Source organism: Sciurus carolinensis, chromosome 2 (assembly GCF_902686445.1).
Source record: "Sciurus carolinensis chromosome 2, mSciCar1.2, whole genome shotgun sequence".
NCBI lineage: Eukaryota > Metazoa > Chordata > Mammalia > Rodentia > Sciuridae > Sciurus > Sciurus carolinensis.
The window spans coordinates 54,357,757-54,493,116 of record NC_062214.1 but is presented as its reverse complement, the minus strand read 5'-3'; the positions used below and the strand labels follow the sequence as shown (position 1 = coordinate 54,493,116).

Sequence of the window (135,360 nt, the reverse complement as noted above, 5' to 3'; positions counted from 1 at the left end):
ACTGCACACATCTGAGGTTTTAAAGAGGGGATTAAGAGGGCCACCATTTGCAGATAGCTGGGCTCCACAGGGTAGTCAGATGTATTCCTTAGTGTTACCAGTGGGGAAACAGGCCCAGAGTGGGCGAGGTCCCTACCCTGGTAAGGAGTGAAGCCAGGATTCCCATCTAGACATTCTATGATTCTGTCCCAACCCACTCACGCTTTAAATACTGACTTTTAATAAGCCTACAGAATAAAAAAAGGGCACGAAAATGTTTCTGGTCCCAGGTGTTCTTCGAGAACCTTGCTGCTCATATGCACAAGGTGGAATCTATTCCTCCCCCCACCACCACTTGTAGCTGCCTCGTTGAATAAAATGTGACAGAAATGTTGTTTGGTCTCCAGGTCTAAGTCATAAAAGTCAAGGAGGCAGAAGCATCTCTTTCTCTTTTTCTTCCTCTCTCTCTTTCAGGATGACCTCTGAACTCATCTGCCCTGTTGCGAAGGAGCCCAGGCCACACAGCAGAGTCATGTGTACAAGTTCCATTTGATGCTGGACTGAGACCTCTACTGATCACTGCCAGCATCACTAGCCAGCCATGTGCATAATAACATGGCCTTCAGGACTCCAGCTCCCAATCTTCAAATCAATCAGTTGAGGCTCCCCAGAGCTTGTCTCCAAAGCATTGACATACAGAATCTGTAAGCCGAGTAAACAGTTGCTTTACTTTCCTGAATAGGAAGCCATTGCAAATCAGAGGTTGTTCGGAACTTGACCAGGGAGCCTTGTGATTACAGTGATGGCCTCTACGTAGGCCACATGTAGAGTGGAGAAATTAGAGGCAGGGAGGCCAATGAGGAGGCTAGCGCACCTGTCTAGGCCTTTATGAGAAGGAGACATGGGCAAGGAGAAGGGGAGAACTTAGGTCTCTCAAATTGAGGCCCTGTCTCAAATTAAAAAATAAAAAGGGCTGGAGATGTAGCTCAGTGGTAAGGCACCCCTGTGTTCAATCCCCAGTACCAAGAAAGAAAGAAAAAGATGAAAAGAAAAAAAAATGTTTTTGCTTTCTGCGTAAGTTTTCATCAGTGCTCCAGGCCCAACCTACACTTCACTTCCACAGGGGGGTCCCCTTGCAGAAGGGGAACTCTCCTCTCCGAGGCCCTGATCTTACTCCCACTTCTCTAATAGAGCCACTCATGTCCTACTTACATACAGTCCTGCTTGGCGTGTCTTACTGATAGTTCACATTATTTATTTTTTGTTTGTTTTGGTGCTGAGGATTGAACCCAGGCCTTGTGCATGATAGGCACACGCTCTGCCACTCAGCTAACCCTCCTCATTCTTCCTTTTTTTTTTTTTCCCTTAGGGGTGGGATTGAACCCAGGGGTGCTCTGCCACTGAGCTACATCCCCAGCCCTTTTTGTCTTTTATTTTGAGATAGGGTCTCACTAAGTTGCTCGGGTTGGCCTAGAACTTGGACTCCTATATCCTCAGCCTCCCAAGTAGCTAGGTTTACAGATTAGTCTTTTCTTTAAGACTGATGCTTTTTGCACTGAAGTTTTTATTTATTTATTTACTTACTTATGGTGCTAAGGATTGAACCCAGGGCCTCACACATGCTAGGCAAGCACTCCACTACTGAGCTACGCTCCAGCCCGTGTGCCTGAGATATTCTTCCCTATCAAGGGGCACAAAGAGGCTCTGGGAGGTACTAGTCATGTCCTGTCTGCTAATCTGGACACTGAGTACACAGCTGAATTCGCTTTGTAGAATTTTGTGTTGTAAATTTGAAGTTCACTTAAAAAAGAAGTTATTACTTACCCTGAGGTCATAAAAATATTCTCTTGTATTTTCTTCTCAATGTGTTAAGATTTTGCTATTCACATGTAAGCCCTAAATCCACCTGGAGTTGTGTGTATGGTGTTGGCGAGGATCTAATTTTACTTTTCCCATATGGATTACCACTTGTCCCAACACATTTATAAAAGAGTCTGTCTTTCCCCCCCGGTTGGTGATGTCTCTCTGTCATGTGGCAAATTCTCCTATAGGCACAGTTCCATCTCTGGGTTCCTCTTTTGTCCATTTCTTCTCTTTATAGTTTGATGTCAAAACTTTTCTATCTTAATTTCTGCAAAAAGGTTCCCCCCCGCTTGGTGGAACTGGATGTGGGACCCAGAGCTTCATGAATACTAAGAAAGGGCTCTACCACTGAGCTACATTCCCAGCCCTGTAAAAAGTTTTAGTATTTAGTAGGACCTGTAGACTTTAAGGTGAAAATGATGTTGTATTTGGTAACTCTGATGTGAGGAGACTGGGCTTCAGAGGAGTCCGGTCAGTGACTGCTACAGTGTCCAAGTGGGGTGAGCATCCTGGTCTCAGGATGGCTGAAGAGAGGGCTGGTGTTGGATGTGACCGAAGGTAAAGTAGACAGGACTTGCTGGAGAACTGGACAGTAGGGATGAAGCAAAACTTGGGATCAAAGATGTCTCCTTGGTTTTTGGCCTAAGTGGGAGGATGGTAGTGCCATTTACTGAGGTGGGAAAGCCTGGGCAAAGCTGACTGGTGGGCACTTTCTAAGTACATGAGTGGGTGAATGAATGAATGGGTGGGGGCGTGAGCAGGCTGCTGCCCCACCCTTTTCCTGTGGCCCTTAGGTCTGGTGCTCAGGGAGGATCACACCCAGCTCCTGGCTTGTTTCACAGGGTTAGTTGTCTCAGTGGGTCTGTGTTATGTCCCCTCAGCAGGACTGTCTGCTGGTGTGGAGGGGGCCTTCTCTGCCTGTGTCGCACCTAATTGCTTTCCCACCAGTATGGCACAGTCCTGCACTGAGCCCCCAGGTTCTTCGTGTGTGTGTGTGTGTGTGTGTGTGTGTGTGTGTGTGTGTTTGTGTGTGTGTGTGTGTGTGTGTGTGTGTGTGTGTGGTGGTGGAGATTTAACCCAGGGCCTTAAGCATGCTGGCAAGTGCTCTACCACTGAATTACACCTCTGCCCCTGGCCTTTTTTTTTTTAAGAGGCAGTCTTGCTATATTGCTTAAGTTGGCCCCAAATCTCTGGGCTTAGGTGATCCTCCTGTCTCAGCCTCCTGAGTAGCTGGGACTACAAGTGATGCCACCATGCCTCCCCAGATTCTTGTCCCAGGCCATGGGCTCATGGAAGGCTTCCAGTACCTCAGCAGGCCCCAGGCCTGCTGCTACCTGACTCCCCTCCTCAGTTAGGGAGGTGGCCTGAGTGAGCCTCCGTGTTATTTGGGGGCTGTGCTATTTGCCAGCATGAAGCAAGGAGCCTTTGGGTTTACCTAGACATGAAGGACGCGCCACTGTGGAGTTGCTCACAGCTTTGGAGGGCCGATGGGGGTTCAGGCTGGGGCACTTTTTTACCAGAGCTGTTTATAGCCTGCCTCTGGCTCATCCTCCACAGCTGTTTTGGAAACACCTTTAGTCCATAAAATGTGGAAATTGCATCTGAGCCTCAAGCTGAGTCACTTCTCTGAACCAGTTCTCAGCTGGGTGGCGGGTTTTTTTAGCCTGTCCTGGGGTGGGGCCGGCTCTGTGTGGGTCTGTGTTTACCCTGTGGGTAGCCCCAGGTGACCTGCAGATCCACTCAAGCCCCTGGCACAGGCTTTATTCAGACTCTTGATGAGTCAAGAAGCATTTTTAAGCTGGGCACAGTGGCACATGGCTAGTCCCGGCTCCTGGGGAGGCTGAGGCAGGAAGCTTGCAAGTTTGAGGTCAAACTGGGCAAATTATCAAGGCCCTCAGCAACTTAACGAGAACTTGTCTCAAAATAAAATTTAAAAAGTCTAAAGAAACTTGTTTAAGCTTCCTCTCTTCGAGAAGGGAGGACTTCTGGGTTCTCATATGCCCAGGTAACCCAGGGGAGATGCAGATGTGGGAAGCAAAGGAGATAGGGAAGTAAAGAGCTGAGTAGGGAACGGGGTGGCCCAGGTCAGCTGGAACCCACCCAGTACCTCCCTCTGGGTGTCCCGATCTACCTGCCATTACCTTAGCCAGATGTGACCGACAGGACCCAGCACAACTCCTGGCTGGATGGGAAGGAGGGAAGGGTAAGAACAGAAGAAACCCGTCTTTACTGAGCACCTACTGTTTAAGGCCTTATAGAGGGTTCAAGAATCCTGGCCACTTGCCTGCACAAGGCCTTGGGTTCGTACTTTCACTTCCTAAGTATTACACCCTCGTCTACCTTAACTTCCTCATTTGGCCTCCTGAAGTTGTGAGGGTCGAGGGAGATGATGTAAGCAAAGGACAAAATAATTGGCAGCATGGTTTTTTATAAATCATAATGACAGTTCACATTTATCATGTTCTGCAGCAGGTGCTTTACTAAGAGTCTTCCCTTCAGTAAACACATTTAATTCTGTTGGCAACTTTAAAGTGAGTTCTCTTTTTAGTCCCATTTTCAGACCAAGAAACTGAGGTATGGAGACATGAAGTAACTTGCCTGAGGCCACAGGAACAGTGACAGTGGAACAGAATTCTGATCCAGGCCATTATGAAATAAATTGGATTAAATTGGTTTTTCTCAATATGAATTCTCCAAAACTTCACCTTTGCTTCTTTTTTCTTTCTTTCTTTTTCTTTTCTTTTTTCTTTTTTGAAACTGGGGAATGTTACCCAGGCTAACTTCAAACTCCTGGGAACAATCATCTTCTTGCTTCCTGAGTAGCTGGTACTATAGGCACACATCATCTTACCCAGCTTCTTTGGTCCATTTAACAAAAATTGATCCCGGAGCCAGTCACCGTGGTACATGCCTATGATCCCAGCGGCTCAGCAGGCTGAGGCAGGAGGATCGAAAATTCAAAGCCGGTTTAGCAATTTAGTGAGGCGCTGACTCAGAATAAAAGATAAAAAGGGCTGGGGATGTGGTTCAGTGGTTAAGTACCCCTGGGTTCAATCCCCAGTACAAAAAGAAAAAAAAAAATTGAGTCCTGCATGCTGCACACACCTGTAATCCCAGCTTTCTGGAGGGAGTATGAGGCAGGAGATCGAAAGTTCAAGGATAACCTGTTCAACTTAGTAAGCCCCTCCCGCCCCACCCCCCCCACCCTGTCTCAAACAACAAAAAGAACTGGGGATGTAGTTCAGTGGTAGAGCACTTGCCTAGCATATGGGGTCTCCTGGAATCAATCCCCAGAACTGTTAAATTTTTTTTTTTTTTAAATAAGGTTAAAATTTTTAAAAAAATTGTTTCCTAGTCAGATAAGCATGGAAAGACCTGAAACATTGCCTATCACTTGTGGTAGATTCATAGGGCACTTTAGTACTGCAAAGGCTCTCAAAAGTTCTATGGTTAAAAGGGAAAAAAAGCAAAACCAACCTGATTGTGTTTAACCCAGCATTTCCCAAACTTGTTTGCTCTTTGAGCCTTATTTCTAAGGAGTCCTTTCTAAGATGGAGCGAAGCCTACAGAATCTCATGAGTTACCTTCTCTGGGTCAAGGGATTTTTGTCTTTTTTTGGGGAGTGGAGTACTGGGGATTCAACCCAGAGGTGCTCTACCACTGAGTTACATCTCCAGACCTTTTTATTTTGAGACAGGGCTCACCAAGTTGCCCAGGCTGGCCTTGAACTTGCAATCCTCCTGCCTCAAGCTTCCAAGTCACTGGGATTCAAGGTGTGCACCACCACCTGCAGCTGATTTTTAGTCTTCTGGGGCGCCCCGTGGACCATCTTGGTTTTAGGGCCCTGTTTTCTTCCTTCATTCATTCTTTCAAACAACTGTCCCTTGGGCTCCTCCCAAAGGCACAATGAAAGGTGAATGAGACTTGCTATTTTAAGAGCTTCAGGAGCTTGAAGAAGGGTGGAACAGTGTGAGCTTCAGAAGTTGAAGGGCCTGGGGAGCCCCCTGGGTGACTCCTGGCATAGTCTGGGAGCCAGGGAAGGCTTTATGGATAAAGTGAGAGTGACGTTGACCAGGTGAGGGGCTTGAGGTGGTCAGAGTTGTAGGTAAATATCTGTACATTTGTGCAAAACTACGCTTTATCTAGCGTCTACAGGAAACCCCTTGAATGATCTGATCGTATCCTATGATACAATTCTGTATGTTGCAAGTAACTGAGAGCAATGCAGAATCTTTTTTTCAGTACTGGGAATTGAAACTAGGGGGACTCTACCATTGAGTCACATCCTCAGACTATTGTTTAAAATTTATTCTGAGACAGGGTCTCACTAAGTTGCCCAGACTTTGCCTCAAACTTGAGATCCTCCTGCCTCAGTCTCCTGAATTGCTGGGTTTACAGATGTGAGCCACTGTGCTCACCAGAGTTCTTGTTTGCAGATCTGCAGATTCCAAACTGTCCATGGACCAGTCACCACCACCCCGCCAGCTCTGTTCCATACACACATTGATTTCCGTATTCCTTTTTTTTTTTTTTTTTTTTTTTTTTGTGGGGCTGGGGATCGAACCCAGGGCCTTGTGCTTGCAAGGCAAGCACTCTACCATCTGAGCTATCTCCCCAGCCCTCTTGATTTCCGTATTCCTAATCAATAAGTGTGTCACTCAGATTTTACTTGAACTGATTATAACATCTGCCTGCTTGCCTTAAATTGACTTAGGAGTAGAAAAAAATCTTTAACATATGGCATCTTTTAAAAAAATGTATGTGTGACACTCATGATGTTGTCTGTCTCTCTCTCTCTTTTCTTTATATATATGTATATATGCGTGTATATATACATATTTTAATTTTAGTTGTAGGTGAACACAGTGCCTTTATTTTATTTATTTATTTTTATGTGGTTCTGGGGATCGAACCCAGTACCTCATGCGTTCTAAGCAAGCGCTCTACCACTGAGCCACAACCCCAGCACCCCCTTTTCTTTGTTTTGAACCAGGAATTGAACTCAGGGACCCTCAACCACTGAGCTGAATCCCCAGCCCTTTTTATTTTTTATTTTGAGACAGAGTTTCAGTAAGGTCCTTAGGCCAGCTTTGAACTTGCAATCCTCCAGCCTCAGTCTTCTGAGCTGCTGGCTGGGATTACAGGTGTGCACCACCACCTGGGGATGTTGCCTCTTTTTGGAAAAAAAAAAAAAAAAAAAAGGAAAGAAAAAAAGACAGTGAGAGACACCCCCCGCCCCTGCCCCAGGTAGAGGGCATATGTACTAAGGCCTGTAGGCTTTCTCCTAGTACAGACATTGAGCAGCAAGTAGCCTGACCTGACCCTTATCAGAGTGAGCCACTGGGTGATACTGAAATAGACTGATTTTTCAGCACTCACTCATGAAGGGCAGAGGGAGTTGAAGGAAAATGAAAAAATGCTAATAATCAACTGCCAGGCATCGTATGCACATACAACTTGCTATCACCTCTATTTGCATGTTTGAAGTGGCACTAAATGCACCTCTGCAGTGGAATCCATTGAATCTTTTGAAGGTGTAATTGAAGTGGTCCTTCCTGGCCAGTCAGGGAGCCAGCAGTGGGCACAGGCCATTTTGTTTAATGAGTTCACCTTGGCTGCAAATGCAGACAAAACCCACCAAGAGCAGAGGTGAATGGAACATTTGTAGCCTTGTGTATGAAACCAATGTCAAAAGGCAAAATTACAACAAATTTAGGTGTAGATCTAATCAGAGCAGCCTCCCTTCTACAAGACAGAACAGTTGGTTTAATAAGGTGGGGACAAGGAAACAGAACAATAGAAAAATAATTGATTGGGCAATACCAGGTTATCAGATTACTTTATGTACTTTATGTCTGTGTGTTTTGTGTGTGTGTGTATGTGTGTGTGTGTGAAAGAGAGAGATATGGGGTTTGAACCTAAGTCCTCAGACAGGCTAAACAAGCTCTGTACCACTGAACTGTATCCCCAGTCCTTTTTATTTTATTTTGAGACAGGTCTTGCTAAATTGCCCAGGCTGATCTTAATCTTGCAATCCTCCTGCCTCAGACTTCGGAGTAGCTGGGACTACAGGTGTGCACCACTGTGGCCTGCTCAGTTTACTTTTTTTGGATGGTACTGGGGATTGAACTCAGGGGCACTCGACCACTGAGGCACATCCCCAGCCCTATTTTGTATTTTATTTAGAGACAGGGTCTCACTGAGTTGCTCAGCCCCTCCCCGTTGCTGAGGCTGGCTTTGAACTTACACTCTTCCTGCCTCAGCCTCCAGAGCGGCTGGAATTACAGGCATATGCCAACATGCCTTGCCTTTAGGTTGCAAAGGGGACTTTCTTATTACACTGACTCAGGCAGACTGGAATCTAGTTTTTAGGAAAAACAGGTCTGTTTTGGGATCTGTTTGCCTTCTTAGAAGTTCAGTCTGATTATATTGCATGTAGCATGAATGACTTCATTTTGGTTTGTTCTGGTCTGTTGGGACCTAGGGCAGGAGCTCAGTCCAAAACAAAGACCTCCTATAATTTTGTTTCACACCAGAGAGAATCCATAAGTGTTTATTAGAATGGCTATTCCTAGAGTCAGGTGCAGTAGCACAAGCCTGAAATCCCAGCAGTTTGGGAAGCTGAGGCAGGAAGATCACAAGTTCAAGACCAGACTCAGTAACTTAGTGAGGCCCTAAATAACTTAGTAAGATCCTGTCTCAAAACAAAAAATAAAAAGAGCTGGGGATGTGGCTCAGTGGTTAAGCCTCAGTGGTTCCTGGGTTCAATCCCTGGTACAAAAAAAGAAGGGAAAAAAAAAAAATCCTGAAAAGCACACATGCACAAAAGCAAAAGGAACTGGACTCTCCAAGAATGCTGTTTAATATATGCAGCATTTAGAGGAAACTGGACTGGGGTTCCTCCAGCTTGGCCTGGAGCAGGTGGCCTGCAGCCCGTGTGGCCTGGGTGAGCCTGGGCTCTGCTGGGAGGCTTCCCATTTCTCTTCTTCCTCCTTCTTGTCCACTTGGCCTGGGTGATAGGAGACCAGAGTGACCCAGACATTGCTCTCATGAAAGTCATGTTTAAGGAGATGATACAATAGGGAGGGGTCAGGGCTGGGAGGAAATGCCCCAGGAGCTGTGGGCATAGAGGAATCCCCAGGGGATGTCCCTGTAACCAGAACTCATGAAGGGGAAAAAATAGCCATCCCTGCAGAGTACCAGTTGGGACTGGGTTCAGATGAGCTGGTGGACTCACAAGAATGCAGGGGGTGGAGCTGAGGGGTGACAGTAAGAGCTGGGTCCACTCCCCTGGGATTGGATAGTCAGGGGACCCGCCCCTGCACCCTAGGCCTTCTGTAGGGCATGGGTGCAGCCATCTTCCCTAGCAGACAGTCCAGCAGGAACCCCTCTGATCCCTCAGCTCTGCTTCCTTGTTGATTTGCATAACAATCTACTCAGGTAGCTGTGTGCACAGGGCTGGAGCCCAGTACTGGCCTGTCAAAGGGGTAAGAAAAGGAGTTCTCACAAGAAGAAAGGCCACTGGTGCCTTCTGGACAGTCTTAGGAAACTGGTTCCTGGGGACCTGCTGATTATGGGGTAAGCTTGGTTCAGTCCCAGATGAGGAACCCTCTTTGAAACTGCCTCCTCCTGGCGTAAGACCCATAGGGACTTGCTAGAGCCTAGTCGCCAAAGAAGTTATCCTACACACAACCACATAGAAAGGGATATGGGGCAGGATAGTCATCACAGCATTGCTTATCTTAACAGAGGACTAGAAGTAACTTGTGTGTCCAACAGGGAGGGATTCTGGGCTGTGAATCCTTAAGAATGAGGTTCTTCAGAGCATGCTCATATGACAGCAGGCAGCTCTTATACCTCCATAGGCACTTTGCCTATTCCATGCCTCTTGGTGCTGCCACAAATGCCTCAGCTGGGCTGTCCCACATGCCTCAAAGACAAAGTCCCCCTGCTTTGCATGCCTCCATTCCTTGCCTGACATGGGGGCTGAAGCAAAGGAGTGAGATGGAAGATGGTGAGCTTGGGAGACAGATGGTTCTGACACTCCCAGCAGTTTGGCCATTGAGAAGTGACCCATTTTCCTCTATTTGCCTCCGGTTTCCCATCTGTATAATGGGACAATTTACATATCTCTTAGGTGAAATGAGAACAGAGTGAACATTCAACACAAGTGAATGTAACTTGAGTTTTACCCAGTGGGATCAGCTAGGTGGGGTGGGGGTGCAGACCAGAGCAGGGCCAGGGTCAGTGGAAATGCCCTTGTCAATCTGTGGGGAGGCACACCGGCTCCAGTTCTCCAGGTCCTGCCCATACCTCTATGTGTGTGTGGAGGGCACCAAGCTGCCCTCACAGTAGACAGTGTGCCCAGAGGAGAAGAGTTCAGGACACTGTTTCCTGAGACAGAGAGGAGGGGCTGAAGAGAGGGCCTCCGGGACGCGGTGGTGATAGCCCCCGCTCTTCCCCGCCTGCCCGGAGATTCTCCCTGTCTTGCTGGGGGTTACCTCAGTTCACCCTCTGGTCCCTCTGGAAGGGGTGGGGTTGTGCTGGGGGCTTCCCATGGGCTGCAGGTCCTCAGGGAGCTTGCCGTGGTGCTAGAGGGTGTGATTTGGGGGGACCTGGGAGGAGCTGGTGGAGATTATGCAGGGTGACGCTTCCCATCTGGGCATGAGGGACTGAGTCAGAAGAGATGGGGCTGAGAAGGAGGGAGGCCCATGGAACCTCGAGGTGTGGGGCCAGCCCTGTCCAAAACCCTCCATGGGGTCAGATGGTGCCCCATGGCCAACTGCAGACCCTCAGCCGGCTCCCCAGGAGGCCCCACTCTCCCAGGAAAGCTAGTGTGCATCTTCATTTACAGTTTGTGTCACTTTCTTTCCTTACTGACTCGATGACTCCTCCTTTCCTTCTTTAAGCTCATATCTCATTATCATTCTTTCAACAAATCTTAAACTAAAAATAGCTAACATTTCACACATGATCTTCTTTATTCCTGTCAAGGAGCTTATTGTGTTCCTGTTTTCCTGATGAGGAAACAAAGTCCTCGAAGGCCAGGAATTTGGCAGAGGTCGCTCAGCTAATAAGAGAGAGGCCCACGTGCTTTCCTGCCTCCTGAGCAGGAGTCCCATGGGCTCTGAGCTACCAGGGTGAGGCAGAGTTGGGCAGGGCCACTGGGTTCAACCAGAGGGGTTCTGTGGGCACCAATGGTGGGGGGGTCTGGCCTGTGGGTGGGAGATGCCAGGGAATGCTTCCAGAGGAGGGGGACTTAGAATCCAGGGTCATAGGAAGGGAATTGTTGTAGAGAAAAACCATGTGCATCCCCAGCCCTTTTTATTTTTTATTTTGAGATAAGATTCACTAAGTTGCTGAGGCTGGCCTCAAACTTACGATCCTCCTGCCCCAGCCTCCTATAGGCATGTATCACAGTACCTAGCTGACTACTGTTTTAATAAAAATGACATAAAACAAACAAACAAAACAAAACAAAACAAAAAAACCAGGTGATCTGGGGAAGGGGAGCTCAGGCCAGAGTGGATGGAGTGAGAGTGTAGATGGAGAGAATGTGGGTCAGGACTGTATGGGTCAGGTGGAGGCTGATAAAGGTGACAGAGGCCAATGGAGCTCAGGATGCTCACCAGGGATGCAGGGAGGACAGCCTTGGCCAGGCATGTCCCACATAGTTCTCAAGGCAGCCTAGGTGGCACCTGTCTCAGGGGCTTAGCATTCCAGGACTGGGACAAGCACTTCTGGCAAGAGGTGCTCCTCGTTCTTCCTTCCTAGAGGGGTTAAATACCCAGGGAACCCACATACCTTTTTTAGCAATCTCCCAGGACTCAGTTGCCCAAGCAAGGAATTTGTATTTTTATTTATTTACTTAATTAATTAATTAATTAATGTTTTAAGATAGGGTCTTGCTATGTTGCCTATGCTAGCCCCAAACTCCTGGTCCTGCCTGCCTTAGCTCCTGAGTCGTTGGGCAGGAAATCTTACCTTTAGCTGGGATCTTCAAAGACTCTGGGTCCTCACACTGTCTTCCTGAAAACCTTATTTACACTAAAGTGTCAATGACTCATATAGCTTAATGTGTAATGGATCTCAACTCTGGCTATTCAGAAGAATCATCTGAGGGGTGTGCATGTGAAGGAGATGACCATTGGGTGTCCCCCTCCACTTTGGGGTCTAAATCACGAGCTACATCCCCACCCCTTCTTATTTTCTATTTTGAGAAGGTCTTACTATGTGGCCTGGCCTGGCCTCAATCTTGTACTCCTTCTACCTCAGCCTTCTGAGTGGCTGGGCTTACAGGCGTGCACCACCACGCCCAGCTAACCATTGTTTTTATAAAAATAATATATGCTCATTCTCAAACAAAACACAACAAGCAATGCAGAAAAGTACAAAGAAGGAAGTGACAAATTTCCCCCAGTAGAATGCCAGCTTCACGAGGGCAGGGTTTTTCTGTTCTGTTCTCTGCTATATTCCCAACACCTAGAACTTCCAGAACTACTTTCTATAGTGCATTCTCCTGTGTTAGCATTTGACAAATGGCATATATACACAGAGAAGTCTGGGGGGTGGAGAGAGGGAGAGAGAGAGAGAGAGAGAGAGAGAGAGAGAGAGAGAGAGAGAGAGAGAGAGAGAGAGAGAGAGAGAGAGAGAAAGAGAAAAGTAAATAAGGTAGAGAATAAGGTCAAATAATCTCGAAAGATGGAATCAGGGCGGAGGGCCCAGCTCGGTGGTAGAGCGCACGCCTAGCATTTGTGAAGCCCTGGGCTTCGTTCCTAGTACTGCTGGGGAGTGGGATTGAGAGGGGGGATTCTACCATACCTGCTCTATTTTAATCAATCAATCAATCAATCAATCAATCAGCCAACCAATCAATCGATTATACATGGTACTGGGCTGGGAATTGAACTCAGGGGTACGCTATCACTGAGCTACATCCCCAGCCCTTTTTATTTTTATTTTGACACAGGGTCTTGCTAAATTGCTCAAGTTGGCCTTGACCTGGTGATTCTCCTGCCTCTGCCTCCCTAGTAACTGGGATTACAGGCATGTGCCACCACACCTGGCCCTGTTACTGATTTTGATGCTAATATTTTTACTTTGTCAAGATTGATAACACACTCTGCTTCACCCCTAATACTTCCAGTATTTAGTCTTAGTCCTGTATTTAAATAAATCCCTTTCTATTTTTCAACCACATTTTGTCCCTGAGTTTCGCATTTGAATAATCTTTTGGTTGTGTAAGAAAATTGTAAAAGACTTTGAAATGAACCCCACCCCCCTGCAAAATGATGTCCTGCGGCATATCTTTCTGGGTCACCTCTTTTTTTTTTTTTTTTTGGTAGCACTGGGAATTCAACTCAGGGCTTCACACATGCTAAACATGCACTGAGTTACATCCTCAATCCCTGATTTCCCAAAAATGTTTTTTCTTTCTTCCTATGGTGCTGGTGTCAAACACAGGTCCCCATATACGCTAGGCAAGCACCATATCCCTGGTTACCTAATTCTTTAGGATACAGGTGTCCTTCAGCCAATCTAAATTGTAGAAAACAGCAATGCAAATGACTTTTGTCATAACAATGCAAAATCATGGGGTGGTGCACCCCTGTATCCCAGCTACTCAGGAGTCTGAGGCAGGAGAATCAGAAGCTTGAGGACAACCTGGGCAATTTAGGGAGACCCTATCTCAAAGTATAAAATAAAAAGGGCTGGGGATGTGGCTCAGTGATAGAACACCCCTGGGTTCAATCCCCAGTATGGCAAGGAAAAAAGAAAAGAAGTGCAAATGGACTGTGTCCGGTGGATTGCACTTGCACGTGGCTGAGGCCTGGAGAGTATCCATTAACTTTGCATCTATGCGTAAATCCCAGCACCCTTTCTTTGCTTATCTATGTCTGTGTCCCAGTTTTCCCTGGAGTCAGTTGTCGCATATCATTTATTCTCTAATAACTTAATGAGTTAAATAAAAATTTTGACGTGTTCATTTTATATTTTGCACGAGAGTCATGATTTTACCTCTAAAAAATGTACCCTTTTAAATGGTTAGTTCGATTTCATTACTGAGGAGTTTTGGTCTCACTTCCCCAAAGGGATCATGGGTGCTATTTTCTCTGACCTTTTCCATGTTCTCTATAAATCTGAACAACTTCACTGGGTGTAGTATTCTTGGCTTTCTCTTTTCCACACAACTTTGAAGACTCAGTTCCCTTGTCTTCTGGCATTCAGTGTTGCTGTGGAAAAATTTGAGACTAGATTGATTTTTTTTTTCTCCTGGGTGCCTGAAGGGTTTTCTCCTTTATCCTTAAAAAGTTCAGTAACTCAGCCAGAAGGGCCCAATGCTGATCATTCTAAACCTGTCCCCCTAGTTTTCTTGTGTCCTCTCAATTCCTATAGCAGGTCCTTCCTTAGTCTCAGAAATTTCTTGAAAAAAAATTGTTTCTCTCCCATGCTATTATTTGCTTTTCTTTTCAGTACTGGGGATTGAATTCCTAGGCGCTCTACGCCTGAGCTGCACCTCTGACCCTTTTCATTTTGAGAAAATTTTTGTTAAGTTGCTGAGGCTGGCCTGGAGCTTGTGATCCTCCTGCCTCAGCCTCTTGAGTTACAGGCAAGTGTCCCCAGCACCCAGCTTCCTGAGCCCTCTCTTCTTTGCTCTTTTCCTATCCAGTTCATATGCTCATTAAGTTTTCTCAAGCATGAAGCCACTAGTGTCCAGGACACTGCCTTCGCCCCTGGACTGGTTTCAGTTCGTGCTCTCATGTATCTCCTTCCCTGTCCTGGCAGTTGAATGTCGGGTCGCTCCCTCCAGGCTCACTCCTCCAGGCATTGAGCTTGTTCTGACACCGGAACCAGTCTGCCCTTTAGAAAGACAGTTTGGTGGACTGTGAGGTTTTTTGCTTTTCAGTAGCAGAGGTGGGCTGGGGAGTCCTCTGACTGAGGCCACCCTCACTGGGGTTCCAGGTCCCCTTCCTGCTATTCCTTAACTGCCCTGTACTCAGTCTCCATCTGAGTGTGTCCCATTCCCAGACCAATGCCACCTGGTGTCCACGAAGATGGAGGAGACTGGAGGCCATTTCTCTTGAGGCTGTCTGTTTGTTTTGGTTAGTGGGTTCTTTTTGAACTGAGGGGGGTACTCTACCCCTGAGCTGCATCCCAGTTCTTCTTATTTTTAATTTTGAGAAAGGGTCTTGCTAAGCGTTGAGGCTGGCCTTGAACTTGTGATCCTCCTATCTCAGCCTCCCCAGTAGCTGGAATTACAGGAAGATACCATGTAGTTCCTCCTCCTCCTCCCTCTCCTTCTCATCTTTCTTCTTTCATTATTATTATTATTATTATTATTTATGTTATTACCCAGATTTTGTTAGGCACGGGATAGGAGAGTCTGTACTGTCCCCTTGGTCTACCTTCTACAGTCTGGACTTCCCTCCTCAGCAACCTCTTCCAGAAGTAAATTCCCAGGACTGTGCCCCCAAAGACCTGCTGTGCATCTGGGTAGAACCTTGCCCGCTCCACCCAGGTGACTCGGATGTGCTGACCTGGGCTGAGAACTGCTGACTCACTGACCAGGGGCATTTGTCTTTTAGTCAAATTAAAGGAATGCAGCTCTGCTTATGTAAATCCTCATGGTGCTGAACACTGAACAGTCTTGGAATGTCCCAGTGGGTGGGCAGATCTGATTATTAGCCTCCATTCTATTGGTGAGGACTCTGAGGCCCAGAGAGGGGAAGTGACTTGCCCAAGGTCATACAGGAAGTCAGCAACAGGCAGGGCTGAAGAATTGGAAAGGCTAACTCCATCTCTGGGGCTCACCTCTTAGAGCAGGAAGGTCTTTTTGTCCAAGGCATGGGGATCCCCATTCCCATTTCTGGGTCTTAACAGAGGAAATGTTTGTGGCCTTACTCTGGGGTCACTGGGGGAAGGTAGTCAGATCGGAAGTTCCACTTCCAATCCCAGTCCTCCCAGGGTGAATGACCCCTGTGTTCCCTCCCACAGCAGTATTCTAAGCTGGGGACCCACAAGTGACCTTGGACCAGGCATCTGACTGAATGACCCAGGTGAGCGAGCAGCATCAGAAAAGTTGGGGAATTTGGAACTGGGATTGGAGAAGGGGTCGGGTCAGGTCTTTCTGGGAGGGCCTACAAGCTGCCCAGAGAGGGAGCTGCCAGAGAAGTCTGGGCCAAGACCGGGCAGCAGAGCCTGACTGGGCAGTTGGGCCGAGGCGTCCTGCATATGGTCAGCCCCAGGCTGGCTGCCTTCTCATCCTGCTCCACTGGAGGCGACGGAGCCGGCCAGCCTGGTGATGTCGGGCAGCCCAGTGGAATCCTGGCCCACCCGTGGCTTCTTCGTGGCCCTGGTGGTTCAGTGGCCTCTGTTGTGAAACGGGGAAGAACAGTCCTCTGGGCAGGACTGGCGAGGATGGGTCCATGTGAAGGGCTGAGGTCAGAGCCCTGCACACTTAGCACAGGGACTCGGTGACAAATGCTGATCTCCAAACAGACCCATTCCATCAGGTGACAGACTTTTGATTGGAGTTTTTTTTTGTGTGTGTGAGCTGATGGAGAAAAGCACCTCACTGTTCACCACAAAGCCGCGATTTCATTCTCTTGGGGCCATTTCCGATCTTCATTCGCCTGCTAAGTTCGCGCCCCACACCTTTCCCCCAGGGTCATCATTTTCTTTTTCTTTTTTGGAGCCGGTACTGGGGATTGAACCCAGTGTTGCTCTACCACTGAACCACATCCCCAGCCCTTTTTATTTTTTATTTTGAGACAAAATCATGCTAAGTTGCTGAGGGTTTCACTAAATTGCTGAGGCTGGCCTTGAACTTGCAATCCTCCTGTCTTGTCTCCCAAGTTACTGGGATTACAGGTGTGGTGACCCCCAGGTTCACCTCTGTTGCTCTGTCTCAGCCCTCTGTTTGGATAGCATGTGCCAAAAGTGGGAGATGACAGTGCCCCCCATGTGTGCCCCGGGGTGTATGTGAGTCATGACCAGGGCCCCAGCTTGCACAGCACTGACCCTGCTCAGGGAGGTTCGAGAAGCATGCTTGGACTTTTAGACTCCCAGCAGTCCCACAGCGGTGACTGCAATGACACAGGAGCACTGCGCTGGATGTGCACATAGGCCACGGGGCCCTGAAGCCTCCAAGTGGACCTTGAGGACATCACCCACGTGCACCAGATTCTCAACTTTTCACAGCAACCACGGCAGACGACAGGCCAGGCTGCCACTGCTGTCCCTTGGGATTCCATTTTGCAGGCAAAGAAGCCAAGCTTAGAGGGGCTGAGCGCTCAGGGAGTTGATAAGCCACGGCCTGACAGCCCCACACTGCCTGTTCTCTGGGTGAGCCGCACGGGCCCGAACATGGCTCCACCTCACTTGCACTGTGGGGCCAGCAGCCTGCTGAAGGCCTCGCCGCTCCGTCTGTGGTCCAGGTGTGTCTCCTGGGCAAATCCAACAATTCACAGACACCTTGCTCTTACCCTCGTTGTGGAAATACATTTGCTCCCCCTGCCCCGGGGTTTCACATTACCTAATTTGCTCTGACCACCTTATTTTGTTGAATTGTCCCCTCACTTTGGAGAAGGCCTAGCTCTCAGGGAAGGAGCTGCCCCTATCTTTGTCCCTGGGGCCTGGCTTCAGACAGTGCTGTTGTGTTCCTGGGAGTGACTGTGCGGGTCAGTGCAAATTAGCAGATGCATAAAAATTGTCACACAACTGAGGAGTTTAGATGTCCTCTAATGTCTCTTCCCTGGGTCTTCCAAGGATTCCTAGAGTTTGGATTGAGAACCCCTGGGTTATGGGGTACTGCCTACCTGTTCTGCCCATCTCCAGAACTCCAGAATCTGGATGATTATTTTGGCTGGGTAGATGGAAATGGCCATGCCTGAAGGAGGTTTTATTTATTTACTTACTTTCTGTGCTGGGGGTTGAACCCAGGGCCTCTCACATGCTAGTCATACACTCTACTACTGAGTTACACTCCTAGCCTGAGGCGGTGGCAGCGGCTTCCTCCTCCTCCTCCTCCTCCTCTTTTTCTTCTTTTTGACTGCAATTTCATAAAAGGCTAAGTTGAGAATGACTGAGTCCACTGAGAACTATGTCCAGTTCACTTGCCAATCAACTTCTATACAAATCTATACAACAGACAACTCTATAGAGAGCATATGTCCATATGTCTTCTATAATAACAATAACTCATGTTCAGGGAGTGCCAAGGTGCCACACTACTCGATGCTGAGTTCACATTTTCTTGTTAGTCTTCCTAATAATCAGTACCATAGAGTTTTGTGGTTATGATTCCTCTGAGGCCCAGATAAGTTAAGTAACTTACTCAAGGTCACACAGTAAGTGGTAAAATTGACCTTTGATGCCAAACAATCTGACTCCACAGCCATTTGATAAGTCTTCCTTCCCAAGAACGTGACTGGGGAGCCTGGGCCTCCTCCTGTCAGACTTGAGTTTGTTCCTAACTCAGCCCATTGGATCCTGATGGGGCCTATGCAAAGGGAGCAAGCTCTAAGCAAACATTGAAATTGTGTTTTTCTGGAAAGTATAGGTCACACATTGGTGCCTTAGGCCATTGTCTAGGAGTCCTCAACAGGCTGTATCATGAAGTGACTTTTGCCTGGCCCAGCAGAGAGAGAACACTGCTCTCAGGCAGATTTAGGCTGTAAGATGACCTCATTTGACCCCAGAGGCTGGCAAATCCTGGGAAATGTCTGCTCGCACTTGCTTCCACAGTCTTTTTAAGTTTCCTTTGCCTCTAACACACTCTGCAAAGTGCTTGCTGGGAATGGCGTTGCTGTGCCTTTTTCTTGCCAAGTCTCTTGAAGATGCACTTTGGAGCTGGAAGGGGCTTGTAGCCCTGTCCTTCTCAGGAGATGAGTCTCCTGAAAATCATCTCCTCTGTGCAAGGTGGTTCCCCTGTTTTACTTCCACATTGCTCCTCCTCTTTCCTGGCCTCCCTTGACAGGCAAGTCCAACCCTGAGGATGCAAATAACAGCCATCCTGGGACCACATATACACCTCTCCTTCCCCCTCTCCTTTTTCTTCTTCTTCTTCTTTTTTAACTGGGAGTTGAATCCAGGTTCCTGTACCACTGAGCCACATCTCTGGCCCCTTTTATTTTTATTTTGAGGCATTGCCCAGGCCGACCTCTAACTCTTGAGCCAGCTGCTTCAGCCTCCTGAGTAGCTGGAATTAGAGGTGTGCACTACCGTGCGTGCTCTACATACCTTGATTATTATAGTTTAGAAACCAAGGATGAAAGAGAGGTAAGAGCTGGGCATGGTGATGCAGGTCTGTAACTTCTAGGGAAACTGGGGCAGGATTGCTTGAGTCAGGAGGTGTAGGCCAGCCTACCCAGCCTAGGGAGTCCCCATCTAGGAAGGAAGGAAGGAAGGAAGGAAGGAAGGAAGGAAGGGAGGGAGGAAGGGAGGGAGGGAGGGAAGAAGGAAGGAAAGAAGGCAGGCAGGCTTTGCCCAAGTTCAAGAAGATAAAACTTCCAGCAGCTGTGTTCCGCGTTCACCCTGAGAGCTGTCCCCTGGTGCCCTTTCCTGTGCAGGAGGTCAAGAGTTCTCCAAACATGGGCTTAGGACCCACAGCCTCACAGCACCACTCGTCAGAAATGCAGACCCCTCGGCTGGGATGTTGGTCAGGGGTGGTGTGCTTGCCTAGCACAGGCAAGGCCCTGGTTCAATCCCAGGTACCACAAAAGGCAAATGAATAAGATAAAAAAAAAAAAGAAAAATAAATTGAAAAAAAGCAGACCACTAGGCTTCTCCCAGAGTCGCTGAATCAGAGACTATTTCCACCATCGCCCCAGGGGCGATGCTAAAGTAAGTGTGAGAACCACTGGTCTAGGTTCCTGTCTTTCTCAGCTGGTATCTGGAGCTCTGCACAGGAAGGAGCCAATGGCAAAGTTTAAACTCCTCACTCCTCCATGCCTTTCGGTTCTCACAAAAGCTTCCCACATACAGATAAACTGCAGGTGCATAGGAGAGAAAAGGGACTGGAAGCAGATGCTGGGGAAGCTTAGCTGTGCTAAAAATCTTAGCACGTGATAAAGGATACAGTTCTAAATCAATAAAGGGGGAAACTGGCTGGCTATCTAAGAACAAATAAGACACTAACTAATCCAAAACATCAATACATACAAAAAAAAAAAAAAAAAGAAATTCCAGGTGAATGCTGAGGTCAACCAGAAGGCAACTGTCACCTGTGTTGGTGAAGGCAGTGAGGCAGAGGGAGGATGATAGATAGTATTCTAAGCCATCACCCCAGACTGCAGGACCCTAAGGTCCAGCAGACCCATAATCCCTGTCCCAGTCTTCTGTCTAATCTTCCCTGGGAGGGCAGTCTAGGAAGAGGCCCTCATAAGTGTCCCTTCACCCAACCACCACCCATCTACCCACTCATACCACTCACCCACACATCGACCACCCATCCACTCTGCCAATCACCCACCCATCTACCCATCCATCCATCCATCTGTCAATCAACTGGTATCTGGAGCAGACATCTGTTGGGCATTGGTCCCCTGGGACAGGACTTAGATCTGGGAACAAAGATGCCTAAGCTTTGGAAAGTGGAGGGTGTGGCAGGACCTGTTGATGGGGGTCCCATTCAGTCTGTTTTCTGTTGCTGTAACAGGATATTGGAGTCTGGGAAACTTATAAAGATAAAGAGTTTAGGGCTGGGAAGATAGCTCAGTCAGTAGAGTGCTTGCCTTGCAAGCACAAGGCCCTGGGTTCGTATCCCCAGCACCACCCCCCCCCAAAAAAAAAAAAAAAGAGTTTAGTTCACAGTTCTTGGGTCTAGGGATTGAACCCTGGACAACATCCCCAGCCATTTTTTATTATTTTTTTTTTTACTTTGAGACAGGGTCTCACTAAGTTGCTCTGCTGGCCTTGAACTTGAACTTGTAATCCTCCTGTCTCAGCCTCCCAAGTTGCTGGGATTACACGTCTGTGTCACCGCACCTAGCACAACCCATGCTTGAGGTAACCAGTGCAGTCCTGAAAGAATAAATCTAGTCCCACAGTAACTCTTAAGGACCTAATCACCTCTTGAAGGTTCCACCTCCCAACGCCACCACAATGGTAGTGACATTTCAATGTGAATTTCTCAGGGGACAAATCATATTCAGACCACAGAAGGGTCCTTGTAGATGAGCTGGGATACCCTCCACCTTAGGGTCTTCTCCATGAACCAGAGCTCTTGCTGTGCTCCTATCATGTCATGTGGCTTCTCAGGCAGCTGACCTGGCCCAGGTGTTCATCACCTTAAAGTAAGGGGTGGGTCAGGCGGGAAGGGTGACTTTCTGCTCAGGAAGGGGGTGCCTTGGTGGGTTTCATGTTCCTTCTGCTCTTTCTAGGAAGTGAAGAGAGGAGGCCAGGATGGGCACAGGGTGGCCCCCATGGGGACGACCAGGCACAGGGATCCCTGGAGACCCCATGGCTGCTCCTGTGTACCCTTTCCCACATCATCTGACTGGGGCTGGCCCTGCACTATGTCACCTAGACTCCAATACTACTTTGGTTCTCATCCTTTTCCTGGGGTGTTTCCCTCACTGCCTGTGACCTTACTGAAGGGCAGGGCTGTGTCCAGAGCTGTGTATTCTGGCCTGAAAACGTTTGTGGAAAGCTGGACATGGTGGAGCATGCCTATAATCCCAGCTACTCAGGAGACTGAGGCAGGAAGATCACAAATTGGAGGACAGCCCGGGCAACTTGGTGAGACGGTATCTCAAAATAAAATACAAAAAGGGCTGGGAATATAGCTCAGTGGTATAGCGTCCCCGGATTCAATCCCTAGAACTAGGCAGGGCAGTGGGGGAGAAAGGAAAAATGTTTGTGGAATAGGTGACCAAAAGGATGTCCACAACAGCCTTGGAAGACTAGAATTAGGCATTATGTTTATTGTGCATGCATGAGAAATTGAGGCCATAGAGTTTGCGGAGGTCACTGGGCTGCTGAAGAAGGGACAGGTTCTGTCAACTCTGGACGAGTGCCCATCTTGTGTCATGCATACGCAGTTGTGCAGGGTGTGTCTGGGCTCCATGTGGGCATGTCTGGTGTTATTGCCCCCAGCTGCTCAGCAGGACCACCGCAGACACTGGTGTTCCTCTGTGATGTTAGTGGGGTTACTGCCTCTTTTGTCACAGGAGATTCGAGGGCCTTCCCTGGGGCGTTCTTTGTCTGAGTAGGACTATGCCCACAAGTCTGATGTCCTTCCTTCCAGGCTAGGAGGTCAGTCTGCTAATGGAGGCTCTGCAGGGCCTTCCCGAAGATGGAAACATCAGGAGTTCCCAGCAACCTAAGCTCACTTCCCCAACCTGAGGTCATTGTCCCATGTCTTCCCTGACAGGAGTCTTCCATTTGTATTCTATTCCAACCTAGGTCTGGGCAAAGAGTCAGGGCCTTTCATGGGATGACATGGCTATTGACAGAGACCGAAGAGATGGGCAGGCTGACACCAGCAGACTGCATGTGGCAGGCCCCGAGTGGGGGAACCATGGGGACAAACAGAGGTTCTCTGGAGTGAACTCCCTCATCCTGAATAGATCCCAGTCTAGGGGCCATCAGAGTAGTGGCCTGGCTTGGTTGCCAAACCCTTAGGCTCATGGAAACATGCTGTGGAGCAGTGAAGTCACCACACCTGGCTGGCTAGAGACCCAAGCTCAGGCCCTGCTCTGGGGATGACTCACCCCCACAGAATCAAGGTCTACTTTCTTGTCCTGTCCTCTGTCTTCCCAGTGGTTAACAGAACAGGTTGGAAGGCCCCTTCAACCACCGCAGGGTCTTGCTCCTGCCCTCCCTCCTCTCCTCCCAACAGCGAACATGGTCTGGCTGACAGCCTTTGTCAGGGGAAAAGCAGGAGGCCATGCACCTTGGAAAGTCCGCACTTAGAGGCCAAGGGAGTGTGTCCTTGCAGCTAAGTGCTGCAGCTACGGAACCCTTGCCTCAGAGCACCCAAGAGTTGGGCCCAGAACAGCAGCACCTTGTAGGTTTAGGCAGAGCTTGGGGCCCAGCCTGCTTCTCTGAACCCTGGTTACAAGGCCATGCAGGGGCGGACAGCTGCACTGAAAAGGCTGCTGGAACCTGAAGGGGACTCCACCCTGGCCACCACAGAGCACCTGCAGGCCAGTGTCCCTCTGCCCAGAGACCTCTGCCAGGGCAGAGGCTCGGGACTGTGTGGAACAGGCAGCTGCTCCCTCACCCAGGCAACTGCTCAGAGCTGAAAGAGCTGGGGCTGGGCCTCTGGGAGCACCAAGGATATAGCAGGCCTCGGGGGCTCGGAGCAGCTCCAGGCTGTTGTGGGAGGTGGGAGGAAGAGAAGCAGTTTCTCAAGAAAAGGGGGCCTGGACCACAGCCTCCGCTTCCTCTTCTGGAGAAGAGCTGCAGCTCAGCTGTGCTGGGGGCCGATTCTGCAGCCTCTGTCCCTGGAGCCCACAGTACTGAGCAGAGCAGGTCAGAGCAGGTGGCTCCCGAGACTTTGGAAAAATAGGGTTGGGAGAGGAGGTTGGATTATCCAGGGAAAGAACACAGATTCTTGAGAGCACAGACCTGGATTCCATCTAATTTACTATCCTAAGTGGAACACTTTTGAGAATGAAAGGGAGCTGTGTTAATTATTACACCAGAACAACAGATGCAAACTGGGACTCAGGGCAAACTGAGATGTGTGTTACCCTACTTATTACCACTTCCTAGCTGTGTGGGATTGGGCAAGTTATATAACCTCTCTGAATTCTGCTTTCTGTATAAAAAAGGATACTATGATGTGCCTGCCTCCCAGGGCTGCTGGGGGATGAAAGGAGTGGACTACATTATGTAGGAGTTCCCAGAACAGTCCTTGGCATAGATCAGGTTCTCCAAGTTTGTTTTCTTCCTATGAGGTCGTGGGTTACCTGTCTCTGGAGGTAAGCAAGCACCCACCTGTCTGTACTGAAGTATGTGGGTCTCAGGAGGGTGTGTACACAGCTATAGAGACAGATTCCAATTCTTCCTGTGCCCACCAGAGGGGTGAAGGTTAAGGTGGGAATCAGGTGTACCTTACAGCCTTCCTGTGCCTGGGGTAAGGTGGTCCAGTGATGGTCCTGGGCTGGAACTTCCTGATAGACTTGTCCTCTGCCTGCCCTTAGGTAGTGATTTGTGCCCACAGAGACCCCATTAAGGCCCAACCTGGAGAAGCTTTGCTGTTACCACTTGGCTTGCCTGCTTCTGCCCTCCTGGGCGTGTCTGGGAGGGCTAGAGGCCAAGTTAGAGTTAGGCAGCTTGCATTTTCTGTGCCCTGTCCTGGGGCCAGATGAACTGAAGGGAGCCTGTCCAACCTACCTTTTTTCCAGATCTGGATGTGGGGCCAGGCTCAGATACTTGGTTGTTAGACCTTTTAAGTCACAGGTCTGCAGGCCTCAGGCTCCTGCTGGGAGGTGGGTGAGCCACCTTATTCTTGAAGCTGCAGGGGAAGGGTATGACCTCAACTCTCCACCCTTTGGGGCCCGGATCCCATGCGATGTTGCCTGTGTCTATTCCCTCATGGCCCTGGGCACCCCTGAAGGCAGAGCATGCACTCATGAGAGGCTGAGCTGCATCTCCAGGGCCTGGTCCAGAGGTGTTCAGGAAACTAAAGAATGTGGCTTCACTTCTGCTCAGAGTTGTGCTCCCCCAAGGCCTGGGATGCTGCAGCAGGTGGAAAGTGACACTGGTGGTTCAGGTGACTGTGTTGGGACATTATTCTAGGACTTCAATGATTGGTTTCTTGGTCCTCCATTCCCTCTCTTTACCTCTAGAGAAAGTTCTGCCCACCATTTAAGTCAGGGTTTGCCAGAAAAGTGGTTTCTCTGAAATAGTCAATTATGAAAGACATCTTGGGGTATGGAGCTCAGCCCTCAGCAAACTCATTTGGCCATCAAATGCAGAGCCAAAATCCTCAGGTGGCAGTTGAGGAGGCAGGAATAGGGAGCTCCTCACAGTGGGTGCAGGGTCCATCTCAGTCCTGAGGCCATAGGCAGTGGCCCAGAAGGCTTCCAGCCAACTCTTTCAACACCTTCAGCACTGCAGCCCTCTTCTGAATGAAGTCAAGGGGTGGGACAAGAGCTAAGTAAGGGTAAACCAAGAGCTAAGTCAATATTTAATATATTCATATTAATAGAATCTGGTCATCTGGCCATTTCCATCCAATGTTTTTTTCTTTTAATATTTTTTTAGTTGTAGGTGGACACAATATCTTTATTTATTTTTATGTGGTGCTGAGGCTAGAATCCCATGCCTTGCATATGTGAGGCAAGCGCTCTACCACTGAGCTATAGCCCCAGCCCCTCCATCCAATGTTGACAAAACAAAATGTTTTTCCTCTAGTACTGGGCATTGATCTCAGGGCATCAAGCATGCTAGGCAAATATTCTACTACTGAGTTACACCTATGACCCTTTTTATTTTTTGAAACAAGATCTCACTAAGTTGCCCAGGCTGGCTTTGAACTTTTAATCCTCCTGCCTCAGCCTCCCAGTAGCTGGGATTACAGGCATGCGCCACCGCACCCAGCTCCAGTGTTGACAATGTGACAGGCAAAGGAATGGCATCTCATGGTTTAAATTTATATTTTTAATTAGGGATATGGAGGATTTTTCACATATTTGTGGGCCATTAGAATTTCTTCTTCTGGAACTAGCCCATTCACATTCTTTGTTACTTGTCTTCTGTACTGAGCTTTTCTTAATGATTTATAGATACTCTTTGTATACTGTGGACATTAATCCTTTGTAACATATTTTCTCTGTCATTTGTCTTTCAATTTTGCTGCACAATTTCACAATGTCCCATGGGTGTCTCTTCCTTTGACTTCTGTGTTTTATGTTATGCTTAGGATTTATCTGAGAGATGATTTAGCTGCTGCTTAGACATTCTGAGAAACAATGGTCACAATACTTCCAGTGGCAGCAAAACATGCTATTCAAAAAAATTATTTATTTAAAAAACAAGAATGATCACTCCTAAGCATTTATTTAAATATTAGTAGATGTAAGTAAAAATTTCAAAATGGCATAATAAGACTAACTGCTTTATATTCACAGGTGGTCAGATGCTGACAAACAACAAAGAAGATCTGTGTATATGGAGACTTGATTGTTATGAGAATGCATAGGAAGGCCTAAGAAATGGTCTATTTATAGGCTTTGGTGGAGCCATAATTCCCAATTTTCTACTGGCCCCTGATGTTGCCTGAGAACCATGCAAGGCTGAACTGGATCCAATTATGTTGGAGGATTTACTTTTAGAAGATGTCTTTCTGCATGTGGTAGTCCCCCTAAAATGAGACAAAGAAAAAAAAAAAAAAAAAAAAAAAAAGAAAGAGAGAGAGAAAGAATATTAAAATGGTAAACAAAAATAAAAGTGAACAGCCTTCTTTTTCTTAACCTGCTTGGAGCTGCAATTCATGATTTTCCTTGGTTTCATGTATCTGTCACCCTGGGTAAGATAAGTTTCCTCTACTAATGAAGGAAGAAAGGACCACCTCCCATCATACAAATTAATCCTGAATTTGTCCTTCTAAAGTGTCAAGAATTATTTTATAATTCTGTGATTTGTGATCCGCCCTCAGACCCTCTCTCTGCCCACTCCGTCCTCTGCCCACAATCAGAGCCCCTGCCTGCAGAGAAAAGAGTTGAAATCCACATTGCCAGATCTATTCTAACCAAATAAAGGAAATCATTATTATTATATTATTTTTTGGCGGTACTTGAACCCACGAGTGTTCTACCACTGAACCACATACACTAGCTCTTTTTATTTTTTGAGACAGAGTCTCACTAAGTTACCCAGGCTGGGGGCTGGGGATGTAGCTCAGTTGGTAGAGTGCTTGCCTGTCAAGTGCAAGGCCCTGGGTTCAATCCCCAGCATCGCAAAAAAAAAAAAAAAAAAAAAAAAAAAAAAAGTTACCCAGGCTGGCTTTGAAATTATGATCCTCCTGCTTCAGCCTCCAGAGTAGATGGGATTAAAGGTATGGGCCACCATGCCTTGCACACAAATACTTTTTTTAATGCCCTGAATCCCTGGCCAAGTGATACCCTGGAACTATTATACTTGTGTAGTCTTGAGCAAGGCAGCTTTGTGGGCGAGTGGAAATGGAGCAGAGCTGGGTTCCTGTTCTTGGCCCTGCTGCTACAGCCCCTTGGTTGGCCAGGAGAAGCAGGGCTGAGCCTCTTCCGGGCCAGACCTAGCCCAGAGGAAGGCTGCAGATGTGGTTCCCTGGGGAGAGGTGAGCATGTCCTTATCCACTGGTCTCTGCCAGGAGCTACCCTGCCTACACCTAAAGATCTGCCAGGCTTCCCTGCCACTCCACTGCTCCTTAAAACCAGGCAAGAAGCCCCTGACACAGCCTATTACAAAGTCCTTCCAGCACATTGCTTCCCTCGCTAATAACAACTTTCTTCCCCCCAGAAAAAACCAAAACCAACCAACCCATGAGGCCTGTTCATTAACAGTGCAACACAGGCAGCATTACCTAGAGAAGTCCTTCCTGCTGCTCAGCAACCCACCCAAGTGCCCAAGACAGGCCCACAACTACTACTTTCATGGCACCAGGGCAGGCAGTAGCCTCTAAGTTCTGAGGGCCAAGAATCAGGGCCACAGCCTCTGGGGGAAGACATTCTGGTGCAGCTGGATGAAAAGTGGTTTTTCAACATTTTAAAACTCTTGCTCCAGGGCAATTTTACTGCAGATCTGGCAAAGATCTGCTAAAGCAGCAGAGAAGCAGCCTGAAGTTTTCCTATACTGATTTCCTGCTGAGAAATTAAGCCCTGAGCGAAAACCTGCTGTTTATGTTGATTTACAGAATGAATCTGCCAACAGCAGCCTCCATTTCACTGGGGCCATCCATTTTCCTCCCACTCAGACATCCAGGAACACAACTGGCTCATTGTGTGTTATCCTGGAGATGTAAGACTCTGAGGGCAGGGTGGAGAGCTAAGGTCTCTGGCAAAGAGCCACGTTTATTCTCTAACTGTGCTGGGACTTTCAACCAGGTGAGCAGACTGGGAGCTGGGAACCACCACTAGAGAGACCAGGGGAAACCAGGAGAATGGAGTGCAGATACAAAGAGGCTGTGGCAAGGGCGAAGAAAGTTACAAAATGCACTGGTGTCAGCCAGTGAGGATTAAAAAGAATCCCATCTTAAACACACAGTTCAATTAGAACCTAGCATGGAAACTGGCACTGGCTTTTGGACAAGTATGAGTTTGACTACTTATTAAATTAGGTTTTAGGTGACAGAGTAAATTGTTTCACTCTTAGAAACAAATGTTGTGAAAATTAAATAAGGGAGTCAATAGTGGTGAATAATATAACAGAGTTTGCTTTGTTCTAATGAGCAAAAATGAGAGGAGAGATCATGCACGTTTTTAAGGAATGTCCACAAACTAAGTGCAGAAATGAAAGAGCTCTAGGCTGGTCTGGTCCTACTTCTGAAACTGAGACCAGGCTGGGACTGCCTCAAGCAAACCCTCCCCACGTCAGCCAGGCCACAGCTTCCCCATCATAAACCCTCGGGGGTTGGACCAGAAGCCTTTTAAGGTCTCCTCTGTGTGAGTGAGGAAACAAGTATTTCCCAAGGCGGAGGAATAAATGAAGGAAATAAGAAAATGTCCTCAGTGAAGGATATCTGCTGGTCACTTGCGCATTAAAAACCACAAAATTAAACTAATGTTTACTAATGCCTTCAATTTCTGTACTCTGGCAGAAGGATTAGCACATACAAGATGTTTGTTTATGAACTTAACAAGAAATGACAATTTGGTAACGTTTGCTTTCCTTTCTCTTCCCCCACTCCACTTTTGTTTTTTATTATCCAGAAGGAAAAGAGGTAGAAAAACCACAAAAGAAAACACAACAGCTTGCAAAAGCTGACTGCAGACTGGTTTCCCTGTCTCTGCAAGCAATTCTGTTACAATAACACAGTCATTTTGGAGCCACATTCTCCAGACTGATGGGATTGTTCTCCATCCCGCCAGACCTTACCTACAAGGCAGAAGGTGGATGTGTCCTGGCAGAAGTCAGGAAAGAGGGGCTACCAGAAGCTATGCTGCCAAGATCTAACCATGCTAGCTTTGTTCTTTGCTTGGTATTGACAGCTCCCAGAGCAGACACATCCCAGTCCAGAGGCAGAGCAAAGTGGGAAAGGGAAGACGAAAGTCATTTATGTGACCCCCTAAGAAGCCTGGCTCGCCTGACCTTTTGGTTTCCTCATTGTGGTCTCTTCTCTGCAACCCCTGCAAAGGCTGGCTCCTTGAATGGCAGTTAATGAACAGCAGGGAGCACTTGCATATCTCCAGGTGGAGGTTCACAGAATTCTGCAGCCATCAAAGTAGTGCAGCAAGTACTGGCAGAAACACAGAAGCCAGGAGGGCACAAAACTCTTTCCTATTTATTTGACTAGAACATGGTTTATGGTACTTTTTGGTGGAAAAATCTCTTGAGTACAGCTATCCAAAAACAACAAAAAAGGTTTCTAAGGCAAGGTCAAAATTGGAGAAATTTTGCTGGGCAGTGGCTCGCACCTGTAACCCCAGCTACTCAGGAAGCTGAGGCAGGAGGATCACAAGTTTGAGGCCAGCCTGGGCAACTTAGCAAGCCCCTGTCTCAAAAAATAAAAGGGCTAGGGGTGTGGCTCACTGGTAGAGTGCCCCTGGGTTCAATCCCCAGTACCGCAAACCAAACAAACAAATTGGAGGAGCTTTTACAAATTAGAAAACGTTAGTCATAATCAATTTAGGAGTAGATTGTTAAAAAAATCTGGAGCAATGCTTTTGTTTTGGATCAGACCTTAACCATCAGTTCATTAACTGGAAAGGCAACATTTAACAATGCTAATTTTAATAAATGTTTCAAAGCAAACCAAAGAAGTTATACTTTTGTCCTTTCCTTCATTATACTCTATGTTGCAAAAGACGTCAAAGAACATACCCCTTTGCCTTGAAACCACCATAACTACTTTTTCTCCTCTTAGACCTTTGGGAAGTTGGCATCTTCTTCCTCTTTCTTTCATTTCTGGTTTTATTTGCAAAGTAGTGAGAAGACACAGGCACTTCCTCATCAAGCTCCTCGATGTCATTCTTTCCAGGGCCTCTGCTGCCTGACAGGTTTACCCCTGGAGAACTGTCCTCGGCTACAAATGGGAAATGCAGACATTTATAGGTGATATGGAGCTGGCCCAGGTGTTCCTACTGTCTGGATGAAGATACACAGCTTCACAGTTCAGACACACAGTTACACAGTTCAGGCGATCCCCACTTCCCTGGTGCTTTCCTGCCATATTGATTCAACAATTTAGCAAGAACCAAACATTTCTTCTTCATTTCAAAAAACCCACAATGTGCTCAATGACCAATTATTTTTAATGACAGGGCATCAGAATTCATTATTTAAAAAAAATCTGTGATAGGCTTTAACTCCACCAGAGATCAGGTTTGGCTCATATTCTACCTTTTGCGACCTGCGCTCCTGTGACGAACTGGGCATTAATTCTGGTGAGTGACTTAAAAAGTAGAGTGCTATAAATGTTAAGCAATTTTATTTATCATTTTAAACATGCTGAAAAAAATAAGGTCAACAAAAGGGAAACACAAATTATGTTCTGCCTTTGCTTTGAACAATAGTTCCTTAATAAATGGGCATCAAAATTCTAAATCATAATTCTTCATAGACAAAAGCTACTTCTTTGCATAAATTTGAATATTTCACATCTTAGGTAGGAAAAGGAACTGTATAAGAGCACACATTTGCAAAGAATACCTATAGTAATTTCCATAGGTATCTGTATTTGCATGCAAGCATCTTAAAAGCAGGTTACATAGTAACCGTGGATCCATTTCCTCCATTTCCGGGCTGCTCTGGTATGCCCTCCAGGTCATCCTGTTGCCTAGTGGGATGGGCAGCATGGAGGGCCTGGGGCTCCACCAGGGTACCTTCCAAGACTGGTTCACATGGGGAGAAGCAGCAGTGTAGGGGTAAAGAGCTCTGACATACCAGCTGTGTGACTCTGGAAAAATGAAAAGCTTTACTCTCCTCACCTATAAAAAGGGGGCTGTAAGGATGAGATGGTATAAAACAGGTGAAGCTCTTGGCACGGGGAGTGATAGTCACCATGCTGTTGGGATGTTTCCCCAGAGCAACCCTGTCTATGTCCACAAAAGCCCCTTCCAAACTAATTATGATATGAAACAAATGTGAAGTTCCTACCAAGAGATTGTCAAATATAATAAGAAGATGGTTTTTATTTTATTTTATTTTTTGTGGTACTGGGGTGGAACCCAGAGCCACACGTTAGGTCAGTGCTCTACCAATTAACTACGTCCCAGAACTACATGACTCCAGAGCATGTCTTATAAAGGAATTTATGAGGAACCTACTTTTCAGCACTTTGTTAATGGATAAAAGACACTGTGGCATGAGAGCTTAAAATACGTGTCCACTTATTTCTCTTTCTGCTCACCATTTACATGAGCCTGGAGAAGACTTTCCTACCTTAGCCTGTTATAGAAACAGGAAAACATTGAACTTGGCTGGTCTGTGGGGTCTCACTGAATGGCAATATATTAGTGGAGGGCATACATCTGCCCTTTTACTATTTCCTACAACAAAATATTTCCTTGTTCTCTGTTTTCCCCCTTGGTCAGTGCTTTCCACAGCCCAGTGATGAGGCACTATAGGACAGATTTTTTCAATGACTAATAACAGTAGCATTCTGATGACCTGTTCATTTTTTCCAAAACATTTGGACTCTTAAATTTTATCTTTAGACGTACTTGTTAGATAACATGTTCTTTTCTAGATAAAGACACTGAAGCACAAAGAGGTTGCTGGTGGCCTGCCAAGGATCACAGATATGAGATGGGCACCCAGGGCTGCTATTTCTCAGTACTTACTTTACCAGAACCAGCAATGACTGGGCCCAAAGGTTCACTTTTGGCCCTATTAGCAGATTTAATAACTGGCTTCCCTGGGAACCTAAACACGAGTGTCCTCTCAGAAGTGCCTGCTATACAATTGAGGCTGTTCTGAGGACTTGAACTTCAGCGTAACAGGGTATAGAAACCATTAATATAACCCGGAAACCACATAATTCTAATCCAGTGAGATGCATTGCTTAACTTTTAAACAGGTTTTTGTAAAACACACATTTGCTGAATACTGAACCTGGCAATGTCCACTCAGAGTATTTCTGTAATATTGGAATCACTTCTGCACCATATTTTTCCAGCTTGTCTTCAGTAACACCATCAATTTGAAGTAAAACCTCAGGATCAGAAGATAAAGATTCTGTGCATGGGTATAAAATTAGGAATTTAAATTACCACCCATAGAAAATCCACTGAATTCATGCTCATTCACTCCTTCAGTTCGCGTCTGCTAAGTGCCAACTAACAACAGTGTACTGGGCACCTGGGCTGATTTTCTTCTTTTTTTTCTTTTTGTGGTGCTGGAGATCAAACCCAGGGCCTTGTGCACACTAGGCAAGCACTCTACCAACTAAGCTATATCCCCAGCCCACATGGGCTGATTTTCTAAAAGGCAAAGTTGGCACCACAGAGGCAGCAGACAGGCCCAAAGGGTAGAAGCCATCATCCAATTCCAGCAGAGAAGACACATAAGCCAGGGCAGTGAGTGGGAGAGGGCCAAGGGCCTAGGGGAAGCTAGAGGGTGGGATCTGGGCAATATAATAAACTTTAAACAGACTCTGCTCTTGCCATGGTCCCCACTGCCAAGACTTGTCCAGCTACAAGACTATTTGAGTCTATAGGACTCTACTGTCCCCTCTATTTGATGAGAACACCCACATTTCTATTTCCAACTCTGACTTCTTCCTGGCACTTCAGACTTGTACACCCCACCCAAGGAGGTCTAACCAAATGACTACTGCCCCCAGTTCAAATTTGTTCTTCCTCCAGTCTTTCACACGTGGGGTGGAGCAATGAGCAGGCAATTCAGAGTCCTCTGCAGAGAGATTCCATATCTATCTTGCAGCTGAACAAGTCTGTCATTTTAAAGGTCACTTTGGCTGCTGTATGGAAAATGGACTCTGAGGGAAACAACGGAAACTAGGAGCCTGGTTGGAGTCAGTGCAAGAGCAAGTAAGGATACAGCAAACTAGAATGTAGGAGTGGAGTCAAGAGAGGAGAGACTTGGCTAAGTTTTGGAGGCTGGATCTAGGGTTATTGATGTGCAGCTATGGGGAGTAAGGGAGTAATAATTCCTAAATATCTGACTTGAGTAAAGGATGGATTTCAGATCCTTTCCAAATCTGTGATTTTCACATCATTCCTATGTTTAGAGGAAAAGCGACAGACTGTGGGACAGAACAGAAGGTTTAGGAAGGGGGCTAGTAGAAGATGAAGTGGGAGAGGCAAGTAAAATGTAGACCCTTGATAGAATTTGTATTTTATCTGGAAAGTTGTTGTAGTTTTAGTGGTTTTGTAAAGATTAAAATGTATATCATGCTCACATCTGGAGGTAAGGAGACTAGTTGGGAAACTACACTAATAATCTTGAGAAAAAATGCTATTCTTCAATGATTCTAAGTCACATTCTTTTTCACATATTAGCATTCCTGAATTCAAGATGCATCCTACAACATCTGATGGCCAAACGGCTGCTATCTTTTGGTTGTTGCCTGTCTGGGTAGCTTGGTCCCAGCTATTAATACTGTTGGCAGGTTAAACAAAGTCACTCTATTATTGGTATCTTACATATGTAACTTTAACTGCTACATAAGTGTCTTCAAAAAGATTATACAGTAATTAGCATTAAAAAAGTAATTATGGAAAAAAAACTATGAATGCAGAAAAGCTATGAGACACAGTAATGGGGAATAAATTTGGCATTAATTTACTGTCTTTGAGGAAATGACCACAATTTCAGTTTCTTACAATATTTTTATGTGACCTAAAAAAAGATTTCCAGAGTAGATAAAGCAGTATTACATTTTTTGTTACCAAGAGATGTGCAACCTTTTGTTGACACCTTCTGGTGGGCTGCGGTGTAGCTCAGTAGTTGAGCAGGTGTTTGTAGCATGCATGAGACTTTGGGTACAATGCCCAGAACCACAGCACACAAAAAAAACAAACCAGAATGGGAAAATCGAGGATCTGGACAACTGAGTCCAGGAGTGATTTAGCAGTAGGGGTAAAAGTGGACGAGAGAGGTGATGATTATGAGACTTTATGTTGGAGGAAATGTGTATCAGTTATATGAACAACTTATTTTTCATAGATTTTACTACTGAAATTCTAGGTTGATCTATCTCAATCCATGGAAAACACTCAGTAAGTACTTCTTAACTAAAGACATAGCAGTATGTTAGATCCAGATTTAAAGAAGCATAAAACATAATCTCTTTTTATAAAGAACTTAGCTCTTCACAGCAACAACTTTTACACATAAAGTTAAACATTGTAAGGCAGGCAAATAATCAGCACAAATAATTGACACTGACTACATATTACAACTAGTCATATCTTTAACATCCAGCATTAGAGCAAAGCATAAATTTAAATCATAACACACATACATGCATATATATATATTCATATATATATATATATATATATATATACAGTTTTTTTTTCCCCAGTGATGTGGGTAGAATCTGTAGCATAGTAGGTACATGCTCTATCACTAAGCTATACCTCAGTCCTTAAAACTGTTATGTGTGTATGTGTATGTGAATCCAGGGGTGCTTTACCACTAAGCTACATCCTCAGTCCTTTTTATATTTTTTGAGACAAGGTTTTGCTAAGTTGCTGAGACCATCCCCAAATTTGTGATCCTCCTGTCTCAGTCTCCTGGTCACTAAGATCACAGGTATACACCACCACACCTGGTGACACTGTACATATCTTTAAGAACTATGTTTTTTATCTCAAGAATGAGTTTAAATGGTTTCTCTGAGTTTTCAAATCAGAGATTAAATAAAAAGAATTAAATAGACAACAGATTTATCACTAAGAAGTTCCTTAGTAAGGTGAATTTTGACCTATTAATCTGTGCCATGTAACGAAAGATACACATGTACCTACCTGCAAGCTTCTTGAGAGTAGCAGTATTAAAAATATTGAAGTAATGGACACCAAAAACTTTCCCCAGAGATTTGCAGACTTCTGTAAGTTCTCCAAGACATTTCTTAACCATCTCTTCCCTCTGAGATACTTTTGCCACTAAAGCTTTTTGTTTTTTCAAATTGCTGAAATTTTCCATTTCCATAAAGTCTACCTTAGTGAGAGAGAAAGAAATCATAGGAGTGGATAAATGAACACTTGTTCCCAAACGGGGTCTTTATTTAATGATTAACTGCATTTACTTATTTTTGTATTTCTGTTCTTCTAAGTAGACGGTAAGCCCCGTGGAAATAGGGGTTGTCCATCCTCCGTAGTTCTATCTCCAGGGCGTGGTATAGCATAGCCTCTTGAAAAATGCTTATTAAGTGATTATAGGAAGATTTAGTGACCTGATAACTAACCCATTAAAGTCATTTTGACAGATGTCAAATTACTTGGATTCAATTTTAAGATCTCTTTCCAATTAAAGAGATCAGAATATGTTCATATAGGATAGCATACAGAAATGCATTATCTGTAAGCTTTGGAAGAGACACTGCACTTTGCAGTAATATACTTTGGTCCACTCACTATGAGATAATAAAATAAATGTTTAAAATGCCATACCTTTAAATGCCCACTTAGTACACTTTGGGCTTTTGTTCCCAGCATCACATAGGCAATTGCTTGGTCATTGGCATTGATATATAAGTCTTCATCCAAAATCTTCTCAAGTATTAGCTTTTTAAAAAGTCTTTCGGCATTGTGTCGTGAATAAGCAGATCCCTTTCCAAATATACCTGACTGAATTTTTGCATTTTTACTCCCTAATAAGGCAGAAAAAGTTAAAAGTTATATGAGTAAACATAGGTGCCCTACCACTCATATAGAAGAGGCTAAGAAGTCATTAACGAACATGTTTGACCAATAGATCATCTATTTCACAGGAATGTCTGTGATACAAATCAACACTCATTTCTGTATAATGAGAATATCTGGGTGGAATTCTAAAATTTCTGTGGTTGCATGTACTTTTTGTTTTTGGGGTCAGGGAGGGAACTCAGGGCCTCACATTCTAGGCAAGTGCTCTACTATTGAACTATACCATCAGCTCTTTTTATTTTGAGACAGGGTCCTGCTAAGTGGAAGAGGTTGACCTCAAACTTGTAATCCTCTTGCCTCAGCCTCTTGGCTCTGGGATTAAGGCATGTGACACTGTGCCTGGCAGCCATCACTTAGTAGTTTTTTTTTTTTTTTTGCAGTGCTGGGGATTGAACCCAGGGCCTTGTGCTTGTAAGGCAGGCACTCTACCAATTGAGCTATATCCCCAGCCCTAGTAGTTTTTATTTTTAGCCAGGGTCACCACTTGAAATTTATCTACTGAACCCCCACTATGAAAGACCATTTATACTATTCCCTTCACTTTCTCATTCCCCCAGATTTGTTAGCTGTACCCTATTGGCTCATCTATTGATTTTTTTTTTTTGGTACCAGAGATTGAACTCAGGGGCACTAACAACTGAGCAAATCCCCAGTCCTTTTTGTTTTTTATTTTGAGACAGTATCTTGCTAAGTTACTTAGGGCCTTGCTAAATTGCTGAGGCTAGCTTTGAACTTGCAATCCTCTGGCCTCAACCTCCCAAGTCATTGGGTTTACAGGCATACATGCTCAGCCATCTATTGATTATTTCTGTACCTTTATTTTATTATTATTTTTTGGTACCAGGGATTGAACCCAGGGGTGCTTAACCACTGAGCAACATCCCCAGCCCTTTTTGTTTTTTTATTTAGAGACAGGGTCTCACCAAATTGCTTAGGGTCTTGCTAAATTGCTAAGGCTGGCTTTGAACTTGTGATCCTCCTGCCTCAGCCTCCCAAGCCGCTGGAATTACAGGCGTGTGCCACTGTGCCCTGCTATTATTTCTACCTTTAGAAAAAACTTGGTAAGAGGTTATGTGCACATGAAGCCCTTCCATACTCTTTTTATCCTACTTTTATTTTAACATGTTGAGATTAGCATTTACATGCTGGCCTGTCTGTAACCATGGTTAAGTCTATATGTGGATTCTAATTACTTATTTTATGACAAGTTTCCTCTGTATTTGGAACAATGTCCTGACTCTTATGCAATCCAAAGGAGAATGTTTACTGTATCCATGTCAAATGGATTATTTTTTATAAGTTTTACCAATTTTTAAAAATCAAGTTATGATTTCTTTTGTTTTATATTTGATCATGGCTTTTACATAATCTCTCCCTTTGAGTTTCTAGGCACCTTCTCTCTTTTTGGTCAAGAAGTAATTTTGTGTTATTCACTATAATCAATAAAAAAATTTGTTTTTTATTCTTTCTATATACTGGTAGGGACTCGTTATTCTTGACTTTGTTATAATTTGTACAGATTGCTACCAGTCCTGCAGCATAGCTGTGATGATGGGATTTCTTCTCAGTGGACTACCATTATATATTGTCTTGTGATAGGTGGTCATTTTGTTTAGTCTCCATAATTGCTGATATTAATCTGATGTTAGTCTGGTTTTAGTTCCTGTTTTTTCTTTTTGAAGCTTTCAAGATTGCCTCTAAGGAGGTCCAGAATATGCCACTGTGGCACAGAAATTATTTTGAGCAGAAGGCATTTGAGTTCCTGAAATCTTTTATCTGCCAAAAAGAAGAGTCTGCCCAAATAACTCGAAAGAACTCACTTCTTGTCATCAATTCCTTCCCTGGGAAAAACCAGAGAAGGCTGATCTTAAAAGCAAAGATAAGAAGTCTGCACACCATACTTGCCACAAAAATGTTCTATCTCCCGTCTAGTCTCTGAAGGGCCCACTTACCTTCCTTCCTTCCTTTCTCTCTCCCTCTGCCCCCTCTATGCCTCTCTTTTTCTTTCCTTCTTTCTTCTTCCTTTCATAACAGGGATTGAACCCAGGGGTACTTAACCACTGAGCCACATCCCCAGTCCTTTTTATTTTTTGAGAGAAAGTCTCACTAAGTTGCTTAGGGACTCACTAAAGTTGCTGAGGCTGGCTTTGAACTTGCAATTCTCCTGCCTCAGCCTCCAGAGCCACTGGGATTACAGGTGTCTGCCACTGTACCTGGCCTGTTTATCTTTCTTAAAAGTCAACTTTTTTTCCTATAAGTGCTCCTCTCCCTCCTCTTTCCCTATTAAGATGTCATTAAGGTTGGGCAGTGACACATGCATCTGCATGCCTGCAACCCACCTACTCAGGAAGCTAAGACAGGAAGATCTCAAGTTCTAGGCCAGCCTTGGCAACTCAGCGAGACAATAGTCAAGAATAAAAAATAAGAAGCAGCATAGGGTACATCTAGGTGCAATCTCTCGTACCTCCAAACAACAACAAAGGATGATAAATAAGCTCCAAATTCTTAATCGCCCCTCTGGGTCATTCTATCCCTACATGATTAAATCTGTCTTTTCTCTTGCTAATCAGTCTTTTGTCATTAAAATTCACAGGCTCCATTACTGAATATAAGAGAGGAAAAATTTGGCCTTCCTGACAGGTCTTTACTCTTGGTATTGTCAAATCTCATAGGAATTTATCTTAAAAATTTTTTTCTTTCAAGGTACCTTATTTGACATTCAGTAGGTATTTTATTCTAAAAGCTATTTTTTTCTTGCCCACACTAGGAAATATTCTTATATTTTTTGGCTTGATATTACCCCTTTATTCTCCAAAATGTTTGTTGGAATTTATGTCTCAACACTGATCCTCTGTTTTCTCTCATATTTTCCATAGTTTATTATTATTGATATTTTTTGTGGTATTGCGAATTGAACCCAGGGGCACTTTACCACTAAGGCACATTCCAGTCCTTTTTTAAAATATTGAGATAGGGTCTCACTAAGTTGCTGAGACTGGTCTGGAACCTGTGATCTCTGCATCTCTTGCCTCTGCTTTCAGTTGCTGGGACTGCAGGCATGTGTCACCATGCTCAGCTTTCTAATCTTTTTTTTTTTTTTTTTTTTTTTTAAGGGCTGGCAAAATTATTTTTTAAACAATCATTTTAAATACCTTTATTTAATTAATTAATTTATTTTTATGTGATTCTGAGGATCGAACCCAGTGCCTTACACATACTAGGTAAGTGCTCTACCACTGAGCTACAACAACCCCAGCCCCGAGCTTTCCAAACTTTTTGCTTGGGTCTTAGAAGATTTTCTTGATTTCATTTTCCAACCTTTCCACTAAATTTACTTGTGTCAATTCTGTTAAATGTTTAACAGCTCTTTCTTATTCTTTCTTTTCCATAACATTCAATTGTTATTTAAATATTTGTGATAATACTAATGAGTAATCTTCCCTCTTCTCTCCCTTAAATTACTGCCTATTTTCTAAATTATCTCCATCTCCCAGAGTTAACTATTTTACTTATTCATTTCCTTCTTCCTTCCCTCCCTTCCTCATTTTTCTCTCTTTCTTCTGTACTGGAGACTGAACCCACAGTTACTCTACCACTGAGCTACATCCCAGCCTTTTCTGTTTTTTATTTTGACGGGGCACCACTAAGTTGCCAAGGCTGGCCTCAAACTTTCAATACTCCTGCCTCAGTCTCCCAGACACTGGGATTAAGGATGTGTACCACACCAGGCCCATCTGAATTCTTTAGATGTTTAATTTCAATTAACTCAAAAAATAAAACAGAAGACTTACCCAGGAAAATGTCAACCAGCATGTTCATAGTAAATCTTCCAGAAGGACCTACATGTTTTATATTTCTTGTTCCTTGCGATGAACTATATTCTTGAACAAAACTTACAATATTTTTCACATCATCAGTCACATCTTTTGTTTTATAATCCTATGAATAAAAAGATTATCTTCTGCTATAATTAAGATAATGAAAGCTAGATTCAATATTAACTGTGGCAGACTTACAACTCATTTCTAGACCAAAACTAAGACTAAAAACTAAGGAAGTTTCAAATGTTTCTTTTTGCCAAAGTTCTAGTATAATTAGTACTCTATCTACTTTATTACTGTCTGCAACAACCTGTGGCAAGAAAAAAATAAAATCCTTCATACTTCCTGGAATAATGCTCTACTACTTATGGGATGGTAACCTTTGGGATGAAAACCACTCTCTAGTCATGCAAGTTTAGGAGTTGTAACTGCTTTTGGGTCTTCTTTTTTATTATCTCCCATCAGTTCACTTCCTCATTTCCCTCAGGTGGCCCAAAACCTTGCCCACTTTTTGAGTTCCTTTTACTGGATGGTCTTTCACCTATCCTAGTTTTCTATACTAGCAATGCTCAGCACACTTGTAGCTCTAAAAAATCTGCACCATGCTTCTCTGTCTTTGCACACATAGTGCTCTCTCTCTGGTGCTGGGGATTGAACCCAGGGCTTCATATAAGCTCTAGGCAAGCACTCTACCACTGAGTTAGACCCTAGAGGCTCTTCCTCCCTTTAACCCTTGTTCCCTTGCCATACTCTGACAACTTGATGATGAACAGGTTTCTTTTTTTTTTTTTTTTCAGGTTTCTTATGTTACACCAACAATCAGCAGTTGTTCTGAGGAATAGTAGTCATTCTGAGGTCCCATTCAGAGCAGTCTAAAGAATCCCCTCACTCTAATAACACCCCTGCCTTAATTCTTGGTGACTTCAATATGCAGAGATGACTCTCCAACCTTTGGTCTTTGGTGTTTGGATCTCCTCTGCTCCAATGATTCTGTCTTCCACCTATATCGGTCACTTGCTTTCATGTCACATCAATAATGGCAACCCTTCATTCTCAGACTACCACATGCTATCTTCTAACTCATGCCAGCATTCTGACTCTAATAATCCACTGGGATTGCCCAGCCACTGATCCTCAACCTTAGATGTCCTCCTAACTCAGTTTAAATTCCACAGCCTCTCCTTATTATCATTACTGCATTTACTATCAACCTGCTCTTAGGTCAGTTTACTATATTACTTGGCAAAGCACATTAGCTTCAACACGTCAGTACCTGTGTCTGAACTTGGTTGGACAAACACATAAATTATGTAGAATATCTTTACTTTCATATATGGTTACAAATCTCAAGTGGTCCTTTAATGTTGCTGGTAATATAGCCCATCTATTATTCCTCCATTTTCTTACAATAAAAACTTCAAACTATGACCCATCACCAGGATGCCTGTTTTTAAAAATAAAGTTTTATTGGAACACAGTCATAGAACATGACTGGAAAATTGATATATTTATTATGTACACTTTTGGGTTACAATGGCAGAGCTGAATATTTCTGGCAGAAATCTTGTGGTCATAAAGTCTGAAATATTTTACTTTCTGGTCCTTAATATAAAGTTTGCTACTGGTCATGGTGGTGCACTCCTGTAATCCTAGCTACTCAGAAAGTTAAGGCAGGAGGATTATAAGTTCGAGGCCAACCTGGGCAACTTTGTGAGATTATGTCTCAAAACGTTTTTTAAAAAGTGCTGGGCATGTAGCTCAGTGGTAGAGCACCCCTGGGTTCAATCCTTAGGACCAGAGGAAGGAAGACACTTGGGAGAGTTGTCTATATTCACTGTCTCCAATTTTTGCCCCCATTCTACTGAAAATGGTCAAATCAAGCTCATTAAGATTTCTCAATGCTAAATCCTATGGTAAATTCTCAGTCCTTACTGTACTTGACTTAGCAGCAGCACTTGAAACACTTCCTGTACTTGGTTTCCTTGGTTTTCCTCTTAGTGCTCATTCTTGGTTTCCCTTCATAGTTCTTCCTTTTCTCCTTAACCTCTTAGGAGCCATGGTAAGTCTTTGGTTTTCTTATGTTCTGCCTGATATTTTTTTTGAGTGCTGAGGACTGTACCCAGGAATACTTTACCTCTGAGCTATATCTCCCCTCTTTTTTATTGTGAGAGAGGGTCTCACTGAGTTGCCCAGGCTGGCCTCAACCCTGTGACCCTCCTTCTTCCATTTACCGAGTAGCTGGGATTACAGGTGTGTGCCACCTTGCCTGGCCCTTCTGCCCAAGTATATCCCTAAAGATATTAGCTGGTCTCATGGCTTTAAGTATCATCTATGATACCATGTCAATCACATGTACCAACTTCACGTGTACCATCAACCTCTTAACAGAATTCCTGAATCAAACAGACCTATATCACTCATATATCAGTTCTAAAACTCAACTCTTGGTCTTTCTTGCCAAACAGCTTTCTGTATTTTGGCTACAGGTAACTCCATTCTTCCAGTTCCTCCAGTCCCTTAGCCTTCATGTTGTTGCTCTGGCCCTCCATTATACGTCTTGCCGTCACAGACTTTCAACCCTGCTCAGTTTCGTGGGTTCCTGCTGTCTCTCTAGTGCTCCAGGACTACTCTCCACTTCAGGGCTTTGGCTCTGGCTAATGCTTCTGCTAATAATGGTCATATTCAGATAGCTGCTTGGCTAACTCTCATTTCAAGTTTTCACGCAAATGGGCCATCTTATCTAATACTGCATCTTGGACCCCACCCATTGCACCTGTCTCCTTACTCTGCTGTACTTTTCACCAAAGCTATTCTCCTTTAACATATTCTTGTTGTGTATATTTTTTGCTATCAGTCTTCCCCTACTAGAATGCAAGCTTTACAAGGACAGGAATTTTTATTTATTTTGTTCAATAAGGTATCCTAAATTCTTAGAACAGGGTCTGTTATAGAATAGGTCCTCAACAAATATCTGCTGGCCGAGTGAACTGATTAGCACTGTTTACAGGGTGGAGTGGGAAGAGATGGCTGTGAATCTGTAGATTCTACACTTAGAGAGTAAACTCCTCTTGGCTCTAGCTAATGCTGCAAATCTTCATAACTATGCTTATATGAACACATATATGTCTCTCCCTTCCAGACTATGAATTGGTCTACAATGTGTTCTTTTGGGAGTCTCCAGCATTTTGGAAATATTTTAAAAAAGATATGAAATGTGAAAATGCTCCGTAAACAGTCTTGCAGATATTAAAACATAAAATTGCCGGGATAGGTACAATAAGTACCTAATGACTGAATTTAACAACTTCCCAAGGTTATTTGAGAATAGATCATACTGAACTCAGAAGCCATTGCCATTATTATTAGTGGTATTATAATTATTTTTAGTACTGGGGATTAAACTCGGAGCACTTTATCACAGAGTTACACCTTCAATCCTTTTTAATTTTGAGACAGGGTCTTATTGAATTGTTGAGATGGATTTGAACTTGTGATTCTTCTGCCTTAGCCCCCCAAATTGCTGGGATTACATGTGTGTGCCACTGTGTCAATGCCATTCTTTATAGTTAAAAAAAAAAAAAAAAAAAAAAAAGAGTAATTTAAATTACTTGAATTTAAACACAGTACACACTAATGTTACTCTTTTGAGAATAAGATTTAAAAAAAAAATTTTTTTTTTGTGAACTGGAGGTTGAAACCAGAGCCTTCCACATACTAGGCAAGTGCTCTACGACCAGGCTACACCCCAAGTTCATTTTAAAATTTTATTTTGAGGCAGGATCTCACTAAGTTGCCTGCCTCAGCCCCCCACATAGCTGAGATTACAGGTGTATATCTCTCAATTGAATGAAATCTTTAAACATAGGTTATAGTTGTATTTAAAATATTCTACCTGTCCATGTTGGATCATTTGGCATGCTTGTGTATTAATGATATTTCTAAAATATTCTATATGTATCAGTGTACATCTGTAACCTCAATATTTGACAGGTGGATATCCAGTATATTTTTTAGTCTTCTAATTCTAAAAAATGACATTCTACAAAACAGTTTAAGAATTTTTCTATTTCTAATTATGATATGGAGGACAAGCTCTTTCTTTTATTTCATCTTTTGTGGTTCATATTCTGGGATCTAACTTGTATCTACTTTTTTAAATTCAGAGGAAAAAAATTACTGGTAATTTCCTTAATTATGAAAGAATTCTTAAAAAATACTCATTTTACCTTTGTTTTACAGCAATTGTCACAAGAAACATCCGGGTATTTCTTACAAAAATCAGGGTTAAATCCATTTTCACCGAAGTAAGCTAAAAGCTGTATTCTCCTGCATTCTGTTATATTTTCACAGTAATGTACCATGCTGTACAAATTATTGAAGTGAGTCTCTCGTGTATGATGGTTTCCATCTTTCTCCACTAAAAGAGATGAAAAGCATAGTAAAACATACTTATCACATTAGAAATCTAGAGGAGAATATCATAGAAATACTTAGAATAGTCACAGAAGTTTAATATTAAATAAGAAAATTACTATTATCAGTATTCTATCAGTATAACAATTTCATATTATAATTAACCGGGATTTATGTTTATCTCAAGATTTTAATTTTATAGGAATATAATTTAGATTTTGTTTTTCAAATTGGAGAATGAACACAGGGTACACATGCTCTTATCACTGAACCATATCCTCAGATCCTGAATTGGAAATTTTTTTCAAATTTTTATTATCTCCAATGATGAAGGTTTGACTTATATTTCCTATTATCAGATAGGCATATACAGAACTGAATATCCAAAGGAAGCATGACATGGAACAATGGCAGTGGGTTGTATACCTTCCTGAATCTGTGAGGTCTAAGCAGTTAAGCCAGTGGCTCCACAACTATATGCCAAGGGCTAGAGGTGTATAGTTCAATGGCAGAGCTCTTGCCCAGACTGCCTGAGGTTCCAGGTTCAATCCCCAGCACCATGTGGGAAACAGACAAAACCATGGTGCCAAGAAGCCTGGAGTACTGCAGTGAACTCCTAGGTGCAGGTTATTTTAAATTTAAGGTCAACACCAATAACTGACAGTACTGAATAGATTGTGCTTTACTTCTTCCAGTAACATCATTATCTTTGTGAAGTTGGAATACTGACAGTTGCTATAATAAAAACAAATACTTCAAGAAAATGAAAGTTACCTTGTTTTTCTTTGTCCCCACACCAGGGCTGAGGGCAGAACCAAGGGCTTTATGCATGTTAGGCAAGTGTTCTGCCACTGAGTCAAATCCCTGACTCCTCAAGAAAATGAATGTGAAACAGAAAATGAGAATGGCAGTGTCCAATTTGATTTCAAAGTTTAAAAACAGCAAGTGCTTACTTTACATTAGTAAGCAATACGGTTACTTAAGAATAAAATAAAAATATGAGTATTAGTATTCTTCAAATAATTTAATATTAAATAATATTTCAAATAATTTAATACTTAAGTCCTGATTATTAGTCATAAAAATTAGGATTTAAATATTTACTAAACTATTTGGATCTAACAATGTAGATGTTCCTTGACTTATAAGGAGGTCACATCTTGATAAACCCCTTGTAAACTGAAAATATATGTTAAAGATGTATTTAATACTGAATACCCTAGCTTAGCAACAGAGCACGCTGTAGAGTGTTGCTTATTCACCCTCATTATTGTGGGGCTGCAAGACAGGGTTCGAATGCATATCACTAGCTCGGGAAAAGACCAAAATTAAAAATTTGAAGTACAGTTTCTACTGAATTTATATAACTTTCATACCACTGTAAAATAAAAAAAATCATCATTCAAACTATCGTTTGATAGTTTGAGACTGTACAGTACAGTACAGTAGGAGACTGTACAGATTTTGTCTAAAAATAAAAATGGGCAAATGAAGTGTAAACGTGGTGTTTTTGGTTAAGATCCATTTTGGTTTAGTGAAAGAATCTTGAACTTTCGCATCAGATGAAATTGTGCTCAGTCGGGGTTCTGCCACTTATTAGTTCTGTATCTCATTCTACCTCCTCTGCATAATGAGGAAATAGTCTTATCTTTTAAGGTTGTTGTGAAGGAAAAATGAGTTGATATGTGTAAAGTATTTAAAACAGCATGTGGCAAGTGCTAACGAAATATTATCTATAACAATTACCATCCCTGCACAATGGCCACTACTCCTACTGCTCCTGCTACTGTAGCTGCTGCCTCAGAGATCTTGGGGGCAAGTTAAAAAACCTTTCTGAAGCTTGCTGTTCTCATGACAGTAGCTCTACCTAAAAAGGTAGATGTTGCTGGGCATGGTGGTACACACCTGTAATTCCACCAGCTGAGGTAAGAGGATCGCAAGTTCAAGGTCAGCCTCAGCATCTGAGCAAGACCCTAAGCAATTTAAGAGAGACTCTGTTTCAAAATAAAATAAAAAAGGGCCGGGGAGGTAGCTCAGTGGTTAAGTACCCCTGGGTTCAATCTCTGGTACCAAAAAAAGCTAGTTGTATGGGTAAATAAAGTAAGGTGATAACAGTTTGCCACACTGAGTATCTCTGCCAGAGTAAATGAGAGAGTGCTCTCAAAATAGCTATTTACAAAATACATTCAATATCACACGGGAGTACAAAGATGGGAAAAGGATATAATAAAGTTCTAAAATATGTATTCACTTTGACCCAAGAAGCCCTGGTCCAGAACTATTTCCTATATAAATAATTGCAAAAATGCCTAGAGATATCAATACAAGGATGTTCAATACTGCATTGTTGGTAACAGTAAAAAACAATAAATAATCTAAATATCTAACAAGAGGGGACTGGATTAATAAACATGAAACAACCATACTATGCAATTCTATGTAGCCAATCTATTCATATTAATTCTAGGGATAATTACAACCTAGTACTGACTGAAAAAACCAGGTCACTACATACATGGGTGTGTATGTGCATACACACACACACACACACACACACACACACACACGCAAAGAATGTATAATTCTATTTGCATTTTAAAATACAAGTATTTGAGAAAGGTAAACACAAATACAAGAATTTGTCTGCCTTTAATGGGGGAGGAGAGATGAGACAGGAGAGATCTAGAAGGCTTCAGTTCTATTGGTGTTCTTTTGTTTTCTTTTCTTTCCCTCCCTCCCTTTCTTTCCCTCCTCCCTTCCTCCCTCATTTCTTTCTTTCTCTTTCTTCTTTCTTTCAGCAGGTCTCATTATATTACTCAGGCTGGCCTCAACTCCTGGGTTCAAGTGATCCTCCTGCCTCAGCCTCCTCAGTAGCTGGGACTATACTGGTATAAGCCACTACACCTTGTTTTATTTTATTTCTTAAACTGGATAGTAGTTCATGAGATTTCATTATTTTCTCCTTTTTATCTTTCTTTGAAATATATATTATATGCAAGGATGCATGAGAAAATTGGGTCTGGAAAGATACAAAAGAAATCAGTAACTCAAGTTGTTTCTTGATCCAAGACTACTAGGCATGATTTAATAATTTCTGGACTTACCTGTGTTTGTCATTTTACATAATAAGCATGTATTACTTTTATAATAAAAGTGGAACTGAAAAAAAAGTTCCAATTTATATAAACACCTCTATTTCTCCATGACTATTTAAGGAAAACTGGACCCAAAGTATCACAATAGCAGGAGTGATTAATCTCATGGAACTGAACATGATAGAATGTTTCTAGCAGAGCTCAGCTTACTCATTATAAGTCTCTTCAGTCTGGTCACATCATGATAGGCATAGAAAAGCAGGCAGTGAGATATTTCTCCATCTCGTCCAGCTCTGCCAGATTCCTGGTAGTAACCCTCCACAGATTTAGGGAGAGATGCGTGAATCACAAATCGCACATCAGGTTTGTCAATCCCCATTCCAAATGCGATTGTCGCACAGATAACCTGATATAAAGCAAAAGTCCATTAGATTCACAATGCATTTAAAGGAACATTTTAATAATGGATGTTTCTGAAAGCTCTATCCCTTATTTTACTTTAAAATGCACTCTGTACCACAAACTTGAGTCTTAACTTGGTCCCACTATTTAGCATGACTAAGATGAGATTTTCATATTGTTAACTTGCAATTTTATTAAGCCCATGAAGGGAAAGAGAAGCTCAGTGTGGTAGGTACTTTCTTATGTGAGTTAGTATCACTATGTGAGGGATTAATTGCATCCGTCAGCCTTTCAATGTATTGTCAGTGTTTGTTCTGTTTCTGATATGGAGGTGTGAGGGTACTGCTCAAACTGCCATGATATTCAGGCCTGTGTACATAAGCAGTGCATTCCTCAGGAGCTCCAGATTGTTCCCAGGGCTCTGGCTCTCAGAGGTCATTGCCACTAGCTCCATGATGATTCAGGACAATGGCACTCTCACCTGCTCCAGTTTTACCTGTGGCACCAGCTGAAACATACACTGACTCCTTTTATTTATCAGCTGAGTTCAAAGTCAAGCTTGTGAAATTTTAATTGAAACTCATATGGGTAAAAGTCAGAGCAACTTATACAGGAAGGAGACAAAAAAAAAAAAAAAAAAAAAAAAAAAAAAGGCCAGGGTCTATGGCTTTTGGCTTATACAAATCACTTAGTGGAAGCAAGGTGATAGTTAAATTTTAGGAGCTTGACAAATCAGTTTTCAAGAATATCCATTTCAGTTGCAAATTTAGGACCTATTTAACCCAAACCAAAATGCTATATCTCCAGGCAAAATTACATTATACAAATAAAGCTGCAAGTCTTTTTTTAGCACTTAAAAAAATGAATTGCTACTGCAAGAACAGTATTTCAAAAGCAATGGAAAATATCTGGCAGCCAGACTGAGGCTAATGACATGATTTCAGTAACCATGAGTACCAGAAAGGAACTACAAGCTATGGGGTACATGGAAAGCAAATGGGTACATTTATCAACATTGGGAATGGCAGTGGCCTGCACTCGAGGTTAGTCATCCATCTAAATTTATGGCACTTTGATCAAAAGGATATCTCAAAAAGAGAAAGTCTATTGTGGCCTCTGGTGATGGAGTGCAGGCGGAGAGCTGCCCAGTGAGATGTGCCAGCCCAGAGCTCTGCAAACATGACCTACAGGCTTCCTAGAAGCCTGGTGCTTCTCCCACTGTGGGACGGGTACATGACTGTGAAGCACATCCTGTAGGCTCTGAGTAAGGCCACAATGATGCTGACTCTTTCTGAAAGCTCTTATTTCTTTAACTAGGAAACCGGTTTTGTTGAACTGTACTTCCTTCCTTATTTCTGTGTTGTTTTTAAACTTCAGGTTATATATTCATTCTTTTCAAAGGAAAACACCAAGTTTTACTCTTTTTTCCCCCTGTACTGGGGATGAAGCCAGGGGTGCTCTATTTTTTTTTTTTTATTAGTTGTTGATGAATCTTTATTTATTTGTTTGTATGTGGTGCTGAGAATTGAATCCAGTGCCTTGCACATGCTAGGCAAGTGCTCTACTACTGAGCCACAACTCCAGTCCTCTGCTATTTTTAAAATTAAAAAAAAAAATTTATTTGTATATGGACACAATACCTTTATTTTATTTATTTATTTTTATGTGGTGCTGAGGATTGAACCTAGTGCCTTACACATCCTAAGCAAGTGCTCTACCACTGAGTCATAAACCCAGTCCTTATTTTTTTCAGTTTTGAGAAAGGGTCTCACTAAGTAGCCCAAGCTGGCCTCAAACTTGGGATTCTCCTGCCTCAGCCTCCCCAGGAGCAGGAATTACAAGTGTATATACCACCATTCCTGGTTCAAGTTTTATTCTATCTCAAAATTCTAAAAATATCAAAGCTATCCAGTTGGTATAACACTGTATCTTGACTGTAAAGGTTAATTAGTCTGAGAGCAACAAATAGATTAAAAAAAAAAAAAATGAACACATACATCTTCATTGTAGAATACTGTATTAATATAAAGATTTTAAAACTTGAAACAAATTATTCTTAATTACATGATTAGGAGAAATCAATATTACATTCTAGACTATTCTTCCTTCCAGGATTTCTTCTTCTTCTTCTTTTTTTTTTTTTTTTTGGAGACAGGGTCTCAATAAGTTGCTTAGGGCCTAAGGCTGGCTTTGAACTCGAGATCCTTCTGCCTCAAACTTCCAAGTTGTGGGATTACAGGCAGTAGCCACCATGCCTGACTTTTTTGGGTCTTTTTCTTTATTCAGTTTTCTCTCTGTATGGTTGAGGTTTTGTAAATTATTTTTTCCTTTAGGGACTAAGGATTGAACCCAAGGGTACTCTACCACTGAGCCATACCTCCAGTTTTGCATTTTTTTATTTTAAATTCTATTTATTTATGTTTGGTACTGGGGATTAGACCCAGGGGTGCTTTACCATTGAGCTAAATCCCCCACCCTCTTAATTTTTGAGACAGGGTCTAAGTTACCCATTCTGCCCTTGAATTTGCAATCCTATAGCCTCAGCCTCCTAAGTTGCTGAGATTACAGAAGTGTGTCACCACTGTGGGATAGACCTCACCAATTTTTAGTGCCTCCCTTGTCATTTATTGTTTGTTCAAAAATTTCAGCCTATTTCTGTATTTTTGTTTTACTACCTATATACAATGTACTACAAACCAGTATTCATGTACTTTTTTTTTTTTTTTCTTTTTTTGCCAAATTCTCTTAGTTGTTTTCACTTGACTATTCTTCCAGGCAAACTTTATCAAAAGAAGAAAATTGAGCTGGGTACAGGGGCACATGCCTATAATCCCAGTGGCTTGGGAGGCTGAGGTAGGAGTATCTTGAGTTCAAAGGCAGCCTCAGCAACTTACCAAGGCTATAAAGCAACTCAGCGAGCCCCTGTCTCTAAATAAAATATAATAAAAGGCTGGGGATGTGGCTCAGTGATTAAGTACCTCTGGGTTCAATTCCCAGTAACAAAAAAAAAAAAAAAAAAAAGAAAAAGAAAAAGAAAAAGAAAAAGAAAAAGAAAAAAATTGACTTGTATGATTATTTTAGTGAAGACAAACCAGTGACACATTTTCTAAACATTTTGCATACTTGAAAATGCCTTTGTTGTTTTCAAAATATATGACAGTGAGCTGGGTATGAAATACTTCTGTCCAATAAGTCTTTCTCCTCTTTTTTTTCCCCTGATACTGGGGATTGAACCCAACAGTGCTCTAGATCTTTATTTATTTATTTTTTTAATTTTCCTTTTCTTTTTTTTTTAAATATATTTTATTTATTTACTTTTTAGTTATAAATGGATACAATATTTTTTATTAAAATCTTTTTTATTTTTACAGACTACATTTTGATCCATTGTAGAACTTTTCATTTCTATGGTTGTACACAATGTAGATTCACACCATTCATGTAATCATACATATACACAGGGTAATACTGTTTCATTCTACTATCTTTCTGTCGCCCACACCCTCCCACCCCATTTTTCTCTACACCATCCAAAGTTCCTTCATTCTTCTCCTCCTCCTGCCACCCCCTTATTACATATTATCATGCGCTTATCAGAGAAAACATTTGGCCTTTGGTTTTTTGGGCTTGGCCTATTTCACTTAGTACGATATTTTCCAACTTCATCCATTTACTAGCAAATGCCATAATTTTATTCTTCTTTATGGCTGAGTAATATTCCTTTGCATATATATATACACCACAGTTTCTTTATCCATTCGTCAACTGATGGGCACCTAGGTTGCTTCCACAATCTAGCTATTGTGAATTGAGCTTCTATGAACATTGATGTGGCTGCATCACTGTAGTATGAGAGTCCTTTGGGTATAAACCAAGGAGTGGGATAGCTGGGTCAAATGGTGGGTCCATTCCAAGTTTTCTGAGGAATCTCTGTACTGCTTTCCAGAGTGGTTGCACCAATTTGCAACTCTGCCAGCAATGTATGAGTGTGCCTTTTCCCCCACATCCACGCCAACACTTATCATTGCTTGTGATAATAGTCATTCTAACTGGAGTTAGATGAAATCTTAAGGTGGTTTTAATTTGCACTTCTCTAATTACTAGGGATGATGAGCACTTTTTCATATATTTGTTGATCATCTGTGTATCTTCTTCTGTGAAGTGTTTGCCCATTTCCTTAGCCCATTTATGGATTGGGTTCTTTGAATTTGGGTGTAAAGTTCTTTATAAACTTTGGAAATTAGTGGTCTGTTTGAAGTGTGTATGGAAAAGATTTTCTCCCACTCTGTTGGCTCTTTTTTCACATTATTGATTGTTTCCCATGCTGAGAAAAAACTTTTTAGTTTGAATCTATCCCATTTATTGATTCTTGCTTTTATTTCTTGTGCTATGGGTATCTGGTTAAGGAAATCTGGTCCTAAGCCAACGTAATGAAGATTCAGGCCTACTTTTTCTTCTATTTGGTGAAGGGTTAGATCTTTATTTTATTTTTAAATTTTGACAAGGTCTCACTAAGTTGCCCAGGCTGTCCTTCAGTTTGCAATCCTCCAGGCTCAGCCACTCAAGCAGATGAGATTAAAGGTGGCGCCACCATGCCCAGCTATTCTTTTCTCTTCTGATTCAGAAGACTGTCCTGTTTTTGATACATATATATTATGAATTTATTTTTGACCATGGTATCTGTTTTAACTATCTTGCTGTCTTCCTTGGGTATACTTAATATTCTTTTTTTTTAAGAATATAGAAATATATTTTTTCTTTTATTTAATGATGCAAAAGAAAATGATGACTTGCTATATACTCACATATAACTTCTCTCATGTTCAAAACCCAATTGGTAGATCCAGAGGAAATGCTATAGCTATAATATGGAGCATAATATATTAGCATTTCCAAAGTTTTTTATATAACCCATGTGTTTTTCTTCTTCTTGTTTTTTTGTGGTACTGGGGTTTGAACCCAGAGGTACTTTATCACTGAGCTACATCTCCAGCCCTTTTTATTTTTATTTTAAGATAGGGTTTAAGTTGCTCAGGGTCTTGCTAAGTTGCTGAGGTTGACCTTGAACTTGCGAACTTTCTGACTCAGTCTCCTGAGTCGCCTAGCTCCATTTCTTCCTTTATACTCTCAAATACCTTCACTATGCTGTTGGATAAGATAGAACCATAGGAAGTCGGCGGCACCCAATGTTGGCCCAATTTTTAGCAGGTCAGGTTTGTCACTGGGTGGATCCCAAATGTGGCATGCTGAACTCTGACGGTGCTGAAGGGCTGTAGCAATGTGACCAGTGCCATGTTGCCAGGTGGCTCTACAGTTAATATTCTTAGGCTGGATCCCTGTTCCTTGTTGCTAATAACTAACATTTTTATTTTTTCTCCTTCAATTTTTGTCTTTTGTTCCGTTTAGCATTCTCAAGTTATTCACTATATCACTGATTCCTTTTCAGTCTTTTTTTTTTTGGGTACCAGAGATGCTTAGACAGGGCCACATTTGCAGTCCTTTTAATTTTTATTTTATTTATTTTTTGGTACCAGGATTGAACTCAAGGGCACTTAACCACTGAGGCACATCCCCAGTCCTTTCTTAATTTTGAGACAGGGTCTTGCTAGGTTGCTTATAGCCTCACTAAGTTGCTGAGGTTGGTTTTGAACCTGCGATCCTCCTGCTTCAGCCATGAGCCACTGGGATTAGAGGTGTGCGCCACCATGCCTGGTGTCCTTTTTATTTTTATTTTGAGGTAGGGTGTCACTAAGTTGCTCAGAGCCTTGCTAAGTTGCTAAGGCTGGTCTCAAACTTGTCATCCTCCTGCCTTAGCCTCCTGAGCCACTGGGATTACAGGTGTGTGCCACCATGCCTGGCTCCTTTTCAGTCTTATTTTGATGTTTACTATCATTAAGATAAAAACAATTTGCATTCTATATGCACAAATCTGTTTATATACCATAAAAGATGGTTCCTTTTGTTTCCCTTTTTTCAAAAATGTTACCTGGCAGCCATCCTGATTAATCCACTTGTGCTGCACTTCATCTCTGGCAGAATCACTGAGGCCAGCATGATAAGCAAGAGCAGCAAGACCGTCCTTCTGTAAAGTGTCAGCCATTGTGTCACATTCCCGCCTGGAGAGGCAGTAGATTATCCCGGAGTCATCTGTCAAGAAACCAAAACAGCATTGAGAAATGAAGGCTTTTAACATAAATAACAATACGATTTACATTATGTTCTTAGAACTGTATGAAACATAAACAGATCTTTGTAGTGCACTTACAGTACAGGACAATCACATAGAATAATTCAGGAAAGGAATTCACGCAATAAGATGAGACTTTTACTTCTGTCCCTGCTAATGCCTTGTGAGATGGACTTGGACTAATCCTAGGCTCTATTTCACACTGGCTCTAAAAATGGGAATGCTCCGTTATACAAGTTTCAAGGCGACATATGACAATATTTATCAAGAGCTTTAGAAATACCTTTGACCCTGTTTCCTTCTAGGAATATAACCTAGGAAATAAAGTGATATATGGACTTAAGCCAAAAGTTTTGTTTACAATTTTAAAAATTAGAAAGATTTTCATGGGAAACATTATAGCAATAATTAAGACATGAGGTTGTGAAATAAAATATATTTTATCAAGTGTTTTCTAAGAAAAAAACATAAACTGACCTATAACATCTTTTAAAAAAAGTGTTTTCTAAGTTATAAAAGGCATGCAGAAATGCTCAAGATGTAGAAACAGAGTTACATGGCAAACTGCTATGAACTTCAGAATCTCATTTTAGTTAGTATAACTCAAAGGCAAACACATTTGGGAGAAGGCACTATAACAAAGGGTTATATTCATATAATGACAGAAGCCAGAGGAAAGACATTGAAACCAAGAATGATAACAGGTGTGTAGGAGGGAGTATTTAATGTACTTTCTTAAGGTTTATTGTTATCTAACCAAATGAGATTTTATAAATTCTCGAATTGAGAGTTACAATATCCTACTCTATAAATAACAAGTTAATGTTATCATAAAGCAAAGAGAAATGTTTAATATGCCATTTTATATATTCTATTGTGGTACTAAAAAGACATCTTTTACTTTTAGACATAATTCATCACATGACTGTACTCACATGGGTGATGCTTTCTGATCCATTCTAAGCAATCAAATGCCACCTTTTTAGGCTTCTTTGGTAACACATAGTATTTCAGATTATGTCTGTTAAAGCTCATGCTGAACCTAAAAGAAGTGCCAAACAAAATTTAGTTATTATGAAAAATATAGATTTATCCTTTGGCATGAATTGAATGTATACCTCAAAATCATTACTCAAGATGAGATATTATTAGAAGGTGGGGCATCTGGGAGAGAATTAGGTCATAAGGGTGAAACTGTGAATGAGATTAGTGACCTATAAGAGTAGAGACCTCAATAGTTTTAAGTGCGGCTTTAATGAGAAAAGCACTATCTGGAAACCAGAAAGAGGGACCACACCAGATGGGATCTGCCAGTACCCTGATCCTAGACTTCCCAATCTGTACAGCAATGAGAAATAAACTGCTCTCTTCTCAGTCACCTAGCCTATGCTATTCTGTTATGTTAGTATGAATGAAATCCAACATCTTCAAAAATTAATACCGAGTTTCTACACTGCAAGCCTAATTAAGTTGAATATCATCAATGGCAGTTTATATAATAGAACACTGAAATGGAAGTTAGGTTCAAGGTTAAAGAAAAGAATGGTTGCTGGGTGTGGTAGTACACAACTTCAATCCCAGCAATTCAGGAGACTGAGGCAGGAAGATAGAAAGTTCTAGGAGAGCTTGGGCAACTTAGCGAGACCACATCTCAAACTAAAATATAAAATGGGTTGGGGATGTAATTCAGTAGTAAAGCACCCTGGATTTAATCTCCAGTATTGGGAGTAGGGAGAAAGAATAGTGATAAGGAGGGAAAATCTATGGAATTAGATGATAAAAAATTGGGACTGTAGAAGAAACATTTTCAAGTGTGGGGTATACTTCATGGTAGAGCACAGGCTTAACATGCACAAGGCCCTGGGTCCAATCCCCAGTGTGTTGCACACACACACAGAGTCAGACACATGGAGAAAATACAAGATAAGTCAGAAGCCCAGTCTCCAAGGTAAGGTTGACAAAAATTGGAGATGACTAAAAAATTATTTGAGTGATTAAGAAAATCACAGAGGAAATACACCCTTTTAGGCCACCAATGTTCCCAAATTTTGACTCATGCTAAATAATCTTTATGCACATAAAGAGCTAATTGCAGGGCAACAGAAGGAGCTCTGGATCCCACAGGGAATATGGCTGACTGACACTGGTGCTCCCCCTTCTCTGGCCTACCACTTTTGGCATCCCATTTCCTCCCTCACACTTCCTCAGGCAGCTCATTCTCTCCATTACCTTCTCTCTTATATTTTTAGATTTTTCTGTGAATTCTTCCCTTTTGTCTCAGAATATGTTTTAGGACCAAAAGCAATAAAAGCTTCTTTTGATTCCATATTCTATTTCTCCTCTTGCTTTCCTTCCTAAGGCAAATTTCTCAGAAGATACTCATATATCCAACCAACTAACCATAAATTGAATTCCAATTCTCATCACTTTCATGCTGACTTGACTTTTCTTTTTCTTTTTTTGTGGTACCAGGGATTGAACCCAGAGGCACTAAACCACTGAGTCACATCCTTAGCCCTTTTTATTTTTTATTTTGATACAGAGCCATCCTAAGTTGCTGAGGCTGGCTTTGAACTTGCTATCCTCCTGCCTCAGCCTCCTCAGTTGCTGAGAGTACAGGTGAGTGCCACTGCCTAGCCAGCAATACCTTTTCATGCGTATTTGGTATTTGTAGGGGTCATTTTTAGACCTCCTTCTCTCTGAGCTCTCCCTACTCCACCTTGTTGGCTAGCCTTACAGAAAACTCTGCTAACATTCACGACTTCACCTTCTGTGGGAATTTCAACCCTCATGTCTCTGATTTCTCTATCTTCTCCTTTTGCTTACATCTGAAGTGAGAATCATCCCCCACTCCCAATGCCTGGCTTTCTTCTCTTCTGCAATATTTCTTTCAGCAGTCTATTTTAACCTGCACCCAAATATCATTTCAATGAATCCCAACTCTTACCCCAGCTTAGACCTCTTTTCAGAGTTCTGAACCACATTCCAACAAGTTTTTAGATCTGTGGTCTAAAATTGGGGCATACATTCCCCTAGGAGTACACGAAGACTTTCTAAGGGTAAATGGGCAAAGCTAATTTTAAAGAATCTGAAGTCTCAGTTTTTACATGCAGTTAAGACTGATCTGAGAATACCTCTCCAGACCAGACATTTTGCTGACTAATCCTTTCCCAGTCTTCCCTTTTATAATTGTCCTCCAGCTTTCTAAATACAAATCAACCAATCCCACTTTGTACCCATTTTGAATTTTACCACTGTGCCTTGTTTCTGGAGGTAAAAACCTCCAGGACACCAAACAAAGCAAACTGAAATATAGTACTGGTGTGGGTGAAACTCTTTAATCAAAGCACCAGAAATCCTGGTGGGCTTTCACGTCTTTACGTGTTTTATCTATTTCTATTAAGGTTAAAGAGTAACACTGGAAATGAAGCATCTTGGCCCTCATTGGAGTTCTGACTTCATATACACTGAAAATAAAGTAGTGAAGTGCAGATATCTTCACTTTCGAATGCTGTTTCATCCCTGACCACTGTCACTTTTGAAACTATTGTTCAACAACACTTCAAAATCAGCTTTCATTTATATGTACAGAACAGCTGGAATTCAAATGGTAGAGGATTATGTAGCAGATAGCAGACTGTGGCAAAAAAAGGTGGTGGATAAAAGGCTGATATATCCATTGGCTATTTTTTTTTTTTTTTTTGGTGCTGAGGATTAAATCCAGGACCTCGGGGATGCTAAGTATGTGCTCCACCACTGAGTTACACCCTCAACTCCTTCTAAGACTATTTTGATTATTCTTAGGTAATTATTTATAACTGCTGTTACAGCAAAGGAAACTGCAGTTCAAATATATATATATATATATATATATATATGGCATAAAAGATCTGCCTTACAACAAATACAAATGATGAAGAAAAAGTCTTGAAATTTATTTGAGCTGATTTGGGCTATGGTGCACAAGTCTTCCGCTGATATGAATACTGTAGTGACAATGTACAAGAATGGCCTATGACTTTCTGTGCACTTAAAAATACAGTTTTATCTCAGAAAGTGTTTTATTCATTAAAAAAATGGTTTGGGTCAAAAGGAGAGATAAAAACAAATTTAGAAGGATGTGGAATCAGAACCCTCATACTCTGCTGATGATAAAGTAAAATGGTGCAGGTGCTCTGGAAAAAAGCATGGTAGTTTCTTTAAAAGATGAAACACAGTCAGGTACAGTGGTGCATGCCTATAATCTCAGCAACTTGGAAGGCTGAGGCAGGAGATCACAAGTTCAAGGTCAGTGACAGCAATTTAGTGAGACACTCAGCAGCTTAGCAAGAACTATCTCAAAAGAAAACAAAAACAGCAACAAAAAAATGAAATAGGGCTGGGTAGATAGCTCAGTCAGTAGACTGCTTGCCTTACAAGCACAAGGCCCTGGGTTTGATCCCCAGCACTGCAAAAAAAAAAAAAAAAGAAAGAGAGAAAGAAAGAAAGGACTGGGGATGCATCTCAGTGGTAAAAGACCCCTGGTTTCAACTGCCAACGCCAAAAAAAAAAACAAAAACAAAAACAAAAACAAAAAACAACCCCAAACCAAACCAAACCAAACCAAAAGGGGAAACTCAGAGTGATCATACAACCCAACAAAATTCCACTCCTGGGTATAATACACCCAAGCAAAATGAAAACACATGTCTACATAAAAACTTATACATTTATGTTCATAACAGCTTTATTTATAATAGTCAAAACATGGAAATAACCTCAATATCCACCAATGATAAATAGATAAAAGAGAATGTTATACACCCATACAACAGACCATTATTCAGAAACAAACCTTGAAAACATTATGTCAAGTAAAAGAAGAAAGTCACGAAAGATTACATAGAGTGATTCTGTTTACAGAAACTATCCAGAAGAGGAAAATCTCCACGCAGAAGGTAGATTAGTGGTTGTCCAAGATTGGTAGGGAGAAGTGAGGGGCAAGTTTATTGGACTGCTATTGGATAATGGTATTTTTTTCTTTTTTATTTGTACCAGGGATTGAACACAGGGGTGCTTAACCACTGAACCATATCTCCAGCCCTTTTTAATTTTTTATTTTGAGATAGGTCTCAAAATAGGGCCTTGTTAAGTTGCTGAGGCTGATCTTGAACTTGCAATCCTCCCGTCTCAGCCTCCCAAGACACTGGGATTATAGGCATGTGCCACTGTGCCTGGCAGTTAACAGTGTTTTTGAAGGGTGATAGAATGTTCTAAAACTGTGGTGATGTCACACAACTCTAAATACACCAAACACTGCTGGATTGATTGTAAATATGTGAATGGTAAGATATGTGCATTGTATCTCAATAAAATCATTATAAAAAAAATCTGGAACGGAATTTGAAATTTTTTTCAATTTGTGACATAAGTGAAAAGACAACTGTTTACTAATTTATTTAGTCAAATAAATTACTTCTAGTAAAAGTAATAAAATGATAGATTAGAACATAAAGCAAATCCAATTAAACCAAGACAACTATCCCTATCACAAAAGTGCTGTAGGTAACTGATGAAGGGTAATATTCACACAATTTGTTATAATGGAAAAGTAAACAGACCCTCAGACTTTATTACAGGTAACAAATCTTACCTGTACTTTGTCCATTAGAAAACAGGATGTTAGGAATTATCAAATATTTAACTAGAGACAGTTCCCACCAATTGATGAATGGATAAATAAAATGTAGAATCAAAGAAATTTTTCAGTGGTAGAGAACTTGGTTAGCATTGTGAGGCTGTGGATTCCATCCCCAATAGTACATATGAGAAAGTACAGATCAGTGCTACAACATGGATAATCATGCTCGGTTAAAGAAACCAGGTGCATCCTTTTGGAGAGTGCTCGCCTAGCATGTCGAAGGACCGCGGTTCAAATCCCTGGCCGGGAAAATGAGAGGGTGGGGGGAAAAAACTACGAAAGAAACCAGGTACAAAAGAGAAGGGAGAACAGGAAGTGGCTGCTAGTGAGCACTAGATTTCTTTTTGGGGGCGATGAAAGTGTTCTAAATGTAGATTGTGGGGACAGGTGCAAAATTCTGTCAAAATACAAAAAAACTCACTAAATTGTACCCTATAAATTGGTGAATTTTATCATGTGTGAATTATATCACACTGAAGATTTTTTAAAAAACCTTCTGTATTCCACTATATCTTGACTAAGTTTAAACTGAATGTTGCAATTAACATGGTGAATATTACCAGGTCCAGGGTTTCCAATTTGTGTCATTTGAAAATGAGGTGTGGCAAAAATGCAGTCAACTTGTGCTCAGCTGTGGTTTTTTTGGAACTGAGACAGCAGTCAAAGGGCTATTTACTAAATAGTTTATGTGAATTGATAAATGGAAGTCAGAAATTTTTAAATAAGGAAATATATCTAATTGTGCTGATTGGTTTGGCAATGAAGAATGGGCTTTGCTAATTAGGCTATGTCAGTTATTTTCCATTATTAGAAAGACCTAATCTATAATTAAGAAGTTTTGACAGTTACATTTAAAAGCATATCACAGCCAGATGTATATGGGGCATGCTTGTAATCCCAGCAGCTTGGAAGCTGAGGAAGAAGGATTGCAAATTCAAGGTCATTTTCAGCAACTAAGCATGGTCCTAAGCAACTCAGCGAGACCCCAGCTCAAAATTTAAAAAAACAAAAAACGAAAAACAAACAAACAAAAAAACGGATGGAGATGTGGCTCAATGGTTAAACACCAGGCATCCATGGGTTCATTCCCAATTCTGTTCCCCCCCACCACCAAAAAAAAAGCATCTTACAGCTAGAGATATGGCTCAATGGTACAGCATGTACCTAGCATGTATAAGGCCTTGGGTTCAGCACACACACACACACAAAACATAAAGCATTGTCACCAGGCATGGTGGCACATCATGCAATCTCAGTGACTTGGGAGGCTCAGGGAGGAAGATTCCAAGTTTCGAAGCTAGCCTCAGCAACTTAGTGATACCGTCTCAATTTTTCAAAAAAGGGCTGGGAATATATTTCAGTGGTAAAGTACCCCTGGGTTCAATCCCTACTGAAGAAGGAGACAGAAGGAGAGGAAGAAAAAGAAAAAGCATTTTTTTTTTTTTTCAAAAACAACATTTTATAAGGTATACTGAAACTAACAGGATTTTGATTTCCCTCTTGCAAATATATTGGATATAGGTACAGGGTTCTTAATGAAAGATTAACAAAAATACTTCATAGTCATTAGATAAATCCTAGTAAAAACTTTTTAAAAGGTATATTTCCCAGAAAAAGTAGAGTGAATAACTAATGATTTTCTTATTTTGCCCAATAGTTTCCAATTCTTTGCCTCCCATAAAGTCTGGCAGACCTAATTGAGTGTCAGCTGAAAGAATATTAAAAATAATTTTTGGTGATATCATGATATAATTTTGGCATATACTTTAGAAGGAATTAAAAAAATTGAGTGGTAGTACTATAATAAAATGCCTTCCATTCCTATCCACATATTTGTGTAAGCAACATTTCTCAGCGCTTATAAGAAATAAAAACTGATTCAATTCATCCGTAGATATGTGAACTGAAACACAAATATGATCTTATTAGGAGACATATTCTCAAACTTTATGCTTAAGAATTATTTTAAAAATATACTTAAGGTATCCATTAGTTCAATGTATGGACTAATGATTTTATTTGGTACTAAGAATTGAACCTAGGGGTACTTTACAACTGAGCTACAGTCCTAGTTCTTTTTATTTTGAGATAGGGTCTGGCTAAATGGTCAAGGCTGGCCTTGAACTTGCAATCCTCCTGCCTCATCCTCTCAAGTTGCTGAGATTACAGGTGTGAGCCATTGTGTTCAGCATGACTAATGATTTTAATAATTCAATCCAGATGAAAATTTTGGTATAAGATTAGAAGACAAATTTTAATTTATATATATATTTTTCCTTACAGGTAAGAATGACAAAGTAAGCAAAAATATTTCATATACAAAATAAATTAACTTAGGATAAAATTCTGTGGGGGGAAGTGAAAATATGAGTTCAAAGAAAAATGAGAAAAGTGTAAAATACCTGCCTACTAAAGAGGTAAACTTTTCCCCTGCTATTTCTTCATCCTCTTCCTCCCCCTTGTCCTATAAAGAACTGAAAACTTGAGTTATTAAAATACAAACAAGGTATTAAAGTTGGATGGTGGTCTATAGGGAGGTTGCGTTCCTTGTTGCTCCAAAACTCGGGTTTCCAGCCTCGGATATCTGTTTCTTGGCAAGGCAGTTTTTGCAGTTTATCGATCCCCTGCTGTTTACCCCATTTATCTACTGGGATCACCTGCAGTCTGCCAGCATATCGACTACATTTTTTCTTTTTTTTTTTTTTGTGGTGCCAGGAATTGAACCCAGGGCCTTGTGCATGCAAAGCAAGCACTCTACCAACAGCTATATCCCCAGACCTCTACTACTTTTTGAGTGCAGATTGCTCACTGTCTGGCCCCTACCATCTGCCATTTGCCTGCTGCTTGCCTATCCATCGCCTGCCTTTCACCTACCCATCACCCACCGTCGGAGGTTCACCTCCCTATCGTCTGACAGAAGTCAGCAAACTGACCACAGACCACCAGTGTAGCCCCAGCTGCCTGTTGTCTGGAAGTGCACTGTCACAGTACCTGCAGGTTTGGTTACACGTGGCTGCCGCCATTTTGAGACAATAGCCAGGACTTGTAGGACACCTGGCCAGACTGACTGAGCCCCGACTCCAGGATCCCTCAGCCCTACCGATCACTCCCTGCCTCTGGGGCCCTCACATTGACTGACTGCTCCCCGCCACCAGAACCCCCAGACCAACTGACTGCGTCCTACCACTGGGACTCCCAGACTGACTGACTGCACTCTGCCTCCAGGATCCCACAACCAGACAGACAACACACTACCTCTAGGACCCCTGCCCAACCAACCGCACCCCGCCTCCAGGACCTCCATCACGTCCACACCCCAAGCTGCAGCTCCCCATTTGCCAACACATTTGGAAGCCAGAGTGGCCATCTTGGATAATCCTGGAAGCCATATCTCCCATCTTTAGGTGAGGCAAATCCCATCCTGAGACACCTGCTGGAGACTGGAAGCTCATTGTCAGGTACCTCTCATGCATCAGGCTACTGAAGACTGGGAGGTTTGACTACTATATGACTGTTATAGTGTAGATTTTCTTTTTTCTCATTATTGAAAATTTTTAAGTTTTTATTTCTTTACCTTTCTCGCTCTCTTTTCCTTTTGTTTACCTGTTCCCTCAGAGTCTCTTTCTCCCTTTTCCCATGCTAACAATTGACTTTTGATTACACTCTCACTCTTTCTATGATCTAGAACTTCTATATATTCTTTTCTTATCCCATTAACAGCTACATCCTACACCCCTCTACATCCTCTTTGTCCTCCATTAGAAACTGTAGACCTTATTGCAAATCTATTTGTTATACTGAAGATAATAATTGAACTAATTCTGTTTATTATGACAATATTGTTATTGTCCTCATAGGGGCTATTTGGTTTCGGGTTGCATACTGTCTGAACTGGGCACTGCTAATATTGATCTCCCCCTTAAAGAAAAGGTTTTGGAAACCTACAGGGCCACTATAAGCCTATAGGGGGAAATCTGCAATACCCCAGATCTGCACTTCTAGAGGGGAAGGCACATGAACAACATGAAAAAACAAGGGAAGAAAATGACCCAAACAAATCTAGATTCTATATTAATAGAATCCAGTGACAGTATGATAGAAGAAATGTCAGAAAAGGACTTCAGATTATACATGATTAAGGTGATTCGTGAAGCAAAGGATGAGATAAGAGAGCAAATGCAGGCAATGAATGATAATACCAATAAGCTGAAAAAGCACCTGCAGGAAGCAAAAGATCATTTCAACAGATAGAGATTCTCAAAAAAAAAACCAAACAAACGGAAATCCTTGAAGCAAAGGAAACAATAAATCAAATAAAAAGCTCAATGAAAAGCATCACCAATAGATTAGACCACTTGGAAGACAGAACCTCAGACAATGAGACAAAATATTAAATCTTGAAAATAAAATTGCCCAAACAGAGAAGATGATAAGAAATCATGAACAGAATCTCCAAGAACCATGGGACATCATGAAAAGACCAAATTTAAGAATTATCGGGATTGAGGAAGGCACAGAGAAACAAACCAAAGGAATGAACAACCTATTCAATGAAATAATATCAGAAAATTCCCCAAGCCTGAGGAATGAAATGGAAAAATCAAACACAAGAGGCTTACAGAACACCAAATGCACAAAATCACAACGGATCCACACAAAGACACATCGTAATGAAAATGCTTAACATACAAAATAAAGATAGGATTTTGAAGGCTGTGAGAGAAAAGCAGCAGACTACTTATAGGGGGAAACCAATATGGATATCAGCAGATTTCTCAGCTCAGACTCTAAAAGCTAGAAGGGCCTAGAACAACGTATTTCAAGCTCTGAAAGAACATGGTTGCCAACCAAGTATCCTATACCCAGCAAAACTAACCTTCAGATTTGAAGATGAAATAAAATCCTTCCATTATAAACAAAAGTTAAAAGAATTTACAAATAGAAAGCCTGCGCTACAGAATATTCTCAACAAAATATTCTATGAGGAGGAAATGAAAAACAACAATGTAGGTCAGCAAAGGGAGGAACTACCTTAAAGGAAAAACCAATGAAAGGAGAAACCAAGTCAAGTTAAAAACCAAAAATAAGCCCAAATGACTGGGAATACAAATCATATCTCAATAATAACCCTGTATGTTAATGGCCTAAAGTCATCAATCAAAAGACATAGACCGGCAGAATGGATTAAAAAGAAAGACCCAACGATATGCTGCCTTCAAGAGATTCATCTCAAAGAAAAAGACATCCACAGACTAAAGGTGGAAGGATGGGGAAAAACCTACCACACACACAGACTCAGTAAAAACGCGGGGGTTTCCATCCTTATTTCAGACAAAGTGGACTTCAAGCCCAAGTTAGTCAGAAGGGATAAAAGAAGGACATTTCATAGTGCTTAAGGGAATCATAAATCAGGAAGACATAACAATCCTAAATATTTATGCCCCAAACAACGGTGCATCCATGTATATCAAACAAATCTTTCTCAATTCCAGGAATCAAATAGACCACAACACAAAAATTCTGGGTGACTTTAACACACTGCTGTCACCCCTGGATAGATCTTCCAAACAAAAACTAAACAAAGAAACTATAGAACTCAATAACACAATCAATAACTAACACTTAACAGACATACATAGAATACTCCATCCATCAATGAGCGAATTCACTTCCTCCTCAGCAGCACATGGAACCTTCTCAAAAATAGACCATATGTTATGCCACAAAGCAGCCCTTAGTAAATGCAAAAAAAATAGAGATATGCCTTGTGTTCTATCAAATCTTAATGGAATGAAATTAGAAATCAATGACAAAATTAAAAACAGAAATTACTCCAACACCTGGAGACTAAATAATATGCTACTGAATGAAACATTGATAACAGAAAACATCAGGGAGGAGATAAACAAAATTCTTAGAGGTAAATGAGAGTGATGATACAACATACCAAAACCTCTGGGACACTATGAAAGCAGTACTAAGAGGAAAATTCATTGCATGGAGTACATTCAAGAAAAGAATAAAAAGTCAACAACTAAAAGACCTAACATTACAGCTCAAACACCAAAAGTAGTAGAAGACAAGAAATAATTAAAATCAGAGCTGAAATCAATGAAATTGAAACAAAAGAAACAATTTAAAAAATTGACAAAACAAAAAGTTGGTTCTTTGAAAAAGTAAACAAAATAGACAAACCCTTAGCCATACTAACAAAGAGAAGGAGAGAGAAAATGCAAATTACTAAAATTCATGATGAAAAAGGAAATATGGGCTGGAGAGATAGCTCAACTGGTAGAGTGCTTGTCTTGCAAGCACAAGGCCCTGAGTTCGATCCCCAGTACCACAAAAAAAAAAAAAAAAAAAAAAAGGAAATATCATGACAGACACCACTGAAATACATAACATAATGAGAAATTACTTTGAAAATCTGTATTCCAACAAAATAGAAAATACTGAAGACATTGACAAATTTCTAGAGACATGATCCTCCCAAACTGAACCAGGAGGACATACACAATTTAAACAGATCAATATCAAGCAATGAAATAGCTTGATATTTCATCAAAAGTCTACCATCCAAGAAAAGCCCAGGACCAGACGGATTCTCAGCCAAGTTCTATAAGACCTTCAAAGAAGAACTCATTCCAATACTTCTCAAAGTATTCCAGGAAGTAGAAAAGGAGGGTACCCTGCCAAACTCATTCTATGAAGCTAATATCACCCTCATACCCAAACCAGGCAAAGACACATCAAGGAAAGAAAATTTTAGACCAATATCCTTGATGAATATAGACGCAAAGATCCTTAACAAATACTGGAAAACCGTATCCAAAAACATATTAAGAAGATAGTGCACCACAATCAAGTGGGGTTCATTCCAGGAATGCAAGGTTGGTTCAACACCCATAAATCAATAAATGTAATCCATCATGTCAACAGATCTAAGGATAAGAATCATATGGTTATTTCAATTGACGCAGAAAAAGCATTTGACAAAATACAACACCCCTTCATGCTCAAAATGCTAGAAAAAATAGGGATAGTAGGAACATACCTAAACATTATAAAGGCTATTTATGCTAAGCCCACGGCCAAAATCATTTTTAATGGAGAAAAACTGAAAGCAACCCCTTTAAAAACGGGAACAAGACAGGGATGCCCTCTTTCACCACTTCTATTCAACATCGTACTTGAAATACTAGCCAGAGCAATCAGACAGACTAAAGAAATTAAAGGGATATGAATAGGAAAAGAGGAACTCAAGCCATCATTATTTGCTGATGACATGATTCTCTATTTAGAGGATCCAAAAAACTCCTCCAGAAAACTTCTAGACCTCATAAATGAATTCAGCAAAATAGCAGGATATAAAATCAACACACATAAATCTAAAGCATTTTTATACATAAGTGATGAAACATCTGAAAGGAAAATGAAAACAACTCCATATGCAATAGCCTCAAAAAACAAAAACAAAAACCAAAAAAACAAAAACCAAAAAAAAACCTTGGGAATCAATCTAACCAAAGAGGTGAAAGATCTCTATAATGAAAACTACAAAACACTGAAGAAAGAAATTGAGGAAGATCTTAGAAGATGGAAAGATCTCCCATGTTCTTGGATAGGCAGAATTAATATTATCAAAATGGTCATACTTCCAAAGGCACTATACAGATTTAATGCAATTCCAATTAAAATCCCTGACATTTCTCATAGAAACAGAAAAAGCAATCATGAAATTCATCTTGAAGAACAAAAGACCCAGAATAGCCAAAGCAATCCTGGGCAGGAAGAGTGATGCAGGAGGTATCACAATACCAGACCTTAAACTCTACTATAGAGCAATAGTAACAAAAACAGCATGGTACTGGCACCAAAATAGACAGGTAGATCAATGGTACAGGATAGAAGGCGCAGAGATATACCCAGATAAGTACAGTTATCTCATACTAGAAAAGGTGCCAAAAACTTACAATGGAGAAAAGATAGCCTCTTCAACAAATGGTGCTAGGAAAACTGGAAATCCATATGCAGTAAAATGAAATTAAACCCCTATCTCTCACCCTGTACAAAACTCAACTCAAAAAGGATCAATGATCTAGGAATTAGGTTTGAGATCCTCCACCTAATAGAAGAAGAAGTAGGCCTGAATCTCCATCACGTTGGCTTAGGACCAGATTTCCTTAACAAGATCCCCATAGCGCAAGAAATAAAAGCAAGAATCAATAAATGGGATAGATTCAAACTAAAAAGTTTTTTCTCAGCACAGGAAACAATCAATAATGTGAAAAGAGAGCCTACAGAGTGGGAGAAAATCTTTTCCACACACACTTCAAACAGACCACTAATTTCCAAAGTTTATAAAGAACTTAAAAACTTTACACCCAAATTCAAAGAATCCAATCAATAAATGGGCTAAGGAAATGGGTAAACACTTCACAGAAGAAGGCATACAGGTGATCAACAAATATATGAAAAAGTGCTCATCATCCCTAGTAATTAGAGAAATGCAAATTAAAACCACCCTAAGATTTCATCTAACTCCAATTAGAATGACTATTATCAAGAACACAAGCAATGATAAGTGTTCGCATGGATGTGGCGAAAAAGGCACACTCATACATTGCTGGTGGAGTTGCACACTGGTGAAGCCACTCTGGCAAGAAATATGGAGATTCCTCAGAAAACTTGGAATGAACCCACCATTTGACCCAGCTATCCCACTCCTTGGTTTATACCGAAAGGACTTAAAATCAGTATACTACAGTGACCCAGCACATCAATGTTCATAGCTCAGTTCACAATAGCTAGATTGTGGAAACAACCTAGGTGCCCTTCAACTGATGAATGGATAAAGAAACTGTGGCATATATATGCAAAGGAATATTACTCAGTCATAAAGAAGAATAAATTTATGGCATTTGCTGGTACATGGATGAAGTTGGAAAATATCATACTAAGTGAAATAGGCCAAGCCCAAAAAACCAAAGGCTCAATGTTTTCTCTTATAAGTGCATGACAATATATAATGAGAGGTGGGGGTGGTGGGGGGAGGAGACGAATGAAGGAACTTTGGATGGTGTAGAGGAAAAAGGGGTGGGAGGGGGTGGCGATGGAAAAACAGTAGAATGAAACAGACAGTATTACCCTATATATATGTATGATTACATCAATGATATGAATCTACATTGAGTACAACCATAGAAATGAAAGTTGTACCCCCTTTGTGTACAATGAATCAAAATGTAGTCTATAAAAATAAAAAATATTTTAATTAAAAAAATACACTGGAGTGGTAGAGCAGCAAGGGTTATAAAAAACAGAAAAAAAAAAGAAAAAAAAAACAGAGCTGGGGATGCAGCTTAGTGGTATAATACTTGGCCTAACATGCCCATGGTCCCCGCAAATAAACAAAAACCTAGAGATTGCATTTGGCATAATTGCGTAGAAAAAAGCTAAAAACAGTGCCTGTTACAAAAAGGAAAAAATGCCAGGCATGGTGGTGCACACCTATAATCCCAGCAACTCTGGAGGCTGAAGCCTGAGGATCACAAGTTTAAAGCCAGTCTCAGTAACTTAGCAGGGCCCTAAACAACTTAGTGAGACCCTGTCCCCCCAAAAAATAAAAAATTAAAAAAATATATATATTCTTGCCCTTGAGTATGGTCATTAGTGCTATAAAAAAGTGGTATTAGGGGCTGGGATTGTAGCTCAGTGGTAGAGTTCTTGGCCTACCACGTATGAGGCACTGGGTTGGATCTCAGCACCACATAAAAATAAGTAAGTAAAATAAAGGAATTGTGTCCATCTACAGCAACCAAAAAAAAAAAAAAAAAAAGAAAGAAAAAGAAAAAAGTGGTATTGCAAAGAAAATATTTTAGGCTGGAACCAAACAACTTAAATCTGGAAGAAATCCAAACTGCTTTGGTTCTTGTTTTAGATCAGATAATTTAGAATCAGTTTAATCTGCAAAGGCCTTTGCAGCTATCTTAATCTCATGACCTCTTTCATATCCTTCACATGGAACTTTCAGTTCTGCTGTTAACTCTGTGAGAGATACTGTTGTTATTTTTACTTCTTACACTATTTATAGAGTCAACTGGTCTGTCTTTTTTTTTTTTTAAGAGAGGGTCTTGCTATTTTGCTCAGGCTGGCCCTGAATTCCTGGGTTCAAGTGATCTTCCTGAGTAGCAAGGATTACAGGCATGCACCACCACACCAGGCTTTATGTCTTTCCTTTTCCCTTTTCTTTTCTTTCTTCTTCTTTTTTAAAAAATAGGGTCTTGCTATGTTGCCCAGGTGAATCTCAAACTCATGACCCCAAGTGATCCTTCTGTCTTGGCCTCCTGAGGAGCTGAACTACATGTGTGTCACCATATCATTTGTCTATTTTCAAATGAACAAAAGTTGTACTTTAAAAATTTGCCTCAATATTTTGTTTTGTCATTACTTCTTTTGGCATTCCACATTAATGTCTATTTCTCAAACTCAAAGCACATGCTAATAAATTAGAAGGAAAAAATATTTAGACCTTGGTTCACCAAACGCACGTGTGTGTGCGCGCGCGCGCGCGCGTGTGTGTGTGTGTGTGTGTGTGTGTGTGTGTTACCAGGGATTGAACCCAGAGGTACTTACCACTGAGTCACATCCCCAGCCATTTTTATTTTTCATTTTGAGACAGGGTCTCACTAAGTTGCTTAGGGCCTCACTAAGTTGTTGAAGTTGGCTTTGAACTTGCAATCTTCCTGCCTCAGCTTTCTGAGCTGTTGGGACTACAGGAGTGCACCAAGTCTAGCACCATACACAAATGTTAAATATTTGCTGAGTTAATGAACCCGATGAAGAATGCAAGACTTCTCAAACTCAGGTAGAGGTACAAAATAATCCAGGACAACTTGGATCCATATATGTGAATAATTTTTGAGGGGTACTAGAAATTGAACCCAGGGGCACTTAACCACTGAGCCACATCCCTAGTCCTTTTTATTTTGAGACAGGGCCTTGCTAATTGCTTAGGTCTCACTGAGGTTGGCCTCAAACTTATAATCGTCCTGCTTCAGCATGATGAGTTGCTTGGATTATAGGCATATGCCACTGTGCCCAGCGGGAATAATTTTTATAGTGGTTTTTGTTACTGAATAATGGTGGATTTGGTGGCAACAAGTATGTTGTGGCTCAGATGAAGAGTAAAAAAGTTCTACATAGTTTCTGGACTGCTTTCAACAATTTGGATATAATTGAGATTTCAGGAGAAAATGACAAAGCACGGTCTTCTGACCATTTCATGAACTATATTGTGGGACATAAGGAAGTCATATTGTAAGGAACAAGGCTGCAGCTATTTCTCCCCTGATTCTGCCCCCTCTCCACACACCATTTTGTAATCTAGATTGTTAACCTTCTTGTCAGTCATTGGTCCAACTAGCCCACGGGTTTTCACTATTTAAGGGTAATCCCCCTGCTATTTGCTCTCTTTTCTCTTTCTCACTTTCATTCTCACTCTCACACTCACTCTTTCTCTCTCTTTCGCCATAAGAGCAGACACTGCCTGCTAATAAAGTTTCTTGTGTGACTTCCGGAGTGGTTTCTGGGTGCTTTCATTGGTGCTGTGACTTAGATGGGCTCTTCTGCCACTTAGGTGAGTGGAATCCTATCAGACTCCCCAGGCCCCCTGATGTTGGTCTCACTTTCCATTTACTGGGATGCTCCGCTGCACATCCACCACAGGCTTCAGATTGTTGAGTTTTCCCCTAGGTCGACTTAAACACTCCTCTGCTGACCTGAGCCATGGCCGTTGATCGTCCGGCACCCTGGAGGCAGTTGGGGAGTGGGAGTTCCCCCAGTCACGACTTTTACAGTTACGGTTGGCCCCTTTAGTTGACCTTATCTGACAGGTGGGTCCCTAATCTTTATGGTGGATATTCTCTCTCAGGGTTGAGGGTCCTCTCGAAATCCTGACATCAGGTCATCAACTCTCTCAGCTTTTGCCCATCACATACTGATGGGAATGACAACTCCCATCATTGTGCTGCCTTCTCATCTCCAGCTAATTAGTCTGTGACCTCAGGATGCCTTGGACACTGACTTGGCTGTTTCTCAGTCTCTGCCATGGGATCTAGGTCTCCCATTCCGGCAGACTCATCCTTGGGACATTTACTAGAAAAATCTTAAATCCCTTCACCTGATCCCTGACCTAGAGCCACCAAGACTTATTTACTTGTATAATATTTGGCCACAGTATCCTTTGGATAATCAATCTGGGTGGTCAGTTAATGGCACTTTGGATACTAATGTTTTGAGGGATTTGTACAACTTCTGAGAATGAGAGGGCAAGTGGAAAGAAATTCTTTACATTCAAGCTTTCTCTTTCTTGGGCACTAAACTTGATTTTTGCTTTTCCTGCAAACCCAAACACCTCCTTTTGGATTCTTCTCCCCCTCCTAATCCCTCCTCCTTCTCCAACTTTGTGAACTACCCCCATATCGGTCTCCTCCATCTTCTTTGCTCTGCTGTTTCTGCTTCCACCCCCTGCCACCAGCCTGCCTAGTCCTCCCATCACGTGGTTTCATGCACATTTCTAGCTCCCCTACAGGAAGTGGCTAGTGTGGAGGGAGTAATCAGAGTCCATGTTCCTTTTTCGTTTTCTGATCTTTCCCAGATAGAGAAGCGGCTAGGCTCCTTCACTTCCAACTCCATTAACTATATCAAAGAATTTCAGTATCCATGATCATATCCAACATCTTGACCCATGAGGAGTGGAGAGTCTGGGAACAGGCACACAATTATGCAGATGAGGTTCACCAATCGACCCCAACCCATCTTTTTGGGGCTGAAGCAGTACCAGATAGGGAGCCCCAATGGGACTATAATACAAGGATCAGGTGTCTGTGGCGGGACAAGTTCCAAACTTGTGTCCTCGCAGGTCTCTGTAAGGCTGCTATTAAACCTATTAACTATGATAAACTTCAGGAAGTAATACAGGATAAGACTGAAAACCCATCTCCCTTTCTGAGTCGCCTCACAGAGGCCATGCTCAAATATATTAACCAGGACCCTGAAACTCCAGAGGGACGACAGTTACTCATGACTTTTTTTTTTTTTCTCAAAGTTACCTGGACATAAAAGCTAGGTTGGGGTGATTGGATGGAAGGCTCCTCACCCCACAGCCAGAGGTTCTAGTGATGGCATTCAAAGTATATAACAGAAGAGAAGAAAAAAAACACAAAAATTAAAATACCTAATCTAGTCAAAGCCTTTCAGCCAACTAGACCTGCCCAGCTGACTACTACTTGGGGCACCCTAGATCCCAGAGGACCTCCGGGCCCATGCCTCATGTGTGGAGGAGAGGGCCACTGGGCATTAGTCTGCCCCGACCCTGGTAGCCCCTAGGTCCTTGTCCAGGATGTCACTGGCTGAGACATTGGGCACTAATTGTCCTGGTGCTCAGAGAGTACCAAATTGCCCTCACCTGCTTCCCCCAGTGACTTACTGGGATTGGCAATGGATGACTGAAGGGGCCTGGGACTTTTATACCTGATGACCATCACCGTTCAGGAGCCCTGGGTGACCCTTACGGTGGCAGGCAGGCAGCTCCCTTTCCTTATAGACACTTGAGCCACCTTTTCAGTGCTATGTTAGTTTTGAGGACCCACTTCCCCTGTCAAAACCTCTACTGTTAGGGTAGAAGAAAAACCATACCATGACCTACAAACCCCTCCAATAAGTTGCCATATCAGACAAATCTGCTTCACTTATTCCTTTTTGATAATTCCTATGTGTCCCATTTTCCTCCTGGGAAGGGACACCCTAAGCAAAATGGATACCTCTATTTCCTTCTCACCTACTATGCATCTCCACCAAGACTCCTTTGCTATTCCTCTTCTCATGACCTTGCAGGAACATACAACTCAGCCTGAGCCTTCATATCCCCTTCCTCCCTCCTTTGTTGACCCCAAGGTTTGGGCCCCAAGGTTTGGGATACACACACGCCCTCTGTAGCTACATGATTGCCTGTACTCATTCACTTGAAGGATCCAACATCCTACCAAGCTCAGGTCCAATATCCCCTTCCCCAAAGGAGGCTCTTAGGGCTTCAACCAGTCATCTAGAATTTAAGGCAGAAGGCTTCCTGCACCCTGCCAACTCACCTTATAACACTGCTATCCTGGCTGTTAAAAAGCCTAATGGATCTTACCACTTGGTGTAAGATCTCCGCATCATCAACTGAGCAGTTGTCCCCATCTTCCCCATTGTGACCAATTCCTATACCTTGCTTTCCTCTATGCCCTCCTCCACCACATACTTTTCTGTGTTGGATTTGCAGGATGCCTTTTTTACTGTCCCTCTTCAGCCTGATCTCTATGCTTTTAGCTGGACTGACCCTCTCACTTAAGTTTCTTCTCAGCTGACGTGGACAGTTCTCCCACTGGGATTTTACGACAGCCCTCACTTCTTTGGCCAAAGAAGTGAAAAATGTTTTAACCAAACTTTCTTTAGAATTTCAGCTTGATTAGGTTAAACTCCTGCCTCTTGCTCTTTTGCATCTGTGTTCACTCCCAAAGAAACCTACCAATATTTTCCCTTTCGAGCTGATGTATGGTCATCCCATCCTTCCCCCTGGGATAATGCCCCTTCCTTTTCCTCTTCCTTCTCAGATATTTATTCCTATCATAAACCACTTTTGGGCATTCCTATGGGGTTACGCCAATTCCTCCCTGCCTAGACCTTTGTCTGGCCTCCTGGTTCAACCTCTTCAAATAGGAAACCAAGTTCTTATCTCTCCTCCTCAGGAGGCCACAGCCCCTCTACCTCTCAAATGGCAGGGACCCCATACGGTGATTCTGGCTACACCAACATCTGTCAAGGTGCGAGGTTTACCGGGATGGCTATACATTTCTTGGGCTAAGCTCTGCTCTCAATCCACAAACTCCTTTCCAGCTTCTAATCCTCAGGCTTCTTCCAATCAATACTCGGCCACCCCAGTGGGACCTCTCTACCTTAGGCTGAAGGCCATCGAGCCCTTTACCCTTCTTCCCATTCTGGAGACCGAGGACTAGAACACCAGGGCACCAGACTACTACACTCAGCCATGAAGACTGGACTTCCAGCTACATCCTTGCCTTTCTTGCCATTTACCCTGTCTGTTATTTTTCTAACTATTAGATTTTTTCCTAATAGATCTGTCCAGTTTGTATTACAGGATTATCAGGACCTTATAAAGGAGGAATCGGAGCCTGGCTACAAGGGCACTCCCTAGGTGAACTATCCAGTCCCCAACCCCTGCCTACTGCAATGACATCTCCTTCCCCTGAATCAGTTCTACGCTCATGTCCAGCAGGAAGCAGTCACTGAAGATGGATTTTCACCCATATGCCCAAAAGAGATCTTCTTATAAAAACGAAAACCGGGGAAAGTAAGGAACAAGGATGCAGCTATTTCTCCCCTGATGCTGCTGCCTCCCCACACACTATATTGTAATCTAGGTTGTTAACTTTCTTGTCAGTCATTGGTCCAATTAGCCCATGGGCTTTCACTATTTAAGGATAATTCCCCTGCTATTTGCTCTCTTCTCTTTCTCACTTTCACTCTCATCTCGCTCACTCTCTCGCTCTTCTCTCTTTCGCCCTTAAGAGCAGATACTGTGCCTGCTAATAAAGTTTCTTGTGTGAGTTCCCACGCCCAGGGTGGTTTCTGGGTGGTTTCACACATGAGATAAATAAAAGGTAACTTATTACTGGGACTACACCAGGGTCCATGGATACAGTATGCAACTTACCCTCACTTCCAGAGTAGTGTTGGGATAACTTTACTTTTGGTAAGTGAAGAAAAACCCTAGGCCCTTGATGCCAAACTTGCACTTCGGAATCATTTGAAGATGAAACAAACAAACAAAAACCCCAAAATACAAACAAAACAAAACAAATAAAAGCCCATTCTGGCTCCTAGCACCAAACATTCTGATTTAGCTGGCTTAGGTACAACCTGGGTACTGAGATGCTGGGCTCCACAGGTGATTCTAATGTGCAGCAACTCTGCTAACCACTGCCCTAAGGTTTTAAAAATACAAGACTTTAAACAACTTACACCTGAGGTTTCACAATCTTCAGCTGAGTGAGGATATCTTTCTGTACTCTGGGATTGGCTGTAGCAGTAAGAGCCATTACTGGTACAGAAGGAAACTTCTGACGAAGCATATTCATTCTTTTGTAATCTTGACGAAAATCATGTCCCCACTAGTTGGAAAAAAAAATACTGCTTTTCAGATTATTTGGCTTTTCTTTATATAAAAAGAACACTAGTGAATATATTTAAGAACTACTTTATTCTTCAATGAAACAGCACAACAGTTCACTCAGTGTGGGGTTTTCTTTGATTCTGAAGATATATACATATATATAATTGGTAGCACAAATTTAATGATTTTCTAAGACATAAAAACAGTATTTACCTGACTCACACAATGTGCTTCATCAATAACAAAACGTGTCAAGAGCTTCCTCTCATACAGATTCTCTAGAGTGGAAATCAGGCGGTTACTGGCACAGACCTAGACCAGAAATACATGAGATATTTAAATACAGTACCCGAACAGTTTGTTACGTTCCATTACAATTAAGTGCAGTATTGAAACCTTGACATAAAATTGGCTCTTATTTCAATCCATGAAGAGAATAGCAGAATACAAAATAGCAAATCAGTTATTTTAGACATTCACCCACATTTAGTCAACAGTTTACTTATTAGGTAAGTGGTTCTAAAACCTTTTTCTGCCTCAATACATGGTCCAACACATGTTTACACTGGTAATAGGGTTACTGATATGTATTATGTTTGTGCATGTTATTTGGGAAAAAATTACATAAGTGTATATATATGGTACATACAGATATAAGTATGTATGTACTTTGTAGCTTCGTCCATGACAAGGCCTAGTAGAAATGACATCCCAGTAGCAACAAGCACATGCAATACCCACATCTTGATAAGGACGCAGGAAAAGAACATAGAAACCAGCTTGATGGAGCACTATCACTGGTTAAATCTAGGACAAAGAGAATGTCAAAACACAGAATGATAACTAACTATAATCCACTAAATAAATTAAGAATCCATGAGTTCATATTGATGTAAATAAATATGTGGGATTAAAAGGAAAGCTCTTCCTTGTGGTACAATGCCTACTATATTAGTAAAATCAAAATTTGGCATCCATTACAATGATAACTGACCTGGGGAAGAGTTAATCAATGGAAGCTAAGATTTATGGGTAAACTTTGATGTCTAGCAGGGTATGTACATGTCTCAAAGTATCCCACAACAAGATATCTGCTAATTACAACAGCAGGTGGGGCTGGGAGGAGTAACTACAATGGAGAAGTACAGCTGGTGCCACCTTAACCAAGAGAACAGTTAACTAACATCATTGGTAACAGAATGAATCAACATCAAATGCCTCCTGATACAACACATAAAATCTATCACATTTGAGATATCCCTGACTCAGTGAATGGCATACATTTAATAAGGAGGAAACACAAAATAACTCAAACTGAGGGACAGTTCTCAAAACAACTAACCCTCAGATTTCAAAAATGTCAAACTCATGAAAGACAAAAGTGAGAAACTCTATAGATAAAAGGAGAGTACTCTCAGATTTTCTTTTGCTACAAAGGACAATATTGGGACAATGTGTGAAACCAGAAGGTTTAAAGAAAACCTTCATAAATGTATGAATGTACATTTCTTCATTTCTTCTTCAGGCCCTGCACATGTTAGGCATGTGCTCTGCCACTGAGCTACATTCCCAGTCCAATGTGCATGTCTTGATTTTGATAACTGCCTAAGGTTTTTATAACAGAATTCCTTATATTTAGGAAATAAACAGTGAAGTATTTAGGGTTAAAAGACTATTATGTCTGCAACTTATTCTTTTTTAAAATTTGTTCTTTTTAGATATTCTGACAGTAGAGGGTTTTTTGACATATTATACATACATGGAGTATAACTTCCCATTCTTGTGGTTGTACATGATTTAGAGTTTCATTGGTCATGGACTCATATATGAACATAGGAAAGTTATGTCTGATTCATTCCACTGTCTTTCCTGTTCCTATCCCTCTTCCCTTCCTTTTTTTTTTTCAGTACTGGGGATTGAACTTAGGGGCACTTAACCACCAAGCCACATCACCAGCCCTATTTTGTATTTTATTTAGAGACAGGGTCTCACTGAGTTGCTTAGCACCTCGCTATATTTTGGTTTTGGAATCGTGATCTTCCTGCCTCAGCCTCCTGAGTTGCTGGGATTACAGGTGTGCAAAACCATGTCCAACTGCAACTTATTCTTAATCAAAATGTTTGAGAAAAAAAAAGAAGAACGATAAAGTAATTATAGTAAAATGTTATCCCTTAGGGTTTCTGGGTGAAATGTATGCAGGAATTCTTTGAACTACACTATACATCAAAAATGATGCCAAAGTTTTAAAGATATATAATTCCAGTAGCCTTAAATATTATATTTAAAAATAATGATATAAATACACAAACCTTCTCTGGAGTAACATAGAGAAGTTTTATAATTGGATCTTTTTTTGATAATTGGAGATAAATACTTGTAGCTTCTGAGTCAGTCTTATCACCCGTCAGATATGTAGCTGGAATCTAAGTGTAAAAGTTACAAACATTTAAATTTTATACATTAATCTGACAAAATCCTATTTACCTTTAAGTCTTACAAGTATTTTATAAGTCATATCAGACCTATCAGAGGAAATGTATCTCAGTATAACAACAAATAATCAGACACACATTTTAGAAAAACCCTATTAAGCAAAACTCACAATCGTCTTCCCAGTGCTTACTACCTTTACTTTACTTGTTTTACTTTTCATATTTGTAAATAAGACAAATATGAATTTAGTATTCAAGAGATTTGAGTCCTATGTCTGGCTATATTAATATGAAGAATTTAGTAGAATGCAGTTATAAACTTCCTTAAACTCAGTCATGAGGAAAAAGGACATGTATGTGAGCATGTATACATGCATGCTTTTCAAGACACAATGGAAAGAGAACCATGCCCACCTAGTCATAGTAAAAAGAAAAATCCCCTTATACTAGTAAAAAAAAAAAAAATTATACTAGTAAAATATAGATTAAAAGCTCTTATTAAAAAAATCTCAAAAAAGAATAAAATCAGATTGAATTACACACCATTATACCAGAATTTTCAAATGCTTATGTTTATCTATACAACTTAATTGTTGTGCTTTATTATTAAAATTCATGAATTATTTAATAAAAAAGTTATCTAGTATACTGAAATATAATTATTTTGAAGGTATACTTTTATTAGTATTCTTATGTTATAACTTACATCCAGGGAAGTCAGTTTTTGGACTTGATCTACTATGAGTGATCTCAAGGGAGAAATGACAATAGTGACCCCAGGAGAAACACAGGCAGGCAGTTGGTAACACAAACTTTTACCACCTCCTAAAAGAGAAATAACAAAAAAAAAAAAAATCTGTCAGCAAGACTATACTTTCAAGGATCATTTCTATAATGTATTACTACAGAAGTTTCTCTGATCATGTAGCATACTGATAAAATAAATCCTATACAATCATGCTACATATTATTTCATAAAGTGTTCTAATATCCTAAACCAAAACTCTTTCAGCTTCTATCTTGAGAGAATGAAGGTAAAAGTTACAAGGGACATCACATATAATAATTAAAATAGTTGACAGGATATCAAGTGATATCGTTCATGGTCCAACAATTTGCTGGACCAAATGAGCCAAAATATCAGGGAATTAATTAATTAATTTTGGTCCTGAGACTGAACCCAGGGACACTTTACCACTGAGCTACATCCTCATTCCTTCTCGTTTTTTACTGGAAATGGTCTTCTTAAGTTGCTTAAGGCCTTGCTAAGTTGCTGAGGCTGGCTTTGAAAAGGCAATTTAAATAAAGCATAAAAATGTCTTTTAGGACTTCTTATGTAGGCACATGTAAGAGCAAAAGCATGAATCAGGGCAAAAAAACTTAAATACAATGGAACTGCTTAAAAGATCTACCTGGGACATTTAAACACAGCAAGTGTTTATTTCTAGAAATATAAGGGATCTCTGAAAACCATGATTCTAGGATTAAAGTAATTACTTCCTATATAAAATTTATTATTTTTATAAAATTTATTTTTAAGAACTAGAATATAATAAAATATACAAAACTAAAAACCAAAAACACATGGTTCAGTATTTCTCTGATTATCCAGAAGTTACTTCCACGATATCAGCTTTTTTAAACCATTATGAGCCTTCTGACACCGACTGTCACAGCTCGAACTCCTAGTACTCTCATCAGGAGAATAGTCCCAATCTTTCTTTGAAATAAAAGGAAAAACTACATTTGTATGTACTAACAGAAGATGAAAAGAAATTTCAAAACCAATACAATTCTTGCAGTGTCACTCTTGTTCGCATCAACAGGACAGTAAGTACACACTGCTTTTTGTTTTTTGCTTGTGTGCTGGAGATGGTGTGATAACAAGGCACCTGTGCTAGGCAAGTGCTCCAGTGCAAAGTACGCATTTCAAAGTAACTAAAATGATTATGCAGCATTTAATTTTCAATTTTACCTATCTATTAATGGCAGAGGCTGGTGCTGCAATTTTAGGACTTCAGCTTTTTTCAAACTATATTTTATACTCCTTCTTTTTCATATAAATAGTAAGTTAATTTCATTTTGGTATACATGTGGAAATGTCAAGGAAACAACAGGATACTGAGAATAAAGAGACCTGCTTATTAGTTTATTAGTTGTATGAACTTAGACATGCTATTTAACCTTACTAGTCCTTAATTTTATCATTTGTAAAACATACTAGATCAGTACTTAAAAAACTATTTTTTGTATCAAAGAAACCGTATTTGAAATGTGTGTGCGTGTGTGTGTGCGCACGTGCACACATGTGTGAGTGAAGAGGTTGAAATTAAGGAAGAACCTTAATTTACTTTGTTTTTTTGCACTGCCAAGGGTCCAACTCAATGCCTTGCACATGCTAGGCAAGCATTCTGCCCCTGAGCTACACCATCAGCCCACAGAGAGGACCTTAAAACCCTAAAGGACCACAGAAACCTCTGAGAATCAGTGGATTAGATCATGCCAGGGTCCTTTCCAGTGATAGTTTTCAAGTAAATTAAGGGTGAAGTAGAAGGCAGAGCGACCAACATGTTAATAAAATTTGAAATGCTGATTATGAAGCTAATATCAACTAAATTTCAAAATCAGTTTGAATAAATTCAGATGCACACTCAACATTACATAATAATGTTAACAATAACTAACCTGCTAAAGGTCATAACAAGGCAAGCAAATAACAGAGAGGACTCCAAATTCTCCCTACTTCCTACCTAACACCTTATTTCATATTCTTATGTGGATGGCTATAAATCACTGGATGGCTGTTATAAGCTTTACGAACGCAACAAAATGTCCTGGACTTTTCAAAACTGGAGCCAAGAAAAAAACAGCATTAAATGCTCTTTAATCCTCATGACACTGAACTTTATTATTTATCCCCATCATATACAAAGGAAATGGGTCAAGGAGGTGAAATGCCTTGCCCATGGTCACACAGCTCATGAGCAGCAGAGCTGTACTTTAATCCCAGGCCACTACACCAAACCTGATGATCTTAACCACCATGTAACACAAGACTATATCAAAGAAACTACCAGAAATGGTTCTGGTCTTTTTTTTTTTTTAAGTTGAAAATGGACACAAAACCATTCATTCATTTATTCATTCATTTATTTATTATGTGGTGTTGAGGATAGAACCCAGTACCCCACATGTGCTAGGCAAGAACTTTACTACTGAGTCACAACCCCAGTGCTGGTTCTAGTCTTTGACAGTGATTTTTTTGTTCATTTCCAGGCTTATTTAGATTAGAAAAAAACAAAAATTCTAGATCAAACCAACATAATGAACTTTGAGTTAAAAATGGACGTGGTGACACAAGCCTATAATCCCAGTCATTTGGGAGTCTGAGGCAAAACTCCAAGTTCAAGACCTGCCTGGGCAACTTAGAGACCCTGTCTGCAAAAACAAAGAAAGAAAGAAACAAATAAATAATAATAAAAATTTAAAGGGCTGGGGATGTAGCTCAGTGGTAAGCACCCCTGGCTTCAACTCCCCGTACCTGTCCTCCTATAAACACACACAAAGAAAAAAAGAAAAAAGATCTTAAAGGGCTACAAACTTTATCCTGTCAACAACTAGAACAGATAGGAGGTAAAACACTTTCTTACTATGGCATGGGAGGTTAAGAGATCCCGGAATGATAGAAATACTGTGTAGGTGTTCTTTTTATGTCTATTAAAGAGCTTTCATTTAACATGTGCCAATGGATTCCTGCCAATTTATATCTAAAAATACATACCAGTGGGCATTAGGATAAAGCAGTCTTCACCAAGCAGTGCAGCATTGATCGCCTCTAGTTGATTAGTTCTAAAATTATGCAGGCCAAACTTTTTATGAAAAATCTTCATCATTTCTTTTGTATGAGGAAAACTAAGACCTCGGAAGCGCTCGTGTTTCAGATTTTTGGAGGCTAAATTCTGCGCCAAGTTGTCTACAAAAAAAAAATTAACATTAAGAAAAATCAGTGCATTAAGATAACTACCGTTTTAGCATTTACCCTTCCCCCTGCAGGATCACTGTATACCTAGTTCTCTCCAGCACACCTTAACTGCTCACGTGGTTTCCTTCCCAACAAATCTCAGAAAATTCCTTTTTTTTGGTACTGGGGATTTAACCCAGGGGTGCTTTAGTACTAAGCCACATCCCCAGCCCTTTTTTATGTTTTAATTTGAGAAAGGGTCTCAATGAGTTGCTTAGAGCCTTGCTAAGTTACTGAGGCTGGCACTGAACTTATGATCCTCCTGCCTCAGCCTCCTGAGTCCTTGGGGTTACAGGCACACGTTGCCATGCCTGGCTTTCAGAAAATTCTTAAGGGAACAAATCAGTTCTTTTATTGACTTCTACAGTGCCTATCCTTACTATTTATTCCCTTTCTCTCCTTGACCTTTAAGATAATCTTGAGTTTTTCCTTCTTGCTTCATTTTTATGTTTTGTGATCCTGAGGCATAAGCCCAGGGGTCATACATGCTAGGCCAACAGTCTCCTGAACTACATCGCCAGCCCTCCTGCAGATTAAGCCCACAATCTTCAACAGAGCTATCTCCTGAACCCCTTTATTGGATTTACGTTCCCTTTTCTAGTTCTAATTTATTTTCTTGTCCCTTAAATTTGGGAGGGTTCCAGATGCCTGGGTCTGGGCTCTTTACACATTCTTTTCTGGAATTTTCCTAGTCCTATGATCTTAAATAACCTACATGCACAGAGAATGCCTAGATGTCTCCTAACACCCTCCCAAGTTCCCATCCTGCACCATCTACACTTGTCTGCAACATATTTCTACCTGAATGACTTACCAACAACAAGTCTTAAAATAACCCTCCTCAGCTTTTCTCCAATCTGACTCTGCCTCCTGACTCTCCTATTTCTGTGAATGGTGTTATAGTTTTCCTAGTCATCAGGACCTGAAAACTCAAGAGTCATCTGAACTTCTTTTCACAATGTTTCTCACATCCACTTCTGGCTCTGCATCCTTGCTGTGGCAACTCTGGCTCAGTAGTGAACAAAGGTACTCATGCCAGCTCTGGCAGCTACCCTCACCCCAACACTCAACTGTTTCAAAGATAATTGCAAACACCAAGTATGACACATTCTAACATACCAAAATAAACCCATTAATGACTATTTTAAAGGTCAATGGCATAACTGCAAGAACAACCTCCAAGGTATTAAGTCATCAATGGCAAAAATAGGGAGGCTATAGTTCATAAAACTGCACATGTACACTTGCTTCAGTTAAAAAGCACTGTGTGATAACTTTATAGGGCTGATGTAAAGTTTTAGAATTAATTTTGGCTTTATTCTGGATCTTTAAAGTAGCTAATTCACTCCTCCAAAAACTCCTCTCATTAAAGTGTTAGCTCCAAGAAGGGAGGAACTATTTGTTATCCATCTTTATAGTATTACTGGAACCTAGCACAGTACATGGCATATTGTGAGCACTCAACAAATACTTGTTGAATGAATAAAAAAGATTCTAGGCCCAAAGAAGTAACCTGATTTCTTTAAGAAATTTCTGACTTCGTATCCATTTTATTTTTTGGGTACTGGGGATTGAACTCAGAGGCACTGGACCCTAATTTGTATTTTATTTAGAGACAGGGTCTCACTGAGTTGCTTTGTGCCTCTCTTTTGCCAAGTCGGGCTTTGAACTTGCGATCCTCCTGCCTCAGTCTCCCAAGCTGCTGGGAACACAGGCATGTGCCACTGTGCCCAGCTCCATATCCTCTTTAGATCACCTATATTTTAAGATATAAAATATACCTTTCTCATCAATATTTCTCATCAATCAAGAATTCAAAAAAATACATACATTTTTAACATATAAATTCTTCTTTTCTTTATGCCCATAAAAATTCGACCCTTATGAGCTTTATTGTTTTAGGGACTAAAAATGTTAAAGGCAAAGCACATTTGTAAATGACTTTAGAGCTTTACTACAATAGGTTATAATTACACATTTTATAAAACTACAGCTGCTACAGAGACAAAAGAGCATCTTGCTTTTGAAATTGTGATTTGTAATGCATATTATCAGTAGAAATTTGCATAGAAACAATGTAGTTTTCAGGCAATGATGACTTTTGCTGGTTTTTTTCTTAGACAATTCCTATTTTGGACAGTTTTGTTTTCCTATAATATTTAAGCATTCAATTTATTTTAAACTTACCAGTGTGATTTTGAATTGACTCTGAAAAGCTTTTATTTTGAGCAGTAGATGCCACTGGAAGACAGTTTGTCTTGGCTGAAGAAATCTTCTCTGAAACTGATTTAATTGGTCCACCTTCCTTGATAGGGTGATAGGCAGCTGTGGAAGATTTGCTGGCTGTTAAATTATGCATTATATTTTCCCAGTCCTCATCATCATCAAAGTCATCTATGTCAAAATTATCAATATCATAGGAAGCCTGGATTTCTCCTTCTAAGTCATTTTTTGAAGCAGTGTTTTTATTCTGATCTTTTATAGCCGTGCTTGTAAGAACATTTCCTGGGAAATAAGAGCTTTCATTTCTTTTTTCTATCCTTGGTGTTTCAGCCCAGTGGCCACTTACAAAGGACTTCTGTAAATGGGAAGTGAATAACGGTCTTTCAAAGAGATTCTTCGAGGTGGCTGAAGATCCTTTCTTCTCTGGGGTGGTGGTCAGTAAATATTCCCCAGTGGAAAGAGAATTTGAGGGAAGGTGTGGAAAATTTAACTCTTTAACAGAATTTCCCATAAGGCAGGAATCAGCCTCCACTGAGTTACCAAGTGAAGCAGGTCTGTGTCTCCACACTGAACCAAAAAGACTGACATCATTTCTATTAAAATCTGTTTCAGCTAGGAGTTTCCTTCTGAAGAGAGAAAAGAGAACAACACATTCAATGTAAGTAGTTTACTATGGTAGGTCACAAAAGTTTATCTTCAGTTTTCAACCCAAACAGAAATTGTAGCAAAATATATCCTCTTTTCTCCAGTCTCAAAAATTTGAATACACATGTAAAAGGAATGGTTTGAAAAGCAAAACAAATTTAAAACACAGTGACATGACGATTATCCTTATGTAACTCCCAGGTCAGAAAGGCTGGCCCTGGCCCTATGCTTTTTTTTATTTTTTATTTTTTTTAAGAGTGGTAGAAATGCATTCAGATATTTTTTCAGAATGAGAAAAATCAAGATACCTTATATTCCGCTGTTGAAGCAGCTCATTCCCACAATTCAAAGCTTTCATTTCATCAACAGGAATTGTATCAACTAATTTACAGATGTGGTCCATCACAAGAATAAGCTGCTGCTGTAGATTTATCTGTCTAGCTAGAAAACAATTATGTTGTTAATATTTTTCCTTGAAAACAACAGACTTAAGACTTTAAAAGTCACACATATAAAATGTCAAACAGTATAAAAATGAGACCATAAACAGCTATACAGAATCCTAATATCTGCCTGTGATTTGAGACCAGATTATCTCTAATGAGAGCTCATAACTGTTTTCATTTAATTTCATGATGATAATAATACATCTCTTAAGGTAGCAAGGTCAATAGAAGATACAAAGGTTTATCAATTCACTATGATTTTTTGACTAATTACACATATAAATGTCATTATATATAGGTAAGGGCTGGACAGGCAAGAACCCCACTTGTTTTGGCCTGCCTGATGTCCAGGCTTCCCTTGAACACTCACAGCATGGTACCTGGATTTTTTTGGAGGCCTCCTCTGTCCTACTCCTTCAGTGAGCATCTGGTGTAAGGAAGCTCAAGGAGAATGAGCTCTGGAAATCTTTCAACTTTCACTGAGAAAGAGAACCTCTTTTCAACAACCCTGAAATGCTGCTGGTGGTCATCTCTGCTATCACTCAGGGAAGGACAGCTTACGAATAAAACCCGCACAAAGGAAAGCAGAAAATAGAGAAGAAACACATTACACCTCAGACTACACAGGGAATCCACAAGCAAGATCTCAGAGCCCCTGTTGCTGATATACGAGGCATTTAGTGAATAAGAGAGTTGATGAAAAATGAAGGTAGACATTGTTTTTTAATTTTCAAAAAAATATTGAAGGTGATTGCCAAAAGTTATAGGCTGGTGATCTTAATGTCAATTCAAGGTAAAATTCTAGAATATGTTTTCAAATGGCTGCTCACAAAGCTCTAAAAAGTAGAAGCGATTATGGAGTTAGCATAAAAGAAAAGCAGCCTTCATAATGTGTTTCCATCTTTGAAAGAATTACTAGACTGGCAGATAACAATAGCCACCATTTATAGAAGGCCAACAATTACCCAGCAAGGTAGACATTATTCTCCTCATTTTAGAGAAGAATAAGTTGAGGTCCAGAAAAGTTTAACTAGTTTGTCACAGTCACACAGTCAGGAATAGAGATAGGTTTCTCCTGTAGGTAGAAACTCTACCTACTCTAGAGCTGATGCCCATCCATTCCTTCTTGCTGCTACAGACTTTGACCTTTTTGGATTAAGACCTTGAGTCTTTTGCATTCCATGGAAAAGGAAGGTAATATAATCTGAAGGTAGATATGTAACTAGTTGAACGGGAAGTGGTGATGAATGGCTTAATGTCAACTAAGAAGCCTCTAGTGGCATTCTGTAGTGCCCTGTCAATGCCCCTATCCTAGGAATAATTTTATCAGTGAAACTTAATGATACAGAGACAAACAGTGCAGTAGCTATCAACGTAAGCTCGAGAGCCTCAAGATTGCTGGGTTGAATCCTAGCTCTGCTGCTAATGCTGTGAACACATATAATTATTTAACTCTCCTGTACCTTAGATTCCTTAAATGTACAATGGAGATAAGAGAACTATCTCCAAGGGTTGGTGTAAGGTCTGAATTAGTGCTGAGAAGATCAGATATTTCAGGAACATCTCTAACAATAAATTCAGAGACCAAAATAAAAAAACATGGAGCAGACAGAACAGAAAACACTATACACACGTGCACATACACAGATCCCATAAGAAAAAGTTCAGCATCTGTCAAACAAGAGTATTTTGCTTCACAAAAATATCCTGAGAACAAAAATAGCTCTGGGAAGTAGAACTGATAAAAATGAAAAATTTCATAGAAAAGTTAGATAAAACAGAGAAAATCTCCTAAAAAGCAGACAACCAAGAAATGAAAGATAAGGTAATTAATGGATGTCTAACATCCAAATAATAGAAATTCTAGGAAGATTCAAAGAGAAGAAAAAGAAAATAAAAAGAAATAATATCAGAAAAACTTACAGAATAGAAGCACACAAATTTCTAGAATAAAAGTGCCTCTGGCAGCTGGTTGCAGTGGCACCCACCTATAATCCTAGAGGCTAAGGCAGGAAGCTAATCCAGGAGGCTAAGGCAGGAGGATCAAGGTCAGCTTCAGTAATTTAGCAAAACCCTGTCTCAAAATAAAAAAATAAAAAGAAGAAAGGGTGGGAGGTGGGGAGGGGAGGGAGGAATTCCTGGGGAGTGATATTGGCCAAATTATTTTGTTATATTGTGTATTGCATGTAAGTACAAACATGTAACAACAAATTCCATTAATATATACAACTATTACACATTAATAAAAAAATGTGAGGGGAAAAAAAGATCTTTCCCCCATCTTTTATCACCATAAAAAAGTTTAAAAATAATAAAAGAAAAGAAGAAGAAAGTATCTTTGGGAAGAAATCAAGGGTGGAAAAGGGAACTGCTATTTTTCAAAGACCTATGGAACTACTGGATTATTTATACTAGATATTTAATAGAAAAGTTTTAAAAAATGAGGCATGTGTGGCAGTGTACAGTTATAATCCCAGCTATTTAGGAGGTTGAGGCAGGAGGATTCCAAGTTTAATACCAATCTCAGCAATTTAGTGAAACTCTCTCAAAATAATATTTTAAAATGTTGGGGATGTAGCTCAATGGTATAGCATTTCCTTAGCATATGCAAGGCCCTAGACTCAAAAATCCTCAGTACCACCACACTGCACCCCCTGCCCCCAAAGACAAGCAAAATCTCTCAGAAATGATTGAAGCAATAAGTAAAAAGTGTAAAATTTTAAATAAACATCAAGACCAAATCCAGAGTATATATAAGGGAGAACCAGGAGGATGAAAGGTCTAGAAACTAGTATCCATAAAAGATTCAGTAATAGATTGGGGGAAGAGGGACTTCTAAGAGTTCCTCTATATTTACCTCACAAGGATTAAAGTTATAGGAAGGTAAACTCAGGATATGTAAAATGATTTTTTTTTTTAACGAGCAGTATTTTCAAGATAGAGAATGAATCTTGTGAGACTATGAGCTTATGTGTGTTCAAGAGAATGCTGGTTAACCAATGAGCAGGAATGATTCTATGATATTAGAACAAAAGACAATAAATTAGCCATTACAGCCACAGGAAGAAAATACAATCTTTGTTTTCAAAAGTAAGTAGCTGAAATATGTGATATGTCTAAAATATATTTTGTACCATCACAGTCTTTACTGGTTTCTGGATTGGGCTCCTGAGTAGTCATCTTCTCTGTTTTCGACAAAAGGTTTTTTGATGTGCTGAGAATATCCCTCTCTCTGTCAGAGGCATCAAGATCCTTTAACATACTTAAAAAAAAAAAAAAAAAGTTAAACCAATCATACTGTAGACTTGACCAAATAAATATATTATTTTTCTCCTAACATTTTTCTTTTTCTTGATACTGAGGATCAAACCCAGGGGCACGTAACCACTGAGTCACATCCCCAGACCTTCTTAGTTTTTATTTTGAGACAAAGTCTTGCTAAGTTGCTTAGGGTCTCCCTAAATTGCTGAGGCTGACTTGGAACCTGCCATCCTTCTGCCTCGGCTCCCCAAGCCACCACAGGCATGCACCACCACACCCAGCTCCCCTAACATTTTTCTACAACTGGTCAGAGAGTATGCAATAGATAAGACAAACTATTTTATGTCTTCTGTATTCTAAAGCCTCTTTAGCTGGTCCTCAAAGTCTTCCATTTTCTGGTCCCAATACTTTTCAACTTTCATCTCCAATTATAACCTTTTAGTAACGCCAAGCTCCAATCACACTGTACCATTTATATTCCTTACAAATCCTGTATTGTCTATTTTAGGGATTTTGCCTCTGTTCTCTCAATTTAAAAAACCTGCCATCCTAAACTCTTTGTACCAAATCATATCTCATCTGTTCTCATAGGTTTGGTCCAAGTGTTACTTCTATTTTCCCCAGAAAGTGGTTATTAACATTTCTCTCTTCTGAGATTCCAAAGCACTTTATCTGGACTTGTTATGTAATGCCAATATGTATGTATGAATATATGTATATATGTATGTATGTATGTGTGTATGTAATTATTTCACACAGAATATCCAAAAATGTATAAACTATAAGCATGATCAGTCTAACTGGATAGAAAAATACTTTAAAAATAACAAAATAAATTAGAACTGGGTGTTAGAAAGAGGATACTGTGGAAACTCAAGGAAAGATAACACTTTCTAGAGTTTGAGAAGTCTTGTTGAGGAGATGGGATTTGAGAAAAACTTCAATGATAGGCATAGGAAGAGTGACAGACTATGAAGGAAAGATTTAAAAAAGGACATCTGTTCACTTGATATCCAGGAACCAACTGTATTTTCCTAAAGCAGGATTTCAAAATGCAATTTTCTAACTAAATCAAAATAGTGATGAATAACTTTTTATATTGCTTTTCAAATAATAACATATAATAAAAGGTCATATTTTTAGCAGTTCTTTCTTATTGGTTTGACTCATTAGGTTCATTGGAACTCTGGGCTATTACAACAGTGTAATTGGAGATGAAACTGAAGAAGGGAGTGGTGGCATGCCTACAGTCACAGACACTCTCAGAGGCTGAGGCAGGATTACTTGAGTCCAGGAATTAAAGGTCAACCGGGGCAACACAGCAAGACCTTGTCTCTTTAAAAGAAAACAAAAACAAACAAAAAACAAAAATCATAGCTGAAAAAAAAGGTAATTTGAGGCCAGAAGATGAAGAATTTTTAGGGCCAGCTAAATAGGTTTTGAAATAGAGATAAACACATAATCCTCTTTACTGTTATACACTGTCTGTCCATTCAACCTCTGAAATTCAGGGGTTACAATCAGCATTAAAAAATAAAAGAGGGAAAAAAAAATAAATAAATAAATAAAAGAAGGAAAAAAGAATGCACGTAACTTTTAAATGTATACTGTATCTAAAATATCATTTGAGGAAATTCTATTTCAGTTTTACAATAAATACAAATATGTATACTAGATTACAATAGAAAATTTAAAGACAATCAACCTTGTAAATAGTCATTTTCCAATTGTCAAAAGTCTAGGTAGGGGCTGGGGTTATAGCTCAGCTGGTAGAGTGCTTGCCTCCCAAGCACAAGACCTGGGGTTCAATCCCCAGCACTGCAAAAAAAAAAAAGGCTAGGTAAAGCCATTTATGGCATTACAACTCAATAAATTACAAAGTCATTAAAAGGAATAAAAATATGTAGCAATATGGAATATGCAAAGAAGTAGAATATGGAATTATTGTTACAGTTTGAATACAACAATGCAAAAATTCAAACATACATAGAGAAGGAGCAAAACCATGGATAAAGAAGATGGTTTGTTCAAATTGTGGAACTACAAATATTTCTTCTTTCTTATTTAAAATCTTTATTAAAGTAGCTACAATGTCATTTGTGCAATACACATTTTTTTAATAAAGAAAAAAGCCTGGAACAAGGAATCAGGATGGCATAGGAGAAAGTACTACATTGGATCTTTGTCCATTTGCCATCAAATATCTCATCCCGGACAATTAATTGCCTCTTCCTCCTAGAGCCTCAGCTGTTTCACCTGTTAAATGGGAGTGCTGATTTAAAGTCCAGACCATATGTGAACTTTTGCTCTGTTTTGTAATTTTCTATACTTCTGTCTGAATTTCTACCACAAAGGAAGACAGGAGGGAAGTTCTTATGATTCTTTAGTTTTGTCATCAAATGGTAACCACACTTAAATCTCTCTCTCCTCTTCAAACACATCAGCTAAAGAACAAACCAGGAGAACTAATTGAGGTTATACATAAAATATCTCATTTCTTTCCTAGTTAAAATGATATACTGGGCTGGGGAGATAGCTCAGATGGTAGAGTGCTTGCCTTGCATGCACAAGGCCCTGGGTTTGATCCCCAGCACCACACAAAAAAAAAAGATATACTATAGGGATCTATTTCTCATCAAAATATTGGCTAAATAATATAGCATATACTCCACTACTCAAATGAACTGTGATTTCAATTGGAGGAAGATGGTAATAATGTTAATTAGCAATTTATGCTATCAAGGAACCACATGGAGTATCTATTTTTGCCTTATTATTACCAATAAACAATTGTGTTACTAATTTGTCAAAATTCAGTAAATGACAAATACAATGGTCAATTCTCTCTTAGAGGATTAAAAATGTAATATGTTATATATTGACTTATTCCCAAACAATGCATTAACTTTGTGTAATTTCAAGTCCAGGAGTTTAGAAATATGTTCTTTGGAATATAGTTCTCATGTCAAAATCAACTATATAGCCAGGCTACACACATACATACATATACTTGTAATCCCAGCCTCTCAGGAGGTTGAGGCAGGAGGATTGCAAGTTCCAGGGCAGTCTCAGCAACTTAGTGAGGCCCTAACTCAAAATTAAAAACAAACTACCTAAAATTTTTTTGGCTGGGCATGGTGGCACACACATGTAATCCCAGTGGCTGGGGAGGCTGAGGCAGGAGAACTGAGAGTTCAAAGCCAATTCCAGCAAAAGCGAGGCACTAAGCAACTCAGTGAGACCTTGTCTCTAAATAAAATACAAAATAGGGCTGGGGATGTGGCTCAGTGGTCGAGTGCCCCTGAGTTCAATCCCAGGTACCAAAAAAAATTTTCTTTTGAGGTCCCATGTAATTAGCCAGAATGAGACTTTACATCATAAGAACACTACTAATTGCTGGATTGGGTGCAATAGACTTGCAAACCTGGTGACTAGGCTAAGACAGGAGGATCACAAATTTAAGGTCAGCCCTGGCAACTTAGTGAGAGCCTGCCTCAAAATAAAATATAAAAAGGACTGGGGATGCAACTGAGTGATTCAGCACCCCTTGAATTCAATTCCCAGTATCTGCCCCACAACAAAAAAAGACTACTAATAACTTAAAATAATGTATAAATGGGGATTTTCTGATGCTTTCATTTGGATGTGGTTTGGCTTTGTATTTATGATCCTCCTGAGTAGGTGGGATTACCAGTATGTGCCAAGGTGCCCAGCTCTTAAGATCACATTTGATTTTACTTTCTCTCGTTCCCCATGTCTAAACTCAAATCCTTTCAGCTCTACTTCTTTTTCTTGAGATATGGGAATTGAACTCAGTGGTGCTTTACCACTGAGTTTATCCCCTTTTGTTTTTATTTTAAGACAGGGTCTTGTTAAGTTGCAGAGACTAGCCTTGAACTTGTAATCCTCCTGCCTCAGCCACTTTAGTTTACAGACCTGTGACACTGTGTCCACCTTTTTAAAATCTGCCTTTTTTTAATAGTACTGGGGGTCAAATCCAGGACCTTGCACATGCTAGGCAATATCTCACTTCCTCTATAATAGAGTTTCTCAGCACAATTGTTATTTTTGGTCAGGTATTCTTTGTGGTTGGGGGCTGCTGTCCTATGCATTCTTGTTGGCAGCATAGCAACATCCCTGCTCTCTACCCACTAGACAGCAACAGCACCACCTCTCCAAGTTGTGACAACCAAAATATCTCCAGATAACAGCAAATGTCTCTGGCTGGAGAGCGGAGGGTGTAGAGATTTAGTTTGACACAACCTCAGCTTTCTGGGTCCTGCTGTCCACGAGTGCTCTTTAGTAACACTGATCTATCTCCCCATGTACTTTCCCAGCACACTATAAATCAACAAAACCATCAGAGTGATATGTGTAGCTTTACCACAGGACCCTGGTACCATCAGTGCCAAGAATGTGCCCAACTTATTATTTTTTAGTTGTAGATGGACACAATACCTTTATTTATTTTATTTATTTATTTTTATGTGGTACTGAGTATCAAACCCAGTTCCTCGCACGTGCTAGGCAAGGGCTCTACCACTGAGCTACAACCCCAGCAGGGTGACCAACTTCTTTAATATTAGCTTGAGATAAACCAAGTACATTCCAGCTTGGCTGAAAGTCATGTTTATTCTGATCACTATATGAGCCCCTTCTTGCTGACCCAAACTGCAGGGATCAAGTAGTCACGCTGTTGCCCTTTATCATGCTTCTGTCAAGCTCTGTGCAATCCGGATCTGTCTATCTCTCTCTTCTATCTCAAGTACAAAATACATTTATGTAGAAATGGTAATACATAACTAAGTTATATTACTCAAAGCATCCAGAAAGAATGTTTACTGATCATTAGCTAGTTTACCTAAAGCTTTTCAAAGAGGAAGAAGCACCAGAAATAATTTCTTCTTCTGGAGAAGGTGGAACAAAATCTATGTCATAATCATCATCATCAAGCTCAATACATGGAACCTTCTCAGTTGAACATAATTCAACTTCTTCCACATTTTTCTTCTTTTCACCATTATCTAAGGTAAAACAGTTGATAAACATAGGCTATTTTAATAATTAATGAGACAGAAAGAACTAGGAATGAGCATTTACAAGCGAATGCTTTGGACAAGTTATAAATAATCACACCACACATGAGAGAGGACTCATTCCACACGGGAATATTTGCTGATTTCTTTATAAATAATTAGTGAGTCAGAGGATTAAGTCCAATGTATGCTGGATTGAGGTAGAAGATTTGCTTAGGGATTTTTATGCCTGTCTCCAGTTAAATTATGAAAGTCATGCTCAGCATCAGCATTTTCATCTTTCTGTTTTTCACTCATATTTAAATAAGGGTAATATGCAGCAAAAAGTCTAATAGCTCAAACACTGTTGCCTTTACAGATAAACAGCCTCTACTCTACTTTATCATGAAAACTTCCTAGTTATTTAAGTATCTTTTAGACTCAACTGAGTATCACATAGTGCTCTCTAGTTTACCTATCACCAAGTGTTCTCTTCAGAAATAGAAATGCAGTTGATAATAGTTTCACTTATTATCACTTTTCAGTTCTCTCTTACCTTACAGCAACCTGTAAGGGATTCAAATATAAAATAAATTTTATTCTTGAGGCATGGTGGTGCATACCCGTATTTCTAGGGAGGCTGAGGCAGAAGGGTTGCTTGAGTCTAGAAGTTTGGGGACCAGTCTGGGTAACATAGCAGGATCTTTCTCTTTAAAAGCTTTTTTTTTTTTTTTTTTTTAAGTGTAATATTTACAAAGTTAGGACATTTTGGACATCTAATAACTAAGACCTATCCAGAAAATACTTTGAATGTAATTTATAATATAGCCACATACTGCATGATGTTTTGGTCAACAACAGACTACATACAGGATGGTGGTCCTGTAAGATTAAAATGAGATATATTGTGTCATGGTACAACTTATTTCTCATGTGTTTATGGTGATGAGTACTGTGCATCATACCTGATATAATGATAATAAACATCTGTTACTGGTTGGTTTATGTGTTTACTATATTATACTTCTGTTTCTTTTTGAGACAAGGTTTCACTAAATTACCCAGGCTGGCCTCTATATCATATTTTTATAATGTTTTCTATATTTAGTATTTTTAGATGCACAAATATTAAGCACTATAGTTACAATCATCTATAGTAGTCAGTCCAGTAGCATGCTGTACAGGTTTGTGCCTAGGAGCTACAGGCTACTCCTAGGTGTGTAGCAGGCTGTACCATTTGGGTTTGTGTAAATATCCTCTATGATGGTTGCATAACAATGAACTGGTTTAATGATACATTTCTTAGAATATATTGTCATTAAGTGTGCCTGGCTACCCTTTAGCAGCATGATTAGATCATATTATACATCAATATTTGGTGTATGATTTATGGCAACAAGCCCTTAAGGAATTACATATGTAGAAAAGGAATTATATATGTAGAAAGGCTTAGTTTCACTTTCCAGTTCTATCAGTAACCAGTCATTTTAACCTTGGTGGACCTTATTTTCTTCATGTATAAATTCACAGACCTGCCTGTGGTGTTAATATGAAACTCACATTAGCAGAATAAACCTTTCTAATTCATCAGTATGTCCTGCCTCAAGAATGCAGCCAACAGATTATTCAACAAGCATCTCAATAGGTCCTAAAGTCCTTAAGGATAAAAGCTCTATCTATTCTCACTACTATTCCCAATGCTTAGTTTTAAATTAAAAAAAAAACAAAAATATAGTCAACGTAACTGTAAACTAATTGATAAAATAACTTTTACCTTGTTCATTTCTCAAATGGGTTTTCAAAGAGTAACTTTCCTGAGTATCTTCATTTATAAGCGCTTCAGAAATGGGGTCATCGTCGATGCAGATCACACCACTCCTTAACCATTCTGAGTCACCCTTCTGGTCCTTAGCCAGATCAACTCGCTGGCTTTCAGAGGAGGAGGGAGTTAAATCAGTTTTTACTGTATTTGTTTTATGAGGCTGTAGTTTTATAAAGTTTCTCTTAGCCTTTTTTGATTTCTGAGCAGTGCTTACTCTAACGAAGTGATTTTTGTGTGGTGTAGCAAATGCTTTTGAAGTCGCTGAAGTATCAAAGTCATCCATATCGTCCCAATCATTGATAATGCTGAAAGAATCTGATGAAGAACTAAATTCTAATTTCTTGAAAGCAGCATTGTGGGGGTTCTTTATAGCTGGTGTGTTCTGAGTAGTACACAAAACTTCCTGTGGAATCTGCAATGTATCTGGCAGTAATGGTTTTGAACTAGTAGCCTTGGTTTGCTGTCCTGCTGGAACATTTTTAAAGAAATTGTTGATTGTGTTCTGCTGATTTGTGATGTGGGACAAAGACTCACTGAAGGAAAAGGCCTCTGACACATTCACATCTTTATCATTTAACACAGGTGTTTTTGCTACAGATACGCTAGTTACAGAAGTTACAGATGCATTGTTATCTGAAGATGTTTTCTTCTTAAAAGTAAAACCTCTGAAAAATAACGGAAAAACTCAATGAGATAAATTCATTAGTTGTTGGTGCTAGGGACTGACCCAGGGCTTCTCATGTGCTAGCAGGCTTTCTACAACTGAGTTACAACCCCAATCCCTAGATGAATTCATTTTAACAAACCCACTCACTCTACAATACTCTATTTTTTTTTTTTTTTACTAATTCATGACAAGTTATATTAGTTACATTACAAGTGGGCAAAAAATGTATGTCCCTCTGTGATTTTAAAATTTATTAGGTAACAAGTTATAATTTGTATGCTGATTCTTCTTATTCAGAGGCTAATTATTCGGTTTTGAGAGATTCCCAGGCCATTTCCACACCTTATTCTCAGGCTACTAGCCCTAGCACCTCTATAAGGAAGTAACAGCGTATGTGAAAAGAGACTCAAATGTGGCTACGTTTTGCTACTCTGATAAAAATGTCAAGGGAAAAAGAATTATAAACAACTAGCTCTGCTGAGATCTGAAGAAGTAAAGAGGCAGGAGTCCTGACTATCTGCTGGATTTAATGGCACAAAAGTCTATAGTAACTTTACAATCAAGTACCCAGAACAGTATATAATACAAATTATTTTTGGGACTTTAGAGTATAGTTTACAAAACTGAAGAGCTGTAGTTTCATTATACTCTCTTTTGGAAATGGAAAGAAATTATATTAAAATATTATATACCTAGTTTTAAAACTTTACAAGAAAATTCATTATTACTTCCTTATTGAGCAAGTATAATGTACCAGGAACTGTGCAAAGGTGCTGCATAATTATTACTTGATGCTGCTAAATTAATGCTACCATCAATTTGCAAAATGGGAAAAATCACTGAACCTCTCAGCTTAATTTCCTCATATGTACAAATAAGAAGCTGAAAGACAAAAGGTCTTACTTATATGACATGTGGTGCCTATGACAGCAAAACGGTCAACATACTTACGAAGATTTTGGTTTTGAAACACTTAATTTATTATTAAGTTTTCTGGCTGAGTGACGCTCTAGTTGCTCCTGCAGATTATTTAGAGGGACAGCAGCCATGATCCTAAATGGTGAGGAGGGAAAAATGTCAGTGAACTTAGAAACTTTACATTAATCACAATATTTATTGAGAGAAAGGCCTTGATTCAAACAAGCATTGTTCCTATACCCAAGTAATGACTTTTTTTTTGGGGGGGGGGGGGCCAGTCAACAGAATGTTTTGATATTTACATTTAGTGACATTTAAAATATATAATCTTTAATCAACTGAAGGCTCACATGAATGAGAAAATTACCTATTTTCCCCCATCTTCCTCCATACACACTAAAATTAACACGATAGCTATTAGAATACCACCACCAATGAGTGCAAAGGTAAGATACCATGCTTTATAATCATCTGGTTTCAACCTAAAAGAATGCTTCTACAAGCATCCTTGTGTAACAAACTGTAGTGGTGCTGAGCTATTATTGCCCAGGATAATGTACGGCTCAAGGCACCTTAAAATTACTGGAGCTAGCTGGGTGTGCTGAGGATGCCTGTAATCCCAGGGACTCAGGTGGCTGAGGCAGAAGGATCACAAGGTTGAGGCCAGCCTCAGCAACTTATTGAGGCCCAAAACAACTCAGTGAGATCCTGTCTCAAAACAAAAAATAAAAAGGACTGGAGATGTGGCTCAGTGGTAAAGTGCACAGGGTTCTAACCTAGATGAAAGAGAGAGAGAGAGGAAGGAATGTTGGGTTGTAATCTATATATATAGGAAGACATTTTAATTTTAGCTATAGTTATAACCCCTTTTCCCACTCTATTTTTTCTTCTTTTTTTTTTCCTTCCTTCCTTCCACAGGGTCTAGGCAAGTACTCTAAAACTGAGTTACATCTCTAGCCCTTCCCACTCTATCTTTACCACAGACCTACTTTTATTTTTATGCCATGTATCTTAGAAGGATTAAATAATACTAGATGACATTAGTGAAAATATGAAGTTTTGCATAAATTACATTTCACTCATTAATTATTAAAATAACCTATGTTTTCAAAGAAATGATAAATGTTCAAGGTGATGGACATGCTAATTACCCTGTTTAATATTTCTCCAAATATCACACTGTACCCTATAAATATGTACATTAGTATCAAATTCCAAAAATAAATAACCTATGTTTATCAACTGTTTTAATTTAGAGGATAGTGAAAAGAAGCTGAATTGTACTCACTTGAGGAAACTCACACATTGAGTTGGATGAGGATGACTATGGTACAGATTTCCTCCTACCTTCTCCAGAAGAATTATTTCTTCTGCTGTTTCTTCAAGATGCTTTAGGTAATAAAGGTAATTATTTAATAAACACTGAGTAACTCCCCTTGGTATGTGAATTAGATCTCAATAAAGTTATTACCAAAAATTTTAAAAAGTAGGAAAGTATCATGAACCCCTACATACCTATCACCCAGATTCATCAATTATCAAATGCATCCAATATTAACCTACACACACACACTCCACCATTCTAGAAGCCCACCTATGAAAAGGGTGACATTTAAATTTAGTCATACCTTCTTCCTTCATTAGCTGGAATACTCTTATCAGTTTCACAATAATAAGTTCCCTGATGCAACCAATTTTTTTCCAGTACCACTAAGAAATCACAGATTAAACATGTTATGTATGTTTCAGTCCAATAGTTATGGTATTTGAGAAAGTGTTTCATGGAGGGACAGCGTGAGCATTTCAGATAGGCTCTTTAGTCCTTATGCCATAACCTTAGTTGTCTTAGTCAGATTCCTTACTATATGGTATGAAAAGATATTCTAGGCTCATCTTGTACATTTTTTTACCCCAGCTTTGGAATCAGTCACTTCCAGTTCCTTTTATTGGAGAATAGTATTTCAAGACTACAATTCATGTGTTTCCTTTTTGTTTCTCAGTACTAGGAATGGAAACCAGGGGTGCTCTACCACTGAGCTACACCCCTGGCCCTTTTTACTTTTTGCTTTGAGACAGGGTCTCACTGAGTTGCTGAAGCTGGCCTCAATCTAATGATCCTCTCACCTCAAGCTCCCAAGTCACTGGAATTACAGGCATTTACTACTATGCCTGGTCCTATGTTTACTGATAAACCTCTCCCTTTAAAAAAAAAGTGCTGGGAACTGAATCCAGAACCTCACTCATGCTAGGCAAGCACTCATTACTGAGCTACATCTCTGCCCTTAAAGAAATTAATATATTTTAAAACTGACACATATTAATTGTATATATTATGGGGTACATCATGGCATTTCAATACATGTATGCAAAGTATAAGGACATCAGACAGAAGTATCTTTCACCTCAGACACATCATTTCTTTGCAATCAGATCATTTAAAATTCCCTATTTTTGAGACATTCAATTAATTGTTGTCAACCATAGTTATCCTACTGTGCTATAGAGTATTAGAAGTTATTCCTCCTTTCCAACTACACCCCTGTACCCATTAACTATTCTCTCTCTCACCCAACACCTTCCCAGGCTCTGATAACCATTCTATACTCTACTTCTTTCAAACCAACTTTAGCTTCCATCTATATGTGAGAACATGGCAATGTTTTTTTCTGTGTCTGACTTATCTCATGTATGTCCTCCAATTCCATCTATGTTACTACAAATGACAGCATTTAGTTATTTTCTATGGCTGAATAATATTCCATTGGGCATATTATACCACATTTTCTTTAAACATTCATCCACTGATGGACACCAAAGTTGATTCCATATCCCAGCTACTGTGAACAGTCCTGCAATGTTTACTGTGAGTGCATATGTCTCTTCAACATACTGATTTCATTTTCTTTGGATATACATGCAGTAGTGGGATTGTTGGATCATGTGGTAGTTCTATTTCTAGTGTTTTGAGGAAACTCCATATTGTTTTCCCTGGTGGTTATTTTCATCACATTTCCAACCAATTGTATGTGAGAGTTCCTCTTTCTCTGGATCCTAATTAATGTTATTTTTTTGTCTTCATGATAATAGTCTAACAGGAGTAAGATGATATAGCAGTGCAATTTAGATTTGCATTTCCCTGATAACTTGTGATGTTGGGCATTTTTTCATATTTGTTGGCCGTGTGTGTGTGTGTGTGTATATATACATATATATATATATATATATATATATATATATATATATATATATACTCTTTTGAAAAATGTATGTTCAGGTGATTTGTTCATTTTTAAATGGGAATATTTGTCTTTCTTTGCTGCTAAGTTCCTTACATATTCTGGAAATTAATCCCTTGTCAGATAGATAATTTGCAAATATTTTCTCCCATTCTGTATGTTGTATCTTCACTCTGTTGATTATTTCCTTTGTTGCACAGAAACTTTCTAGTTTGATGTAATCCCTCTGGTCAAATTTTGCTTTTGTTGCCTGCGCTTTTGGGATCATATTCAAAAAATCACTGCCCGTACCAATGTACTGGAGTGTTTTCCCTGTATTTTCTTCTAATAGTTTCGAAGTTTCAGGTCTTACATATAAGTCTTTGACCATTTTGAGTTAATTTTTGTATATGGCAAGGAATAAAGATCTAACTTCTTTTCTTCTGTAAGTGGCTATTCAGTTTCCCCAGTACCACTCTTTTTTTTTTTTTCCAGCACCATCTATTGCAGACTTTTCTTTCTCCAATGTATACGCTTGATACCTTTGTAAAAATCAGTTGGCTGTAAATGTGTAAATTTCTAGGTTCTTTATTCTGTTCCATTGGTCTATGTGTTTATGCCAATAACATATTGTTTTGATTACTATAGCTGCATAAGCATATTGTGAAGTCAGGTATCACAATGCCTCCAGCTTTGTTGTTCTTGCTCAGGACTGCTTTGGGTATTTAAGGTCTTTTGTGGTTCCATATGAATTTTGTGACTGCCCCCCATGCTTTTTCCCTAGCTCTGTGAAGAATATCATTGGTATTTTACTAGGAATTGCACTGAATCTGTACATCACTTTGAACAGTATGACATTTTAACAATATTAAGTATTCTATTCCATAAGTATGGGATGTTTTTCCAGGTTTTCGATGTTCTCAAACTTTCTTTCTAAAGTGTTCTGTAATTTTCATTGTAGAGATCATTAACTTCCTTGATAAAATTTATTCGTGTGTGTGTGTGTGTGTGTGTGTGTGTGTGTGTGAAAGGGAGGGAGTGGGGGGGAGAGCGCTCTCTCTGCTTGCTTTATCAGTAATTTTGTTATTGGTATATAAAAAAGCTACAAGTTAAATACTTAGTGAATTGACTTTAGTGAATTCATTCATCAGGTCTAACACTTTTTTGTATACACCTTTGCCCCATGAGGCAGGGTCTTGCTGTGTTTCCAGGATGGACTTTAATTCCTAGGCTCAAGTAATCCTCCCAACTGAAACTCCTGAGTAGCTGTGTATAGGTGCACAAAACTGCCCAACTCACCTCCCCATTTTAAAAACACTGGTCTTTTACTGAAGCATGCTGCCTCTAGGGTCCTGTCCAATGTGAAAATCTTTCCCAACATAAATGATAGAGTAAACTCAGACTATTGCCCTCTCAGAATTTCAACATCGGCCAAGCAGACTGCTGACAAAGAGGCAGAAATACAAACACTTTCACAGCCTTCAGACACTAAGCAGAACAAAACGGTCCATGGCATCATTCCTTACTGTTTTCGACATTCCTCCCACATCTTATTTATTTTCAGATCAAAATCAGCCACGGTATTCTAATAAAAGAGATTTTCTATATTATATCACAGCATGATTTTGTATGTATATTTACTCATCCCAGTAATTGATTAACTATCTCATTACTATAGTGATACATTATGGATTCATGTGTTCCAGCTTTGCTCTAGGAGTACCTTTCCTGAGTTTTAAGTACAAATTCTATTAAAATATTAATAAAATTATTTGAAACACATAAAAGCTTTTCACCCCAAACACAAAAATCAATGATAAAATTAAAGAAGAAAAATTCACTGAAAACAAATAAATTGAGACTAGTGAAAAGTGAAAAGCTTCACAATACTAAAGAAAAGGAAGAGGGCTGGGGAGATAGCTCAGCTGGTAGAGTGCTTGCCTCACAAGCACAAGGCTCTGAGTTTGATCCCCAGTACTGCAAAAAAAAAAAAAAAAAAAAAAAAAGGAAGAAAGTAAGGAGAACCCAGAAACTTAAAAAATAAAACTCTGAATTAGACTTACCACAAGAATCATAAGTACAACTTGGAAAATGATTAAAATTTTCTATTATATGTAGGAAAGAAGTTATGCCATTGTAATAGAAATAAGCAAAAAGCTGATTCAATAATACAAAAAATGTAATAAGTAAAACAAATCAAGCTATAAAAATATATCCATACATAGAAAGAAAAAAAATAAATCAGTAAAAAGATGGTATGAAAGAATGATCATCTAGAGCTTGAATTTAAATACACACACACACACACACACACAGCAAAAGAGACTCCTTGGAGTAGTAAAAGAAATCAATGACAAAGAGTAAACGATTAAAGGAATTCTATCTGAACAATGTCTTGAATTAACAAAAGAACTTAGGCCAGAAATTGAGAGGACTTGCATTTAACAACCAGATTATGATAATAAGAGGTAGTCTTATGACATTAAACTAAAAGAAAAAAAATTAAATCCTACAAGTAGCTAAGCAGGAAAAAAAATCAGAATAAAAGTAACAAACGGAATTACTCCTACTTCTGAGAGATACAGAGAACATTTATAAGATTGTTATGGTTTGGATCTGGAATGTCCTTCCAAAAGTTCATGTTTTGAAAGCATGATCCCTGAGGTAGCAAGGTTCAGAGGTTGGGGGTTAGGCAATGAGTGGGGCCCTGACCTCATCAGTGAACTAATCTAAATTGCTGGATTAATCCAGTGATAAGCCTTGGACTATATCTGTCCCAGTCCCTTCCTCCCCTCACTCCCTATCTCTTTTTCTTTCTCTCGCTCTCACCCTTCCCTCCCCTCTCTGCTTCCTGGCTGCCAGAAGCTAAGCAGCTTTCCTCTGTCACACCTTTCCACCATGACGTTCTGCTTCACCCAGAGTAATGTGGTGGGCTGACTGATCATGAACTGAACCTCTTAAACCATGAACAAAATAAATTATTTTCTCCTCTAAATTGTTCTTGTCAGGTATTTGAGTCACAGCGACTCAAAGCAGACTACCATGAAGATAATCAGAAAGCCAGTGTGGTGGCACACCCTTGTAATCTCAGTGAGGAGGTTGAGGCAGGAGGATCACAAGTTTGAGGCTAGCCTCAGCAATTTAGCAAGACCCATGTCAAAATAAAAAGGGCTGGGGATGTATCTCAGTAGTAAAACATCCCTGGGTTCAACCCCTAGTATCAAAAACAACAAAAACAAAAACAAAAAACAAAACAACAAAAAAAGACTGTCATGATAAAAGGCCCAGGCACCTTTCAAGAGAAATATCTTTATGGGGTTTTAAGGTGATAGAAAAAGATTTTAATCATTAGTCATAGTAAGTTTCAAGTCTTATCTTTAAAACCAGCGATTAAGAATTGTTCAAATAGTAATACTGTTCTAAAATTTTAAAAAGTGAAGGCAACTGATGATCTGAATTAACTGAGTCTATTAAACACATTGTAATAATATTAATGGGAAAAGGATTATTGCTAGAAATACACAGTTATTACAACAAAATAAGATATAAAACAACCTTTAAAAAATACAGGTGAGCCAGGACGGTGGTACATGCCTATAAACCCGGCAGCTGGGAAGGGTGAGGCAGGAGAACTGCAAGTTCAAAGCCAGACTCACCAACTTAGGGAGGCCCTAAGTAACTTAGCAAAACCTGTCTCAAAAAAAAATGTGGGGGCTGGGGGCTGGGGATGTGGCTTAGTGGTTAAGAGGTCCTGGGTTCAATTCCTGAAACAAAACAAAAACAAAACAGGTGGGATGGAGAAAACAAAGTTTAAAACAAGGTGGGGGCAGAATTCCTTTTCTTTCAAATAAATGAAATTAGATGTAACCATTTTTGAATCTATCAAAATGAGGACTAATTCCCTCTCTGGGTCAAACTTTCATTCTTTTTTGTTGTCATAAAATGGTTATTTCCAGATATCAAGTGATAGACTGCCAAAAAGACTATTCTTGTGGTGACAAGAAACACTCAGATATTTGTTTCCTGTATTGTGCTCAAAGTGGAGGTTTTAGCTCAGCCTGGTGGCACATACCTGTAACCCCCGTGTGAGGCTAAGGTAGGAAGATCTCAAGTTCAAAGCCAGTCTCAGCAAATTAGTGAGGCCCTAAGAAATTTATCAGAACCCTGCTTCGAAATAAATAAATAAATAAATAAATAAATAGGGCTGAAGATGTGGCTCAGTGGTTAAGCACCCCTGTGTTCAATCCCATGAAACAATAAATAAATAAATAATGTGTGACTTAATTTTGTCAAAATTTATAAGTTATTTCCCACAAGAAAAGAAACTGGGTATCATCTGGCCTCCAAGCCTATTTTTCCAAGGATCTTTCAGAGGGTTTTTTTTTTTTTTTTTCCACACAGGTTTAAATTCTTTTTTTCTTTTTTTGGTACCAGGTTTGAACCAGGCACTTCACCACTGAGTCACATCTCCAGCCCTTTTTATTTTTATTTTGAGACAGAGTCTTGCTAAGTTGCTTAGGGCCTTGCTAAACTGCTGAGGCTGACTTTGAACTTGTGAGCCTTTTGCCTCAGCCTCCAAAGATGCTGGGATTACAAGCCTGTGCCATGATGCCCAGCTCCACATAGATTTTAATGATCTCTCTTCCCCACCCCCCGACCCAGTCCTGGGGGAATTGAACCTGGAATGCTCTAACCTCTGAGCTACATCTCCAGCCCTTTTTATTTATTATTTTGAGATAGGGTCTACAAAATTGCCCAGGTTGGTCCTGAAACTTGTGGTCTTCCTGCCTCAGCCTCCCAAGTAGCTGGGATTACAGGTCTACACCACCATGGCTAGCAGTTTCATAGGTTTCTAAGTCCTACCAGGAGTCTATAACCTTTGACAAAGGAGAGGAAAACAATGAATAAATTATTTAAGTTACAGCTCTTAGAGTAAAGAATAACTATTCAAAATTTGGGAGAAATGGCAGAAAAGTCAATAAAGAAAAATTAGGGGAACTGATAATATCAAGGGGTCATTTTTTGCAAAAGATAATAAAAGGGCAAATAGTAAAATAAAATATGAAGGATAAAAGTAACAAAAAAGTGAAATGTAACATAAGGAAAACAGAAACCTAAGTATCATGGTGTAATCATTGATTTTAAAATCTAAATTAAATAGATTTTTCATAAACATATAAATCATCAATATTGACAGAAGAAACAAAAAACCAAAATGAACTGTCAAAACATAAGAATCTAAAAATAGTGTTTTGGGTTTTTAAAATTATTTATTTTTTAATTTTTTACAGACTGCATTTTGATTCATTGTACACAAATGGGGTACATCATTTTGTTTCTATGGTTGTACATGAGGTAGATTCATACCACTCATGTAATCATACATGTACATAGGGTAATGATGTCTGTCTTGTTCCACCATTTCTCATACCCTCCCTCCCTCTCATTTCCTTCTACATAATCTAAAGTTCCCCCATTCTTCTCTCACTCCCCACACCCCACCTCCATTAAATATCATTCTCCACTTATCAGGGAAAACATTCGGCCTTTGGTTTTTAAAAAAGTACCAAGGGCTGGGGAGATAGTTCAGTCGGGCACAAGGCCCTGGGTTCGATCCCCAGCACCGCCAAAAAAAAAAAAAAAAAAAAAAAGTACCAAAATTCATTCGATAAAATAAACATGGTCTGATCCTAAAGCTTCATAAAACAAAATAAAAAAACATAAATGCAGGCTTGCCAACCTCCAAGAAGCCTGTAACTCTGTCTCACAAAACTATGTTTCTCTGATCCACTTATTCTCTCCCTTTCTACAAACACCTTCCCAAATTTCCTATTCCTTGCTCTCCAGTAGATGACTTCCTTTCTGTGATACAGAGGAAGCAGAAACCACCACATGGAACTCACTCATTTTCTAGCTGCCAAACATGAAAGACCACCATTAGATGGACACAGCATACTGTCTTTGACTATCTCAAGTTCTCTACCTGAAACTTTAGGTCCCAAACATATCTCCCATCTTCTCAAAACATGTAATCTATTACTTACACTTAATACTCTTACTCTGTATAATTAGTTCTCTTTCTCAACTAGTTTTCCTTTCGATTGTATATTTATGAGAGACTCTTCCTTTGGGGAAAATCAAAAAGAAAACACAACACCTGCAAGACCCCTATGTCTCCTACACTTACTGATCTCTCTGTCTCTTTACTTGCAGGGCCGAACTTCTTAAGAAGCTTTCACTCTCCATTTCCCTACCCACAAGGCTTTAACCTGATCAAATCTGGCTTTAACCTGATCACAATGCTAACACCCTGAATAGGGTCAATATGATTTCCATATTAATTAATTCAACACACTCTTTTAATTCCTATCTGTCCTGACCTCCTAGGACATGAAGCAGTTGACTACACCACCCTCCTTGAAACACATGCCTTCTTTCAGATGCTCTTCACAGTTCATTTCTACTTGTCCTTATGTCAATTTAGGCAGTAGCATAACAGTGGTTAGGAGTGGGGGCTATGAGGCAGACTATATGGGTTTGTATTCTGAATATACCACTCATTAGCTAAGTGTCCTTGAACATATCATTATTCTTCATCTATAAATGCCTACCCACCTCATATAGTTATTATGCAAATTAAACAAATTAATATTTATGAAGTGCTAAGAATGGTGTTTGGCAGATAGTAAGTAAAATTAAGAGTCTGATAAAGAAAAGTTCCCTTATAATACACTTACAATAACAGTTTGCAATTGTACTACTTATCATAATTGCATTTTTAAAAGTATTTTTTAATTGTAGATGGACACAATATCTTTATTTATTTATTTTTATGTGGTACGGAGGACTGAACCCAGTGCCCCTCATGTGCTATCACTGAGCTACAGCCCAAGCTCCTCATAACTGCATTTTGACATTCAGTTTTGTAATTATTTGGCCATTTTTTTCCACTAGATTATTAATACCATACAAATGTGGGCCATTATTGGTCTTCTAACCTATAGGATTTCTAAGTGCTTAGCACTTAAGCAGTATTTACTGAATGAGAATTAAAAAACAATGTTAAAGAATATATGAAATAGATCAAGATCCTTACAACTGTGATCAATTATGGCTTATCCCAGAAATGAAAAGCTGGTACGACATTAAGTGAAATCACTAATAATGTAACATCTCAACAGTTTAATGAATAAAAATCAACATGATCAGATCAATTGATTTAAAAAACATATCTACCATTTTACCTGCAGTAAAATGCACTTAAGTGTATGGCTCAATAGTTTCACTTATGTGTATAACTGAGTAAACAACAATCAAATCAAAGCACAGAATGTTCTCAGCACTACAGGAGGCTTCCTTTTGCTCTTTCTTCGAGTAGTTTTGCTATTCTTGAACTTCTTGACAAACATATATGGAATCATACAGTATCTATCGCCAGTGCATTTTTGAAAAGATATCAGATAAAACTCAGACCATTTTAAGCAAACATATCAAAACAGAATTAGAAGTATTTAAAATCAAGAACCAATAGAATGTTCATTAAAATCAGGGAAAATATGGGAACAAGACTATTCTCTCATTTTCACTCTCATATTGAACTTTCTTGCCAATGCAAAAATGTTTAAAATAGAAAAACTAGAAAAGAGAAGATTATCATTACATGTGGACAACTTGATTATATATATACCAACAAAATCCAAAGAAAATCAGTCATAACAATGGTTAATTAAAACTTCAGGAAAGTGAAATAAAAGATAAATATAAATTCCCAAAGTCAAATGCATTCTCATTTAGTAATAACTAACTAGAAAATGCAATTTTTAAAAGGTATTCAATTAGCAATAGCAAAGAAAAATATTAAACATATAGCAATTAACCTAACAAAGGACATTCATAGCTGATATGAAGAAAGTGACCAAATATTACTGATAGAAATAAAGATGTGGACAGAGAATACTTCATGTTCTTAAATGAAAGGTCTACATCATGCACAACCATAAGACTGGGATCCTAATTCGAATAAGATATACTCCATGTTTGTATAAATAAGTCAAAATAGACCCTACTTTCATGTGAATCTAAAAAGAACAAAATTACAAAAAAAAAAAAAAGAAAGAAAAGAAAAAAGAAAGATCTAAATATCATAAAGATAACATTTCTTCATGAATTAATTCCTGGAACAACAAAATTCCCAATTAAAACACCTTAAGAATATTTCACAAAACTTAACAAAAGTACCTCTAAAATTAAACTGACAAAAACACGAGTCAAAAATTCTAAATAACACCAGGATGGTGTTACTTAGATGATTTAGAAATGTGTATATCTTTTTTAAAAGAATATTATATATCTAAAAAAGGGGGGGCATAGTCCCCAAAATATAATGCATAATGAAACAAGAAAATAGGAAAAGGAATCAGTATTTAACAAATGTCTTTAGGATAATAAGTAAGCAATATACTCTAGATCATAAATGTGCAAACTATGACTCACAGGTCAAATCTGGGCTGCTGCCTGTTTTTGTAAATAAAGTTTTACATTTGTTCATACACTGCCAATGGTTGCTACTGCATCATAATTGAGTACAATACAGACTGTCTGGTCCACAAAGCCTAAAATATTTACTATCTGACCCTTTATAGAAAAGGTTTATTGACAATTGGCTTCCCACTTCCACTTCCAAGAATTTTAATTACTTTTATGTGGTGCTGAGGATAGAACCCAGTGCCTCACACGTGTTAGGTAAGCACTTTACCACTGAGCTACAACCCCAGCCTCACTCCCAAGAATTCAGAAGAAAAAGTACACAAGTTCCAGACCACCCTGGGCAACTTAGTGAGACAGAGAGAGATAGAGATAGACAGATAGACAGATAGATAGATAGAGACAGAGAGAGAGAGAAAGGAAAATAAAACAAGTTATCTATTCCTGAAGGAAGGACTACAGAAGATGCCCAAATCACAAACTCCTGAAACTTTTCAAACCAATTTTCATCACCTGGATCATTAAAAAAAAAAAAAAGCAATGAATTTAGATTAAAATGAGTTTAACCTCAAGACACTTGGCAAGTGCAAAACTGTCTCTGGAGGAATAAACTTTTATCCAAGGCCTTAATTAAATATCACAAATAGTTTTTTAGGACAATGCATTAGCAACATACCCAAGCATGCATGGAAACAAGACACTAGGAATGAGAAAGAATTAGTAAACAGAGACAAACACTTTGAGACATAAAAATATAGAGCAACTGGATACATTGAGAGAAATAAAAGGCAAGGGCCAGGTGTGGTGGTGCATGCCTATAATCCCAGCTACTCCGGAGGCTGAGGCAGGATTGCAAGTTCAAGGTCAGCCAGCCTCAGCAACCTAGTGAGGCTCTGTCTCAAAAGGGGGGGAGTTGGGGTTGGGGGCATAGCTCAATGGTAAAGGGTTCCTGAGTTCAATCCTTATTACTGTGAGAGAGGGAAAGAGGAAGAAAAGAAGGAAATCCAAGTTAAGAAGAATCTGCAAAAAAAAAGAGAAGAACCTGCAAGAAATAGAAAACCAGGAAAAATTACCTTGCCAAAAGAACTTTTAAGAATGAAAAAATAACCAAAATTAACACATGGATTTGCCAGATTACACAAAGCTAAAGAGATAATTAGTAGGCTAGCAGAAAAGGCACATGAAAGCATTAAGGATCCTCTTTGTGTTAGGCAGCTTTTTATTGCTGTGACCAATATTGTCGACAAGAACAATTTAGATCTGAACATGGTGATGTGCTCCTGTAATCCCAGCAGCAGCTCAGGAGTCTGAGGCAGGAGAATTACAAGTTCAAAGCCAGACTCAGCAACTTAGCAAGACCCAGTCTCAAAATAAAAAATAAAAGAGATGGAAATGTGGCTCAGAGGTTGAGTGCCCCTGGGTTCAATTCCTGGTGCAAAAAAAAAAAAAAAAAAGATGAGAGGAGGAAAATTTTATTTTGGCTTATGGTCCACGGCCAGCCAACCTCATAGCTCTGGGCCTGAGGTGAGGCAGAACATCATGGCAGAAGGGTGTGGAGGGAAGTTTCTCAGTTCATGACAGCCAGGAAGCAGAGAATGAGCATTCCCCTCACTAGGGACAAAAACCCCAAAGGCATACCCCTATGACCTACTTTCTTCAGCCACACACTATCTGCCTACTGTTACCACCCAGTTAATCCATTCAAGCAGATTAATCCACTTATTAAGTTACAGCTCTCATAATCTACTCATTTCACCTCTGAACATTCTTGCATTGTCTCATACATGAGCTTTTGAGGGACAACTCATATCAAAACCATAACACTCTTCATGGATTTCTTACATTTCTACATTGTGGTCCAAGACTTCTGAGCAAAGGACGTTAGTAGCAAATGACCTCGAAAGCTAGAGATAATAGTGGATCCTTCCAGAGAGATCTGGGCCATACATTCCCAAAGACATCCTGAGTAGTGATGATAAAGCCCTCTCACGTCTCTCCTAGGTGACATTTCTTTACATTTCAGAGGGGAAACAATCAAGGTGACATTTCTTTACATTTCAGAGGGGAAACAATCAAAGTACCTTCCATTTCAGAACCAGGGTAGATCTGTCTCCATTGCAGAGTAATGTATAGGGGAGGGTACGCAGATGTACCAGCAACTCCATAAAAGTTCAGAGTCTCCTAATTTGAGGTTCCTCTCCTGTTTTTCACTGAACCAGATCTGCACTATTCTTCAGTCCTCCTCATAAAACCTTGTAGGAACTGGGGCAAGGTGAAGTAATGTATGATATTGCTGGTGCATTTTTCTGTAATATACCATCTGTATCTGACCTGGAAGTCTTGTAGCTTGTCAGTGAGTGTGTGTGTAAAATTGTAGCAGGCTAAATTGCTAGCTTACAAGTAGAATACAATTCAGATCTTTCATAGTCTGATTTAATAGAGGCAAATGCAGAGACAAAGACATCAGAAAATACGAGAAGAGACCTGGTAGAGTAAGAAAGTCTAACGTAAATCTAGCAAGAGTTCCAGAGAGAAAACAAGGCAGAATTAATAATTGAGAATATACCTGGAACTTTTAAAATACATAAGTCCTCAGATTCAAGAAAGCCAAGGAATTCCAAGCAGGAGACATAAATATCATTGTGTAACATTTGGATAAATATTGATTTCTCACTTGGGGTGATAGTTCATGGTAGAGTATGTTCTTAGCATATGCAAGGCCCTGTGTTGAATTCCCAGCATCCTCCTCAAATATCCTTTAAAAATTAAGGTAGGCTTGGTGGGTGCACACCTGTAATCCAGTGATTGACTCAAGAAGCTAAGGCAGGAGGATCAGGAGTTCAAAGCCAGCCTTAGCAAAAGTGAGGTGCTAAACAACTCAGTGAGACCCTGTCTCTAAATAAAATACAAAAATAGGACCGAGGATATGGCTCAGTGGTCAAGTTCCCCTGAGTTCAATCTTTGGTACTTCCCCCCAAATAAACAAACAAACAAAAAAGATACTGAATTGTACACTTTTTCTTCATGGTGCTGAGGATCAAACCCAGGGTCTCAGTTATGCTAGACAAATGCTCTACCACTGAGTTACATCCCCAGCCCTGCTGAATTATACTTGATTCAACCCAGGGTGTTTTACCACCAAGCAACACTCCCAGCCCTTTTTATTTTTATTTGAGACAGGATCTCACTAAGTTATTGATGGTCTTGCTCTGTTGTTGAGGCTGGCCTTGAACTTGTGATCCTCCTATCTTAGCCTCCTGAGTCACTTGGATTTCAGGCATGCACCAGTGCACCTGGCTGAATTGTATATTTTTAAAAGGTGAATTTCATGGTGGATAAACAATATCTCAATGAAGCTATTATTTTTAAAACCTAGCTACAACAAATTCAACAGATGTCAGTGAGGGTGTGGAAAAATAAAAATTCTCACATGCTGCTGGTGTGAATGTAAATGGCTTAGCCAGTTTGGTGAAGTTGTGCAGTACTCTTGGAGGCTACAGATAGAATTACCATATGACACAGCAATTTCATTCCTAGGTGTGTACGCAAAAGAATGGAAAATAAGCTGTAATCGTTAATCTTGATTGTTAACTAGATTGAGAGATATACTTCGGAAATTAATAAAATACCACCTTGGGTGTCTCCAAGAGTGTTTCCAAAGATGACTGACAAACTGAGGAGGAAAGATCTCTCCTGAATATGGGCAGCACTATCCAATAAGCTAAGGACCTGGTTGGAACAAAAATGGAAGAAGGAAGTTTGTCAGCAGGTACAAACTCAATTCTTCTTGCACAGGTGCGTCTTTTATGGCTGTCACTACCCAGGAACATCGGACTTCAACTTCTTTAGCCCTTCAATACGGACTCACACCAGAAACTCTCCAGGGAGCTTCTAAGCCTCAGTCTGGGACTGAGGCTACATCATTAATCCCTCTGGTTCTGAGGTTTCCAGCTTCTTAGACTGAGAAACTACTGGTTTCTCTGGTTCTCCAGTGTACAGGCACCATTGTGGGACTATCCAGCCTCTGATCACATGAATCAATTTAATAAATTCCCTTTTAATATACAATTGGTTCTATTTGTCTAAAGAACCCCAACTAATACACATCTATTTTGTGTTAGCTTCTTGCAAATATAACAAAATACCTGAGAAAATCAACTTCAGAGAGAAAAGTCTTACTTTTGCTCATGGTTTCAGAAGTTTTAATCCATTTGGCCTTGTTGCTCTGGGCTTATGATTAAGCAGAACATCATGGCCAGGAAAGTGTGGCAGCACAAAGCTGGTCACTTCATAGCAGCCAGAAACAGGGAGAAGGAGAGAGAGAGAGATAAAGAGAGTGCCAGAGCACTGGGGACAAGATATAACCTGACCTACTTCCCCCAACTAGGTCCCACCTCCTACAGTTTCCAACCCTCTCAATAGTCCATTTGAAGGCTGGGGCTGTAGCTCAGTGGTAGAGCACTTGTGTGAGGCATGTGCTAGCATGTGTGAGGCACTGGGTTTGATCCTTAGCATCACATAAAAATAACTAAACAAAATAATGTTTTTAAAAAAGACCCAAACTTCTATGTTTAAAAAAATAGACCATTCAATTATGAACCCATGACAGATTAATCCATCAATGAGATGGAAGCCCTCATGATCCAATCACTTCCCCAAGTCCCCACCTCTGAAGCATTGTATTGGAACCCACGTCTTTAACACAGGAGCCTTTGAGGAACATTTCAGATCCAAACCATAACACAAGTATACAAACAAGTACACAAACATTCCCATGAACATTATGCATAACAACACAAAAGTGAAAACAAGGCAAACAGCCCTCAACTGATGTGGATAAATTAAATGCGTACATATACACAATGGACTATTTGATCATATGAAGGTATACAGTACTAGTAAATATAACAATGATGATGAACCTTGAAAACATTATGCTAAGTGAAAGGAGACTGTCACAAAGAGCCATGTATTATGTGATTCCATTTACATAAAATGAACAAGAATGGACAAATCTACAGAGACACAAAGAAGAATAAGACTGCCTAGGGTTCAGAAGAATGAGAGGATTCGGGGACAATGGCAAAGGGTGTGGGCTTTCTCTTTGGGCTAAAAGATAATTGTACACATTAAATAGATGAATTTTATGATATGTGAAATACATATGAATAAAGCTATCATTTTGAAAGTAATGAAGAATAAAAACATTTTCAGATTCTTATAAACCTGTACCCTGGGCTGGGACTATAGCTCAGTGGCACAGCACTTGCCCATCATGCATGAGGCCCTGGGTTCATCCTCAGTACTAAGAAAACCAAAAACTAATAGCTTGCCACTGAGAGAACATTTTATATAAAGGATTTGGACATCCTTGGATTTTGATATCTATGGAGTACCCTAAAACAACCTCCCATAGATACCAAGGGACAGCTGTATTTTGACGTTTAAAATATTTCCTATTTGGGCTGGTGTTATAACTCAGTGATAGAGCACTTGCCTAGCACGTGTGAGGCACTGAGTTTGATCCTCAGCACCACATAAAAATAAATAAAATAAAGGTATTGTGTCCATCTACCAAAAAGGGGGAGGAGGCGGCCAGGGATGTGGTTTGATACTGAAGTACCCCAGGTCAATTCCAGGTGTCAAAAAAAAAAAAAAGAATTTTCCTCCTTTTAAAGCTCAGTCACATTCTATTGGTATATTCTATTGTATGCAATTACATCTTATTTATCTTTTCATTTATCAAAGAATGACTGGGTTGCTTCTACCTTTGGCTACTGTGAATAGTACTCCTGTGAACATGGGTATAAAAATATTTGTTTTGAGATCTGGCTTTCAATTCTTTCAATAGTAAACAAGACTTTCAAATTTTCCACATACTTAGCAACACTTACTATTTTCTGGTTAGTTTTTTTTTGTTTGTTTGCTTGTTTGTGATACTGTGGATTGAACCCAGGAACTTGTGCTGCTAGGATAAACCACTGAGCTACCTCCCTAGTAAAACAAGGTCTGGCTAATTTGCTCAGGCTGGCTTTGAACTTGCAATCCTCCTGCCTGAGCCCTGCACATAGCTGGGATTATAGGTGTGCACTACTGTATATGGCTTTGTTTTTTAAAACATACTAGACATCTTAATGGCTACAAAGTCATATCTCCTGATTTTGATTTGCATTTCTCTAATGATTGATAAAAATGGGCATATTTTTGTATGCTTATTGACCATAGCATATGTTCTTTGAAAAAACATCTGTTTGAAGTCCTTAGCCCATTTTTCAAGACAGTTATTTCTTTTTTATTTGTTGAGCTATAGTTGTTTATATAGTCTATATATTAGTCTCTTATCAGATCTATGATTTGTTGGAAGAGTTTGAGGAGGATTAGGAATGTCTTCTTTATTTTTTTTGGGGGGGTAGTGGGTGGTTTACCAGGGAGCTTAACCACTGAGCCACATCTCCAGCCCTTTTTTAAAAAATATATTTTATTTTGAGACAGCGTCTCACTAAGTTGCTTATGGCCTCAGTAAATTGCTGAGGCTGGCTTTAAACTTGCAATCCTCCTGCCTCAGTATCCTGAGCTGCTGGGATTACAGGTATGTACCACCGCACCCAGCTTATAAACATTTTTAAGTCTAACAAAATCCGTTGTAATGTCCCCTTTCTCACTTGATTTTAGCTGTTTGAATCTTTTTTTTTTTCTTAGTTCATCTAGTTAAAGGTTCATCAAAAAGTTTTAAAAATCTTTTCAAAGAACCAACTCCTGGTTTTGATGATTTTCTCTGCTGTTATTCTACTCTCTATTTCATTTGTCTCAACTCTATTATTTCCTTTCTCTGCTAGCTTTGGATTAAGGTTTTTCTTCTTTTCCTAGTTCCTCCCAGTGTAAAGTTATATTTTTGATTTGAAACCTTTTCCTTTGCTTTTTATTTTATTATTTATTTATTTGCTTTTGAGACAGGGTCTTGTTATGTTGCCAGGTAATTTCAAACTTCAGGGTTCAAACAATTCTCCTGCCTCAGCCTCCTGAGTATCTGTGGCTATGAACATGCACCACTGTGCCTGGCTCTTTTTTAATGTAAACATTTATAACAAAATTTCCTTTCTAGCATTGTTTCCACTGTATACCATAAATTTTGGCATGTTGTGGTTTTGTTTCATTTGTCTCAAGATATTTCCTAATTTCCCTTGTGATTTCTTCTTTGATCTATTGGTGGTTCTGTCCTATGACATGTTCCCATCATTTATTGGGAACTCTTTTTTTGGAACAAGATGTTTATAGTCTTTTGGACTTTGATTGCCTCAAGTCACAGAACCAACCATTAATCCAAAGAACTTTCAGTTTCTTTTAATAAGTATTTAAAATCTAAGATCTAGGCATTGGGCATGGTGATTGCTATTTGAGTGTCACTGCTCCCAGGCCTTCTCAGTATACATATCTAAGACATATAATTATTATTTGTATATTTACATCTATCCCTCCATTGATTTATCCATAAATCTTAAAACTCAGAAAAAAAATCACATATTTACTCATTTGCACAATCCTGAACTACAGGAAGTATTTCAGAAGTATTTCACTCTCACCACTATGCAAACAAAAAACCTATTATGAATAGTTCAATTGTTATTTCTTCTTTACATTGTGGTTATACAATTAAAGTATTATACTCAAAAGTTACTTGATTAGTCCTTTCAACCCAACTTCAGGGTGATTATGTTACCTACTTGAAATATATTTATTAGTTTGTATTTATGCCCTTCTTGTGGACTTAATTTTTTTTGTGTGTGGTAATCTGATAGGTGAGAAATGGATTTCAATGCTGTTTTAAAATGTTTTTTTTTTTTTGAAGTTGTATCTGCTCATGTAATCTGTCATTTTTCCATCAAATTTTGGTATTTTGTCTCTCAATTTAGATTGGGGATAACAGATCATTAGGAATAGATGCTACAAATATTTTCTCCTAGTTTCTCATCTGTCTTTTAACATTGTTTATGGTATTTTTCTTTTATGTAATGAAGAATTTCTAATTTTTTTCTTTTCTTGCCTTTCCCTATACCCATGTGATAGAAAATTTGTGTTCTTCTGGTAGATAATTTAAAGTTATTTAGAATTATGATTCATTTAGTTTATTCTTGAGTATGATATGAGGTATAGATGTAAAGTTGTTTTTCCAAATGATAAGGTTATCCTAGTACCATTTATTACAAAGTCCATCTCTGACCCAGTAACTTGAGATATTACCTTTACATTACATTTCTATAAGTAAATGATAGACTACAGACTTTCTAGTCTATTCTCTTGGTTGGTACAATATTTTCATGAAAAGGGTTTTGTAATTTGTTTCAACATCTAAAAGTCTAATCTCTGTAATATTTCTCTGTGTTTTCCTAGCTACTGTTGCATGTTTTCTTCCTATATGAACTTTGGAATCAACTTATCTAGCACCAGTATTTTATAATATTTTATTGAGATTGTAGAAATATTACTTTTATGATGTTGTGTTGTCCTATCTTAGAATGTGGGTGTCTTTTTATTTAATTAAGGCAATTCTCATGTCATTTAGAAGTACTTTAAAGATTTCTTCATTTAGGTTTTAAATGATTTTAAATTCCTAAATATTTTATTTCTTTTAATTGTTACTATAATGGAATTTCTCCCTTCATGTTATTGTTTATCTTGTACATTAAGACTTCCTGGCTGGGATTTTGGCTCAGTGGTAGAGTGTTTGCCTAGCAAGTGAGGCACTGCATTCAATTCTCAGCACCTTATATAAATAAATGAATAAAATAAAGGTCTATCAACATCTAAAATATATTTTTTTAAAAAAAGACTACTTCTTTCTGCATGTTAACTGCCTACTGTCATCTTATGAAATTCTTGAGTTGCTTTCCTTATTGATCACGTGCAGTATTCCAGATACATTACCATATCATCTGCAAACAGGGACAGTACTACTTTTTATTCTCCAAATCTTATGCCTCTGATTGACTCCTCTCATCTAATTACTTTGGCTAAGCCTCCAGTGCAATGTCAAATAGGAATTGGTATTTTTTCCTTTTCCTCAATCTTAGTAAAAATGCCTCCGGTAATTATATAGCATGTGTTCTTGATAAGCTTATTAACATGGCAAATAATATTAATGATTCTAATAATGAACCATTCTTATATTCCTCATATAAATCTTACCTGGCCATGAGCTAATATTTTTATAATGTTATGCAAGATTCTGTTTGGCAATATTTTAGAACTTTTTCATGGATATTATGTAAGTGTGATGTAGCTTTAATTTTCTTTTTTTTTGTGCTACCTTTATCTAATTTGTATATAATTTTATACTTGGTTCACAAAAACTGATGTAAGAATAATTATGCTAAAAAGAAGTGTATGTTTTATATGTAAAAGAAGTCTAATAAAAAAATACAGTCTCTATGATTTCATTAATCAAAAACTAGTGGGCTGGGGTTGTACCTCAGTGGTTGCCTTGCACATATGAGGCACTGGGTTCAATCCTCAGCACCACATAAATAAATAAAATAAAGGTATTGTGTCCATCTACAACTTAAACAAAACAAAACAAAACAAAAAAACTGTAGTGACAGAAACCAGATCAATGACTGGGGAAAAGAGCAAGAGGAAAATTACAAAGAGACATGAGAAATCTTCTGGGAATGACAAATGTGTTCATTATCCTGATTGTAGTGATGATGAAAATGCATGTGTCAAATGGATCAAATGCAACACATTAAAAATGCAAATACTTTACTATAGATCAGTTATAACAAGTGAGCTGCTTTAAAAAAATAAACAAGTCAGGCACAGTGATGCCTGCCTGTAACTCCAGCTACTCAGGAGGCTGAGGCAGGAGGATTATAAGTTCAAGGCCAGTTTCTGCCACTGAGACCCTATCTCAAAACAAAAATATAAATAAAAAAAGCTGGGAGAAAATAAAAATTTAAAAAGCTGGGCGGGGGGTTATAGTTCAATGATAAAGTCACCCTGGTTCAATCCCCAGTATTAAAAAAAAAAAAAAAAGACTGAAAATTAATGAGCAGAAACTAATGAATTTAGAAAATGAAAAAATAAGCCTAATGGAAATAGAAAAAAAAAAAGGAACTTATAAAGAGAAGAGTAAAAAACAATAAACATGTAATAGAGGGGATTAATAAACCAAGTTTGTTCTGTTGAAACACTTAACAAAACCAAGAGAAAAGACACTACTATGGTTTGGATAAGTATCCCCCAACTGTCCCGTGGTTTAGGTTTACTCCCTAGGTTGACTCTACTGGGAGGTGGTACAGCATCTTAAATGCTTTCATGTTTTTGCTTCCTGGCCATGAGTGAGCAATTTCATTTTGCCACACATTTCCACCAGGATGTACCACCACAGGCCCAAAGAAACGACCAATCAATCATAGATGAACCCTCTAAGATCAACAGCCACCATAAACCTATTTTCTGCATAAGTTAATTTTCTCGGATACTTTATTATAGTGGCAGAATGCTAACATGAACACAAATAAACAATTTGAGGATTGAAAGAAGAATCTTTACATATGGTATAGACATATAATAATTGGCTGTTATGAACAACTGGGTCAATACATTTTAAAATTTATATGAAATGGGTAAATTTTTAAAAGATTAGTTTGTCAAAACCAACAAAAAGAAACAGAAACTTAAGAAGTTATATCTACAGTTAAAAAAAAAAAAAGAAATATATTCATAAGGATAACATCAAGACCAGAGAGTGATATATGAATTTTTCTGAGCATTATGGCAATAATATTCCAATTTTACATAAACTACTCCAAAGTATAGAAGAAGCAACTTCCCAACTCACGCTGTGAGGCACAATCTTGAAAATGAGTCCTTCAAGGGCAATTCAACAGTGAAAAATTCCAGGCTAATTCTTATTCACAAATAAAAAATTCACAATTTTCAAACACTATATAGGCCAAGTTCTGTTGTCTCAGTAATGCAAGGTTGGTTCAGCATTAGAAAAATCAACTAATAAAATTCATCATAATATAAAATGAAAGCAGAAAAATCAGAAATATCACTTTCTCAAGATCTACAAAATAAGCATAGGATAATTAAACATCCATTCACAATGAAATTTATTCATGATGAAAACAATTACTGAACAAGGAATAGAAGAGAACTCCTCTAGCCTGACAGAAGGATTTATATATTTTTAAAAATAAACATATCTGCCAGGTGTGGTGATGCACGCCTATAATTCCAGCAGCTTGCTGAGGCAGGAGGATCTCAAGTACAAAGCCAGCCTCAGCAAAAGTAAGACGCCAAGCAACTCAGTGAGACCCTGTCTCTAAATAAAATACAAAATAGGGCTGGGGATGTGGTTCAGTGGTCAAGTGCCCCTGAGTTCAATACCTGGTACCTCCAAAAACAGATTGAAAAAACAAAAAACAACAACAAAAAACAATGAACATATCTACAGTCAGATAAACTTTAGAAAGCTTTTCCTTTTAGATCAAGAACAATACAAGAGTTCCACACTGAAGTCTCTCTCACTGGGCATGCAGTGTGCTGTCTGTCCACTTCTAGGGAAAACCCAGGTGAGATGGAGTCGCTATGTTCCTGAATTCAGGGATCCCCTAACTACAGAGAACTTTACCACAAGCCTGTAGCTGAGCTCACAAGCAGACGAAATATGACCAGGAGCTCAAGTAAACTCGCTCATCAACACAGTCCCAATGACGAAAACAAGCTGTAGACTTAGTAATCAGTAAATTCACCAACACGATGATGAAAAGAGGAAACAGAGTACTGACCAGATCCCTCATGAACCAGATTCTGGAATCTGTGAAAAGTTAAGCAGTTAAGTTTGTCTGGAGAGGAACAGACAACCACAGAACACAACCCATAAACCATCTTCCATCAAGCACTGAAAAACTGAGTCTGGATTGGGTTGGTGAGGTAGCCATTTCTACCAGGTCCCTATGACCCTAGCCAACCAATGTCGCTGCTTCCTAGCCATGAAATGGATGATCATTGAATACCAAGAGAATAAGCACTGGTAGACATGATGCCAGAGAAGCTGTCACGAGAGCTTATGCAGGCCTTTCACAACCAAGGCCCTGTGACCAAGAGGAAGCACAACATGTACAAGAGGGTCAAGGCCAACTGAGCCCTGGCTCACTACACTTGGTGGTAGAGGGACAGGAAAAGTTCCCAGGAGAACTCAGGGTCCTGTGCTACAAAAAAAAAAAAAAAAAAAAAAAAAAAAAAAAAAAAAAAACCCTCATGAGCCACTGCACTGTTGAAAAGTACCTGAGGGTTAAGAAAGTAGTTTTTGAGAAGAATAGAGCTGAATGTTTACTCCATTAAACCTTATTTGGGGCTAGAACCAGCTCTCCCTGTCCTCTCTCTCTGTAAAGAGGTTAAGATGTTAACTTAGGGATTTCTTCCAAGAAACTCAGGGTCCAGTTTTCTCTTCCTCTACCTCAGAGTGGGCCTTTGGATGCTATAAAAAGGAAGCATTTTAGTGTCAGAAAAAAATTTATTAGAAAATCTTCACCCTAAACTGGTGTAACACATTATAAAATAACTACCATACATTAAAATTGGCTATAGGAAATTAAAGGAAAAAAATACAGAATGCCCATTATCACACTTTTATATGACTTGCATTGGGAATCCAAGCCAGAGCACTAAAGCAAGAACAACAAATAAATAAAAGGTACAATAACTTCTGGGCTTGGTGGCATACACCTGCAATCCCAGGCACTTTCGAGTCTAAGACAGGAGGATCACAAGTTTGAGGTCAGCCTTGGCAATTTAGGGAGACCTTGTCTCAAAATAAAAAATGAAAAGGGCTGGGGATGTAGCTCAGTCGTAAAGTGCTCTTGTGTCAATCCCCAGTACCAAAAATGGGGGGAGGGGGGAGAAACATGCAATAACTGAAAAGAAGCAAAACCACTAATAGTCATAATTGATATGACTGTACATATAGAGATCTAAAAGAATCTAAAAGACCTAAAAGAATCTTCAGTTTAATTATTAAAATTCTTTTTTTTTTTTTTTGTACCAGGGATCAAACCCAGGGGTGCTTTACCACTGAGTCACATCGCCAGCCCTTTTCATATTTTATTTTGAGACAGGGTCTTGCTAAGTAACAGGGCCTCACTAAGTTGCTAAGGCTGACTTTGAACTTGTGATAGTCCTCCCTCAGACTCCCAGGCCAACAGGATTACAGGCATGAGCCACCTCATCTGGCTAATTATTTTTTTTCTGACTAATTATTAAAATTCTATAAGTGAGTGTGGATGGCTGAATAATGCCCTGTAGCCTGTGATCCAAAGTCTACATAATAACACTTTGAAGCTGTGAATAAGTTTGGTTATATGATAAAAGCAAATTATTGTCACAGATGGAATTAAGGCTGCTAAACAGCTGATCTTAAAATAGGAAGACTAGATAACACATTTTTTTTCATTTTTTAAATAATACTTTTTCATCACTTCACTTATGCTCATGTTAATTAATTCTCTTCTTCCAAATTTTGGTTGGCAATTTCACGAACCCATTAGTTTCTTCATTAGAGTTCTGAAAAATTCTTACCCAGTCCAAAGTTATTATAAATCTGTATTTGTCAGAATACTCTTCATAGTTTCTGTGAACCTCCTTTATGACACAACACTTTGCAAAACTTACAGAAAGGGAACAGAATAAAGCAATTTATTGTGGCAAGACAGAAAATAGCCATGACTAAAGATCTGATGACCATTCACAAAGGATAAAGAAATTTGTTATTTCTGCAGCACACAATAATTTAACACTACAATTGTGACACAACATATAGCAAGACAGCCAGGAGTGGAACACACACCTGTAATGCCAATTACACAGGAGTCTGAGACAAAAGGATCATCACAAGTTCCAGGTAAGCCTGGGCAACTTAGGAGGACCCTGTCCCAAAATAAACTCAAATAAAAAAAGGCTGAGAATGCAGCTCAGAGATAAGAGTACCCCTGGATTCAGTTCCCAGTACCAAAATTAAAACCAAAAACATATATCAAGACAAATGAAAATTTTAGGACTCTCATACAATTGTGAAACACATATTAATAATGCATTCATACATGCCAGGTGTAGAGGCACATGCCGATATTACCAGCACCTCAGGAGGCTGCAGCAGAAGGATCCCAAGTTCAAGGCCAGTCTCAGCAACTTAGAGACAGGAGGATCACAAGTTTGAGGCCAGCCTCAGTAGCTTAGCAAGAACCTATCTTAAAATATATAAAAAAAAACAAACAAACAAACAAAAAAAACACTAGGGATGTGGTTTGGGGGTTAAGTTCAATCCCCAGTACCAAAGAAATCTAACGTACTCGTACAAATATAAGCCTAACACAAGTCTTTGGTACTTCCAGGGGCCCTCTGGAAATACCAAAGTTAGTTCTAGACCGAAAAGACTTAATTTTAGAATCTGATTTTGGGACAGTTGTCAAGCATAGCAAAGGTATTTAAACATTTATTTAAATAGGATCATTCTGAAATAAAACCAAGGCAAGAAAGAAAAATAGGAAAACTATACTGAATTATGTAGTTGGTCCCCATATAATCATAAGTACCCTTTTAAGTGGGAAAGAAAATCACGTGACAGAACCAGAGATGGCAACTTGAGAAGGATTCAGTCCAGTGTGGTTGGCTCTAATAACAGTGGGAAGGAGACAAGCTTAAGGGATGTGATTAGCCTCCAGAAACTGAAAAGGGAAAGGAAGTGCATTCTCCCCCAGAGTCCTCAGAAAGGAATGCAGCCCTGCCAACACCTCGATTTTAGCCCAGTGAGATGCATTCAGCTTTTGAACTACAGAACAGTAAGATAAATCTGTGTCATTTTAAGCCACTAAGTTTGTGGTAATTTGGTACAGCAGCTATTTATGAAAACTGCTGAATATGAGATCAATACACAAACATTAATTCTATTTTTATACATCAGTAATAAACAGCTAGAAAACTTATTTATAATAACATCAAAATTTAAATACTCCTCAAAACACACAGAACTACATCCATTGAATCTATTCAGAAAGCTGTATATATCATTATTTTTAAAAATTAAGAAAAAAAACAAATGAACTATATTCACAATTGGAAAACAATATTGTGAAGATGTCAATTCTTACCAGGTATGGTGGCACACGCCTGTAATCCTAGTGTCTCAGGAGGCTATAAGGCAAAAGGATAGCAATTTTTGCCCGGCATGGTACAGCACTCCTGTAATCCCAGCAGCTCAGGAGGCTGAGGCAGGATTGTAAGTTTAATGCCAGCCTCAGCAAAATTGAGGCACCAAGCAACTCAGAGAGACCCTGTCTAAATAAAATTCAAAAATAGGGCTGGGGATGTGGCTCAATGGTAAAGTGAGTTCAATTCCCAGTACACTTTAAAAAAAAAAAAAGGATAGAAAGTTTGAGGCCAACCTGGGCAACTTAGCAAGACCCTGTCTCAAAATAAAAATAGAAAAAGGGGTGAGGATGTGGCACAGTGGTAGAGCACCCCTGGATTCAATTCCCAGGACCAGGGTGGGGAAAAAGATGCAGTTCTCCCAAGTTGATATATGACTTTATGTAATTCCAATCAAAATGATAATTTTTTTCCTACAGGAACCATATAGCTAAGTTCAAATTCATACAGAGATACAAAATTTCAAAAAATAGCCAAAAGCAAGATATATAAAGTCTACAGAAAAAGACATTTTAAAAACCATGAGATACTGGGACCCGGGTTGTGGTTCAGTGGTAGAGCGCTTGAAAGGCATGTGTGAGGCCCTGGGTTCTCAGCACCACATAATAAGTGAATAAAATAAAGGTCTATCAACATGTAAAACAATATTAAAAAAAAAAATGGTGAGGTATTGCTGGGCATGGTGGCACATGCCTGTAATCCCAGCAACTCAGGAGGCTGAGGCAGAAGGATTCCAAGTTCAAAGCCAGTCTCAGCAATTTAGTGAGTCCCTAAGCAACTTAGTGAAACCCTAAATAAAAAAAAGGGCTGGGGTTATGGCTCAGTGGTTAAGTGCCCCTGGGTTCAGTCCCTGGTACCAAAAAAACAAAAACAAATGGTGAGGTATTGGTGCAAGAACAGACAAACAGACCAATGGAAGACAATAAAGAACCCAGAAACAAGCCCATAAAGAGCCAACTTGAAGCAAAAGCAGCACTGCTGAGCACTGGGGAAGGATGGTCTTTTCAACAACTGGTGCTTGAGCATAGGATGTCTACATGGGAAAGAAATGAAACTTAATCCTACTCACTCCATGCATATAAATCACTTTGAAGTAAACTGCAGATCTAAATGTAAGGGACAAAATAATAAAAGTTTCTAGAAAATAATAATAAAAAAATAGCTTTATAACCTCCAAGAAATTTCTTAAATAAAATTTTAAAAGCTCTAAGAGACCACCGCCATGCTAGGACTCATGGACTCAGCACATGGTTATGTTCACAGCTGAGATTTATGACAGCATCACTCTAATACACAGCCAGATTAGTAAGGGAAAAACAAAACATCAAGTGCAGTCTGTTGGTTTTCATGTGCAGGCCTCCTATGCACTCTACCTCCTGTGAGAGTGCCCCCTGCTCTTAATGCCAAGGAAGCCTATTAGAGATTCAGAATCTAGGGTTCCTATTGGGGGCTGGTCATACAGGCATGTTCTGTACTTCCATCTACCCATTTTGAAAACAACTTGGCATTATTTAGGAAAATGTACACTTTTTTTTTTTTTTTGTACCAGGGATGATTTAACCCAGGGGTGCTTAACCACTGAGATATATCCCTAGCCCTTTTTTAAAAATTTTGAGACAGGGCTTCACTAAATTGCCCTGGCTGGTCTGAAACTTTCGATCCTCCTACCTCAGTCTCCCAAGTAGCTGTGATTACAAACATGCATCATCATACCCTATCAACAGTTTACATTTAAAACACACTTCCTCCTGGGAGGGGAATGGAGGGAGGTGCTAGAGATTGATTTAATCACCAATTACATAATCAATTATGCCTAGGCAACAAAGCCTACATAAAAACCCAAAACGATGGGGCTCAGAGAGCTTCTGGGTTGGTGAACATGTACACCTGGAGAGGGCATAAAAGCTCCATACCCCTTTCCCACATTCCTTGCCTCTTCCATCTGGTTGTTTGAGTTGTATTCTTTTCTAATAAGCTGTAATCTAGGAAGCAAACTGTTCTCCTTGGAGTTCTATGACCTGTTCTAGCAAATTACTGAAACCCAAATGGGGCTATGAGAATCTCTGATTTGTAGCCAATCTGGACAGAGGTTGTGGGTAATGTAGGGATCCACCACTTCTGATTAAAGTCTGAAGTAGAAGCAAATGGTGCAGGAGGTGCAGTCTGATGGGAATGAGCTCTTAACATTGGGGGGCAGTTTACAGCAACAGAATTGAGTCAAATTGTAGATGGTCGGTGGCTATCTTATGGAGACATGTAGCACCATTGATTAGGTATACAAGCAGGTGTATTGTTGTGGGGAAAAAGTTCACTACTATTCATAACAATGAATCATTATGACAGAAATGAAGTATTATGAGGGTATAGAGGAGAGAGAATATGGGATTTCTCTTTCTCTCTCTCACTCAGAACTAAATCCCCAGTTTTTTAAAAAACTTTGAGGGGCTGGGATTATGGCTCAGCAGTAAAAGCACTCACCTAGCACACGTGAGGCCCTGGATTCAAACCTCAGTACCACATAAAAATAAAGGTATTGGGTCCACCTACAACTAAAAAATAAAAAAAATAAACTTTACTTTGAAACAGGATCTTGTTAAATTACCAAGGTTGGCTTGAACTTATGCTACTCCTGCCTCAGCCTCTGAAATCATCAGAATTACAGGTGTGCCCCAATATACCCAGAACCAGGATATGGGATTTCCCTTACGGTAGTATACACATACAATGGAATATTGTTTGTAGACTGAGATTTGAACCCAGGGCCTCTTGCACACTAGGCAAATACTACGCCACTGAGCTACAGCACTAGCTCTTTTTAAATTGAGAGACAGAATCTTAGTAAGTTGACCAGGCTGGCCTTGAACTTGTGATCCTCCTGCCTCAGCCTCCCAAAATACCTGGGAGGACAAGTGTGTGTCACTATACCTGGTTACAATGGAATATTACACCGCCTTATAAAAATATGTAAATCCTGCAATATGAAACAACACAGATGAACCTCAAAGTCATATTGCTATTTGAAATAAGACAATCACAGGACAAATCCTACATGATTCTATTTTTATGAGGTATCTAATAGTCAAAATCAGAGATGTGAAAAATGCTGTTTCCCAGGTCTGGTATAAGGGGATGGGGGAATGAGAAGCTGCTAATCAACAAGTATGAAGTTTTAGTAATGGAAGATGAGTATACTCTAGAAATCTACAGTACAATATTTTGCCTGTATTATATTGTTCAACTTAAAAAATCTAATTAGAGGGTAGATGTGATGTAGTTACCACAATAAAATTAAAACAAGGAGATTTCAAAAACATCTGACAGTAGTTGGACTATTTCAGATACCTCATATAAGTAGAATCATGCAGTATTTATCCTGTCATTGGCACATTTCAGATAATAATATGACTTTAAGTTTCATCTGTTCTCTTTCATATTGCAGGATTTCTATCTTTTTTAAGGCTTTGTAATATTCCATGGTAGCCAGGTATAGTGGTACACCTGTACTCCCAGCTACTGGGGAGGCTGATACAGGAATGGAAATGTAATGAAATGTTTTACAGCAATAAAAATAAATTAAGATATATTAAAATCATAAAAAATATTTAAAATGAAAAAACTTTTACCTATTCTAGGGAAGACTCTCATAAAACATAACGCTGAGTCAAATAAGAAAGACAGAATACATATGGTTATCACCACATTTATACACTTCAAAACCAGGCAAAATTGAACTATATTATTCATAGATGCATAGATGGAGATGAGCTATGAAGACAAGAAAATTATAAGCACAAAAAGCAGAAGAGTTATCTCCACTGTGAAGTTATGACAGGGAAGAGACTCTTCTGAGGTATTGATCAAGTTCTATTTCTTGATCTCAATGATGGTTACATGTAATTATAATTTTATAATTGGTATTTATATTTACTATTTATACAACTTTTTTTTAGGGGAGGGTTTCTGAAAAACCTGCTAGACAAATTCTCTAAGAGTTATCATACTGTACAACATAAATTTATAATTAGGCTATAATTTATATAACTTTTAAAATTATATATAATAATTTTAACTGTATCTTCTCATAATAAAAATTTAAAAAGAAAAATTATAAACAAATAACAAATAAAGGATTAATGTTAAAAAATATGTGGGCTAGGAGGCTGGGGTTGTGGCTCAGTGGTAGAGTGCTTACCTAGCATATGTGAGGCACTGGGTTCAAGCCTCAGCACTACATATAAATAAATGAATAAAATAAAGGTCTACCAACATCTAAAAAATATTTTTAAAAATATGTGGACTAGAGATGTGGTTCAGTGATAGAGCAACTTGCTTGGCATATGTGAGGCCCTAGGTTCAATCCTCAGCATCACAAAAAATTAAAATTAAAAAATGTAAAGATCATCCAAGTACCCATGAACAAATGATCAAAAAATAAATAAATAAATAAACACATAGTGCACCAGAATTATACAGACACTAAATAGAATTATGGAAAATGTCTGACTTTTCTTAATAGCATGAGGCACCATTTCACACCAAGAAGAGAAGAATTTTGTGATAATTTACAAGATAAATGACAACCTGGAAGACTGAGTAACTATATAGAATATTTAATATTGAAAAAAGGAAAACAATAAATTATGAGTACAGTATGATTATAACTACCTAAGAAAATCTGTATAAAATGGAGAAAGGATTCATGAAAAATGAAAACAGGTAAAGTGACTGAACCTCTGCATTATGACAAATGTTTTCCTGAAATGATACTTAAAATGTTTCAGTAACATAAGAATTTTTAAACAAAGTAAACTCAATAGTTCCTTGTCATTCTAGAGACAATGTAAATACATCATAACTCCAAGAACTTCTATCCAATTTCGACTTGTATTTTTCATTCAGCTAATATTTACCCAGTAACTACTTGTGCCAGGCAGCCCAATAGGCACTGAAGTATAGATGAGCAAGACATAATTACTGCGTTTAGACAAGTGAAGATAGACATGCCAACAAATGATTACAATGCAGTGGGGAAAGTCTGACAATAAAGTCTTAAAAGCATTATGGTTTCTCAGAGGAAGGAAAAACAGAAAAATGGTAGGGAAGCTTTTCAGAGAACACTGAATTGGATCTTAAAAGACAAGTGGAACCTTTCAGACAGGACTGAGTTTGTAGAGAGTAGTCAATGCACTATGTGCACAAAGACTGGCAGAATATGTTGTTACAGACTGCTTCAAAGGCCTAATCTATGCTAAGGAGTTGAGATTTTATCCTACAGGTTATTGAGATCCTCAGGGGCTTTCAGCACTAAGTTTCCACAATTACTTTGCAACTACCATGGCCCTCTTTATTCTATCCCTTCTTCCCTTGAGAAAAATAAATGTTAAAAGATACATACACAAAAGTATGAAACAACAGAATGATATTCATGTACCTCCAACCAAACTTAAGAAATTAAATTCTGCCCTATTCCTCTTTTAAAGGCATAAAACATTTCAGATATATTTAAAATCCCACTCCTTCCCATCCTTATATCCCATAGTTAATACTGACTATTCTTAAGTACATAATTCCCTTGCATATTGTTCTTTTACTACACATCCAACATGAAGGTCTTTGTCTAATTTTCAACTCTTGGTTCCTCATCAGTAAAATAAAGGCAATAACCACCTCTCTGGGTTACTGTTAGGATTATAAATTATATGGATAAGGTGCTATTATGGTGACAGTCATTGAAAGTGACTTAAGAGGGGTAGTGCATACTTGTAATCCCAGCTACTCAGGAGGGTGAGGCAGAAGGATAGCAAGTTCCAGGTCAGGCTCTGCAACTTATCAAGACCCTCTCAAAATAAAATAAAAAGGGCTAGGGAGTGGCTCAGTGGCAGAGGGTTCAAGTCCCAGTACTACCATCCTCCCTCAAAAAGACTCAAGACCTAGAAATCTCATTTCCTTCAAGTAAACTATAAGCAACTTTCTGACAGTATAGCAGACCATCTAACAAAATGTTTATTCAGCTGAATCTGTTCTCCAGAGTTCTGCCTGCACCCTTTGTCTTCTTATCTCTCACTCAGTCTCTCCCATTCCTGCCCCTTAATCTAGACTGTAGCACAGGAGTGCTATTTATCTACGTTGGTGGCATCAGGAGCTGCCAGATGCCTACTCCATCTCATACCAACATTTAAAGTTCTGATTTAAAGGCAGAGGGATGTGGAAGAAAACCTGATGATGTGTGAGATTCTTTGGAATCAGATTTCTATCATTTATGAGACCATCTCTTTGTGCCTTAATACTCCATGTCTAAAAGGAAGACAATTTTCCCTACTTCTGGGCAATAACAGAAACCTTACCATGTTCCAGGAACTCTTTGAAGCATTTATTGCATATATTAAAGCATTTAATCTTAATAAAACTTCAGGAAGAAGATCATTTTTCCCCTGTGACAATCGGAAACCAAGTTTAAGTAACCTGTGAATACAGATGGCGTGTCAAGAGCCAGGATACAAACTCTGGCAATCTGATGCAGCCTTTTCTTAAACCACATCACTTTGCTAGAGTGCTGTGAAGCTACAATTGCACGGTAATGGGGGCGAGACACATGGCACACTGTAGACACTCAAAAAGAGCAAAGCGTTTTAATTTCCTCTCGGGATGGAAATGCGGGCAGAGCCTGGATCACCCCGCGGCTATTCTGTGCAATTATTGTGTTAGCACTGGAGTACATGGACAACAACAGGATGGGTGGTAGACCCGGCTCTGCCACCGATGCCCAGAGGGACCTGGCAAGGTTCGCCCGTTCCCCGGGCCTCGGTTTCGGGAGGCCTGGGAGGGCCTAGGAGAACAACAGAGGAACCGGTTAGGCCTCTAGCTCTGAGCCGGGCCGTCAGGAGAGGAACTGGGTTCAGGAGAGCAGTAATTTCACAGGCGGCACAAGGAACTCACCCCTCAAGCAGGATCCAAACCCCGAACCAGAATCCAAACTCCGCGCGCAGAAACCACGGCCTCCGCGCCGGGTGCCAGCTCACTGCGCGCCACAAGCCGGAAGGCTCTGATTGGCTGCGTCCTGAGGCACTTGACCAATAACATTGCCACTGGTATTTATTCCCGCCCCCTAGGGCTGCTAGGCGGGGTTGACCCCGTATGGTGCCTGAAGAGGCCCGAGTTTTCAAAGCCCAATCAGTCCGAAAAGGAAAGTCAGGTGACAGTAGTTAAATCCGGGGCCTCCGGACCTGGTTGTCGGGGGTCTATGTTTTTTTTGTGTATTTCTTAAGTGTTGGTGAAGGTTTTTCATGGAACAAGCATCTGGGTTCGGACTGTGGCAGGGTTGAAAATCTTGGCGTTATGTGAGCGTAGTGGCGCAGGCCTGGAATCCCAGGACTCCGAAGGCTGCAGCAAGAGGGTCACAAGTTTGAGGCCAGACTCAGCAAGGGCCTTAAAAACTTAGTGAGACCCTGCCTCAAAATAAAAAATGAAAAGGGCTGGTGGTATGACTCAGTGCTTAAGCGATCCTTGATTTAATACCCGGTACAGAAAGAAAGAAGAAAAGAATCACAGGCCTTAGACAGAAGCTGAGATGTCTGTTCCCACAGGTCAGGCCAAGCTTCTGTCCACATCTTTTGGTTTTGATCATCTGCCTCTGTTAGGCTTTGACAGTCATTCCTCTTTGTCCCCTTTAATAACACTGGCCCCCTGTCCCACATGTACTCTGCATGAGCAACTGTAGCTTGCCATTGTCAGGAAAATGGGGTTTGAAACAAATGCTTCAAGGTACGTGTGCAGTACCTGAGTTCACATGAAGCTTCACTTCCTGCTGATTGTTGCCACCCCAGAGTGTGGGCCCTGTGATGCCAGATCTTATTTCTTTTTTCTTCCTTTTCTTCTTCCCAGCCTGCCTTCCTTCCTTCTCATAAGAAAAACTGAAGGAATGTACATAGCCATCCATTATAGGAAACACTATGGAGGTTTCTAAAGAATATAGAACGATCATATGAAACTGGTTTATGTATATAGTAGAATATTAGCCCTTAAAAAAAAAAAAAAAAAAACAAGATCTTGCCATGTAATACAATATGGATGAGCCCGGAGACCATTATGCTAAGATAAACAGGCCAGACACAGAAAAATATTGCATGATCGTATATGTGAAATATAAAAACTAAAATACCCCAAATATACAGACATAGAGAAAACACTGGTGGAGTCCAGAGATGTAGGTCAGAGGATTCAAAGTAGCATATATGTAGGATGAACTCATACATCTAGAACTCTAATGTACAACGTGAGCACTATAGGTAATAAAAATATTCCATATATTGCATTCATGCTTAGTAGTTTTTTAGCTGTTCTTACCACAGAAAGAAAAAGGAAGGTTAACTGAAGTGGTGGATGTGTTTTTTTTCCTTCACTATAATAATCTTGTTACTATCTGTATATATACCCAAACATATGTGTTATGCCTTAAATATATACAGTGAAATTTATTTTTTAAAAAACTGAAAATGTGGGCTGGGGTTGTAACTCAGTGGTAAAGTGCTTGCCTAGCATGCGTGAGGCACTGGATTCAATTCTCAGCACCACATATAAATAAATAAAGGTCCAATACAACTAAAAAATATTTAAAAAATTTTTTAAAATACTGAAAAATCTGCTGAGTATGATGGCACATGCCTGTAATCCCAGTTGTTTGGGAGGCTGGGGCAAAATGATCACTAAACCAACCTCAACAATTTAGAGAGGCCCTAAGCAACTTAGTAAGACCCTGCCTCAAAAAAAATTTTTAAAAGGGTGGGGGATGTGGCTCAGTGGTCATACGCCCCTGGGTTCAGTCCCTAGTATGAAACAAAACAAAACAAAACCTGAAAATCCTTTCAAGTACTCAAGAGGTTGAGGCAGGAGGATTGCAAGTTTGAGAACAGACTGGGCAACTTAGACCTGTCTATCTCAAGAGAAAAAGTTCTGGGGATATAACTCAATGATAGAGCACTTGACTAGCATATGTGAGATCCTGTTTTCAATTCCCAGTACCACAAAAACAAACAAACAACAACAACAACAAAAAAAAAACACAAGTATGTTTCTGCTTTGTTAGAGACTTTTCCTATGTGAAATCTACCAGCTTTTTTTTTTTTTTTTTTTTTTTTTTGTGGTACTGGGGATTGAACTCAGGGCCTTGTGCTTGCAAGGCAAGCACTCTACCAGCTGAGCTATCTCCCCAGCCCTACCACTGTGGTTTTTTCTTGCCTTTTTTTTTTTTTTTTCCTAGTCAAGCATTCTACCACTGAGCCACATCCCCAGCCCTTTTATTTTATTTTACTTTATTTTTTAGGCTGTCATCAAACTTTCAATCCTCCTGCTTCCAGCCTCCCAAGTAGTTGGAATTATAGGCATGTGCCATTGCACTTAGCTAAAATAAGCATATTGTAATAGCAAAATAGCCAAGTAAGAAGCAGAATATAGACAAGGTGAAGTATGAAAAATCAACAAAAAGAATAAAAACTCAGCCAGGTGCAAAACTCCCAAATACTCAGGAGGGTAAGGTAAAATGATCATAAATGTGGCAGGGCAAGGTGGCACCTACCTGTAATCCCAGTGATTTGAGTTGCTGAGGCAGGAGGATTGCAAGTGTGAGGTCAACCTGGGCAGCTTAGTGAGACCCTGCATCAAAATAAAAAAATAAAAATAGTTGGGGGCTGAGGTTGTGGCTCAGTGGTAGAGTACTCGCCTAGCATGTGTGAGGCCCTGGGTTCAATCCTCAGCACCACATATAAATAAAATAAAGTATTGTTTCCACCTACAACTAAACTAAATATTTTTTTAAAAAAAGAGCTGGGGGTGTAGTTCACTAGTAGAGTACCCCTGGGTTCAATCCTTAATACTGGAAAAAAAATGTCTAAAGATAAATTAATAAATTAATGCAGGGGTGCATGCCTGTAATCCCAGCAACTCAGGAGGCTGAAGCAGAAGGACTGTGAGTTCAAAGCCAGCCTTAGCAACTTCACAAGGCCCTAAGTGATTTAGTGAGACCCTTTCTCAAAAAATAAAAAGGGCTGGATATGTGGTTCAGTGGTTAAGTGCCCCTGGGTTCAATCCCTAGTACCAAAAAAATAAAAAATAAAAAATAAATTAAAAGATAAGTTAATGCCTGCATCAAGACAGAGTCTCATTTAGAGGTTTATTTGTCAGACTGGAATTTTGAAAGAACTGTTTGAAGACACTGTTATGTCTCTCAGTTAAACTGGCTATTTGGGACCTATTAGGGACATAAAAATTCTATTGAATGTCTTTTCCAAGAACCCAACATTGTAAATTTTGAAAAGAGAAACAAATATCTTGGTTCCTCTCAGTAATGTCAGTAACTCCAAAGGGAACAAGGAGTGTTTTGTCAAGGACTTGTACTGTGGTCTCAACATGTGCAGAGATTTCTGATTTACAAGAATGTAAGACAAGAGTTCCCAGTGTCCTTTACCTTGAAGGAGACAGTTTTAAGGTAATGGTCCAATAGTTTATAATAAATGTGAAATGGGATCATTTGCTGATCAAAGCATCTCATATTAAGAGAACTACTAGAAGTTTGGCCAAGTGTGTTGATGCTTTGGTCTTGTTCTTTTTCTGGGACATCCTGGTTAAGAGATGGGAAGCAGCAGCATTCCACTGAGCTCCACCACATGTGATGCCTGGCAGTGTGATTCATATTGTCTATGACTTCACACTGCTGTTCAGTCATTAATCCCAAGGAGGCTTCCAGGTAGCCAAGGGATCTGCAGGGGGCTCTGTTTCTCCAGCAGCATGATATCTGGCTAGGGACTAAGGAGAGAAGAAGCCATATATTTCTTAGGTGGAATATAATACTACAGGGCCCAGGTTGGGCTCCATCTAGTCTTTTTTTTTTTTTTTTAACAGACTGCATTTTGATTCATTGTGCACACATGGGTTACAACTTTTCATTTCTGTGGTTGCACACAATAGTACCTTGCTTTTGTTGAGGCTGGCTTTGAACTCTTTTTTTTTTTTTAATTCATTGTACACAAATGGGGTACAACTTTTCATTTCTCTGGTTGTACACGAAGTAGAGTCACATTGTGATCATACATGTACATAGGGTAATAATGTTTGTCTCATTCCATTATTTTTCCTTCCTCCAACTCCCTCCCACCTCTCATTTCCCTCTACACAATCCATCCTTCCTCCATTCTCTTACCCCCCCACCCTGTTATGTATCATCATCCACTTATCAGAGAAAACATTAGGCCTTTAGTTTTTGGAGATTGGCTTATCTCACTTAGCATGATATTCTCCAATTCCATCCATTTACCTGCAAATGCCATAATTTTATTCTTCTTTATGGTTGAATAATATT

General features: G+C 39.7%; 1 protein-coding gene, 1 non-coding gene and 1 pseudogene across 5 annotated transcripts; 1 reads left to right on the top strand and 2 right to left on the bottom strand.

Moving 5' to 3' along the window:
* Positions 1-25,449: 25,449 nt before the first annotated feature.
* Positions 25,450-130,991, bottom strand: Blm (BLM RecQ like helicase). 4 transcript variants are annotated; one of them, XM_047542444.1, is made up of 23 exons: positions 130,947-130,991; positions 98,393-98,493; positions 97,138-97,239; positions 95,472-96,184; positions 93,544-93,706; positions 88,556-88,683; positions 85,284-85,416; positions 84,295-84,956; positions 81,868-82,059; positions 78,793-78,911; positions 77,964-78,077; positions 75,868-75,966; positions 75,504-75,652; positions 54,676-54,782; positions 53,540-53,700; positions 47,362-47,557; positions 43,870-44,060; positions 39,614-39,761; positions 35,568-35,767; positions 34,923-35,115; positions 32,026-32,166; positions 29,812-30,013; positions 25,450-26,158 (listed from the first exon to the last, which is right to left on the bottom strand). In XM_047542444.1, the coding sequence occupies exons 3-23, from the start codon at positions 97,233-97,235 to the stop codon at positions 25,981-25,983; spliced, it is 4,287 nt and encodes a 1,428-aa protein (XP_047398400.1). In that variant the 5' UTR covers positions 97,236-97,239; positions 98,393-98,493; positions 130,947-130,991; the 3' UTR covers positions 25,450-25,980. The 4 variants fall into 4 exon arrangements, with proteins under 4 accessions (XP_047398400.1, XP_047398402.1, XP_047398401.1 ...); XM_047542446.1 differs by having other exon boundaries at positions 32,044-32,166; XM_047542445.1 differs by having other exon boundaries at positions 98,407-98,493; positions 130,947-130,984.
* LOC124976328 (28S ribosomal protein S7, mitochondrial-like) lies at positions 103,218-120,978 on the top strand (annotated as a pseudogene).
* On the bottom strand, positions 127,963-128,013 carry LOC124978426 (U7 small nuclear RNA). The gene has a single exon (XR_007107447.1). It is a non-coding gene; the product is annotated as a U7 small nuclear RNA (small nuclear RNA).
* Positions 130,992-135,360: the final 4,369 nt, after the last annotated feature.

Excerpts from the sequence above, each read along its gene's own strand:
- Blm (XM_047542444.1), bottom strand. The coding sequence starts at position 97,235 with ATGGCTGCTGTCCCTCTAAATAATCTGCAGGAGCAACTAGAGCGTCAC. Across the intron at positions 85,417-88,555 it reads AACCAGTAAAGACTGTGATG|CTAGACAGATAAATCTACAG; the intron begins GTACAAAATATA and ends ATTGTTTTCTAG. Across the intron at positions 78,078-78,792 it reads AAAAACTGACTTCCCTGGAT|ATTCCAGCTACATATCTGAC; the intron begins GTAAGTTATAAC and ends TTTTACACTTAG.